The sequence below is a fragment of the Phaethon aethereus genome (assembly GCF_964289735.1).
Source record: "Phaethon aethereus genome assembly, chromosome: 2".
NCBI classification, from domain to species: domain Eukaryota; kingdom Metazoa; phylum Chordata; class Aves; order Phaethontiformes; family Phaethontidae; genus Phaethon; species Phaethon aethereus.
Genome location: NC_138582.1, coordinates 45,796,821 through 45,940,999, shown reverse-complemented (window position 1 = coordinate 45,940,999; position 144,179 = coordinate 45,796,821). Strand labels below are relative to the sequence as shown.

The 144,179-nt window shown below is 38.9% G+C and overlaps 1 protein-coding gene across 1 annotated transcript; it reads right to left on the bottom strand.

Annotated features, from left to right (window-relative positions):
- Positions 1–39,489: 39,489 nt before the first annotated feature.
- On the bottom strand, positions 39,490–107,021 carry ST18 (ST18 C2H2C-type zinc finger transcription factor; the record flags this gene model as incomplete). Its single annotated transcript, XM_081996630.1, has 20 exons — positions 39,490–40,388; positions 41,197–41,340; positions 43,576–43,679; positions 45,151–45,239; positions 47,300–47,521; positions 48,561–48,641; positions 48,737–48,799; positions 53,761–53,829; positions 54,614–54,676; positions 58,164–58,279; positions 64,314–64,559; positions 72,942–73,153; positions 76,335–76,540; positions 77,960–78,064; positions 79,607–79,697; positions 81,483–81,617; positions 84,397–85,194; positions 89,484–89,674; positions 105,041–105,071; positions 106,967–107,021. The coding sequence occupies 20 exons, from the start codon at positions 107,019–107,021 to the stop codon at positions 40,248–40,250; spliced, it is 3,162 nt and encodes a 1,053-aa protein (XP_081852756.1). The 3' UTR covers positions 39,490–40,247.
- Positions 107,022–144,179: the final 37,158 nt, after the last annotated feature.

Below are 144,179 nucleotides of genomic sequence, written 5' to 3'. Positions count from 1 at the left end.
TATCTGCTCGCAGCTCTCGGGCAGCGTTACCCGCTAGAAATCCCCGTGCCCTCAGGTGAAGGAGTGAGTTTACCGAGAGGGACTAAAGTACTGAAAGATGTTACGACATGCCTAGTTGTTTCAATGTCGGCACTGTTCGACAAGGATTCTTTTCTTCTCTTCGGCAGCGAAGAGGCTCCAACCAGTACCTCCCAGTAACCACCAGTCGGCGCAGCCGCGGTGCCAGCGCAGCGCGCCCTCTGCTGGCAAGAGGGGGCTGCTGCAAGCGCCCGCGCCCCGTGTCGGTCCTCCGGGGGAGCCGAGGGCTCTCTGGGAACGGGCTGCCCAACCTCTGTTAGAAGAAAACGGGCTTTTGTTCTTCGTGCTTTGAAGCGTAGGGCAGCCCTACAAATATTTGATATTATAAAAATTCCACCCCCCGCAATGCTTTTTACAGCTTGAGTGGGGGAAGTTTGCATGCACTGTCTCCCACGGTTTTCATAGAATCGTAAAATAGAATGGTTTGGGTTGGAAGGGACATTTAAAGGCCATCTAGTCCAACCCCCCTGCAATGAGCAGGGACATCTTCAACTAGGTCAGGTTGCTCAGAGTCCCATCCAACCTGACCTGGAATGTTTCCAGGGATGGGGCATCTATCACCTCTTTGGGCAACCTGGGCCAGTGTTTCACCACCCTCAGTGTGAAAAATTTCTTCCTTATATCTAGTCTGAATCTGCCCTCTTTTAGTTTAAAACCATTACCCCTTGTCCTATCGCAACAGGCCCTGCTAAAAAGTCTGTCCTCATCTTTCTGATAAGCCCCCTTTAAGTACTGAGAGGCTGCAGTAAGGTCTCCCTGGAGCCTTCTCTCCTCCAGGCTGAACAACCCCAACCCTCTCAACCTGTCCTCATAGGAGAGGTGTTCTATGATCCCTCTGATCATTTTGGTGGCCCTCCTGTGAACCCTCTCCAGCAGGTCCATGTCTTTCCTGTGCTGAGGGCTCCAGAGCTGGATGCAGGACTTTTGTTGAGCAACGGGTAGAGGGAAGATGAACGGAAGATGCAAAGATCTCTGGCAAGGGCTTTCCTTATTTGGCACTGCTTCTTCACATTAAGTAGTTGTTGATTACACTTGAAAAGCCTTGTATGTAAAAATTTTCTTAGAAAAACTCAATTACAAGCATGAGAAATATTTTTTTGTTTATTTCCCGCATTCAAACTGAGAAGGTTCACATTCAGTCAATAACTAGTAGCAGCAGAAACTTACTTTCCATAAAAATGTCTTAAAAAATTCTTTCATCCCAGAGAGTATTCAAAAAATAAACATTTTCTTTACTCTGAGGAAACAGTGTGGGGATTTTGGTTTTGTTTTTATCAAATAAATGGAGTTTGATTCCTGGCTGCTGTTTTTTTCTTTAACAGAAATTCAAACAGCTTCATAACATTATGGTTTTGACAAAGTAATAATTTTCCAAATGCTCTTTTTTTCCCTTTAAGCCAAGACAACTTAGTACATATGGACATTTCAACACAACTGTCTTTAAAACACCCCTTTCTTTTTTTACAGAAATTTCTGTGTTATTTTTTACCTATATTATTCCTTCTCTTTAAGTAAAAAAAACCCCAACCAATAACCTCTTCCAGTCCATATCTGAAACTCATTAAAAAAATCCCTCAAATGCACTGTTATCTAAGTAACGTACTTAAAACCTGAACTATGAATAGAAATTAAAGGCTATAGAGTATTTTTTTTTCTAATTTTTGTGAATTATACCAGTTGTCTTCCTACTTTATAGCTGTCTTTTATCTTCCAGCAGTGACACCCACCATCTGACTTACGATCTCTCTACAGGAAGTCATTGAGTGACACAATAGAGTTAATGAATTGGTCTTTCACCTCCAAAAACCTGTTCTAAATGCTAGCATGAGATAATGAGCATGATGGAGTTCAGTAATGTCAGCAGAGTATTAACTTCTGTTTAAAGGGAGAATGAGCACTGGCAGGAAAATGGATTTTAAGAGAGATTTGGAGCAATTGCACCTGCATGCATTATGGCAACTCTAGCCTTCCTTCATTAGAGTCATATTCACATTATCTCTTTGCCATTTGAATAGAATTTGGCAGAGGTTTATCTGTAGAGCGTACCACTTATTAGGGTCCTTTCTAGATATTTAAGTTCCCTACCACTGTAATATCTAAGCACCACACCTTCAGTACCTGGTGCTTCAATGTTAGGATAAATCTATACAGAGAATCAGAGAGGAGCACTTAATCGGTCAACAATAACATTTCTTAACACAGACATACATAATGGCAATATATTTCAGGAAAAAAACACACTATAATCTAGTAAGCACTGGGTTAACTGCAGAAGTCAACAGGAACTGACAGAGTGTTTCTCTTCCCAGCTCAGAAGGGCTAAATACAACTTATTTCACTGAGGGTCTCCATCCCTGCTGAAGGCGGATTGTTGGGATGCACTGGAGGCCTTTAGCACCTGTAAGACAAGTCTCTTGTTCCTGTTTGGAGGGACTACTAAGAGGTTAGCAACACCTTGCCAAGCACTTCGTCATTCACAGACATACTGCAAACTGTCAAAGTTCTGGCCAAAGACAAAAAAAAGTCTTCAAGTTTGTTGGCATTTGCACCATCTTTCCTGCTTTCCCTCTTTGTTGTTTCAGACAGATCGCGCCTGCACTCTCACCGGTCTCTTTTCTCAGTCTAAAGTGCAAAGCACCTCCCATACTTTTCCCTAATTCTTGACAGGTTTGTAGCTGTGATGCTCCAGTGATGTTGATAATCACCTTAAGGCTACTTCGAAAACTACAGTATCTGACATAAAATGATCTGTGTCCTCATACCAAGTGCCTCCACCCACTTCCAAACTGCCACAGGCTCTGCAAAACAATGAGGATGGTCCAGTTGTCTTGTCAGTTAACACAGTATTTCCCCTGAAAAGCAGCAGCATAATGATACATTGCAGTGTCAGTCAGTTATTCTCAATCTGCACTTCCGATTTCACTTCTAGACACACCACTGGAAAGAGCAGCTGGATGCCAGTGAGCAATGGGGAAGGCTGCTGCTCCCTAGCTGGGGCTACGCCTGGAAGCCAATCAACAGACAAAAACCTCAAGCAGTAAACCCAGCACTGGCAAAAGTAAGTCCAAAACAAGGAAAACCCTAACGCAACAGCAACAGCAATCCCTTCCCCACGTTTATCCCCACTGAATTTCTTTCCCTGTGAACGTCTTCCTAACTGCTCCACAAAACTGTACAGGAGAGCCAGGTCATCAGAGCTAAAGGATAGCTGTGCTGTTGCCCTCGCTTTGATTTCTTTTGATTACAAAACAAAATTCAAGCTTTCACCTCAAAAAAAAAAACCCCAAACCAAACGAACCCGCCCCCCCGAAAAAAATAACCAGCAATCAGGTATCTACAAACTAACCACTGAAACTTTTCAAGGTAATGAATCCCTGAATAACCAAAGGAAAACAGGATTTTAGAATAGTGAAGCAGTTGCTACCAGCAATTGTACACAGAAAACGCCATCTTCACCTCTTAGCCAAATGAACTTTATTTTTTTCTGAGTGGCAGCAGTATCTGAGTAACTTGTTCCCTGAACAGCCACTTGCACTTCACACTCTTACACAGGCTGACATTGTTTGTGTTTTCACCGGGTTTGTGTCTCTCTGACTTCAGCTTTCCAATTCCAGCAAAATATACCTATCGATTACAGCAGGCAGGCTGTAAGCAGTTTACAGGTTGGTATTCTGTTGCCTTAACCATTACTCTCTTTTTACTTTCTTCTTGTTTTTTTGGTTGGGTTGGGCTTTTTCCTTCACAGCTCTTGATTCACCCCTAACGACAGTCCATATATAAACAGTTTTAATATAGCTTTGTCCTCCTCTTGCCCTCTCCTGCCTCCCCCTCTGCAGCTGCCTGCAATTCCCACCAAAAGGCTGGTTCAGACCCTCACAATTCACATGTCCATACGCAAGTTTAAGTGAAGCCAGCCTATGACTGTCTCCAATCAAAAGTTAATTTTAAACTTAAACAGATGTTTGTCCCCAGCATTTACGTAATTGATATATTTAGAAGACAAATGTTCTCTTGGCCTTTGTTATTCTAGGTTAAACAAGCCAAATTCTCTTCGGGTGTGACCAACAGGGAGCAAGCAATGGTGTTTGTGCTCGGTCGGTGCCAGGCTGGACCCGCAGCAGACCAGGACCCGAAGCCAGGCAGATCTCTGTGTGTGGGTACCAGCTCAGTGCTGCACTTGCGGTATTTAGTCCAGCCCCTCAGGCCCTGCTTACACCAGCAAGGATCAGTCCAGGTCCACCTCTGCACTGATGCAGGTATATGATTTTCAGTTGTGGATGACCTTGCTTTGCTCAGCATACGGGTGGAGAAAATGCACCTGGGTCTGTGAAGCAGGACCTCAATCTCTTCTTGGACACTGTCCCCAATACCACAGTTTACCAAGAAGATTTTCCTAAACAGAGCTGTTAAACAATTGAGCTCTCTTCCATTCACAGAAGATTATTACCTCTTAAGACCCTGTCCTGACATTTGGTGAAGCTGAGACGGTTTCCGATAGGTTTTATTTGTTTGTTTGCCTTAGGCTGAGGCTCAGAGCGGTAGCACTCGAGGTAGGTGACTTGCCTTAGTGGTATGACCCAGGACTTGCTCACAGACTGCATGAATGGAGCACTCAGCGGGGTACCGATGTGTCAGAGTGCTAAAGGCACCACTGAAATGCTGAATGTGGCGCACACCTCAACGCCCTCTGCACCAAGGGCTTGGTATCTTGCCTGGGATCCACAGACATGCAAGCCTAAAGACCTGCAGGGCCTGACATGAGCACAGCCCAGGAAACACTGCTTTAGAGTGCGTATGTATGTGGGGAATGGAGGAATGTAACAGTGCTTGGAAAGGGGTTTTCTTTTGCTTTTACTGTCTGCCTTACAGTGTTCACTCCATTTGTTCTGTGCTCCAGCTGAGAAGGAAACTCTTAGATGTACCAGTATATACTGTAGTGGCACATTTGCTCAGCTACATGAAGCTTTAGTGTAGTTCTGTATCTTAGATGGCAGTCTTATATTTTTTATTTTTTTATTTTTAGTTTTAAAGGCACATTATGGTAAGATTTGAGGGATTTTTAGGGAATATGGGGAGTGTGAAGTTCATCTGTTAATTTCTTTCAAAAGTGTACGGCAGGTCACCAGAAAGGAAGTCTCCTTGCCTCATCTTAGCTGCAGCACACTGAGTCCTCCTCTTCCTTCTGGAGATGCCACCTTCCCCAGAAACTCCTGGACACGTCCAGAGGAGGGAGTATTCCTAAGTGAAGGACAGGGCAGACAGAAGGAAAAACTGAAGAGCCAGAGCCAGCAAGAAAACAACACAACAAACACAGGTGGGTGACTCCTGAGGAGAGCAGCATCAAAACCACAGTCAAAACAGGAGAGGAGAAAGAAATCACCCTTTCCTAAGGTTTGAGAAAGGGAAATGTGGTGACTCAGCAAGTTACTGAGTTGTTACCTTGAAACCAAGACTGGATGTGGAGGCCGGCTCTGCTAAGACACCAAGGACTGGGAAGACCCTCAAATTCTCTTCTGTCTTCCCTTTCCGTTTTGAGTTTTCACAGATTTCAAAGTATTTTCTTCTAGTTTCTGTTCTGAAAAAAAATGGCTTATATATCTAAAAAAGCCCTTTTAATCTTCTGAGGGTGATTACTTCCAAGGAAGAGATTTATGCAGATCTGCCTCAATGTTGTGGCTTATTCAGAGTGAACATCTAAACAGTTCCAAAATATATCTTCAGTCCTGTTGCTGTGGGATTTGACTGTGCTCCAGGAGGAGAGTGCAGGTTTGGGCTCTGGGGCTTCATTCTGCTCCTCATTCGCTGAAGTCACTTGACTGCGCAAGCCGAGCAAACAACAACTTGAATTGTAGTTTACTTGTTTATGCCTTACCCCCAGCTGAGTATTCTGTGTTCGCAATTGTATTTCACAGTGTAGCTATTGAGGCTGTCTCATGTCTGGCTATGCTCTGGATATGCAAAATAAGGAATAGCAGAGCCACGTCTTACACGGTGCTGGTGGAATAAACCTTGCAAGCTTTCCAAATAGTATGTTCTGCTTGAGCAGGACTTGCCACCTCAAGCACAATGCCAGCTTAAATATTGTTATGTAGCCTCTGCATCCTTGAAGATTTATGTCCAATCAGCTGAAAACACAAAGTGACCAGGCTCATTTTCATCTAGAGAATACCAAGTAACATACCCTAAAAAAATTTGTATTTGTGCCAAAAACACGTACACATGAAGGTAGCTGTATTTCCAAACTTTAGGTTTGGTTTTAAGCAACATAAGAAAAACAGCTTTATTTTTGAATCAGCAACCATATCTATAAAAAGGTATGATACACCAGAAACACTTTAAAATAACCTTATGTGAATACACAGTATGCTTCCAGTGATAATACTAACAATGTGTCTTATGTTCATAATCTTATTTTCACAAAAGACTCGCCAGGGTTGTGCTTTTTGTGACCACATACATGGTGGAAAATTGACCACATTAATGTTCACTTGACAAGTTGAGATCTCAGGTACACTAGTAGGTGTTTTAATGACCAGTGTAAACAATGCCTGTGTTTTCAGCTGGCAGTGAAATGTCTTTGAACCTGTAAAACAGGAATGGAATATAGGCTGTGTTTGTAGGATATGGAGGGTAGGAATAAGGGAAGGGCAAGCAGTACTTGTAAATCATTGCTAGAATGTTTCCTATACCCAAAGTCAACCACAAATCCCAGGAAAATGTATTTTTAAACTTTCTTAAGTAGTGCTGCGCACTCTGTTTGTTAGGGGAAGAAAAGCATCTCAGCAGCTTCGTGCTATGGCAATTAGGCTGCTGTCAGCCAACGGCAGCTCTAAACCACCCAGCAGTCACAGAAGTGGCTGCAATGCAGGCATGGACTCGCTACGCATCCTGCAGTAAGGAAGCTGCCCTTTGTTGCTTGAAGGTACTTTTCATATTTTTCGTATGTTCAGCCAGAAATCCACCCAGAATTTTTTTTCCCCAGGAGAAATTCCTATTTTTACGGACTTGAAAGTCTCCATAATTCAGCTGGGGAAACAGAAACTAGCTGTGAGGAGTTAGGAGATTTTAGTTAAACCTCACTCATCTGGAATTGCTGATGAAATTCCTGGGGAATGTGGAACAGTTAATTTGCCAGTTTTCAGACCTAACCAAACTGAAGAGATCTCAAGGAGCTCACCCCAGTTCTAGAACGTGGGGTTTAGCTAATAGCGCCAGTGATGATTTTTGAGCAACCTCTCCTAGCTCAAAGCAGACATCTCCACATGTTTTCCGGATCTGAGAGACAGGTTGCAGTCATGACCGGGTAAGAACAGGAATCTGCACTGACAGAATGAAGAATTAGAGAAGAACCTCCTGAGCTGCTGGCAGGAGCGAACAGCAGCTTCTGCCTCTTCAATTTACTGTATCTGAGATGTGGAGATAGATTGGTTTTGCTATTACCTTATACTGGTATCGCCATACTGCAACATGCATGTAGTTTGGAATTTCAAATATTTTGAGAAGATATTCAGCATCCAGACTCCAAAAAGTCCTAGAATACTATTTAATATATATACTCTAAAGGAAGAAAACCCAGCAGCCTAGTCAATATTAAATCTCTTTCTGTTGCATACAGAAATGGAAAGTCAGAGAAATCTTATTTTATAAAATATGGTTCTTTTTCCTGAAAAGAAATACATTTTCAGATGATAAAGACCTTGAGAAAGGTGAATGAAAGTTTTAATATATTAAGTTTTCTAGATGTTCTACTGGCAGTGCTAATTTTGGTGCAGACAAAGGAAGTATTCAATTTTTTCTAAATTTGGGAAGACAATAGATCTGAAAGAAGCACTGTTAGTAATTCTGTGGTCTAGATTTTGACCTTTACAGTCATACAGTTTGCTGTATGTATGTATTTTTAATTTACATTCAAGTCATTTGGATTCCATTTTGAGGACAGAAAACAGATCAGAAATACACAGTGTGGTTTCAACAACTTCTTTGAAGTGAAATTTGACTCATGCGGTTACTGCACTGGTTTTGTTCCTTAAACTGTCTGAAGAGTTTCCTAACTAGATTTATAGAAAACAATTTCTTTAAACCCAGTCGTTTCTAGAACACCTACAAAAAACCCCAGAGGAAATAGATACTAAGAGAGAAGAATAAAACTAAAGAATCTGATTACACTTCATAAGATAGAAAGTTATGTAAACCATCTTAATGGTGTCTTTTCCACATATTTAGAAAGGAAAGATCATTGTAACCCAAGTAATTCCTACTACTACATCAGGATTTATGGCTAGTGTTAAGGGGAAAAAAATGGAGCTTTTAAGAATTTGGAAAAAAAACCCCATCTTATTCCTGAAAATAACCCAAAGCTACTGTCTGCATTGTATATGGTAGAACAATAGCATGCTGTGGGACAGCTAGTGAAAGAGAACAACGTAACATGATGCTTGTATGTCATGTTGGTACTGCTCCCTTCTCTGAAAGCTCATGGCCCAGCAATACCTTGGCCCAGGAAGGGACAGTGCCATTTGTTGCAAAATAAATTACATTGGTAAAATTCCATTTGATGAGACTATTAATTTCTGACTCTGGTACTTAAAAGGGAAACACATATATACATTTTAACTTCAGTATTCAACTTCTTCCTCCCTTCCTTCAGGTGGAAGAACATATCATCCCACTGTCCCGTGAATCAAGTTTGTCATCACATTTTGTTCATTGCTGGAAAAAGGAAATCAAAGTACCTGTCTAAATTTAAAACTTCCTTGACTTCACTGCAGGCTTCTCAATATAAAGAAAACCTTACCCTCCATGTACATTTGCCCACAAGAAGTAAAAAACTACAGAAAGATGTTTTTAATCCGAGTTTAGTGAACCAAGTTTGTATGGCTTCCTGATTTACAACAGTTAGTAAACGTCAGGGCTAAGCTTGAAGAGCTTGTGTGGCCTTTGCAAACTACAAAGACAGCTTGGTTCTCCACATTACACAGCGAGGACGCAAAACCATTTATGTGGTGAGGGGAAGGAAATAAGCAGGAAACAGCAGACAAACCCAAAAAAGAGAAATATGGACACTAGAAAGCCAAACAGGTTTCAGGGAACCCTCTGCCCTTCGTGCATGATCTAAATTGATTCTTCCTCAGAGAGCTGGCACAGCCTGCCCTGTTCCTGCTACCCATGGGTGGTGCTTCGGAGTCCCAGGAGGTGAGGAGCAGCTCCAGTGACATCCAGAATACCCAGCGGCACTGCTGGGATGCTGCAGAGTGGTGGTTTTGAGTCTGTCCCCTGACTTTTTCTTCCAGGAGCTGCTGAGGGACTGCAGTCCTCACTTGTGCGGGTACATTGTCTTCTGCTCTGGGCTGGGGGATGAACATGGCACATCTCACCGTGGTGAACTCCGGGCAGTGCCAGTCAATCGGGGAAGGCCTGTTTGGAGCTTTGGATTGCTATGATTAGGAATGGCCTTTGACATTGAGAACTTAGAAATGAGAATTGCAGAATTAGAAATCTGAAACTCCTTAGACATTCTGCATGAAGGTAAAGCATACGTTTGTTTCTCTGCGTGTCCCTCACCATCGCACTACCTCAAAGTACTTGCCAAGTACCTGGCTGTGTTGAGGAATGAAATGAGATGGCCGAGTGAGTGACCTCAAATGTCTGTCACCCATCAGAAGAGGAGAGAGAGTAGGGAGAAATTAAGAACAAGCTCAGGAAAAGTGGTTTGTTCCAGTGACATTTTGTAGCTATGGCAAAATGCTTGGTTATAGAGTCCAGAGGCAAGAATGGGAAATACCCCAGCTGGCAGAGACTGTTCCTTCATAGGCAGAACTAGCAACCAGCAGAATTGTCATGATCAAATACCTAGGAAAATCCCGAAAAATGGAAGTGAATGTTTGTGTAAATCCGTACACACATTCCATTTACTTTACTTTTTTTTTTTTTTAAGTGCATGCCATATGGACATTTGAGTGCTTCCTGCTCACGGTGTATATGTGTTGCCGGTGATCATTACCCTGGAACAGAAAAATTGGAACTTAGAAAGGATTTTGTTAATAAGCCTTTTCTAAATGACACTTTTACAGTCCACCTCTCAAAGGAGTACAGTGCCAACTTTGTTGTGAGGCAGATGGTAGTGAAAAAGGTGGATGTGACTCTGATCATTTAGCAGGGAAATTAATTTATGTGATACTAACCAGCCTCCAAATTGGGTTTATTGGCTCATTACAGTTTCTACAAAATGCCAAAGCTTTATGTTTTAAAGAAGCTGAAGGTTATTTTCAGGATATTTTTAAAAGAGAGAGGGAGAAGAAAATTGAATGACTGAGGCTCTGTATTAAAGGTAAGATGACAACTTTTATGCAACTTTGGATGAAGGAATTTGTGGATCAGTCAAGGACCGTTGAGGATATTGTCCTGTCTGGTGGTAAAATCTGTCTTTATCCATCCTTGGCTGCTCTAATATGAATGTTCTTAGCTTATTAGCATTGTACTTGTGACATGGATACACCTTCCATCGAACAAAGTAAACTAAATACACGATAGCCTAGCGTTACAACATATAGGTATTTCACAATCTCTTTTTATAAACCAATTTTTTTATCCCCTTACAGCAGAATAACTCTATGTGTATTCAGTTTACTAAAGAGAGGAAATTCAGGATGAAAGTTGGACAGTAAAATGAAGGCCATTCTTTACATTTCAGTGTTTTATGTCAGGTGGGTAGTCCTTATACAGCACTCAAAAAGTTCATTCCTGGCTGTGGAGAACTTTACAAAGGATGGAGAAGGTAACTAATGGGCATCATTTATAGCTTCAATTTTACTAATTTCCGTTTGTGAGTAATAAGTCAATGCCTATTACACTTCTCATCCCGCATTGGTGTGTTAACTCTTTTTCCCAAGTACTATGTTACGGCTCATCAAAACAAGATTGCCTGTTTTATCACTACTAGTTGCAGTCTGTGCTACCCTGTTGTACTAAGGATGATTAGAAGTCTTTAGTACCATCATGCCTGAGGAAACAATTAATAGTGTTCCTAGATCTGGTGCTTTAAACTTCATTGCTTCACTTCCTTCAAAACAGTTATTGGTGCTTGTAAATGATCTAAGCTGAAGAGGATTTTATGTAATGTATTACAACATGCAATCTGAAGACATTTGTAAAGAATCCTTAAAATTTAGTCCTGAAGTTTTATTAGGTTGCTGTAGTCAACTGTTATCTTTTAATAATTTTTTGACATTTCATATAATATGCACACTACAACTATGAGACTAACAAAACACTAGTCTGTAATTCAGTTTTAGATCTCTTTCCTTAGTTTGTGTTTACCTTAGTATAAATTATTTTAGTAGTGTAAAATCAATGTCCAATAGATTTTTTCAAGAACAAGTGGTATTTTAGCCTTTCTATTTTTATCACATTCATTTTTTCTAACTTCATGGAGCAGAGACTTTAAAAGTATTAGCAGTTTGGATCCAGGCACACCTGCACAGAAGCACCAGTCATGATGTGGGTAATACTCACAGATTAGGCTAACTCCTCCATATCTGTTGGATGGGCTTTTTATAGATCCTGCGCTGCAACTGAAATTGCAGGATGCACATGATCGCTCTAGCCACTTGAAACAAGGGCACTCTCATGGTTGCCTTGTTTTCATTTGGTGAGCTGGTGTTTATCAGCAGGAAAAGAATCACAGAATTCCCCAAAAGGACAAAATGCCGAGAGCCAGGAACCAGTTCTTTGTGGCTTTTGAAGGTTTGGGGAAGGGCTACTTATATTATCAGATGACTTCAGGTTCTTTTAAGGTAATGAGCAAAAATTTCTGATGTTTTTTGGAAGTGGGAGTGTTTCACAGACACTCTGTGTCTTGTATTACATTTCAGTCCTGTACTAATACTCCTTTTCTGCAGAACAGATTGTCTGTAATTAGTTGAAATAAATACCTGCTATGGAGTTTAGGAAGTCCTCCAGAAGGACTTGGCTGGAATGAAGGATTCCCAAATCCCAAACTGAGACCTAAAATAGGCCTCCCTAATCCTGGAGATATTTACATTTGATAGCTGCAACCCTATTTGACTTGGAAGTTTTCAAGGCAACTAGACCTCTGCCTCTATTCCCCAGAAATGCTTTTAATTGTGCAATACGCTGTGTCTTCTGTCCAGACTATTGCTAGGATCCAGAAATTAAATTTGACTCCACTTCACCCTCATTATGCCAACTTGATTGTGTTTTTCAGAAAGTCTTGCATGCAGGATGTCCCCACAAAACTATCTGTGATCACTTTATGTAGCGAATGGGAGGAAGTGGTAAAAACTGTGACGAATCTCTAGAGGTCAGGGCGTCTCTGTAGGTGAGAACCACACACTTTATTTACAGGCAGCCATACCCTCCCCTAGCATTACAGGGAGAAAGCTTTTTCCTCCAGTCCTGCTACAGGTGGCAGGTGTAGGTCAAAGTGTTTGAGGTGGTCAAGATACATTGGGCTAAGAACAAGAATTTCCTCCATGTTGGTTAGGTTTTCCTTTCAATTAGAGCTTAATTTTTCCATAATTTATGCTGCAGACTCTCAAGCTGCTACAGTTGCCCAACTTCTTTCAAAAATTAATTTGGTTGTAAACTGTTAAAAGGCAATTAGAGACAAAAGAATTGCAGGTGAAGCCTGGTGAAATGCCCTTCCTGGCAAGGGAAGAGAAGGGCTGCTTATCAAATTTTTTCCAGTAGTGCTGCTGGACTGGGGAGTAGCTCACTGTGAAAAGCTGTAGTAGTCCAGTGATCTGAATAAAATACAGTTGTGGTGAACAAGGGCTGCATGAACACGTCTTGCAGCATTAGTTAACCCTGGCAATGAGATGAGCGGGAATTACTAGGACTTGAAAAAAACTAATGCCATCCTGCATGCCCCAAGGGACACCACAAGTGGGAAGTAGAAACATGCTTGTTTTATGGCTCCCTACAAAGCATTAGACCAAAACTTTATAAATATGAACTATTCATAAATCTTCTTCCTTACAGTAGGCAGTTAGAAAACTAGAAGACTTTGAGGCTGGGTTTAAAGTTTATCTAAAAAAAATTATTAGTGAAAAAAGAAGTGTCTCCATAACCTAGGTCGGTGGTCCCCAAATGTTTTCCTTTTGCAATCCTACTTTTGATTTCTGGTCCTGGTTTCTATCAAACTAGCATAGGTGGCTGAGAAGTAAGTGCTGCAGCTTTCTTTAAGGTCACAGCCTCCAGCCTGAGAAGAACATGTGCTGCTATCCATAGCACAGACTTCTGTGGCAATATTTCTATTGTATTTAAGATTTATGTAATTTTTCAACAACCCATCTTAGAAGTACTTTAAAGGAGAATGAGGAGTGAGGAGAACATTTGTCTTTTCAAGACAGAGACCTTGTGGGCCAACTGTCCAGACTAGAGCTATCCAAAAGTTCTATCAACACAAAACAAGTCGCAGAATTAACCAGAAAACACAGTTTGCCTCCACACCAGCTCACGGCACAGCGGTTTCATTGCTCTTTCCCCAGAGCAGAATGTTTTCATCATGCCTTCATCAAAAAACATGCAGAATGAGGCTTGAAAAAGTCACTTCTTACTCCAAAATGCAAAATTATTTAAAAGCAGAATATAGGTAATTCTCAGTGCAGAGCAGACTTCTTCTCTCCTCCTTGCCTGTGAGGTAATTAGGGACTGGCTTTGAATGCCAGGATCTGAGTCTCTCGACATTTTGAGGTGGAACTTGGAGGAATCCAATAACTGGCACCTAAAACACAGCGGATATAATGGCTTACACTTTAGGGTGGAAAAATGCAAGTGAAAGGGTCTGTTACATGAAATGCTGCAGGTTTTCTGCTCCCCCTAAATCTATGGCAGTTGCAAATGTTCCCTGCCTGGAAAAGCTAAGCAGACCTATGATATCATACTCTGAGATCCCATGGGAACATTTTACAGGATAGCGTAACTGAATTGGTACAGAGTGTGAACCCTCTGTACTGAAAAGTCTACACACACCTTCCAGATATCATTCCTTTCCTAGTCAAATGCAAATCTCCACTTCCAATACTATATTCTCATTTGATGAAAAAAAAATCAAATACTTTAAAATGGCTTTGAAAAATCCTATGCACCATATTCTGGCTGATCATAATTTTAATAGATTATCTGTTAGTTAAAAGGGTTATGGCTCATAAAGCCCAGACCAAAGTTTTCAGAGTCATCTAGTAGTCACTGCCAGTCTGACTTTTAAATGACTATTCAAGGCACATCAAAGACAGACTTTCAGAAAATGGCAACCTTCTGCCTAAGAAGTCACATATGTTTAAAATGGGTTGCTTCAGTTACCCCAGAACACTTTCAGTGAGATTCCTGAAACATCCTTACAATAAGCAGCACAGTGGCAAGGTCTGCTCGCTATTTCACATGCCATCGTTTAGGCATGTGGTCTAGCAAGGTTTACTCTGTGGCTGCAGTAGACCTATGCTGCTAACTCACAGAATTATTATTTCTCCTGATGCTTTACAGCATTGTAGATCTGGGAGCATGAACAACCAAGGGAGATGTGCAGAACAAGGTGGGTTCCTTACTAGTGCTGTAGGGACCTCTGTGCAGACACATCAGAACAGCTTGTCTGTAGAGCCTGCCTGTGTCTGCCAACACTGGTGACACACTAGAGCTAGTAGGATGAGATGCGTTGACTACCTAATTCCCGCTGGATCAAGCCCAGTTTCTGAAGAGCCTTTGGTTTGCCTTAGCACTACAGTCCATCATGACACACGTTGTGGGAAGATTATTCACTTCAGGGCAGTGTGTGATTTGAACTTGCCCCTTGTGCAGGTGCTGTGCTTCAACAGCACCCGTCAGTCTACCTCTGAGGATAAAGTGTCGGCTGCTATGGGAACCACATGCAAAAGTGGCTCTGCAGGACCCCACCGGTGTCCCAAAGCTCTGGCAGTGAGCCAGCACTAAGGACCTCAGCTGGCACCATGCCACTTTTTTTCCCGCGAACTTCTGGATTTTTCCTCCAGAAATACTCTTCCTGATATTCTGCTGTTCTGCTATTATAATACTACTCTAGTAGTCTGTGATCCCTTGTGCTTTTTGCAATATCCATATTAATTCTTCTCCCATCCCATTATTGCTTGTGCCCTAGTCCAAAATCACACCTCTGGCAATAGTAGCTCTGAAGTTAATTATGCTTCCTTAGCCCCAAGAAAGAATATTAACCACACTTTTTCATTCTCAGGGACATAAACGATCAAAGTCCTTAAAACTGAGTATTTATTTACCTTGGTATATAAGGTTGATTGTTTGCTGACATTAGGAAAGACATGGGAGTCTATTCGTTTGTGAGTTTTTTTCATATGTATCTTGGCTTTGTTAAATGGGCTAAAGCCAACTAAATTCCTGACTGTCAATCATCCATTGTCTTGGTTTATTACACAATCCATTTCTTAAGGCTTACCACAGCAGGAATTGTTTTCATTTTTGTTCTGCTAATGGAACCTGATTTGGAAAAACTCAAGTCATTTGGAAGTCATTTAAGGAGCCTTAGCTTCAAATGAAAAATATGAAACAATTTACTTCCCGGTGGGGAAAAATGTGGGTTGGAGAAAGAAAAGACAGCGAAAAAAGAAGTGCAGATAGATATAGAATCACAGCCCAGTCCAGAGTGTGGGAGCCCAAAACACTGCAGGAGTAATCCCTGTAATGAACCAACAGTCTGAGAAATCCACAGGGAGTTTCCAAAACATTTTCCCTTTGGAGAAGATAAAAATAATTTCCATAAGAATTATAGTCAGGGGCTTATAACCAACACAAAGATAGTATACTTCATTTTTAGCCAACTGTGTCTTGACTGTCGCTGAAAAGTTTGTAAATCTCTGCTCCTGCTCTCAGATAATGGACTTTGTTCTGTAGCTCACTGTGTGGGTTTTGACTGGGATAGAGTTAATTTTCTTCATGGTAGCTAGCACTATGTTTTGCAGTTGTGCTGGAAGCAGTGTTGATAACACAGGGATGTTGTGGAGTAATCGCTGAGGAGTACTTTGGAAATTTACCCTCTCAGAACAGCCTTGAAACCAGGTGGAACGTAGCACTCATGTACAACGGGTCTGTGCCATGGAGACTCCCTGAACGGCCTTGGATGTTGGCAACATCAGGGGCGCCTGGTGTGCTGACTCTGGGAGAGATTACATGGAGGGTGGAGCGGAGTGGAGACCTCGTGGCCACGCTCTGTGAACAGGGGAGTTTCGGGATGCACAGGATGTACGTTGATAAGCTGCTCTTGCAATGTCCTGGGCCAAAGACCTGTCAACTTTGATGAAGTGCTGTACTTAGAGTGAACTTTGCTAATTATAATATCTTTATAATACTAAAACTCACACCCCTCTCAAAAGTTACCACCCCCCCAAGGTGCGACCCCTCCTCAATGAGTGTGCGCACTGAATTTTTCCTAGTCTGTACCTTTAAACGCGAAGCGAGAGAATTCTGCACCAATCCTGATAAAGGTATGTATGACTAGAGTCACTCAAGCTCCACCTGCAAAGTAAAACACTATAAAATAATGTTTTAAGAGCTGGATGTCAGGGAAGATACCATCGTCGTGTACTACTCTAACTTCTGGGATCAGTCGACGGGCTGAGCCTCTCTTCCCCCCCATCGGGACGCCGTTGGGTAAGATTCGAACCCTTGGTCATACCAAGTGCCTCCCCGGGGAACTTAGAAATCTCTGTAGAGTCACTTTACATCTTTTAACACCAAGTATTTTTATAGCCAAGTTGTGTTACTCATGTTTTTGGTATTTGCACGTGCTTTGCAGACAGTGAATTTATCACCGGCAACCCAAAGAACCTGTGTATCTGTTGCTTCAATAAATCGCACTATTGGTTGACTCAGTCATGTGTGTGTGGTCCCTGAACGCGACCGTACCTCTGAGTGCGGCCGTGTGAGTTCAGGAGGTGTCCGGCTGAGCAGGTAGAGCGATGTTAGTAGTGCATCCGGACCCGTGATAGTCCAACAAAGGTGTTGGGCGCGACCGGACTACTAACGCTGACTTTGGGCATCACTCAGAACCTAAGCTCAGCCGCCCCCAGTCCCTCTGATATCTGAGGATCGACTGGAAAGCAAGGGGGTTTAGTTTCTGCCAAATTGCTCTGCCTCTTAACGCAACAGAAAAAAATTGGCATAGTCGGCAGGATTGCCATGGATAAACTGCTGCAAAAATATGACCTTGCCCCTTCCCAGGCTGGGAAGGAGTGGGCTCAACAATTTTGGAAGTATGAAAAGAAAGTGATAGAGTGTACTGAGCAGTGTCACGCTGCACAAAAGGATAGAGTGAAAAAAAGCAGAAGGGTTATCGGTGTGGTTTTAGGAACTTGTTTATCTTGCGCGCAACAAGAAGCTAAGAAAGCCCCTGCTCCCACACTAGTTTCTAATGTGGAATACAAAACTTTGAAATCAGAAAATGAAGTGTTAAAATCATCATTAGCTTTTGAAAGGGAGACAGGAGAAAAATTAGGACTCCAAGTTGATAAACTTGTGAGTGAAAACGATAAGCTTGTGAAGGAAAAGAGTAAACTTATAAAGGCACATGAAAATCTTGTGTGCCAAAATAGAAATCTTAATCAGCTGTTAGACAAGGTGTGTCAGCTGTTAGATAAAATATCATCTTGTGCTCCAGTCACACAGATTTGCAGGTTACTATGTAAACTGGACACTGAAACTGGAAGCAGATTTGTGTAGTTTTGTAACAGTGACAAGGAGACTGCAGAAACCTCTAATTCTGACTCTCAACTGGTCCCCTTACAACCCTTGATTAAAACTGAGACTGTTGTTAATGATGATGATGAGGTCTGCACTACTGTGCGCACGATTCCGTGGTCACCAGCAGAGTTGATAAAAATACAGGAAAAATTCTCAAGGCAACCAGGAGAGTCAGAGGTTGAGTATTTGTGGCGAGTTTCCCTTGAGGGAGGAGACCGAATTATGTTGAATAAGGAAGCAGCAGGAGGCTTTTGGGGACCAGGAGTGTTTTTAACCACCAACCCAGGGGAGCATAGTTATTCTTTGACCTCACAGGTTGCATTTTGGGCAGGCGGCATAGATCCCCAGCTGAGGGGAGAGCCAATAGAAATTAAAGCCACAGGCTATTCTGATCTGGCCGAGGCAGTACAGAAAGCAGCCTGCATCCAAGCGATGTACAACAGGAATCAGCTTTTAAAATTACCAATGTTAGCCCCAGTTGACCCGGCACAATTAATCCCCTTCATTTGTGGTCTCCCTGATTGTCTCAAGGTGTATGTAACAAACACCCAGGATCGTATACAAACCACTATAAATGATGCTGGTCGCAGTTGAAAGAACCAGGGTCAAATTACTAATGGACACCGAATGGGTTGGATTGGATCGTCTCGTGGAAAACCCCCAGAATATGCCCAGTGAGTTTGCCAAGTACACACCCCCAAACATAAATCAGATTGGAAGTGTAGGCGTAAAGTCCTGGATGTGGAAGTACCCCCATATTTTTGCGCGGTACCTCTACAGAGGATCTCCGTACATTAATCCAATCTCTAAACAAAAAGAATGAATTAGCTGTGGAAAATCCTACAGCTCAACCACCCCCAACCCACAAGGAAAGTGCACCTTCTGCACCAGAATGTAATCCAACTGATACGGCAGAAGTCCAGAGGAAAAAAAAAAACAACCACTTCTATCCCCAGGAAGGGCAGTGAGCTACCCTGCCTGGCGGGTATTAGCAATTCAATGGCTCTCGGTTAAAAATTCTGAACCTGTTAAAAAAAAAAAACAGCTCAAACTCTAAATATCAGAGTCAGTCGACACAGGGTTAAATTTACAGGAATAGAAGGTGTGGTAAAGGAATGCCCCGCTGCCGAGATTTCCCTCTGGTTGCCAAGGGACCAGAAGTTAACGAGGGCGGAGGTACTGGTAGGTGCTGCACACACTGACAGTCTAGGATTTAACACGCTGCGTGAGCAGATGAGGAAACTCCCGGAGGGGACTGTGTGGAGTTTTGCAGGCACCGATATTCGGCAGTACCCGCTGCCAGCAGCAGCGCTGGCGAGAATTAACGGGGTGGTAACAGAATTGGAAAAGATATCATTTAAATTGGACCAGTACCAATGGTACTGACCACCCCTAAAAATTCCTACACATGGGAAGCCAAAGATTGTTCAGGAAAAGCACACCGCATCAGCACCCAGTGAATTTCACCCTCATTTTAACCCTGCCGGTTAAGTAAGACCGAGCATATTTTCTTTTTTCTTCTGTGTTCACAGGAATCCCGAATGGACAACACGGAACCACAATCCAATGGATGAAATTAGTGATGTAGCATTTTACCTTAATTTTAATACGATTTCTCTTAACTTGTAATTCGAGATAGATACCTAAAATAACCATTGTCCCAAACATATGTCAAGTATAATGAAATTGTGAGAACACAGATCATTCCAGAAAATTTAACTCTAGCTACTGTAGTCATGCATGGGGCCAAGGTGTTTTCAAGTCGTGTGTGTGTTGTCCCTGAACGCGACCGTACCTCTGAGTGCGGCCGTGTGAGTTCAGGAGGTGTCCGGCTGAGCAGGTAGTGCGATGTCAGTAGTGCATCCGGACCCGTGATAGTCCAACGAAGGTGTTGGGCGTGACCGGACTACTAACGCTGACTTTGGGCATCATTCAGAACCTAAGCTCAGCCGCCCCCAGTCCCTCTGATACTTGAGGATCGACTGGAAAGCAAGGGGGTTTAGTTTCTGCCAAATTGCTCTGCCTCTTAATGCAACAGACGTTTTAGTTGCTGCTGAGCAGTGCTTACACAGAGTTAAGGCCTTTTCTGCTTCTCACCACCCCATCAGCGAGAAGGCTGGGGGTGCACAAGAAGCTGGGAGGGGACACAGGTGGGACAGCTGACCCCAACTGACCAAAGGGGTATTCTATGCCATATGATGTCGTGCTCAACATGCAAAGCTGAAAGAAGCAGAAGGAAGCGGGAGACGTTCATAGTTATGTCATTTTGTATTCCCAAGTAACCACTACGTGTGATGGAGCCCTGCTTCACTGGAGATGGCTGAACACCTGCCTGCCCATGGGGAGTGGTGAATGGATTCCTTGTTTTGCTCTGCTTGCTCACACAGCTTTTGCTTTACCTGTTAAACTGTCTTTATCTCAACCCATGAATTTTTCTTACTTTTACATTTACATTACAAGAATCCTCTTGCCCATCTCACCAAGTGTGAGTGAGTGAGTGGCTGTTTGGGGCTTAGTTGCCAGCTGGGGTTAAACCATGACACTTACACAGCAGAAATATCCTTGTTTCAAGTCCTGTTGTCACCTCCCTAAAAAGTGTTGCTATCTATTTATCTAGATATCTTGATGCACATGCATATATCCAGGTGACATAATACCTCTACAATGTGGGGGTTTTTGTTCTGAGATCAGCCTGACAATTCATTCATAGTACTTTTAAAAAGTTTTAATTCATCCTTTTCTCTCTTAATAAATTTCCCTCAAACAGTTCTGTGGGGTTTTTTGCGTATGCTTTTTTTTTTCAATGTTCCTTGGCATATGGGTTGCAGCAGAAGCAGGACATTCACTATTTGCAACTCATGCTCTCTAACTCAATAATTAGCTGTTGTTTTTAGGTTCATGGATGCTCAGTACCATAGTATCAAAACACCTTGTGTCAGCATATTTTTGCTTTCAAGGATTAATTCTCAGAAAAAGGTCAGGAAAACTTCAGAGTCCTAAGGATTATATAATTATGGAGAAACGGATGCATTATTACCAGTGAAAACAAAATACAGCATTCAGTGTAAGTAGGCTGTCAAGAGTTCCATTCATGTTTCTTCATGATTCACATTCCATGTGAATTCTGTGAATTGCTATGGCTCTTTTTAAAAGCAGTGATAGCACTGGAAATAGCATGTAACATAGCCAGAACTTAAAAACTAAACAGACAGGTCAGCCATAGCTAGTGTTAAAAGCAAAGCAGTGAGCACTGAAATATTTGAATTCTTCTCTTAAGGTGGTGGTTGGAAACAATGAGGAAAAGAGTTTAAAGAAAACTGTGATGTGTTGACCTTGGCTGGACACCACGTGCCCACCAAAATTGTTCTATCACCCCCCTCCTCAGCTGGGCACGGGAGAGAAAATAAAATGAGCAGCTCATGGGTCGAGATAAAGATGGAGAGATCACTCACCAGTTACCGTCACAGGCAAAACAGACTCAACTTGGGGAAACTAGTTTAATTTATTGCCAATCAAATCAGAGTAGGGTAATGAGAAATAAAACAAAATCTTAAAACACCTTCCCCCCACCCCTCCCTTCTTCCCGGGCTCAGCTTCACTCCCGATTTCTCTCCCTCTTCCCCCTGAGCGGTGCGGGGGGACGGGGAATGGGGGTTGCAGTCAGTTCATCACACGCTCTCTCTGCCGCTCCTCCCCCTCAGGGGAGGACTTCTCACACTCTGCCCCTGCTCCAGCCTGGGGTCCCTCCCATGGGAGACAGTCCTCCATGAATTTCTCCAACGTGAGTCCTTCCCACGGGCTGCAGTTCTTCATGAACTGCTCCAGCCTGGGTCCCCCCATGGGGTCACAAGTCCTGCCAGCAAACCTGCTCCAGCCTGGGCTCCTCTCTCCATGGGGCCACAGGTCCTGCCAGGAACTTGCTCCAGCACAGGCTTCCCACGGGGTCACAGCCTCCTTTGGGCATCCCCCTGCTCCGGAGTGGGATCTTCCATGGGCTGCAGGTGGAGATCTGGTCCAGTGTGAAGCTCCATGGGCTGCACAGCTGGTCTCGCCATGGTCTTCACCACAGGCTATAGGAGAATCTGTGCTCCATCACCTGGAGCACCTCCTGCCCCTCCTTCCTCACTGCCTTGGTGTCTGCAGAGCTGTTGCTCTCACCCATTCTCTCTCCTCTCTCCAGCTGCAAATGCTGTCAGCCAGTTTCCCCCCCGCCTCCTTCGATACGTTATCCCAGATGCGCTCCCACCATCGCTGACGGGCTTGGCCTTGGACAGCAGGGGGTCTGTATCGGACACAGGGGAAGCTTCTAGCAACTTCTAACAGAAGCCACCCCTGCAACCCCCACCGCTACCAAAACCTTGCCACACAAACCTAATATAAAAACCCAAACCAGATTCTCTGTACTGCTTTCTGATCAACCTATTAGAGGCCAAGAAGGAATTCTTCCACGCTCAGAAAAACTGGGCATTTCTCTGTGTCCAGCTCCACCACTGGACAGATAAATCTGACACTGAACTTCCACTTCCTTGGTGAGGGCCCTCTTGCAGCTCCTCATAGCAGGCAACATCCTTCACCATGTCTTTGGACCGTGACACCACCATCAAACTCCCAACCATCAAGTTTCTGCATTCAGCAAAATCCAGATGGATTCATGAGTTGAGGATGTGAGATAATTAACCTTGAAATGTGTTTCTGTCCTGTTACTTTGAAGTCTCATATTCCCAGTTGTCAGAGAGTACAGGCAGAAATACTGCTGAAAACATGAGCAAATACTTTCTATGCTTAATGCAACCAAGGTTCACTCTAGAGTACCTGCTGTAAATGTGGAAGGATACGATGCCTAAGGCTTTGAACTGAAGGAGAAAGAGCTTGCAAAACTCAGTTATATTGGTATTAATAGAATACAGCCAGATGGTGCAGTCATCAATAATCTAAAAATATCCCTGGTGCATAGTCAAAAGCAAAGTAGCATGAAAATTAAAGTAAAAAATTTGCACTCACCAGTAATGTCCTAAAATACCTTTAATGACAACTCACCCTATGTTTGCTGAAAGGTCAATGCACAGGTAGAGTGAAAGCCTTTTGCAAGGGAATTTATTCAGAAATGCAGCTTTTTGGTGTGAGAAATTATTGAAACAGAATTTTTACCATTACCTGACTGATTTTAATGTTGTGTTCTTATGCAACTGAGTTATAATAAATACTTTATACAGTGGCTTTAAATCACACCGGATTTTTAGTCGAAAAATGCGCTCATCCTCCTGTATACATGGTCCACTAATGAGTCAAAATTCCTCTGATAAGCCTGATTCATCATTCTTGTGTAGGTTTTGATGTTCTGATCCAGTTCTATTTGAGCAGCTACTGACATCTGTCTAAGGTACAGTGGTAATCAAAAGCAACTTTTATTTATATCTATAAAGATACATATTTATTTATATATAAAGCTATGAAACTACCACAAATAATATATATGATAGTTGGTCAAGTAATAAATACATATACATACATATATTCATAAGCAGTGATCCACCCTGCCATCTGCATAGATGTTCTCATCTAGGAGATAGTCCTCAGTTGCTACGTTTTTGCATTACTATGAATCTCTCCATCTAAGACTGTGGTTGATGGCTGAATGAAAAAGGGTAAAATAAGCACCATAGCAAACATTTATTTCAATGTTTTTTTCAATGCTAATAAGATTTTTAATATTTTTGTAGACACTTATGAGCAAGTCGTCCACACGTGAGACTTAGCAATTAGTTAATGCAAGGTTTAAATTTAGCAAAATTAACTAGAAAAAAATATTTACGCATTTACACATTTTTTAAAACACTTACCTGGGCATAATCTGGAATTTTGGTTTTTTCTGGGCCCAGGGGAGGAGATGACACCAAAAATAAATCAGTTTTATCTTTGCTAATCCCCAAAGAAGCTGATAGAACACATTTTTATTTTGTGCGCATAAGCTATTTGCCACTAACTCAGTCTTTTTGTAGTACCTGTCAAAAGACTGGGTTTTGTTGTTGGGTTTTTTTCCCCACAGGTTCCCTAATATTGTTCCCTAACAATATTCTTGGGAGCCTTTGTTCTACATGAAGTCAAACATCTACTGTAAGATAGCTATGTGCACAGGCTTTGTAAAAGAAAGAGTACACAGAATTTCTCAGGGCATGTCAGCTTTCTCAGCATGAGACCAGGCATCCCTTCGGTAACAAGAGAAGCAAATGGAACAAGACGTGGCGGGAGATTATACTTGTCAGATGGAGGAAATAGCACAAGTGCCTGCCACAAAACCACCTCGGCCCCACGGCTGCCTGTAGGTCTCAAAGAGACAACAGCTTAGGCCAGTAGTGCTTAAAGTGCTGGTGTACAGGAAAGAGTCAATAAATCTGCAGAGCAGGAGAAGATCTAAGAAAATTTTTCTTTTTTTTTTTTGTCTTGGCTCCCTTTGTCCCCTTGCTCTGCACTACCAACCTTCTCACAGATTCCCTTTCTCAGAGGCATCTCTGGTTTGGGTTGCTGAGAGCCATGTGGGCTGCAGGAGAGAACAGAGCACATCGCTTTGGCAGTGGTGGCTTTCCTAAACTGTGAAAAATGATCTTTTTAAGGGGAATAGGCACCATGAAAGTGGGATGTGAGGAGGAGTTTGGGATATGGAGTTTGGGGCACGCCAGAATGACGACACATGTAAGGCATTCACATACGCGACGGTAAAACGGGCCCAAATTATTAAAGAAAAAAGCCCAGTTTTAAAATGTTTGTGAGCTGCTGAGAAAGGCATTTGAAGGAAATGAGTAGATATGCAAAGGCTGCTTTTGCTCAAGAAAGCAGGCAACTAAGCAATACTAAGATAAGGTGTTCTGCTCAGCCTCATATCCCACCGCAGGTACATCTTGGCGAAATGCAGTAACATCAGAAGCATATACAAAAATGAGAGTTGTGCTGATTTTTCAACAGTTGTAACTAACACCTGAATCTAGTCCAAATTTATCCAGTTCTGTCAACGGTCTTCAGCAGCTACTTCTGAGGATGATACTCCTTTTCCTGAAAACTATTCCCTCCTTGAATCATTTCAGAGTAGGAAGGAGCACATCACTGAAGACAAAAGACTAGCACCACCCTTGAATGGAGGTGAAACATACCATTTTTATAAACCTTTATTTTGTTTTTTTCATACAGAAATAAGACTTGGGGTGTTGTGAGTGTTCTTACAGTAAAATCCTTCAGCAGTTATAAAGCACATAAGACTTCTTTTTGGCATCACCCAAGAAAACAATTTAAAGGGCCAAGATATCCTCATTACCAGGATCCTTTAATCAAATGCTCAGACCACTCATCAGAGATACTTGGAAAATATATCGCTTTTATATGTTAAAAAAAATTAGAAGGAACTCACTATGTTTTTTTCTAAAGCCATTGAAAACCTATTGATTTTAAAGTGATTCATTGGAAAAGCCCAAACACCAATATGGTTTTGGGCCTGCTTTATGCTTCCTTTTTATTTAGACAGATGGTGATACTCTTATTTCTAAGAATAGTTTTTATTCATGCACACTTCAGGAATAATTTCACAAAGTTAACAGTGGTATGTGGGAAAGAAATCACTTTCCAGCATTCCCCTTTTAAGGGTAAATTTTTCAAAGTCACGTAAGTGACTTAGGATCCTACATAATTTTTAAAAGTGATTTAAGCTCCCCTAGCCTAGTTTCCTCACAGCCAGCAAGATTTAGGATTTGAAGGGATTTATTTAGATGGTTTTCAGCGTTGTTTGGCAGAGGAGCACAGCACAACTCCTCGGCCACTCACAGCTTGGAATTTCAGCACCAACTTGAGTGCCTGTTTGCAGCTCGGGATCCCTACACGGAAATTGTTAAGCTTGTAAGAAAGGGATTTTCAGCTTTTTAAGGCAAACAGCTGAGCAGGGAGCTGCCTAAATTAGCCAATAGTGCAAAGCTGAAGAATGGGGCTTATGTGTCTAAGCAACTGATGTGATGCCAGTTGAGAGGTGGCTTCCCTCTCTCAGGATCCTTGGCTGCGAGCTCTCTGCCGGACGCGGGCACTGCAGCCAAGTCAACTACTTAAGCAGCCTGTGCCCTAGTTGTCAAAACCTCTGCCTGTCTCGAAGGCCATCTCTGCTGAGCTTATTCTATTATTCTCATTACCCCTCAGCCATGACAAGTTGGGTTTTCCTTCCATCTAGAGGTGGCCTGTATTCATTTTTCTGCCTGTGGTCCGGGGAGACAGCATGCCAAGGATGCTGCTGGATGGGTGAGCCACTAACCTGGTTTGGTACCCAGGCTAAAACTCCGGTGTCAGGGCATGCAGGGCCTCCGTTTGAGGCAGGGCTTAGAGCAGCTCATTACTGTGGTGCTGAAGTGATTAGGCTAGTTTGAATGCGTTGGATAGCAGCAGGTAGGAAGGTGTTATTACTGATTTGCACTGATGGTTTCACTGTGATGTAGTTTTAAAACTCTCAGTGAAGCCTCTTCAGGTGCTTAACTTGGTCTTACGATCTGGCTTGAAGGAAATGAAATGTTTTTCAAAATGGGGTTTATTATCATAATCTATTTATGCTGAGATCCCTAAAGGTCATCAGTATCACAACATAAGTATATTTAGGTAACTAAGTGTTTCTGAAAATCTCAATTTTACATGCTTTAAAAATCAAGGGTGCCTATCAGCATGCTCTCATACCTAAATGCCCTTGCAAACTTAGCCCATAACTCCCAGAAACTTTGTTTTGTTTAGTTGGAATTGAGTTTTTGGGAGTATCATCTGAACTGCAGTTCACAGATTGAACACTGAATAATTATAAACATATTTAAAAAAAACCACTAGAAAGCACTTCTTCTGACTTAACTGTTAAGATATTAACTCTCGGGACAGCTGCACTTTCTATTTTAAGCTTTGTTATAATGGAACATGGCTTTATTATTTCACAGTTTGCTTTGAAGTCCTGCCACCTATTGGTTTATCAGGGCAATGATCAGACTGGCTGGATTTCTCCCTGTGAAACCACAAAGGAAAATGTATCTTACAACATCAAAGCCCTAAGCAGTGAGAAATCTAATAAGTGATCAGAAGTTATTTAGCTCCTTTGCAATTGCCAGCTAATTTTCGAGTGCTGTATTAGCACCCCATCTGGACAAGGCAACTGCTAAACTTTAGTTTCTGTCCATCTGAATATGGAAAAAAACCCAAGCCTCTTCAAAGCTCGAGACACTGAAACTCTGGAATCTTATTCAAAGGATTTGCAGCCTTCCCTAGAAAAGTGTGCATATGTTTATTGATGCAAAATAGATTTAAATATACAGATATGCATGCACTACATTTACTTGTTTCAAGCCAAGTTGCACAGAAATAATTCATTTCATAGCTGCAAACAGATCAATCACTCTGTCTTCAATTGCAAATGCATTCTTCCACACTACCAACATGCTGCACTGTGGGAATATTTTAGAATTCTCTTTTATCTTATGTTATGCTGGTACCACATTAATTTCAGGGTCCTTACTACACACTCAAAAACTTTGTAATGCCGAGAAATTTGGGGTATGACAGCAGAGCACAGGCAGAAGCTAACAGGTACATGAGCAGCGCAGGGCAAAAGTCTAAGGAGTTACAAGAACTGTATGGAAGCAGAAGTAAAAACTGAGTAAAAAACTTTATTTCTAGACCTTCTAGTATTGAGATTATTGAAATTTTGTTAGGGAAGTGAGATTTTTTCAAGACATAGCTGAAGCTGCTTTTAACCTTAACCTTTCTGAAGGCTTTGTTCAGGTGATGCTTCACTGTAGGATACTTCGCCTTTGTTGCCTCCCATACCCAGTTTCTGCCTGGTGTCCTCCAGGGCAGAGTAAAACAAATAACCACCTGAGGAGAAGAGCTTTGCATCAAATGAGGGCTAGCCAGCCAGCCTCTGTTTCCTCTGCTTGTACCAAAGCTGTGTAGCCAAGGAGGATTGTGCAGAGGAAGCAATGATCAACTTGTCGCAGCTGCAACATAGGCTGTATAAAATAAGGCGTCATTGTCAACATAGCTTGCCCTGACAAATCAAGCAAGTTGTGTTGTGATTATTCATGCAAAAGGGTCTTGATGGAGAAGACAAAATATTTTAAGAAAAGGGCTTGAAAAATATATCACCAAGAAGAAACTTCCAATCTGTTAAGAGTTCTTTATATATTGGGGACATGAAACTGCTTAATTCACAAGCCTTGCTGTCTTCTGTTCATTATTTTGTGTACCCAAAAGAATTCACTAAAGTGCACTCCACACGATGACAGTGTGACAAGGGCCAATTTGTGAATAACTTGTCAACAGCTTGAATGAAACTCTAGAAATCTATAACAGGTGCTCGATAGCTATAATCGAGTGACAGATGGATTAGATACATGAAACCACAACAAACTGACTGAATGGGAGAGGGAGAGAGAATGAGGGTGAGAGTGGGGGAGGTTCATTAACTATAGAAGAGAGCAAAAATACATGAATTATTAAAGAAGCGGCATGAGCCAATTTGTGAGGATGCTTCCTGCTCATCTTCAGCAGGCCCGGGAAGAGGAGCTGCAATGCCAGCTACTACACACAGCAGCGACGGTCTAATATCTTCACTGCAGGCAGGGCTGTACCAGAGCTTGGCACTGGCCTTGATTGCAGAAATCACTGTTATATTTTCGTACGTGCGTAAGAGCTGATTCAGCAACGTGCTTCAGCACACGCCTTGCTGTAAGCGCGTGAATAGCCCCATTAAGGGCAGCAGAACAACCGCCTTCAACTCGCACTAACGCCTTTGAAGATCTTGCCGAATTTTTGTTCTCTGTGGCGGGATTTAAAAGGCAAGGGGATGAATCCCAGCTAGTGTAAGTCGCTACAGCCCCCCGGAGCCCTGGGGACTGCTGCCGCCGTAAGAGCCTCTAGTGCTGCTCAGGGACGCGTCCGTGTGCGTGGGCAGCGACGCACCCGCGCTGCTCTGCAGGCTGTGAGCGAGGGGGTTGCCGTCTGGGCCAAACCTGGGCACTGCAGATCTGTCCCCGTGCCAGCAAACCCAGCCTGTCCCGGGAGCCAGAGGCTGCCTGTACCCACCCCATAGGCTTTTCCCAGCAGGCGCCCAGAACGCTGTCGATGCCTGATGTCCAGTGCTTTAAGCACCCAGCGTCATCGGTAGGTGCCTGCTGCTTATACACCTTTGTGCCAGGTATGTCAGAAAATTATACTTAGGCTCAGCAAGGACCAATTCTCCTTAGTCCGTGCCCAGCCTGCATCTTCCACCTGGCCCTGACTGCAGGCAGGAGCAGGGCTCCCATTACCACTCCAGCTCACTCTCTCTCCCTCTCCAATGGGTTTTCCTTTAAATTAAATTTTTTCCTTTAAATTAAACCTTCCATTTCCTTATTTTCCTCCTGTGCACATCATGTAATGCCACAGTCCCAGATTTGCAATCATTCTATCCAAACAATGCTTTTCCACAGCTACCTATTAAGGGAACAAGCAAAACCTTGACAGCTGGTTTGCTTTTACAGAGTGACCTATCATTTTTTTCCCCTCACAAATCTTACTGTGCTTAGAATCTTCCCTCAGAGAAAAATCTGTGAAATTTTGGAACCTCTTTAGATAATGAATAAAATACAGTTGCTGAATATTTCAGGTGCAAAAAGAAGACTTGCTGTTGGTAAAAAAACACTAGTAACTTGATTTCTATTCTCTTCACCACACACATCATGTAAACACATGAACCAAAGTACTGCTTAGAAAAGGAATTTGCTGTGTAGTCATTACTGTACCAGAAACCCATGTCATCATAAAATACATCCATTCTATAATAAGGTACAGGATTTGAACTCCTGACATAGTTTAATCTTCCTGTACTTTGGCATAATTCTTATGTTTTATGATATATTATCTCCTGTCATAGTCCAGGCTGCTCTGTTTACCTGGGGTGAGACTGTGCTCTCTGGCTGCATGGGCAGTGATCCCCAGAATGTCACACAAGCACAATCACATTCACATGTTAACCTTGAAACAACAAATTCAAAGTGTCCGAATTAACCCCCGGAAGGCACTGTTTCGTACTTGAATGCCTTTCAGCTCCTAGCAATGAAGAAGAAAGTTTTGCTCATAGATCCAGAATGTAAGGAAAAGGCAGTCCTGTACGAGCACACAAGCCTTATGCATTAATTAAATCCCATTTTATCTCATTTAAGCTCTACTTCATAGGCTTTCTGTGGTGCATAGCAGCTTGCCTTGGGTGAGAGAAAGATTTCATTGTAAGCTTTTCTTTTTTTCTTTTTTTTTTTTAATGGCTGCAGTAGTGCAATAGTGTTCGTATAAAGATGTGACCAAGAGGCTGAAAGAGCGTAAGATAAGAGATTAAAAGATCATGAGCTCTGATGATAAGGGTGCTCAGCGGTCACCAGTAACCTGGTGGTAAGCAATGATAATACAATGGCTAATGCCACTAGCTAAGATAGAGCAGGCAGGCATATGCAGTGAGCAATAAAAACATGTTGAAACAAATTGCAAATCCATAGAGAATCAATCATATTTCAGTCTCTGGAAGAGTTTGGGTGCCTCGGGTAGTTCTTAGCCATTATTTCTATAGAAAGAAAACTGAGACAGGAAAAATTGACCTCAGAAAAGGTTTCCTGCTCAGTAAGTGACTTTCCTAATCTTGTTCAGATCTGACTAAATGTTCCTCTATTTTGTCTGAGAAATCTATTTTATGTATAGTAATCTTGGATCTAGCAGGGTTGCCCTGTTCCAAAGTTTAAAAAGCCCAAACTGATTGCATGCTCTTATGACCATGCCTCCTTTGTAATGCACACTGTAATTATCACCATGTAGAGAATTTTGCCTGTCTACACCACAGCTGCTTGTGGGTGAAACAGCAACTCTACGTGAGTGAGTACACAGATGTTCAGCTGTTGAATCACTTCTTTGCAATCCGGACCTGACAATAATTTAGATGTCAGTGATCATCAAGCATCTAATCCAGTATTGGCTTTCTTATTCTGAGAAACCAAATCAAACTTCAGCCTCGTGGATTTTAAAGAACTGAGGCAAAAAAGTGAAACTCCATGACAATTGTGTAGACTGGAAGAGACTGGCAGTTGCACCCTGGAGGTCCAAAGAGGTGCTTACTTTGAATCTTTCTACTTTGCCTAATCTTTTTGAGCAACATCAGTAACACAAAGTAGGCAATGGGCTGCTTTCACCGGAATGCACATTTATTGAACTGGACAATGTTTGGGGTTTTTTTGTAGCTGGTAAGCGAGGTACAAAAGCTCTGTCTGAACTCCCCAAGACTTTGTGAATGGCTGAATCACTGATTTACGCTGAGGATCATATTGAGAGCATCCTAGAGACCACTGCAGACCTTGCTCAAGCCTACTGCTAACAGCAAGATGAAAGGAACATTGTTAGTCCCCCCATTTCACAGATGGAAGGTGAGACAGAAAAAGCACCAGCTCCTTCACAGTTGCGGGTTCGTGCACTTGTGCAACCAAATGGCAGACAAATGCTTGCACAATTCTTTCAGTACTCCATAAATAGAAGTGAGAATTTGCACATGTACCATTTGCACATAGTAAACTGTTTGAAGTGTAAATGGTGTTTAAACCATGCGGAATTGTTTTTCAGTCTCATCCTGTTAAGAGAATTCCCCGAGATCTGTAGGTTCTAAGTGTGAGAGCCAGGAACAGCTGCAAGGAGACTACCTTTTCCCTGTCATCATGAGAGCAGCTGTTGAAAGAGATGGTGTTCTTTTGATTGGATACTATAAACAGAAACTAGAGACAAGCTGAAATGCTTCAGATTCCAACTTTTGCAAAATCCACTCACATAGGCGATTAACCTCCTAGTAGCCCATATGAACAACTGAGGGACTTTAGAAAGCCATTACTTTGACTTAAATAACTTTTTACTTTAGCTGATCTGACCTGAGGACATCAATTTCTTCACAGTTTGATTTGGGTTAGTGCTTTCAGCTTGAGCCAGAAGTGAAAAGGAATAGAAATGTCACACAAAAAGTTTCACCATCTTCCCAGACAACTCATATATACAATTCCTATGTCAAAATAAAGGAAGCATAAGAGCAGTTTTCACCCAAAAAAACATTTCTTATAGAGGTTGTGCCTCCTGGGCAGAAAAAAACCCAAAAGCATTCTAAAACCTTCCATTAAAACACTAATTCTTTATTATTAGCATGTGTCACTGAAGTAGGGATTCACCCTAGGTAAGGACTCGGTCTAAGTTCTGAATTTATAAAAGTTGTTTTTAAAAGACCATGAAGCCAACCATAATAAGCATAACCAGACCTCCTTAGATTTAAACGTGAGGTTGAAAGTTGCCTTTAAGCAACAATCCATGCATAAATTGTATTTTCTAAGTCAGTTTGAAACCTGGAATAGCAATACTTTGCTGGATCCTACATTTCAGTGTTAGAGCTGTTCCTGTGTTACCGGGGTTCATGCACAGAAGTGCATGAGGGTGTATTAGGAGGGGTGATACACAAACTTCATGCTAATTTTCAGCTTTTCTGTATCTTTCAGGGATACCTTAAGTTACTGACTGGCTTTCATATTACATCTCACTCTGAAGTGGACAAGAAATCTAAAGGATGAAAGACCTGAATCAGATTTCAAAGAGAAGTATTCATTCTGTAGGGGAAAGAGAGTGATAATATTAAAATTTTGGAGGCTGAACACTTGTGCCCCCAGGCCAACACTGTACATTCAGCAGCAGTCTGTCACACCCTAATTGCTAGTACTCCTTTGTGAATCAACATCTCTGAGAAGCCAATTCTCCGTGATGCTTCTTTAATATACATCTTCTCATTTGCCCCACGTATATTTCAGTTTGCCATCTGATAATTGGAATTGTGTGGGTAGCAGCCGGTACCATCTGGCTTGTTAATAAGTAGAGGATAAAAATGTCTAATGCCTTGCTCTACATAAATACAAGAATTACCCTACAAATAAACAGCTCCCTAAAACCTCAACTGATGAGAACAAAAGAAAATACTGTGGTCTTAGCTCATTAAAAAACACTGAAGAGAGAAGGAGGGAGCAGTGCGAAAGCCTCATCACTTCCCATCTGAAGTTTTAGTGTAACTAAAACATATGGGAAAAATAATGCAAAATTAAATGCGATAATGCACTTTTCACACCAAAACATATTGGGCCACTATACAAATGATGCAATTAAAACTGCTGCCTTCAGGAGCCAAAATGTAAGCTGAATAAGTACGGTACAATTAAAGTTTTTGATTTGAAACCAGTGAAAGATTTATCGTAATGAAACTCTGAATTGAGCTAATATGACTTGGGGGCATCAAAGCTAAGCTATAGAAAGCCACATGTCCTGCAACGTGGAGTTAGAATTGGAAGACTGACATCAGCAGATTTTAGGGCACAGAAAGGCTTACAAGTTCATTTGCATGTGAATGGCCAAGACCATGCAAAATCTTGCATGTAAACAGTGCGGTATTGTAATCAATACTTTAATTAACAGGAAGGCAGTGCAAAGCTGTCTGCATTGGGGAAATAAACTCTGATCCCGTAGGCTGGATGCGAAAGCCGCGCTGTTGTATTTGGAACCTGCTGGAACTCGTACAGCACCTTATCTGAACGGCCTCATACGCGTGGCGACAATGTCCTCTAATCTGGTAATAAAAAGGGCATCATGAGCGGCGGCAGCCAGGCCAGCCAGCGACGGCTGCCGTCATGCTATGCTCCCAAGATGGTGAAAGGAGATTTAAGCCTCTTGCAGAAAAAAACCAAGGGTTGCCTCCAGCCTGGCCTGGGCCGGCAGCGGGGGAAAGGGAGGAGGCGCAGCGGGGGAACGGGAGGAGGCGCAGCGGGGGAACGGGAGGAGGCGCAGCGGGGCGGCCGCTGCGGGGCTGGGGACGGCAGCGCCGGGGGTGCCAACGGGCGGGCGAGAAAAGGCGCGCAGGAAGCGCCGCGGTTCCTCCCCCGCCGCCGGCCACCCCATGAGAGCTCGGCCTGCGAGAGCAGACGCGCTGGCGGCTGGAGTTTTGCGCTGCTGGGGGGTTTCCCCAGCAAAGCTTTGCCTGCCCGGCAGGTGCCTCGGGATATTCGCCCTCGTTCTTCCAGGCATAAGCCCACCCCGGGGTGAGCCAGAGCTCAGAGGCAGCGTTTCCCTGGGAAGGAGGGTTAGTAACGTTACTCTTGATGATACCGTAGCAAGCTGGAGAGGGCATTTAGTTTGACAAAATGGGAAAAGACCCACATTTAAAAAACGGACCGGTTCTGCGCTGGGTGGAGCTGATGTAGCCTGGCACCTGATGGACTCCTGTGGACTTCTGCCTTGTGCCCCTGACCCCATCGCTGTCGCTATAAACAGAGGAGCTGTAGTCATTGCTTGCCTGCCTGCTTTCTTGCTCAAATATTTATCCTCGCACATAAGACTTGTACTGTTTACATCCTTTGACGCTGCACCAGGCACAAGAGTGCGGTTCGATGGCCAACCTCGCACTAACTCTAGCTGCTAGTCCGGGCTGTACACCGTGCTGATCAGGAGCTGGCCCTTGCCAAACAGAATCTGTAACAGCTGAGCCTCCCTCCTCTTCCCTCTTACAGTGAATCATAATTTTGCTCTCATAGCAATCAGCTGATTTTTCACAAAATCTGTAGGAGCCCCATTATCTCAACAAAAATGCTTCTGCTTTTATAGGCTTTGCTTCTGCTGTTTTGAAATTTAGCTTCTGCATTTTCAAAATTGAGTTTCAGACAGACCAGCAGCACTAACTGGAAGATACCTTCAAGGGAAACAATGTAAGAAGCATAGGAATAAAGTGAGGACTGTGATAATGCGTTAGGAGAGGAAAAAAAAGGGATAAACCTACGTTATAGGTTGTGTGTAAAGGCTGATAGTATTTGAAATAGGAAATGTGGGGATTACACAACAATTACTATTGTGAAATTGATAATATACTGCCACTAATACAACAGTAGCTACTATATGCTCTTACACATGAGCTCTGGCTTTTTCTCCCTGACTGTATATGCACACGTGTACTGCATGCTCCTGGTGTTGCCCATTCCTAATACACTTCAGAGTCTTCCTGGTTCACTGATGTGAAAACAGAGCTAGAATCAAGTGTCTTGCCCGGAGTTACCCAAAAGGCTGAGGAGGGCCTAGAGCTGGGTTTCCTGAGGTGCCATTTTGCTTCCTGCCAGCTGGGAAACACAAGACGTCCCCTCACAGCCGTCGGCACCCACGTGCGGCGCCTCTGCCACACGGGTCTGTGCAAACAGCTCAGCTCTTCAGCCTATGGAGATGGCACTGCCGTTTTTTTCTCTGAAGGCATTTGATTTACACACGTTTTCCCAGTAGGTTTTCGTGAGCTTCATTCCTTCCCTAAAATCTTTTTGACCAGACATCAGGATTAAAGACACTGACTCTGTCTCCCACTTCCAGGCAATTCCCTCCCAAGGGAACTAAGCTCATCCTGCTTCTAAAGGATCAAATGAATTTCATCCCAATAAATTTAAAATCTGCATAGAACCTGGCTCCTAATCCAGATTTTGCTTATTGTGTCAGAAATAAGCAGGGGGTGTACATGAGATGCTACATATGACTGTAATTAAAGAAGATTTCAGCCCAGATACTTTAAGCCCCAGCTCCAGCTTCAGCAGCAGTGACAGGGAACTGTTTGGACAGATGATATCTTCAGTTAAATAAAGAATGAGGTTTGGTCCTTTGTTTTTTCTTGTTTTATTTTCTGTCAGAACCTTAAAAAAGGTGTGCACAGACAGAAGGAGTCTGACACTCTTTTACTGACCCTTTTTCACCAGTAAGGGTCAGAATTAGGCGTGAGATAACATCAGTGATGGGTACAAACATCCACCTGGTATTTTGTGGTACACTGTACATGCAAATAGTTGTTAACAACATATACATAACAATTTTATGAAATAATAATATGAAAACTTAGAAGCTAGTCATTTGGATTGGCCAGAGAAGGGAATTTTGAAAAGGCCCTGCTTGGCAAGAATAGCTGTGCATTTAGCTTCTAAAATGAGGCCCCTTCAAGGGATGTGAAGCTGGGCACCAAAATCTGGTGCTGGGCACAAGAGCTGGTTTGGAAAAACCTTGTGCAGTAACAGTTTTAGGAGCAGATAGCAGCAACCTAAATAGTAATTGTTATCACATAACTATAAAGTCCTGAGATTGACTTGGGCAATGTCCCTGAGAGCGTTGGTGAAGAATGAAATGCAGTTGAAGCAATTTGTACCATGAAGTCAGACAGGAAATCAGACTAATCCTTGATGAAATTATGTGTAAGCTTGGCTGTCTAAGATTTACTAGAGCAAAAGAGACGGAAGAAAACCAAGCCAGAATGAGATAGTGAAAGGTACTGAAACTAGGTCACTGTCCTACATTACACAAAAGCTAAATGGAGCTCTATCATCCCACAGTATCCTGAGCGAGATGAACAAAGGACTTTGCCTGGCACAAATCTCCTAGCAGTGTCCAAGCTTGCATAAATCATGAAGAAACTTTAAGCATAGCACAAATGCCAAGACGGGCAGAATGTATAGCACTAAGGGAACACGGGAGGAAATGAATGGGATGGCTTCTGTCATAACCTGCGTCATTGCATGATAACAAATTCCCATCAAGAAATCCGCTAGGAAACGTGTTTCTTTGCTCACAGTCCCTGTCTCAGATTGATGGAATGATTTGAGAACACAGTATTGTTTTCTTAGGTGTATGTAGAGCCCAACATCCTCATACCACTGCCCTCCCCCAGTCTTATAAACAGCAGATAATCAGAATTAGTATAGATCACTTAAAAATTAGCTTTGCGGAGGTGTCTATCTGACAATAAGGCCTTCTAAATTTGTAATTTGAATTTAGGTAGTCAGACAAAATGAAAATGTTGTCCTCACTCTTTATCGGTTTAGCAGTAAGGCACATTGCTAAGGAGACCTGTTTCTGCTTCATCTGTGATGTGTGAGAAGAGACTATCCCATTAGTGTCTGCTGACCTGAAGGTCTACAGGTAAAGTTAAACAGTAATTTTAAAGGACCCTGAAAAAATATTATTTTATATTCATTAAATACTAGGAAATATTACTTAAGTAATTACTAATTACTTAAGACCCATTCATACTGTCCTCTTGGATAAGTGTCCTAGAGCGCAGAAGACTCTGAACGCCAGTGGAGCAGAGCTTCCCCCAGGACAGCTCGGTCTCCATCCCAGTCCTTGCTGACACTACAGCTCCAAATGCGTCAAGATTTATGAGTATCCAGGATTCATGTCATTTTCCGAATTTTGAACCTCTGCTCTATTTAAATGCAGGACATGTCAGTTTTTCTAGTGTGAGAGTCCATGTTGATTTCTCTAACGATGTCTATTGAAATAAATAATTGCCAGCTACCTTAGTGGCTTTAAATTTACCTTATTTTCTAAATGAAAATTGTTTTTGATCTATCCTTGAGAAGTTGTAGTCTGAGACAAGAAACTGTTCTTTTTCCGCTACGACAAGCAGTGAAAAAGGAAAGTCCATTAGATACTGGAAATCTTGTCTTTCTAAAACCAGCAGATTTTTATTTATGCAACATCTAAACGCTGCAAATCTCAGCAGAAAATTGCACTGGAACAGTGGGCGGTTCTGAATTGCTGGAAACTTTACAATGGCTTTTATGTTTAAACATCATTTAGCAGCTGTTAAAGGTCAGCACAAATCCTGTACTTTATCAGTATAAATGAAGTCTACAACTGTCAAGAAGAGAATGCATTAAATCATGCAGTGATTATTATCTTGATTTTTTTTCCCTTCAGAAATGAAAAGGACCTCTTAAGCAGTTCCACTTTTCGCCTCCTTTTTTCAAATTGACAAAGTAAAACACCAATTAAATTATTTATACCAGAAATTTACTTAAAGGGATGACACATTTTGTACACAAAGGAAGTAAAACATCTGACACATTGTATAGTGCCAGGTGCAGTTAAGAAAGTGTAATACAAGTCGGCATCTAGAGGCTAAAAAACCCAACGAACTTGCTGCAATGTTTCATTATCAATTTTATTTCCTACCATACACCAAATGTACAGCACAGAACACAATTTTGTTGTTTTGATGTAAGAAATATTAATTGTATGAAGAAACAGTATACAAACTACTCCAAATTAAAAAATGCATACATCATTGCTCTTTACAAAAGGTCTAATTTACAGTATAGCTCATCAATGCATTTAAACACAAAAGAAGAAAAACAAAAAGAAAAAAAATCAGTGCACATTACAAAACACATCAAGTACAAGGGAGGCAAATAAATACAAACATACTTCACAGAACATCCTGAGCAAACAACCAAACACAGATAAATTAACCTGAAGCCATAGGAAATCATAATAATAAATACATAGGTCAGTAAGAGATTTTTTTTTACTTAAATAAAATATATAACAAATTTGTTAAAATATTTAGTAAATTAAATTTTAGTCTTTGTAATGAGTGAACTCATTTTGTATGCATTTAACAAGTATAACAAATGTTTGCTTTTTGTTTTAGCAAGAACAATAACTTTAATAGCAAATTTTTGTTTGGTGTCCTCCTATTTATATTAGACAGCACGTATGGTAGCTTTTGAAAAATTGATTTAAAAATAAACACAGCTCCTAAGAACATACATTTTCCCCTGTCTAAACTAAGATTGGAGAGTTGAATCAACTCTCAAACAAAAAGCAAGCCCCACCTAATGCAGAACAGTGACCACAGTGCATGAGAGTTGAATCACTTTTGAATAGTACTTTTGTGCAGGAACAGTAATAATATAATTGTATATGTCAAGCCTGTGAATGCCATCATAGTCAATCTAAATATAAATGAGGCTAATAAAAATAAACACTTTCATTATAGCACGGAAAAATTAAACACACGCTAGATCCATGTATACATTTACACTGAGGCACATATGCACATGAGGTGTGTGTGCATACAAAAAAGGCAGTTTAGCTGGTTGTTTATACCTTTTTCTTAAAAAAAATAAATATAAAAAAAACTTTTGAAACAATGCTTAATTACTTACAATCCCTGAAATAGACATTGCCTCCGTTATAGCAACCGCTACTTTCTGACGGATTCAGAAGTTCCACACCCAGGCTAACCAGATACCGAGGCGCACGCCAGCACCTCCGCACAAGTGCTCGTCTGTCCACACCTCTGTCTGTCTGTACGCTCTGTAGCACTTGGTACCCTACCAAAAGGCTGGTAACAAATTCAGTATCATCAGCCTCGTCTTAGTGAAGAAGGATGGGAGAAACCAGTCACGGTGCTGCTACCGTTCGTTCAAAGAGAGAAGCAACCACCGTTGTGCTGGAGTGGTATTATTCCTCTCCAGACCGCTGCCTTCTCAGCTGCCGTTAAGTTCAAACCAGTATTAAATGCCATTTCAGGGGAGATGTGTTTGATTCATTATGTACAAAGCCTTCAGCTTGGGATGTGTTTGCATTTTTCAAATCCAAATCCATAGCAATACTGGTCACTTGGTTAAAACCTCATCGTCTCGTACTAAAAAAGTACCAGTCCTATCAAATTACCCTCCTTGTTTAGAGATAATTGTCATTTCCCTCCATGAGCTAACTCTGAAAAAAACTGCAGTGGTAAAATAAATCTAAAGTTCTCTTGAAACATTTTAAATAATCATTCGCATAGGCTAAATCACACAGCCAAGTCGAGTGCTTTGCTGATTGCTATATTTCATTATTGCTAACGTATTCTTTAACACACTGTTTTCCAGCATACTGTGCTTTTAAGAGCCGAGGTTACCCACTAGTGGGCACCATTTATCTTCTCATTCCATGCATCTTCACATCTCATGTTACCGCAAACCCATTTCTGATACAAAGCCATTATAAAAAAGCAGGATGTGAGGAAAATAAAACTAGAACCACGGTTCAGTCATTTGTTACTTTCATAGGTTTTTTTTCTTCCTGTACAAACCCAGCAAGTTATTTAATTTACAGTATAACTTTTCAGTCTATTTAAAATTCCATTGGAAAATAAATTAATAAACACATTTGTAAAAATATGGCAGGCCGCAAAAATGCTGTTAAAAGATAAAAAAACCAACTCTTTGATTAGAAATAAATAAAAAATATAAAAAATAGTCACACACACTTTTTACATTCACTTTACAAAAACTGAGTGCAAAAGAAGAAAAAAAAAGGAATTGTACTGAAATAAATATACTAACAGAGTGCATTGCTGTTAATACAAATAGTCTGTTGTGTTTTTTTTCTTTTTTTTTATGTCAGCTGGGAAAAAATTAGTGCAATGTTGCAATTGTAAATGCAGCATGGCAACCTACACCCCTTAGCAGTACATGAACTCCTAACAGATCCATCTGGAGTTTACTGCTGTTAAGTAATTTCTGTCGCCCAGCAGCTTTCACATCCTACACATGGATGCCCTTCACTGCCTGTTTGATACTTTCCAGCAGAGCTTTGCATTCAGGGGAATAGTCCCGTTCCAGATTGCTGTACATGTCTGTGAGTGTATTTACATATGCTTCGAAATTCTGCTCACTGATTGGCCCCTAAATGAAGACAAAACAGATTATAATTGTAGGAGAGAAGATTAAGGCCAAAAAAAAGCCCCAAACACCCAACCTCAAAGCATGGTGAGGCAGTGATATGGCAACTGGGGAGAAGTCGTAAACGGGGCAGCCATCCAAATTGATGGTGTGGTTGAAGAAATGGAGTTGCATGCGCTGGGGGAACCACACACTCTCCAAGCAAAAGGGCTTGGAGATATCGTAGTCAGTGTAACTTGCTTTTTTATTTGGGCCTGTTTGGCTCTGGGGTTGTGGCTGACATTCCTGTAACTGTCCTCTCCTAACCTCCCAGAGGCACTCTTGAGGTTGGGAAAGGGGTCTGTAACTCCAGGGACCCAAGCGCCTTTGTGAATTTGGCCTGCGCTTGCAAGTAAGACCTCGGGGATGTGGAGTTTTTAAGAAGGTAGGGTTTTGTTGGCTCCAGAAAAATCACCTGTATGAAACAGGTTAAAATTTTGACCTAGGAGCAAAGAGTAAATAAGCATTCTCAGTGTGAGAGCTTCACTCTTTGTGCAGGGTGGACATTCAGGTGGAGAAGGAGGGGGGGAAAGCCTGTCCTGCACAGTGCAGCACAGGGCAGAGACACCAGGGCTGGCTCAGTTCTGGAAGCAACTGCACCTGCTGTCGTGCAGATTTCATGATCCAGCGTCTCTGCAGAGTGAATTAGGCTAAAAGAGCTCTCTGCTAATGCAGCTCCAGTGCTCCCGCTGGTCCCCGAGCTTGCTCATCTGCTTCAAGTCCTGGCAAAACAGCCTCAAAGAAGGTGCGAAGCTGCTGGTCATGGTCTTACCATCTGTGGAAGCTGAATGTCAGCAAGGCTGGAGATGAGGGCTTGGCTTAAACCGGCTAACTCCTTCAACAGGCTCTCGTTGTTCTGCTCGATGAGTTTGTTCTCTTCTTCTATTGTTTTCAAATTGCTCTCCATAGATGTGATCTAAAAGACACAGGCAGGCACAAACACACAAACAGACAGACCCTTGGCAGCGTTGAAACTGCGGTGTGAACCCGAAATGGCAGTCGCGTGATTGTGAGAGCGGCCACAATGGATCTGAAACTCGGGTATCCTTTCTCTTTTAGGATAGACACAGCTTCTCCACAGAATATTCACAGCAAGCAAGAGGCCATATTTGCTCTGAACCGATAGACTTTGCTGCTGGTTCTTCATGGGGAAAGCTCGTGGCAGCGAGGCACTGGAGGTGCCCCGCGTTGGAAGGAGGGAAATGAGCTCGGGGGGGAAGGTCAGTGTGGAGCTGGGATGGAGAGTGTGGCCGCAGGGCTGCTGGAGGGAAGGGGGAAGGAGGCCGATGTTTACATTGCTGTCCTGCTCTTGCAGCATCCCTGCTGATGGACCACGATAGCAGGGGCGCGGGTATTAGCTGTGGTGCCACTTTCCTGCCCCTCTCCGGGGCGGAGGGTAGAGATGTGGGCTGGCTGGGAGCAGCGCTGGAAACTATAACAGAAAAATCGAGTGGGAAGGAAACAGAGAGGTTGAGCGCAAGGATGATCTCTGGCCAACAGAATGGAAACACAGGGATTTTGGAAAGAGCAGGAAAAAGCACCTGAGGTAGCAAAGTGTTATCCTTTTAGCATGAGAGCATTGGGAATATGTCCAGCCCTGAAGGTTTCAACGTCAAAAGCAGTGCCGAAAAACCAAAGGCAGCAATGGCAGGGCCTGGTTCCCCACACAGAGATGGAGTCACATCTACAAGTGTTACGCACACCTTCTCCTCATTAGGATGCAGATCTCTGCACTACTTAAATGTCTCTTGCTGTGGCCACTTTACTTCCCCTCCTCGCACACCACCACACATCAGAACTGTCCCCAGGGCGAGGAAGCCCTTTTTGCCTGCGGCCGTCCACTACAACCTCTCCTCTGGAGTGTGCTCGCAGCAGCCTAAAGCCTGGCTGGGCTAGATTAAGAGGAGATATAGCAAGCCACGGAGGGAAGATGTTACTTCAGCTGTAGTTCAGTTCGGGCTTTGCTGGTCAGACTACCTTCACCAGAGAGCATGTCCAAGGAGAAGAAATCTGACTGCATAAATTGGGACATCTCTGTGCAAACAGTACGGTGATCACCAGAGAGAGACGAAATAAGTGTCCTGAGGCATCGAACACCACCACCTCCTGCCACTGCAGTGCAATTTGGAATGCATATCCCCACAACCTTTGCAGTATGAAGCCAGATCATTTAGATCCAGCACTTAGATCCAGCACAGGTGGCATAAGCTTCACCCTTATTTAGACCATACACATGGTGGCTGCTATAAAACCAGCATGAATCAGCACTAAACACATTCCAGTGTGGTACAAATACAGAGGGGTATGGTTACACTCAGTTTGATTTAAATCGGTTTAGACTTATACTCAGTTTCCAGATCTCATTTTTTTCTTGAACTCTTATTCCTAAAATATTGAGCAAGGCTCTGCTCTTGCTTTTACCTAGTTTTCTCAGGTGAACTCCCCGGTGCATATAGGAGTCTCTGTAGGGATGAATGTATTCTGCTCACGCCATAGAACCACTAGCAGCATCTTAAAACTAATTTAATCTTGCCAGTATAAAAAAGAATGAAAGAGAATTACTTTTTTTCCATAGCTAATCTGCTATACAAATTAGCAAAAGGCATCCATTCTTTACCAGGTATTGCATGGAGGCAAAATTCAAACTATTTGAATAACTGACAGTGGGTGAACTGAAATAGTGAGATTTTCTTAGGTACACATAAGAACAAAGTCAACTTGCATTAAGAGTTAGGTTGTGCTGTTAAAGAGGTAATAACCTCCCTAAAACAGGTTCTTACTGCAGTCATGGGATTCTGCATGGTTTGGTCAACAGAGGTTTGGTCAACAATGGAAAATTAATGTTTTGTTTGGTAAATATGGTTTTCCTGCATGCCAAGATTAGCTCCGAACTGCCCTGAATTTGTCATTCACCAGATCTTCATGACAATACCCAGGAATCTGCAGCTTATTTACAGACAACAAACAAACAAACAAACAAACAAAAACCCTTGACAAAAAAACATGTAGGATTTTGGTAGTTTTAAGTGCTACAGAATGATGGGAAAACATGTACGCAGGAATCTAACTGTGTTTAAAAATCGCATTTAATCTATTTATTGTGCTTAAACATAGCATAAGGAAAGCTAAAAATTTCACTTTGATGTCATACCTGGGTTTGAAGTTTCATCATGTCAGCTTCAATTTTAAGATTGGATTCATTCAGTTCTTTTATTTCCTCATCCAAGTGTCTGATTTCTTCCTCACTCTCAATACCTGCAAATAGTTGAAAATACCAATATCATATTTAAAGTGTCCACATGTAATTGGATTTACCAATAACAAGCTGTGTTACCTGTTACTGAACAAGAGGAAGATAACAAGCTTTTGATCAGATGATTGATCCTTAAATCGCCTCTTACTTTGCTTTTACTGTCAAAACTGTTTCCTAGCTGTAAATCATATGATCTGAATCATGGAAGGGACTTAGTCTTTGTGTTTCACAATTTTTTTTTTTTTCCAGTGCAACATGCAACTACAAGCTGGAGGGTACAGAAATTAAAAGTTGCCCATAAAGAGGAAAGCTTGTCATAAAACATGAGGGGGTATTTACAATGTTGGGGTTTTTTGTTTTAAAAGAAGTGTAACAGCAACCCTTCTTTTGCAGGGAACAGTTCCACTAGTATAATTGCTGACTTTAGTGTCAGTAGTGTACCTGATTCTTATCTGGCAAGAAGTTCTTGGGGGGCAAATCCCTGTGCAGAATAACATCAAGAAGCACATCCTTAGTTACATGTGATAAATAGTGAGATTTAAGTAACAGCAAAAGGGAAATTGTCAGGAAGCTAACAAGCATTACAGGGAAAAAAAAAAAAGGAAGGAAGACTTTTACATCCCCACAAGTTAGGTAGCAAAGAAAAAAATCCGCAGGTCTTTAATGAAAGCCTTGTCCTGAAAAATGCTGCGCAGCTACAGCTGCTGGCGATACATGTCCCTCTTTCTGCTCAGTATCACCCTGAGGCCAGCTCTGCCTAGAGATTTGTGCCACTGCCCTTACTGCTTTAAAACCCAGAGCCCTGAGCGGAGCCTCCTGTGGAGGCCAGCTCGGGAAACCTGTAAGCAGCCGTCCCTGCCCCAGTGATAACAGGAACACATGGAAACAAACTTGTTTGCCCAGAGTAACACAACCGTTTTGCTCAGCAGTTGGAGGCATAAAGATTAAGTTCCCTGAATCCTGGCTCGATGCCCAGCTTTCTAAAGCAGGCCGTGTAAGAAAGGAGACTCCTATGTATTTCCCCCTATATCTATTTGGTAAGTGTTCCTTTGGCTAACAAAATTGCCAATGTATTGCACAGAAATTAAACTGTGTAGTGTTCGAGCTAGGGACGGGAGTCAATTTCTGCACACAATATTTATCCCTTCTTACCTTGTTCATCAGATAAGTCGTCCTGATCTGTAACTAATAGTTTATTGGTCATAACAATAATAAAAGCATCTCCAAAAAAAAAAAAAAATGTTCTGAGTCAAGATGAGAGCATACCCTCGATGCTGAATTGTCATGATGTAAATGAGAAAAATTTTATAATCTCTCATGCAAAGATTTTTGTTATTCAAGATTTGTTATTGCTAGAAACAACTGAAAGGAGTGAGAATTAATGCCAGAATGGCATGAAGGGGCATAAGTATAAATGGGAGTCAAGGCCCTTCTAGCTAAATAAATGTCATCATCTTTTACAAATCTCCTTACCACCACTTGCTTTAAGCTTGATAGTCATTAATTCTTCCGAAATTTTGCCCTTTTTTATGGCTTGTGCATTCAGAGGACAACCAGACAGGCTGAAACGGATAGGAAAAAAAAAAACATTAGCACCCACTTGAAAATGGCAACAATCCTTTCAGGCAATATTATCATGCACTTGGACAGACCCCTGTACCTAAGGTCACATCAGTATCTCCATTATAGCATAGCTTCGGGGAATGACATAACTCATAAAGAGCCATTTAACTGTGTATTCCAGCTTGAAAATCGGCATAGAAATCTCAATCTATAAGTAAACAACTCTTAAGCATATTTCAGAATAATCAAAATAGCAGTGGCAGCTACTGTTAAGTTATGTGAAGATGCATTTACAGAATTCTTGAAGTTCCAACCCTTATAAATAAAAACTCTCTATAGTTTTTATTGAGGGCTTGTGCTCCAGAGGAGAGGGGCAGTCCTTTAAAATGGCAAGTTTACCATCCTAAAAAAAGTAAACAGTTAATGGGATGATTTCCACGGTGCACAACTATTGTATCATTTTGTTCATACATATTAATGATCAATACAATAATAACTCTGGATATACCCTATAGATTGTAATAGCTTTTTTGAATGGTTCTATTATATAGTCAGTTTGCTTTTTAACCACTCTTCACATTAAATTACATTTTGCTATTTCAAAGCTTACAATTTCATCAGCTGGTAATTATCTGAGGCAATTTTTATAGCCTACTAAAGGGCAAAGATGAATTGCACTGTCTTAATACTATCTTTATAAATAACTAAGAAAAAATACCTATATGCTGAAGAACTGGCAGAAGGATTTGTATTCAGATGTAGCCAAGAAAAGAGTGAAGAAAAATTTTGTTTCACAGGAAAGTGGTTGATTTTTGTGTGTGTGTAGAAATTAAAAAGAAAAATCCTAACAGACATGATGTTTCCACATGGGAAAAAAGCTTCTGTGGGTTAAAGTTACCCTCACGCTTGCTTAGCTAAAAGCTGTACAGGGAAACACGCTGGTTCTCCAATTCTAAAAAGTTGTTTAGTATTTCTGCCCAGAGCAGGTAACTAACTGGAAGAATGCCTCAAAGCCATGGGCTACTTTTTAAGTTTCAGGTGTGCTAGGAATATATTTACCATGTCATTTTAACTAACGTGATCTTGAATGTGATCCAGCCTTAAGTAGGACAGAAATCATCTTGCGTATGAGTGGCAATATACTGTTTATGTTATTTGCTTGAAGTTCTCATTTTGCTTAGCATGAGTTAATTAGGTGAAATTTACAGTAGTGCCCCAATGTAAAGACTTTAACGTGGGATGTAGTTCATAAAGTTAAGATAACATTGGGCTCTGACCGAATTTGTTCAAGTCACCTTGGACATTCTGTATTGGAGAAGTTGGTTCAGAGTGTTAGAAATAAAGCAAAGGCGGAGTATAATAGACTTAATTCCTATCACAAACAGAAAAACAAACTTTGCCAGGTGTTAACTCAGATTCTAAAGTGAGGTTCTTTGGGTAATATTGATTGAATGTGGTTAAATTATAGTAATGTTTTCGCAGTGATATATAAAATCATGGTATTTATTGTTACTGGTTATATGTCTAATTCCTGCTTTGTAAGGACAGCTTTCTTTGTAAGATTGTTGTAACTTCAAACTTGTGTGATCCATACGAGTTTTACACGTTTACTTTTTTGTGTGGTTCTAGTTATTTAAATACAAAGTTTATGAAAACAACTTTTCCACTACTAGAAAGATGCAATTAATACAGCCATTGCTCTCGCTAAGTCTTTTCTGGTGACATTTCAATGATATTTGCATTTTCCATAGAAGATATACAGATACAACTCCATATTTGCCTAGGAAAGAACTCTATTAAATTTGAAACCATACAGAAACTGTGGTAATCTGAAGAAAAGACCCTGGAAAATCACACTGCAATGGGAACATAGTAAAAGAGTAAAAAGTTGATCCCAACTCTCTGAAAGTTATTCTGATCTGTAGTACTTCGGCTGCAATGTAAACTATGTTGTTACTTAAAAGACTTCAGCACAATTTATTCAGACTGTAACCTCACACGTTGCCAATTCAACAGTGGAATATTAGGGAAAATAAAAAGAGAAAACACAAAGTTATACCTTCTGTGGGTGACAAAAACATTATTAACATGACCCAGCCCGTTGCAGCCTGGCAAAGGACAGTGTGGCAGCTCTTGTTTGTTCAGTTTCCAGGATAGTGAAGACCCATTGACAGGACTCTCCTTCTGTCTCTTGGCAGCCAAAGGACAACCAGAAGCAGTGCGATGAGAAGTGTATTTACCTGATATGTGACCTTGGCCATCACAACCTATCACTGGACATCTACAGAAACACAGCAAAAAAACCCTGTTTTCACTGGAGAGAAGCAGGCGAAGACAGTCTCAAGAATGTCTGAGAAAATAATTCCAGCTGCCTGTGCCACTTTGAATTAATGTATTAAGACCTGGTCCCTGGAGGCACACTGTACCTGAGCATCCATTCATGTCAAGCTGAGTTACGGGGGGTTCAGCTGATTTTAGGATTAAGCAATTTAAAATACAGTCATACAGCCTAAGAAACTAACCTGTTCATTTAGATAGTATTTTACAGGAAAAGAAAATTGAAATTCTATCACAGGCAATAAATCACACTTCTTTAAGTGTATGGAAAGTCGAGATTCTCCCCTCTCTATCTAGGTTTTTGGCATGAAGCAAAGAGTGGGTGCCTCTACCTGGAAAACTTGTATCATTTCATGTAAATACAGGTTTGGAATTTTTTGTGCTGCTCTGTCAGTGTTATGCAGTCTCTCACAGATCATAAGCAAGTATCAAGAACAACATTGTAGGCAACTAAATCTTCATCTCTATATTCTGGCAGTTGCCATTTACTGATTTTAATGGAATGTGCGTTCAAGTCAGGAACGTAGTGAATTTCTATTGAGTTTCCAGTTTTCACTTTAAGAGAAATTTTAATTTATTTATAGAGGAAAGACATGAAATTTACATATATTTAAGTTCTCTGGGACATATTTTGAAGATATCGCTCTGATTTAATTAGCTGACATGTTAAGATTTCACTACAGGCAGAAATAATTTGTTTTCCTTCATTTTTGCCAAATTTTCCAACCAAGTGGCACTTTCACAGCGCTGTTTAAAATAATTGGACCAATGCAAGCAGATATAGCGATCCTTCCTCACTGTTCAAGCTCCAAAGTCATGGACTCCACCAGCTTCACTAGAAGCAGAAACGTTTGTTTCGGCTCCAGCTCTAGGCCCTACTCTCCCATGGTTCAGATTATCTGGGGCATCTCCTGTCGAGTCCTGAGCTCTTACGGGCTTGTTTTCCCCTGCCACTGCTGGTAGAACTGTGCTTTTGTACTCACTTAAGTTCAGGGTCTTCTTTTTCTTCCTTGGTAGGAGTTACTTTGATACCTCCTTTCCTGGCACGAGGACAACCAGATAAACTGAAAGAAGCACACAGAATAAAAGCCACCTCTTTCTGCTGCAGCTTGCCAAGAACCCCAAGCGCTGCAGCCCCATGTGGTGGGACGGATTTTACCTTCTGTGGGATGCATAGTTCCCCGTCACGTGGCCAGAGCCATCACAGCCAGGTGTTGGGCACCTATAGAATAATACAGGAAGGTTACAAAATACACAGTAAATAACGTGTACGTTCTGCATTTTGCCTAGGGTGGAAGAAAGAACAGCAGAGCTTTTGTTGAATAATTAAAAGTAGTTCGTGCTATTTTTTTAAATAATCAGAGTCTTTTCTAATTTTTTTTTCTCTTATAGCAGAGTTTTAGTAACGAATGTGAAATGCATTGCATATAATGTGTAGACTTAATTCATTTATAACACTGCACCAAACATTTTTCCTTGTACAGGATCAACATTACAAAAAAAAAAAAAAAAGCAGCTTGATACAGATCTATTTGTAAATTTACTGTTGTGTGTTTGTGATTCTTCTGATGTTTTCAGGTACAGTTATGAATAAGCACTTTGCCAATATTTACAGAAGGGGAAACAGAAGCAGAGAAGCAGTTTTACTTTTGGGCATCAACAGACGATAACCAGAATTTGAATGTAATAATTTGTATATTCTAGCACTGTAAGCATCCAGCAGGGCCGTTTCTTCTAGCACTAGATTCAGTCGGGTATTCAGTTTGGCAGCCGGGTTATGCTTATGTCTCACAGTTAGGGGCTTTCTCTGGGTGTGTGCCTTTTCACATATGAATGTTAATACTAAAACATCCCTACAATGAAAGGGAGCAAACCTGCCTGTTACTGAGTTTCTGCCAGTGGTCTGGGAGGGTGGGCTTCTTGCTTGCTGAAGGTTGTACATGAAGAACGTGCTCAAAAGCCTACTGGATTCAGTAGGTCTTTCCACTGACTTCTGTGGGGTTTGGAGCAGGACCTTCTTGGTAGCACCTTCCAACTCATAAATTCAGATTTTTTTTTCATTTGAGGGTATTGTATTTCTTGTGTGGTTTTTTGGTTTGGTTTGTTTTTTTTTTAAGAGAAGAGAAATGCAGCTCAGTATACAGAGCAGCAAAATATTTACCTTTAGAAGATGTGTCATCTATTTCTATGTTTCTGTATTTTACAGCACAAAGTTCTTATGCTAAGCATCCCTAAGGGCCTTTTGAATGCTATGATTTTTAGAGAGTATCAGAATTACAGAAGGAGTTGTGGCAAATAATCTTGTAGTGAACCATTAAGTTCATAAGAACTTGCATTGTTCAATGCCCTCCTAAGGGTCTCAGTTATTGCATCTTTCCTGAGGTGAGGAGATGGGTAATTTAATCTAGTCGTTGGTAGGCTGTCATGGAAAACACCTACAAATATAACTGTAATGTACATCTGAATGTGCAGGTGTATCTCTTCAAAAAATATTTAAAACTGTTTTTCTGAGAACAATTAATTTGTCAAAAATGTGATTTCTTTTGGACGTGACCAAATTTATTCACTGATTCAAGTAGAATTCAGCAAATAAGAAGAAAGGGGAGACTATGTTTTTTTTAAAAACAATGTCAAAACATTTCATGATGACATTTTCTGAACAAAATATTTTGGCAGGATGACATGCCTCACACTGACAGCGAAGGTAGAGGTGTGGGTTGCAGAGTGCCAGATATGCTTGACTGCATAGAGCTAAATGTTGACCTGTCTGAGTGTGGGACAAAGACTGGGCACAATGTCATGTGGAGCAGGCAGCAAGGGCAGATGTCTGGAGAATGTGAAAGCTCACAAGTAAATCCAGAACACCTGCCAAATACTATGGGTATTAATTTTGGCTACTTGTTTTATCAGATGATCACAGATGGAAGAGCTGTCTGCATGGACTGGACGTGGATTTTAATTCAGTAAGAGCTCTTTGTGGGAGACATTCAGATCACCAGTCTGAGAGTTATGGACTTAAAAAAGACACTGAACTAAATTTGAATCTCTCCAGGCATTTACCACTTCTGGCAGATTAGTTAGATTTCACAACCAGATTAGAGTCCAAAGTATTCTTGAGGTCATTAGAGATTTGAAGGTGAGATATTATGAACACTGATAAAATTATAAGATTATATTTCAGATGGAATACTGACAAGTTAGTAAGAAGCTTCACTTGCAAGACTCCTCCCCTTGACCACTGAGTTCGGTTTTCCAAATGTTGGTTATATCTTTGCATGGATTGTGAAATTCCACAATACAAGATACACCAACAATGTATTGCCTTACAGTGGGTAACACCGTGCATCTTCATCAGCTTTTAACTGGCTGATGAGTTTGGACTGGTGCCCCATCTTAGGGAGTCATCCTCTGTTTTGGATTCCTGTGCAGAGCCAAGAAAATCAGATTTACATTGGAGGGCCAGAGGCCTCAGGAGCTCAAGCTAAAAGATACCAACTCTCAAGTGGGTGTAGGTTACAGATTCTTTTACAATTCATCAAGTTTGTTTTCCAAAAATAAATCTCTCAGTGATTTCAGATAGAAATTCTTGTAACTGTGCACTGAGTACCTGCTATTTTGTTCCCTTCTCCAAGAGGGTTGTTTTATCTTTAGGTAGATGAACTATAACTGCATGCAAAATTGATGCAGATCTAGGAGCGTTTCTGTTGGTTTTACTCCCTAGAAAGCTCACATGTGTGGTTGGATATGAACTGTAGCTAAGGCAAACCCACAGAGGTCAGCTGAAAAAATCATTGACTGAAATATGTCATGCTGCCTATGGAACAAGGATCAGTATCAACTTGTGTGGAACCTCTCTGGAAGGACTGCTAGAATCTCCCCTAACCATGGCAACAACTTGTGTAAGGATTGGATCGAGTAGGTATTCCTTAAAGTTTCTGAACTGTAAGTAAATATCTTTCTAAAGTACACTTTTAAAATTATTTAAGGCTTGATAAGCAGCTCTTTGGTGAAATAAAATAAACAGTCATAATTCTTTATAGCTTTAAGATCTATGGGTCATCATCAGCTTTAGTATATTTTAATTTGACCACCTTAGATTGCTCTGTGCAAGCATTTAAAAATAAATGCCCTCAGATAAAAAATTTCCTGAATCTGACTCAAAGGCTCACTTTATGAACAGATCTTCCTTATTTCCAAACTGTAGATCACATGGACGCCTTGTATCTTTGCTGGCTTAGAGTTTCATAATTAAAGCCAAAATCATATCTTGATTCTGGCAAATTAAACGTGAATAACATTTGGAAAAAATACACAGCTTTTTCATATTCATGCCTAACTACATGAGGGTACTTTTGTGGTCTGATTCTATGAGTATTTATGCCCTCTTCTCACATAGCAATAGTAAAATTAACTATTGATATCACTGTACTGTACCAGTGCAGGCATGATTGTATTTTTTGGCATATGATTTCATTTAGCCAACACTTATCAAAAGCAAAGGTTTGTTTAAGATTTCACCTGAATAATGTTTGAGGAAGCTAAAATAAGGTGGTACATTTGTGGAAAATAATTTTATTTAGCCCTTTTTCTTTTTGCAAATTGTCTGTGAACAGATTTTGATTTTTGCTCTTTTTCTAGTTAATTGAAATTAAATGCTAAGTGTGTTGTGCAACATATTTCTGTCTGTGAAATGTCCATGAACCTTGACTTTGTCTTTCACAACTCACTTATTATACATGGCGTACAGTGTGCAGTTTGTCATTTAAGTCATATGCTGTTGCTCCTCTTTCCTTATGGCATGACCAAAACTCTAGAAGCTTTAGTGGAAAAATAACCATATTGGTATGCAAATTTCCTTATTCACACATGAATATGGGGGGGGGGGCCTGCATGAGGAGCAACTATTCAAAATATTTGTGTGAGTGTCTATGTATGGCAGAAAGCCAACAAAAGCAGGGACAAATATATATGACTCAGCAAATGCTTTCAAATTTGTCAGCATTTTCACAAGTCAGTTCCTTGCTTCTTATGCTGCTCTTTTCAAAACAAACTAAACCTAGTTGAAGAGATGGAAAAACTGAAGCATTGTGCCAGTGTGTCAGTTTACCTACTGGCTTTGGGAACTGCTTTGAACAGTTACCCATAAAAATGGCCTTTCTTTTTAATTTTACTGCATCTCCAGCAGGTTCAACTCCATAGCTACCATCAGTTCATCATGTTGTTTATAATTCAACTTGTCAGACTGATGGATGAGACCGCTAACATTTGATCTGAGGAAGCTAACTTGTGACTAAACACTGAGTCAAGCCTAAACTCCTACTATTAATACCATTAAAACAGCATAATAGTGCCATGATCAGACTTTAGATTTTTCTATCTTGACTAGGCATGAATCTAAAGGACAGAAAGGACAGTCACGGGATTCTCCCCTTTTTACATGCATTCATGAGTTTTTCCAAGCTATCTATTATGGGATCCAATTTACAAGTTGCAGAGGGAAAGCTATGAAAGAACTCTAATTATCCTTTCCTCTTCTCCACATCCTTATTGACAAAGCCAATTCAATAACCAGATGACTAGTTGCCAGTGCCTCTCTTGACTACAGATTTTTGAAATATTCATATGTCCCTATATATCTGTCTATATAGCAGAGCCTGCACAGTCCTTTTGTAAGTGGCATTTCATGGTGAGAATTATGCCAGCACAAAATCATATGACTTAATGTCTGCTTCAGTGACATTAAACTCATAGTATGTGGTAGTGAATGATAAAAAGTGATTTTCAGGAGTTCTGGTATTGGTTTTACATTTATTCTAACTAGATTTATTTCTAACTAAGTAATTGTAATTTATTCTAACAGGATCAGACTGATTTACTTGCCAGATCTGTCTTACATGTTAGATATTTTCTATTTCTCTCTGATTCAGAAATACTGTGAGAGCAGCCTCTCTCCAATTGTTTTCCCCCAGGTTCTTGTTAATTCATGAAAATGAAGGGGTACAAAAATGAAGAAAGACAAATGGAGAAAAGTGAACTCTATTTCACTCAAGTTTTCAAACCAATTCACTTCAAGTTTCAGACAAAGGTTTGATGTAGCAATACAAATGAACAACTGCATTAACGTAGGGAAAATGCTGATCAAAGATAAATAAAAATATCATTTTTGCTATTATCAATACTTACTTAAGCTCCTGAGAATTAGCAGCCATAAGGGATTTTAATGTCTTATCAGCTAATGGGCATCCAGAAACACTGAAAAAAACCAATGTGAACTGTGTTACTAAAATAGATATTTTTTTCTTAAAACAGCAACTTCCAAATAATCTATGACTTAAAATGGGAAAAAAGAGATACTCAAATATTTGCCCTTGGCAAAGGAGGAACAGCCAATATCAGGCTGTAGTTCTTAAATTATTGGAAAGATAAGTGGTCGGGGCAGAGGTTTCTAAAGTCCCTGTAAAGCATTGCATGGGGAGGCAGTGATACACAGCATCCTCCCTTTATGTTGCCTACATGAAGGGCAGATAGAGCCTGGCCCACGTGGCTGGGAAAAGGCAGAAACTGTTTTCCTGCAAAAGGAAAGGCAGGAAATTATTGTTTCAAACCCCGGGTTGGCGGTAGGCTCTGCTGAGGCAAACAATTAGCATCATCAGATAGTATCAGCAGATCTTTGCATTTCAAGGCCATTCATAGAACTGTCTTCAGTAACCTCTTTTAAAATCTCATGCTCGAGCATCTGTACAGAAAGTGCTCGTTCTGTTAAGAAAATTAAAACTTTACTAAATGACTTATCTACTTATCTCAGCTAAGACCTGCAGCTACACTAATAAACATATAATGCTTAAGTCCATCAGTCTTTTGAGCTCAGAACTTCACAAAATACAACAAAACCAGGAAAAATGGTCACATTTCTGTATGGAATATTTTCTGCAAATTACTTTTGAATATATAGCCATGGTTAGTATAAAAATGTTCAAAGACGGCAATAGTTAAAAGTAGTTCTATTTCCTGCTTTAGGCTTCCTGTTGTTTCTTACCTGCGGTGTGAGGCATAGTTTCCTGTTACATGACCGCTACCATCACATCCTGGAGTTGGACAGCTATGCAGAGAAGATGCAATGAGAAATTAGAGTATGTATAATACACCCCATAGCTCGCCCTACTCTGCCGTGAATTACATAACGATACTCAGGGCAGTCACACTCATCGTTACGCGTCTCTGTCCGATGACACTACGGAAAACTTACACGATGCTTCTAGTTTTCAGTTATTACTTGAGGCATAGATGGGAAAAAGTTTTCCTATTTCCACCATGCAAATGAGCCAAAGTCTTTTCTTTTTATCTATGTAAGGTGAAACCACCATGATTTGCGTAGATTTTTTGGTTATAACTTGGGTTCTTAAAAGGGCAGTTTCATTCCTGGTACCAAATTTTGACAGCAATTCATAAATGTTAGGGCTGAAGTTTCTGATCTGACCTCCTGTATAACACAGGCCAGAGAACAGCAATATCCAAAATAATTCCTTTGATTTCTGACTAAAATGAGGCACCTTCTTTAGAAACACATTCAATCTTTATTTGCTGACATAAGTGAGAAGTTAGTGTTACGCTTGCTTGCAGAACAGAAAGCATGTCAAACTCACACAGCTGAAATTCAGAATGAGCACAAAAGTTTCCCAAGACATTTGTCAGCTGAACTGAGAAGTGATACAAAGGGGGTGTACATTTAGCAGAACAGATATGTTCATTTATGCCAAGAGGTGGAGGTATGTTTGACTGGAGGAGCTGTTACAGCTTCTGTTTTTCCTCAACCCTTCTTCGGTTAGCACTTAGCCATTTATCAAATTGGGATACAGTCCTCTGCAAGAAGGAAAAGATATCAAGAAATGCAACTTGTGCCTGAAGGGGGAGGGGTAGGTGAATTAAGTTACCTTTCTATAGTATTTTAAAAGGCCAACCCTGCAGAGTCACCTTGTAAAGGGTTGTGTCTTCTTTCACTGGGCACAGCGATAAGAAGGGCAAGCAGAAGCTGTACAAAAACTTCTGGTTGGTGCACCGTAGTAATGAGTAAGGGGTACCTGATGTCCTCACAGATTTTCTCTGAGCTGTCAGAGTGATAGGAACTTTTTCAAATATGTAAAGAAGCCTTAGTAAGACATCAGCCTCATTTTCACAGCCCAGTTCAACCTGAGAAAGGCAGTTATGGGCAAGAGAATTAACAGGAAAAAATAGAAAACACATGCTAGGAGGTTGTATTTATAAATTAGTTCACTGCAGCTGAGCTAACCATGTCAGAAAATTTTCCTCTGCAAGTGCTTATGTCATTTTAAAAACTTCCTCATGATGGAGCCACCTGTATTGAATTGTTCTGTACAAGTTCTGAGCTCAATGGGATCACAGAAATGCAGTCAGAACCCTGTATGACCTATAGATTCTTCTGATAAATTAAAACTATTTCTTATTTAAATTTCTGGACAGCCACATTTTAGATTTGGGGTTCTTCTCACTGTTTGAAAATAATACAGTAAAACCACTGTAAGCTGATCATTACAAATACTCTGGGTATTACTATTTAGGAGAATAGAAAAGTATTTTACAGACATCTCAAAACAGGTCAATATCACAAAGGAAGAAATATTACAAAAGAAAAGCCATTAGTCTCCAGCAAATAAACTCCCAGTGATTTTTGTATGCATTTATTTTAGAAGAGGCAAAACAAACCTGACCTGTAGCAATTTAGGTCATGAACTACAGCTGCAGATACAATGTGGTGAGTAGAAAACATGCAGACTGCACAGCATGAGGGGAAAGAATCACTCTTCATAGCAGCTTGCCCCAGGGAAATGTAATTTCCAGAGGCAGATCTAACTGATTCAGTGCCACTGAGTCTGGGGAGCAGGACACAAGGTGACGGGATGCGACCCATTTATTTATGGGTGAGCCTGCAGTGATATGTTATGGGCTACAGTCGCTAAGTGATACGGAGCACCCTTGTCTAGAGAAACCTACTGTGGTTTGGGACAGGAAGAAAAGTGGCATAAATGATTGCTAAGTCCTAGCTGGCTATTACAGTGAAAACACTGTAATAATAAAAAAAAAATTGATATCAAAATGGTGTTGACATGAATCCAAAGGGGTTTTGTGAAGAGCCTAGATGATATTTTAAAAAGTGACTAGTGTTATGAGCTGGTTGGGACAATTTTACTGAAACAATTCCATACTGACCCAAGCTGTTGCATGCAGAAAGATTTAATGGAAGTATCCTGTTTTCTTTGCAGTTTTAGATAGTAAAGTTTTGGAACTTTAGACAGAGCCAAGTGAGTTGAGATACAATAAGCTAGCTTAAGGGAGCCCCTGTACTTGGGAACAGAGAGTATTAGCCTATTTTCCCAGAGCGCGAATTTGTGCATCCACTGGATTTTCAGCAGGACAGAATAACTAACTCTGCTTTGAAGGAAGCAGATGAAGTACTTGACTTAAACATAGATTTTCTACAGGCTGGAAAACCCTGGGGCAGGTCCTCTCTTGTGTTTTATCTTTTTAGGAACTTTGCACGTTTTCTATCTGAGAAATCCTCAGCACTTCTGTGCCAACTCTCAACAGTGGATCTATAAAAACAATTTTCCAAATGAAGTTTATTAAATTATGTAAGCATTAGCAGAGCCAATCTGTAGCACACTACAAAACTGTGTGTTTTGTAGAAGGAGCTGTTGGCCATTTGTTACCTATTGTCCTGGTTTCAGCCAGGGTAGAGTTAATTTTCTTCATAGAAGCTAGCATGAGGCTACGTTTTGGATTTGGGATGAGAAAATGTTGATAAGGTGCTGATGTTTTGAGTTGTTGCTAAGTAGTCAAGGACAGTCCAGCTTCTCATGCTGGTCTGCAGCGAGCAGGTTGGGGGTGCACAGGAAGCTGAGAGGGAACACAGCTGGGACAGCTGACCCCGGCTGGCCAAAGAGATATTCCATACCATATAACGTCATGCTCAGTATATAAAGCTGGGACGAAGAAGAAGGAAGGGGTGGAGGGACGTTCGGAGTTATGGCGTCTGTCTTCCCAAGAAACCATTACACGTGATGGAGCCCTGCTTCCCTGGAGATGGCTGAACCCCTGCCTGCCCATGGGGAGTGGTGAACAAATTCCTTGTTTTGCTTTGCTTGCGTGCGCGGCTTTTGCTTTACTTATTAAACTGTCTTTATCTCAAACCATGAGTTTCCTCACTTTTACTCTTCCAATTCTCTCCCCCGTGCCACCGTGGGGGAGTGAGCGAGCGGCTGCGTGGTGCGTAGTTGCTGGTTGGGGCTAAACCACGACACCTATCTATCTGAGGAATAGGGAATGATACCCAGTAAAACTTTAGGCATGAATCTGTCCAGAGCCCCAGGCCTACCCTGGCTTGTCCCGGCTCCAAGCCTCATGTCTACCCAGTTGCATAGATACAACAGGGAGATAACTACCTGCAGTGAAGTATCATGCAAGTCTCCCTGCTCAGCTCCTGCAAATCCACTCCAAATCAGCACTCCGAACAAGGCTGTAGGCACTCTTTAAGCAGGGCAGAGGAAAACATGGTGTTTTTTGTGACTCACGTGATAAGTTCCTTTTTGAGATCTCTTGAATGGAGCTTCGGTTTAGGACTTGGTATGGAGACATCTCCTGGATACTTCTTTTCCTCCATGTTTTCCGGAGAGCTCACTGGATCTTTCTGAAATAGTAGACGAGAATGTGACAAAAGGTTTCTCTCTTCAAGGCCTCCCACATATTCAACAAGTAATTTTCTGTAGCGGGAAGAGAATGTCTTGGAAAACATTAAAAAAGAAGGCTTAAGAAATGAAGAAAGTTTAGTACATCATAATTTCAGGCTCTCATAGGTAGAATTTTAAAAATGTTGTGAAAGTATTTCTGAAGGCAGATGCTGGTTTAAGCCCTACATAGGGAAAATTGGGTTTTGATTTACAAAATTATGATAAAGACTAAAAAAAATACACAGAGAAAATAAAAGCAGTTGTTGACTACATAGAGCCAAACAAGACTTCAGCAAGTATGTTCTTGTTTTTTTCTGTGCATGTACATCACTGAGTTTTGTATACAGTTGAAGTGAGTACCATTGTACTGTGAATTACAAAATTGCAATCAGAAATTTAAAAAACCCCTATTGTACATAAACATACGTAAATACAAAGATTTTTAGGCCTGTAGAATGGAATAACTTGTTGTCTTATCCAAAGAGCAGATTCTTGTTAAAATAAAAGTCGTAAGAACAAATCCACTTTGAGATTTTCTTAGTAGCAGGCTGCTAAGGGTTCTTAATTTCTACTATTTGTAGATTAAAGTCATCACTGCTACAGTGCTGTTTGATAGATGATATAGAACATGAGTATTCACTCCCTTGGGAAGGGATTTTTGAAAGGAAATTACATTTTTGTTTTCTGAAAAATCTTTGATCACTTCAAAGTAGCTTGGTTTATACTGTTTTGAGAATTTATGTCTTCAATTATTATCATTTTTATCAAGGATAAATATTCCCTTTCTGGAGGGTTGCTCTGTGGATATTGTATTATTCAAGAATTCTCCAAAGCCCATAGCATCAATTATCAAATCTGGATTAATCCCTTCTGGGACTTCTATTGGCTTTGTGACCCCGTTCCAGTACTCAGGTCGGCATCGCCCAGGGATTAGCGTCTGTAGGAGCAGAAATTGCAGCCTGTGGCTGAGGGGAGAAGCTCCTAGCTCCCGATAAACTCATGGGGCTTGTGCCATAGATGCTCTGGGCTCGTGCAGTGGACGAACGTGCCAGGACAGAGGGGCAGGGATGTCTGCAGAGCTGTTAACTCAGAGCAGAGGGCTGAGGAGAATCTGGACTGAAAACGGAGATTCTGCCTAACGGGACTTGTAAGCTCTGCGGGGGTGTTTCTTCTGATAAAGCTTCCATATGGTCCTCAATTCTGGCAGCTCATCTTTGCCTGTTTGGAGACTGGATCCTCAACATGACTTCCTTCTGCTTTCTGGTACTGGCTACCTACTGCCTACTGAAACTCACACTACACGTACATATAGAAACCATGCCATATTATTGCTATATCAATTACTACTGATTTTTGCAACCACATTTGTGGGGTTAGTTTGTCTCAGAATAATCTCATCTGCTACAAATATAGAAAGCAAAAATACATACATTCAGCTTTTCTAAACACTCTTTCATAATAATTATTAATTAATTTAAATAAAAAACCCCAACCCTGATATATTTCAGGTTTTTAGAGTTTTATTTCTAAAGGAAAACCAGATAAAGAGTAATAGAGAAAATAAGAAACAACGATAGGTATTGTTAAAACGTTAATACAGAAATAAGAAATAGTTGAAAGTCCTCCACACATGGAAACAAAATGCTAAAAATCAACAGTGGAAAAATGAATGACAGCTTTGTTCAAGATTCAAGAAACCTCAGAAATTCTTTTCCAACATTGAGTTATATCCTGGTTCTAGTGCCACATGGGGATGTTTTTGCCACTGCAATCTGCCGAAGGAAGAATTCTAGTTCCTGAGTGTCCACAAGTTCTCACCTGCTTTTCTTATTTTTATGCTCCTACAAGGATCACCACCAGTGTAAGTCACTGTAAAATCAAAAGCTCCCAAAAGAAGCAACAAAATGGTGGGCCCTCTGTTGCCAGCTGCAAGGGCTCAGATGTCAAAACAACTGCAAAAAACACAGGTAAGGAGGTTTCCATTTAATATAATGGAGGTTGAAGGAGGCTTGCTTGTCAGTCTTCTCTCTATCAGCCTACTCTGATAGGCTACATCTGTGTCACAGAGGACTAATGCTGTGTTTCTCAAAATTTAGTGCATGTCTTGGCTGGATCCTAACTGTATCAAGATCAAGCACACCTCCTCCTCCTCCACTTCTTGTCAAATTCCAACTGAGAGGAGCCTGGAGTAGAGTGTGGTGGAAAGGCCACTCTGTCACTCCACTGGGATCCCGAGCTGTGTGATGTACCTCAGGATACATTGCAGCAAACAAGAGTAGCTGTAACTGTGCTACAGGGTTTATTAATATTTTCATATATATCTCTCTTGTGTTCTTTATCTCAAATGAAAGATATCTCTTGATCTTTTGCTGGTGATGGACCAGAAACTTGCGTGTGTGACTTATTCATCATGTCACTGTCTGATACCTGCTGCACAGAGAGGACTGACTGACAATTACGTATATCAAGGCTTGACAAAATACTCAGTTCACAGCTTCACTTAATGATGTTTCACTGAATCGTTTAATAAAAATAAGATTGCAAGATGAAGGTTGACATGAATACATCTACAGCCACCAGCATAACTAATACTAGAGGATTTAGAACTGCAGTATTTCTTTCTATCTTTGAAATAATTAATTTGTTTCAAATCTTAATTGTGTATTTCCTGAACTGACTTATTAATGATTTGTAATTTTTTTAAACCGATAGCTATACACACACATATATGTACATAAACACCTACAATTTCATAGTAACTACTCTTTTGAAACAGGAAAAGCTAGTAAGGACCAAAGTGGGAGTACAGTTTTGGTTTCTAGTTAACATTCATTAGCATATTTCCCAGGAATGAGGGAGACACATAGACATTATACTGATGGTTTCTTCATCATTGTGTTAGCACCTTGTGGAACACCTGGTATTATTCAAGCAGCATGAAATCTTCAGACGTGCAGAAGCTGCAAAAGGAAGACAATGCAAAAGGAATGCAAGCAGAAGAATACCGCAACTCCACTTTTTCAAGACCTTACATCCATAACGTGGCCCGAAAGCGGCTGTGTCTGCCTGAAACAAGCAGGTCAGACCTAAAGAGCAAGTATTTTTTGATGCTCTGCACTGAGGACTGCGTGTAAAGCATCATGCCTTGGCCTGTATGCTTCCTCAGAGATTTAGCTTTAGAGGGAGAGATAATCCCTTGGGAAAACACCTTTAGCGCTTTCCACTTTTTGGCCTGTTAGGTGATGATCATCACAGCTGGTCAAGTCCAACTGTATGTTTCATTTTGCTTTTCGCATTTGAATGGATTTATAATTAAATGTTATTAAAATTCTGAAGAATTTGAGACTAAAAAGAAAATCAGAACCAGCCCAATCAGTTCAAACGTTACTATTTTCTGCAAAGAGCATGTGTGTATTCACGCATGCACACTACAGAAAGCAAGCAAGCAATGAAACTCCATTAATGTACAGATGGAAGTTTATATTGATTTCAGCAAAGACCAGAACATAATGGTAACATGAATAACAGATAATAGCATCTGGCACTTTTAACATTTTTAAGCCCTGAAATCTTTGGAGAACTGACAGTTGAACTAACTGACAGCTCTAGTTATTTCTCAGCGCTTTCCTTTTGGAGAGATTTTGAGCTTTTTCCAAATTCAGATTTTTTTTTTTTAAGGGGGCATCTGGACAGGCTATTTCACTGAGAGAGAGAGAGACAATATTTTCTGGAAATTACCACCAAAATTAAGCAACTGTTGTGCATATGAACCAGATAACAATGAATTAGAAATAGATATAATCAGTCATTTTCTTTGCATGAGGATAACCGCCAATCTTCGATTTGCAAAACAGAACCTCTGGCCGAGATCACTGGACATGTTAATGCTCCCCGGAGTGGCAAAAACTCACAGCAGAAGTCTGGGGCCAGATCCTTGATTAGGGACGAACTGCACAGTGTCAAAGCACCGAGTGCAAGCAGCAAGAGCGCCTGAACACAGATCTTTATGTCCTGTCGGGTAGGACAGGTCCTCCGATGCCTCCAGCTCCCTGCACCGCTAAGGGAGGGGGAAGCAGCCGGCCACCCATTCTGGTCTTCTGAAAGCCAAGCGGGGACCGGGGAGGACGTGGAGGTGCTCCTGACACGGCTCTTCCGCTGAGCTGTGGTGGCAGCAAGGAGGAGGGGCAGCAGGACAGGCCCCCGCCAAGTCTGCAACGCCGACTGACCCCCCGCAGGAAGGCGGTTCTCTCCAAGCGGGACGTGGCTGCTCATTATGCGGCATGAATGGGCAAGAGTCCGAGCCCTCAGCCTACAGCCTCCTGGCAAACCCACTCCGGAACCCCGGCACAGGGATCGTGCTCTCGTTGTCGAGGTAAGGGGCATCATCAGCCCCACGGAGGTGACCGCAAAGTGCTCTTCAAGACAACCTAGTCTCCGAGAAATGACCCACTGTGGTGTAAACTGTCTCAGAGGTGTCATTACAACAGGTCTTTACCCAGTACTGACAGATTTTTTCCTTCACACAACTGAACTACCTTTTATTTCCAGCTATTTTTTGAATTGGAGGCCTGGATCTCCTAACATCAACCCTGAATTGATTTACCCCTGTACGTCTTCTTGAAGTGTTAGTTTTGGTATTTGAACAAAAGATAATTTTGTAATAAATATAATGTTCAAATACCATTATTTGATATGTAAAACCAAATAAGGAGGAAATGTATTGGAAGCTGAATAAAACCTCCAAATTGGGACGTCTTTTTTTCTGTACCAGAAAGGTATAACTCAGGCTGGTCTATGTTAATTACCAAGATTTTATCTAATTAGCCTTTAAAGGTGCTGATGGTCCCTTCCTGATTTAACAAAAATACAAGCAATCCATATTCTGACAGCCAGGCTCAAGAAGTAAAATAAAACCAAACTTGCAAGCAGAATCAAAGAATAGGAAAGAAAGACAAAGAAAGGAGACTATGCTGCCATGTTGCCAAGATAGCGTAAATAGACATTAAAGAGCAAAACAGAAACAAAACCAAAATCACAACAATTATGACCTTGGAAATGACAGTCTAGAAGGTTAGCCATAAAAGATGGAAAGTGGCTAAATAAAAATATTTGCTGAAATATTAGTTGCTCATCTTTGTTCCTGCAACTGCATTTTCAAGTTTGGGCTTTTACATTTCCTTGGACATGTTGAAAAAGGAAGACACCTTATACTCATGTAGTTGTTCTATGCTGTTTCATTATGGGATAAAGAATATCACAATTGGTGGAAATTATGTACATATCCTCTTGTGCAGTAGCCAAAAGATACTTGTGTAACCAAAACCTTCAGGAATTACTAACATTTTTTTATTTCTGAATTTGTACTCTGAGTCTGACGTCTGGACCACTAGACTCACTTGTGAGAGCTAAGACTCACTGGCAGAGATTTCTTGAAGTATGTTAAAACATAAAATAAATTTTTCCACTGAAAGAATATTGCAGGCAAGGGTCTAAGTATATGTTTGAATACTTAGATATTGAGTTATCTAGAATTATAAAAACTTGGTGTGGGAAAATTACTTTATGTTTCAACATGAAAAAAATGTTGTTCTTTTTGTTGGGGTTTTTTGTTTGTTTTTTGTGAGTGATCCTTAGGTCATTTGGGTGTATGTGCTACAGGACTGAGGCAATAGGAAGAAAATTTTGAAAAAACATCTCTAACTCTGGATAGCTTTGATTTCATTATCTTAGAGACTTAGAGACACTCACAACCCATACTGAAATCAACAGCTGTTTTTTTCAACCTCTGAAAGTAGTGTCTGGGAGCAAGATTTTTCAAAGTGAGTAGTAATTTTTATGTGTCACATCTGAGAGGACATTAAAGCCAACCCAATGTTCACAAACCTCTACTAATGCAAACTGATTCCCTTTAAACTGCACTAGATTTGTCATCCCAAAGACCATCATGTGGCCACTCAACAAAGGGAAAAAGTCACTCAGAAACGGAAAGAATACCTCTTTTTCTTCTTCTTTCCTGCCATGGCTCTTGCTGTAGTTGATTGGTGTATCCCAGCCTTCCTGTTCACAAAGAGCCTGGTAGAAGGCTGCATTTACCAGGATGCTGCTTGTTTTGAAAGGAGAAGAGGAAGGAGTGGGAAGTGCTGTGCTGGAAGAAGTGAGAGGCATAACTTTTTCTTGGCTTCGGTTCTTTTTCATGCTCAAATCCAGAGTGCCATTTTCATCCACCTCTATCTCAGCTCCCTGACATGCAACAGGAAAGAGAGACATGTTTAGCCATGGACATGGTGAGGCTGCAACATAACCATGTGGTGCTTTTAAAGGATAAATATAAATGCACGCTTTTATTTAAATTTATCTGAATCTAAAACCAGCTTTTCGATTTATATCAGTTAATGTCCAACTCTTAGGCAGACTTAAGAGTAGCTTCAGTAATGGTATCCCTGCATCTCAGCTTAAACATAGTAAGTAGAATTTAAATAAGATGCCTCTAAACCATAACCTATACACCCTAAATCTAGTTTTATTTAAAAAAGTTTAGCTTTAAATCTTCTTGATCTTTTCACTCTTATGGAGAACTATGACCCCAATTCACAGTTAAAAGCATTAATGCATTGTTTAGGTCATCAACAGCATTACTATTACATATCCTCCCTTCCCCCCATACCCCAGAAATATTACAACATCTGCATTATGGGGGAGAGAAAGACGGGGGAGAAGGAAGATGCCTAAAAGGAGCAGAGTAGGGGAAATTTTCATGAGGGTTTTGTACATCACTCAACATATTGCCTTGATCATAGTTTGACTAGACCACTAAGGCACAGATCTGCACTGAGACCACTAAACTGGGAGCCACAGGAGGATCTTTAGGAGGTTATCCCTGATGGAGACCTTCAGCATGAGTTAAGAAAGCCTTTGCTACCCAGAAAGTACAGCAAAGAGCAACCTCTGGTTGCAGGAGCGCGTGCAGTCTGGGGAGAGACCCAACTTCTCTTTCCAGGCTGAGAGAAGCAGCTCCTGCTCACACGAAGGGGGAAGCGCTGCTCAGCTGTACATGGGAAAGCAAGCTCACTGTCCTGTCTTACCCTGTCTGACTGCAGAAAAATTATACAAATTCCTCGTCTTGGAATGATGGAAAGCTCCTGAAAATATAACTTACTAAAGGAAGCAACAAAAAGTTTCCCCTCGTGCTCAATATGCAACACTGCGACATATTGTGTATACAGGGATGAGTATAAGATTTGTCCTTGCTATTGCCCACAGTTACTACAGTCAAGCAGGGGAAGAGGTGAAAGAGGTGACTTCTGGAGGAGCGCTTGGTAGTCTAGTTCTGTGTGTTGTCCTGAATAAGGTGGAAAGCAATTCAGACTATAACGATAAATAACAATGTCATAGATCTACACATGTCATGTGCTGTAATTAACACTGTTCTGTGTCTTCCTATTATTGTCATCACTACTATTTTTTATTTGCATCACCACAAAGCTCAGATGCTGCTTGGGAATTTGGGGCTAGATGTGTTAGGCTGTATACCTGTAGGAGACAGTCGTATAAAGCCAGATTGAGGCTTCCTACCTTGAGTAATATAAAAGTAAGCCCGTAGCATACGTGAGTCACCTAGATGCTCTGTTGTAAATGGAAAAGAGACAGGTATGTCCAGGGGGCAAGTTTTTCCATCTTTCTTAGACCTCTTCCTTAGGAAGAGATGAGACACTGCCAGAATGAGTCCCTTTTTCTTCCCCTTAACTATTGCTGGAGCTTGATGATTAGTCAATTAACCATTTAACGGTTAAAGATAGGGCAGTGAAACTTATCCTTGCTTGAAGATCTTAAAAACAGTTGTAGTGAAACAGGGAATTAATCTCCTGTGCTGAAAGTGTGACATGGCCACCCTGATTGGGCTGAAAGCACAAGCTTCCTTTATGCAGCCTTGTCTTCTACCACTGCCAGTGGTGAATCATTTAAAAGTAAAATGCATCTGATGAAATCTTTTTAATCAGAAGGAAAATGTTGGTAGAAGTTGAAAATTTAGGGCCCAGCTATCTCTCCTCACTCAGCATCCTGACTCCATTTTGCATCCGTGGGCCTAAGGCAGATGCCCACCTAGACTGAACCACTACCAAGCCATCTGCTTGTCCCCAGTTCAGAAACTCAGGCACCTCTTATGTTTGCTTCTCCTGCACAGCAAAGTTCACGTTTTCAATCATACAGCTTAAAGAGAGATGTTTTATTATATTTATGGGAAGTAAATACACTTCTAATATGTTCATACTAAGACGCTTTGGTTATATCTTTCTGCCCCTTTTTAGTAAATAGTTTAATCTCCTGTGATAGTTTTAAGCCCTGAATTTGACAGTGCAGCTTATCCTGGATAATAACTTAGTAACCACAACATCTTATGCCATCTGTATAATATCAAATACATTTTTATACCAGCATTAATAAACCTTAGTTACAAAAATCCAAGATATTAACTATATCAGTGCCAAGTGCGCACTCCAAGATCTGACAATATAGCTCTGCCATGATCACCCCAGTGTTTTTTGGCTTCATAGCTGATATGTAACTATAGCAATGAAACAGAGCTACAGTAATCAAGTTTAATGACCAATGTAAAGTAAAATGCTAAATATTGTAGTTGCTGACATTTTTCATAATAAAAAAACTTGGGTTAAGTCTGCACAACCAACATTCACATAAAATTCCAGACCTCTGTGACAGATGGCTTAGGAAAGGAAGCCATGTGACTGGGCTGCAGTAGTTTTATAGTTCAAAACCCATAAATAGTGCAGATTCTCTGTCACTGACAAAATATCAACTACTCAGAAGGCAACAGTAACAACAAAAAGGACCAAAATCAACCAAGGTCCCCTCCTCGATGAAACTGTATGTAGTAAAATATCAGGAAATGTATTGTCTCTGAGAAACAGATACCACTAGTCACAACAAGGAACTCTGGATGATAAGCAGAACATTTACTAATACGGACATTTAAAGCTTCCTCAGCACTTTCCTGAAATTCACATAGAAGTTGGGTTGCCCAACATGCACCTAATTCTGCTCAGGGAAGGCTGGGTTGTGTGTCTGTGAAGTAGCGTACAGATGGGGTTTAAGTGAGCTCACAGATGCACACGACAATTAAATATAGGCATGGAAAAGATATCCCCTTTTGCCCATCACGGGATGGATCACATGTTTACAGCATGGCTTTTTATTCAGAATGGTATAAAAGAGCTATCACTTTGCTGCCTTCATAGAAAACTCCAAATGGCAGAGCAAAAAGAGAGGACAGTCAGAGATACTGCTCCAGTTTTCATTCCTACTCTCATCCTACCCTCCTCTCAATATGTCTCCTTTGCTTGTTTTACCACGTTTATTTTTACATTAATTTTAAAGTGGAACTGAAAAGACAAAATGGCAAATGGCAAAAAATACTAGAGCAGTGCTATGCCATGCTGACAGAAAATGGCACTTACTATGCTTAGCTCAGACTTGTAAAGGCTGTGTTGTCCTCAGCGAAGGCAAGATCTTATAACTGTTGACTCTAGTGCATGTGTGAACAGGCCTATATTTATGCGTTTATCATGAGATATTTAAAATATAGCTACCAAAACAATGTAAACATTCTGATCCTTCCTTAAAAATATAAGCAAAATAAAGATGCAAATGTATCTTATTATTTCCTAATTTATATTAGCTTGCGGCTGTGTAAATCTTTGGAGCCTGTTTTTGATCTTATTTACATTTACACTGGTGTAAACCAGGAAAAAATCCACTGAAGTGATGAAGAAAAATCAATGAGCGTGAGAGGATACATACAGTAATTAAATTCAGGCTACTCCTTATCTAGTCCCACATCAGTAACAGTGTAATCACCCCCACAGGTTTTACAAGCAGCTAGAAAAAGGATTCCAAAATAAAAAATGAGACAAAAATGACTGAAGCGTATTTTCTTTATTCCAGGATCTAGTCAGTGAAAAGATAAGGTACAAATAGTACTCTACTGTGAACATCTATCTAAAATGAAGACTAACATAAATATGAAAAAAAAAAAAGGTCTTTATTCTCTTCAAGTGCTTTGTACTTTGAAGTCAAGCTTTTTCAGCCTCCTTTATTTTGTGACATAAATATTACAGAATATTTTCTAGTACATTAGTAAGTCTTGTCCTTAGAATTTAACTACATCAGCTAGGACAATAAAGGATGTTGTTTTTTGTGATAAATTACTCCTGCATTTTTTCACATGCTTTTGGTCCATCTGATCACTCACGATATTTAATACTCTGCAGTGTGTCTCCAGTAACGATTACAAGTTAAGCTTTATTTCATAGCTGAATCAGAAAGAGTGAATTATTGTGTCTGCATGAATCTTATGTCAAACCTGTGACCTTAGAGAGATTGTATCCTTACGTATAAGGGGGTTTTATGTATTCTTTGGCTGACATCAGCCATACAACTTAATACTAAGTAAGTCCAAAGAAGCATTATCAAGGATTTTGCATTCCCACTATCAGTTCAGTTTGGTTTGGAAAGCTCAAAAGGGCTCTTTGGTTCTTCTATTGGGAGTAACTCTGGAACCAGTGTCTTGCCATGCGTATGAATATTATTCTTAACGCAACTCCATCCAAAAGAGTACAATCTTTTCTCTTCCTGCCACTAAAACTACACACACATGGTTCTCAATTCTTCAGATTTAAATTTAAGCAATTGAGTTGTTCTGCAGCAAACTAAAATAATAATTTGGGTCAAAACAAGAAAACTTGTAATTGCCCAGCAACATCTGAGACACAAATGAAGTCACAATTTCAGCCCAGAGCAATTCTCAAATTAAAAAAAGCCAGCCAAGGATGTACTCAAGGAGCAATATGCACAGCAGTATAACAGGATGGTACCTAGTGATATTCTTGGCTGATTTTTCGTCCTGTATTTAGGCTTTAAGATATTTGGAGTAAAGGACTGCCTGACAAACGTGCTGAGTACTAACTACATTGTCGAAATAATTGATGTAATTATCACCATCATCAATATCCAAGAATGGAGAAATGACATAATTTTGTTCAAAAACAGAATTTGAACTTTAAACATTTTTAGCAAGTGTCATTTTTTGTTTTCTTTCAAGGCATAGTGCGCATATGCCATTTTGTCTAAACAGGTGGGAAAAACACCAAAACAGTCAACAAAATGTTTGGCAAGCAGTAGTGATGAGGATACAGATAAACTGTATTGCTTGCAGCTACCTCTGTGAGATGTGAGTGTGGTGAGGTCTGTAGACGGGGAAGATCTCTGCATGGTATGACGATGTAGACCTTGCACTGTGCTAGAATCTGCAGGGTGAGCCTTCCAGGGGAGTCCTTCTGTTTTCTTCAATGGGAGTTGAATGAAGCTACATAAACCGCAGATCAAATGCTGACCAGGAGACTGGTTTGGGGTACAAGATCGCATGAGAATTGGCTGGTCAGGATTATATTCAGCGGAACAGTTTACTAGAGTCCCAGGTGTCTGCACTTGGGGGATCGAATGGCTCAGACAATGTAACATGTAGCATTATTTTTTAAAATAGTATCACCAAGATATCTGATGATGTCAGTATTTTTTATACAGCTGATAGACAATTCAAAGAGAAAGGTTAGGATCCATTTTATGGCCCATTTCAGAATAAATTTGTTCTTTAAATTGTTAAATTGATAAATTCATAATTTTAATCTTTAATTTCTTTTGAACTATGTAGAGGATGTAAGATATATATCGGAAAATCCAAAATTAATGAAATGTGGAAAATTAATATTAAAAATACTCACTTTTTCATTTAAATGTTATCTATATTTACAGAAAAGTGGTGAATAATCAAGGTAAAACATCCAACTCTTGCTAAAAAATGGACCACACTCTGGAGGTCAAGGAATTAAAATTTAAGAAAGAGTGAAAGAAAAAAAAAAATTCAGGAATGCACTTGTGCTAAACAATGTTTTTGTGTTTTCCCTGCCTGTTTAATCAAGGCGACATATGCATGCCTTGAGTGTATACAAGAAAATGACAGTTGCTTGAAATGTTTGAAGTTCAAGTTCTGCTTTTAAAACTTAGAAGCACAATATTTTTACATCTCTGACAATTGTGTAACTTGCAAAAGATTTCCTTGCAAGGCCAGGAAATCCTCCACAGCCCCACCGGCCCTTGCTCTACCACCACACTGCTCCCCACACGCAAAGCAGTGGGAAGTGTAAGTTCACGTAAGAACAAACACCTTTACAAGTCAAGAGCTTTGGTCTGCTAAAGTATGGACAATGCTAATCAGGTTTTCTTGGGCAAAGGAACAAAGGAATGTGGCAAGGGGCAGCGCTCAGCGGTCTGATACTACGGGGCTCTGAACACAACCACCCCACACAGGTCTTCTGAGACCTCGTGTTATCAAGAGTAGAAAAAGGAAATCATTAACTCTGCAGTCATCTGTTGATGCTGCATTATTTGAGTCCAAACACTGATAAAGTCTCAAGAGATGGTTTTTCTGATCCAAAAATATGTAAGTTATTCTAGCAGTTAAACATTTACCTTTGCAGCCAATAGCAACTACAAAACAATTGAGAAACACTGATAAATTGATAGTAGTCTCTTTTAAGGCTAGCTTTATTTTTTGCTTCGTATGTTAAAATAAGAAAGCCTCTTCATTGAAGAGAGTCTATAAATCTATTTCCACAATTTTTTGTTTGAGTCCTTGATGATAAAAGTAATAAATAGCCAAAACCAAATAAAAATGGGTTTTGTGTGGTTTTGGCGACCAAACCTGCTTGGGGCTTACTTGCCTGTGCTCTGTCCAGAAGCTAATTCTGATTCTTGTGTCAGATGTTTTGTAGCAGTATGCCCTCCAGAAAGTCTGGCAAAAGTGGAGGCAGGCAGATAGCAAGGTATGCAGGTGATTTTCTTTTCGGCTGGATTCCTGGCTGTGAAAAAGGAGTAAGCTATGTGCCCCAAGTGTCCCTCCATATCATTACTATTATGTTCGCTTCCATTCAAACCTTTCCCATGATTTGGCAACTGTGAAGCAGGTACGGAGGAAAAAAAACTTTGGGTTATGCCTGGTCCCTTTACTGCTCTTCTCTGGCAAGAAGTCTATTGCTGAGGTCAGCCAAAGGCTGTGGCAGCAATTTAATCCAGCCATTGGCATCAGTTTCCATTTTCCTGCTAGAAGAAGTCTCTATTGAGGACCGGTGGAAGGAGCTTTCTGCAGCATATACCAGAGATGGATCTGTCATCTGGGAAGGGTTCCATGAACAGTCTTTGGGACTGATAATGTCTGTGTTATGGGGAATGCATGTGGAGACACTCTAAAAAGTCTACTCTGGGGCATCTCCTAGTATTGGTTTCAAGACCCAAGACTTCACAAGTGGAAATCAAAGGCAGCAAAGTAGGGGATACCACTCTGCAAAGGAGCAAGGCTTGGAATACCTAACAAAGTGTTACGCTGGTGGTAAAATAAGTGGTTTCCCTCAAAGAATAACAGCTAACCTCTTAGTGATGGTGAATGAAGGCCCAACCAAATTGTAAATCAACAGCTGTGGAAGCCACCTCTAGCCAGACTGAGCCTGGTGCTACAGTAGACAAAGTAGAGCAACACTGACTTGCAGAGAAATTTGTCACCTGTCCTTCGGAGCACACATCATGACTCAGAGTCCCACAGCAGAAACACCCCTGCTACTTTATGTTTTGATAAATATACCTCTTTTCACTCCCCAATGATTTCTTCTCCAGTTCTTGTAACGGCACCCTCTCATCTACACAGAGCTTTCAAAAGCTTCGTTGTAGTGGAGCATGTCTGACTTTAATACAAATAATAAACAACAGTGCTCCCACAACCACGATCATCAGAAGAAAATCTTGTCTATTTTCATCAGCAGTATAATTCTATGTAAATGGAACAGAAAATAAGGCTCATAGCTCACACAGTACCATTTGTAAATCATAAAGATCTTGTGAGGAAACGCAGAGCAAAAACCAAAACATGAAAACCACACAAACATCTACAGTATTAGGCAGCTTTCCATTACGACAGACTTGCCCAAATTATCTATCTCCAAATGCTGTGGGCCTGATTCTCCTCTCTTGCCAGCAGAAGGGAGAATTTTATCAAAATCAGATGTTATTTCCCTCCTTACACCTTGTCAAACTGTCATGAGCTCCAAAGACAACAGACTCAATCGGTGTAGTTCTGTTCCATTGCTAGCAAATATCACTTTGATTAATCACATGATTTTATTTTTTTTTAATCAGCCTCCAAAATGATCACTTATGGCAGGTTATAGAGGGAGGAAAACTCCCTCTTTAAACAGACATAACTAATTTTCCACCCCAGATTGTTGCTAGATTTCAAATACCCTTCTTTTTTCCTCCCACAAAACTCCCCCCTTGTGTTTAGGGATCGATTATGAAGACAGTAACAACATAATCCCTGCTATTTATTTATTTTTATCAGAACTGGTCACTACATTACTGAATTTTTCTCTGTTTCTCTTCAAAAGAGCATGCAAACAGAAGCCTCCTTTTTGGGGATTTAATGCAGTCGCTAACATGAAAGACAGTTTATTCGCACAGTTCAGTAGCTAGCACACCCTCCAGGTTCTTGGACTACCCTACCTTGGCAGACAGACTCTGCGGTTTGTTGGAGAGGATCTCTGCTGCTTCCCTGCAGCGGGTGGAAAGGTTCAGGATAGCAGCAGCTGCTGCTATGTGGGTGTCTTCACTACATTGACCGTAGCTATAAGAGTTGGCATGGCAAGGGCTCTGTGTGTGGGCGCTAGCACTAGGCAGTCGATTAGAAAATTTCACTGGATTTGAAAAATGCTTTGCTGTTGAAGAGAGATTTGATTAGCAATTGCACGTATGAGATTTTTCCCATTAAATAGTTTTGTTTCTCAGACTACAATTCACACATTAAAATATTAAAAAAATACATTTAAAACAATCCATTTCATATTGGCAGTAAAGGTTTGCTGTAAAAATGTCTTCAGAAACACAATAATTTAATTTTTACACGACAAATACATATCTTTCAATAAAGCATCTGAGACTTTTACTCAGATTTCACTTGTTCTTTACTCAGACATTAAAAGCAATGATGTCCAAGGAAAGACTGAACAAGCGGACTGATGGTGATCTGTCGTGACCCTGCAACACTGGTGGGCAAATGCAATTGTAAATGTTTCCTTATAAAGGCTTCCTCTTGAGCTCTGTTGTGTGAAAAACAACAGTGACTTGTCCAGTCTTAGCTAAAACAACATTGCATTCCCTACTTAAATGAACAAGTCTGTTATTTGCATTATGTGAATAAGGAGAGCAAGACCAGGCTTTTGAATGAATAGGAGCAATCAGATAAGAACATTGCCTGTAAGGAATATTCAGTCCTGATTTTGCAGGAATTTTAGAATTTTAAGTCTACCCTTTAATCAATTTTAAAAAATAATGACAATGAACCTTCAGAATAAAACTGGTCTTAGCTCACTGTCTTATGCTGGCTATCATTTAGAATAATACACAGATTTACTAGGCACAAAGAGGTCAGTTGAGAATGAAAAACTAACAGATGAACAGAAAAGCACTTTCACGGACAAAAGTGGTGTGTGTGTTTGTTTTCTGCTCCATCAGCAGCATTTGCTCTAAAACAGGTAGAAAGAACTCTGCTCCCTGTTCTGGATTTCGGAGCTTGAGATGTCATTAACTGTTGCAGGGAAAGCACAGCACCATGACCTCAGCTCTTAGTAAGCAATAATCGCTTCTTTTGTCTGCAGCTCCCACAGTGTCCTACAAAGATAAACTAAGCAAAATCCAATTTCTCAGCCTACACCCAGATACATCAAGAACACTTCTGCGTGTGGCCATCTGCTCGCTCCCTAAAGATCTGAGCCCCAAGGCACTGGATCCCTTTGGATGTAGAGCTCTGGCTGAGTGCATTTTAATGCTAAGACCTACACAAGGCATTCACGAACTCATCTTTCCTAAAACTTGGGATGCTCAGAAAGCAACGCTTGTTTGTGTGCACTGACTGTGGCTGAATGCCATATGCAGTTTTTCTAAGTACTGGAGGCATCTCAGTAGAGCAACGTATAAAAGCCTCGTGATTCGTTTCTCCCTTTCTCTAGTGTAAATGAAAAAGGTTTTATCTACTCTGCTGTAACACCGTAGCACAAGCAAGAGGGTCTCCATTTTTAGCAATTACTACAACTAACTTCAAATTACATTTAAAGAGCAAAAAGTGCATTTTCCATTATCGTCCCTAAAAAAAAAAGCAGGCTATGAGGGATACATGTTTTGTTAACAAATAAAGTTTATAAGTGCAGAATCCACAGAGGCTTAATGATGGGCTTTTGGCTAGCTACGCATTTAGGTAGAATGCTAATCCAATCACTACGTCATCAGCTTCTTATTGCCAACTTTTGTATATCTACATAGTTAAAACACTCACCTGCTCTTTTACTTTCACCTTTCCATTAAAATGATAGTTGCACACTGCAATCTTTGCAAGAACAACAGGCTGTAAACGTCAGCCCTCATATACATTATACATAAATTGCATATGTATGGATTTGCATTTGTATAAAAACATTTCAATCATTTTTTCCTTGAAATGAACCTGTGAAATAGACATACATCTGTGCAAAGAGACAGCTAATAAGGAATATTCAATTTTACAAACAAAATTGGAAAATCTGCCACCCAAGAAGCTGGCAATGCACATATTTGCTTTGATTTGAACAAGCTTATTTTCCAGGCCAGATAAATATCTACTTTTCATTTGCAATTTTAAATGTGGTATTTATATGTATACATACACAAACACATAGATACCTACAAACATATACATATATAGGTACCTGTGTACTTACACACATACACAAATGAATATATAAATATACAGAAATTCTAAGTATATAAAACATATATAATATTATGTAGTATTAGAAGTTTACTTTATTTTTTATATTTTATTTTATTTTATTTTATTTTATTTTATTTTATTTTATGTGTGTGTGTATATATATAACATTTCCTGCTTTTCTGTTCACCTTGCTATGAGTGTTCTCTTTTGTTGGGATAAGTGGGATGCAATTTGTTTTCTTTTTTTGTTTTCCTCTACAAAATTTTTTTCATGAACAAAAGAAAAAACAACTAAACAGTTTTTTGTCACATTGCTTTGGATCTATTTTCTTGTGAACCCAAATATGGTGCAATGAAACCCTTTTTTTTTCCACCTTCCTCATGGAAATAGAATTGTTTGTTTCTTTGAACTAAAGAGTATTTTACAGTGGTCGATACAATGACAGAATCTTGCTGAAGTTTCCCATGCAGGTTGTGAAGAGCATCTGCAATAACTAATCAGTGTTCACACTGTCGTATCACATTTGTACAGAGTAGTAGCTCAGCAAATCTCTAAGTGATGCAAGTGGGGGAATCTCAATAACGATTTGATGCATTGGATATGTCTGCACTACAAATACGTTGTAGTGCAGGAATATGTGAAATTAAAATGCATCAAGGCTTGGAAGTAATGCAGCTGAAGCACATGGTCATCTAGGAGGAATAATACCTGTACAGATGCATCTAAAAGGTATCTGAAATGCCTTTTAAAACCTAACTTGGATTTCTATATACTACAATTCATAACGTCTTGTGCAGACACATTCCATGGGACTTCTCATGGCAGCATCGTGTCACATAAATATATCACAATTTAGCCAAGAAGGAAGGTAGCAGATAGCGCATAAACCATTCTTTTTTACTCCTCTTTTCCCCTGATAATTGCTTTTAAAAGAAACATCAAAAAAGTAAACATTATAGTAATTGTATTTAGCATTCTAACATTCTATATTTATCAAACTAGTGATTATATTTAACATTCTGGACATAAATGGTTACAGATGCATCCTACAGAGATTTTTTTGAATTCTAGAAATCTGAAAGCAGAACAAGCAAAAAGAAAAAGTGATTGACATTTTGCCCATTTTCCAAGAGATAATGGAATTTCAAGCTTACATTCAAGGAACTGGGGTGTTTTTCGTCCTTGTGCCACAGGTGCTATTGTGCGTTTGCCAAAGACTTGTGCATCAAAGCTGGCATAATCAAATGGTACTTTCCCAAACTTCTCCTGTTCTTTTGGCAGGGTGGCTCTGGAGGCGGTGACTGGCTGCGAAGTTCTGTAATTGTACTGAGATACCTCAGGCTGCTTTGCTAAATTTGTCCTGCAGAGAGGAGGAAAAGAATGAATGAGAAAGACAAGAATATCTTTAAATAACTTTTTCTCCTTTTCTTGAAAAATAGCATACAGTTGCAATTCAGTATCAGCAAGTGTGCTGTTACCACATGTAAACCTTACTGGTAGATGTATACAAGAAATGAATAATGTAAATATGGTGGCTGACCTAGTAGTCAAAGAGTACTTTGACTTCATACAAGTTCAAAGCTGCAGGCACACAAAAATCTAGTATTCTCTAGTAATGTTGTGGGCTATTTACAAAAAAACGGTACTGATTTACTTCTAGATTACCACTGTAGCATGGTGTTTCCTTATTTCTAAAAGTTGTCTGGATTTTTGCTAGTCAAAGGACTTGAAGTTTTATGGGTTGCTATTATTCTCACTTTACCATGAATGAGTATGGTATAAATATAATATAAGAGAACCCAAAATAATTGCTTCTGTTATTTGGGAGGAACGAATGATTTATGGTGTGTTATTCCATTTAGTTACTGTTCAGTAACTACTTGTCTTTAGTAATTTCCTAAGGACTTTTCATGTGTAGAGTTAAGGCACGTGCAGTTGGCAGACACATGGACATAATATTCTGTAATGGCTCTGAAGGAACCATTAGAGCTGATCATGTCAATAATCCACAAATTAAAGTGTCCCCAAATAGACTTGAATATAATAGATTGTAACGGTCGTGGTGCCAATGATGTGCCAATTATGTATGTCTGTAGGGTCCATATAACTCTCAAACAAAATACAATTGCAATAAAAAGTGTTTCTCCTTTTTGATGCCATTGTATAAAAAATAAACTAATTAAACCAATACACTTAAAATAAAGAAACTCAAAATATTAATTATTCAGTGGTGGGGAAACAGAATGAGCAGAGTTCTCAACACTTTCATGTAACGTGCTACTTACTGGATCACCGTAAGATTCCTCTGATAAGAAACACAAAACAAATGAAGACTGAGCTGCTAGAAGTGCAGTAAGGTCAAAGACATCTTTAATCAAGTTTTAGTAGCCAAAACATTGTAAAAATATTATAACAAAGGAACTGTTCTTGAAAACTGTTTAAAACATTTTGGCAAGATAGGAAATTTGATTTACAGGAGAAAGACATTTGAGAACCATTGATTAGGCTATTAGCATTGAAGTAAGATTTAGTAGAATATATTTGCTTGCTTTTCAGGTGTTACGTCTGTTGTCTTTAATGTCAGCCATATGCACAAGAGCCAGTAGAAAGCTGCTTGTTAATTTTGAGATACAGTCAAGTTATTTAGCTTTGTAAAGGTCATCTTGGAAAACTGAGTTACCTCTGTAGCTGAAATCTGAAATGGGGGAAAGACCTGAGGACTGGTCAACAGAGCTTGTGCAGAAACACTTTGGAGAGACAAGTTTGTGAGGGCTCCTACCTGTGAGTCTGATCATGGCATTGCCCAGCTTTTGGAGACTCAAGATGGTTCTTTTCCTGGGACATTGCCAACTTTTCAGCTGCAGCAATTGGACAACCAGAAAGGCTGTTTAAAAGCAAGGTGAAGAAAAGAAACCAGAAGAAAAAAAAAACCACATTAAAATGAAATCTTAAGTAGAGGAAATGTGTGCTGCGGAATCCAATGACTTCAAAGTTCTCTGGTGCTCTGTGCATCTATGGGAGCTGCTGCTATTATAGCCCACATTCATCTGTTTTTCAACCCTTAATGCAAAACTGTGAAATCTGTGTATTTGAGGTGATATATCTGGAAACTGAATCACGTAGGAGTTTTCCACAGTTCTGCTTTGATGTTTTGTGGCTGGCAAGTCACTAGTAAATTTTTTAACAAATGCCATTTACTGTATCAGCTAAACCATGCATATAAACCTCCTACTGATTAAAAGGAAAGTGAATTTGGGGAAAAAAAAGGAGTATGTGAATGACTGTTACAGAAGAACACATTTTGTCATTTCAGGTTGTGCTTTCTTTTTTTTTTTTTCTATTTACTTTATTAGATTAAAACACCTTTTTTTACCCTACTCATGGGTCACATGATACAGCTGATGTATCAAAAGATGATGTACTGCAAAGATTTATTTAAATTTAAAAGATGTATTTGAAACAGGAAACACAATGAAAAAATGTTTACTAGGTCCTTATATATTCCTGTAAATGAGCTTGTGATCTGTCTGGTAAAAGCTACAGATAGTAACACGGTATGATAATCCTTGATTTTGGTGCCCTCATACAATAACCAATCAACCAATCAATCACCAACAAAAAAGAAAATACCAGAGAAATTCCGTTCAATGAAGACAGTTGTTTTTTAAAAACTTCTGTCCTAAGTTTTATTGTAAGATTGACGTTATATTTTTCCAGAAGCATTATAATGGAATATTTTGGCTTGCTGGCTTCCAGCAGAAAGCAGTACTGACAAGAGCCGTGCCGACAGCAGTGGCTTGCTGGAGACAGAGCGCGTTGGCTCTCTGCCTCACCTGCAGCCCAGCTGTGATTCCCCAGCTGCCTGTCTGGAAGGCTTTTCTCAATTTTACTTTCTCCCTGCAGGCAGCAAGTTAAACAGACATGAGCGTTCCAAGCGGGAAGATGACATTCCTGAGGGTAATAAATGGAGCTAGTTTTTAGAGGGATTCTAAAGTATTTCACTTAAAATTTCCTGTTTTACTAAAAGGGAATGTGTTTTGATGGGAAGTTGCTGCCAAGGGCTACCTTGTATGCGGTGCAAAATGAAAAGTCTTTGTTTTTCGCTGGGTTTTCCAGTTGCTGCAATAATAATGTTCATTCCTACCCATTTTACATGATGGTGCTTCACTGTGAAGACTGTAATGAAACTATAGTTTGAAATCTCATCTGTGAAAAAGACTAGTGGAATTTGCCATCCTCAGTGCTGCACCCATTTTTTATACAATGGAATTAACCACAAGTATTTGGTTATAAATAATACAGGCTACTCTTGCAGTTCATAGGCATTCTGCAGTGTAGTACCTAACATCTAATTCCAAGATGTGCCCAGCAATTTACTCCTGAGTACATGTTAGATTTTAGGTGGACAGGAACTTTTCTGGTCTACCTTCTGTGTGTGTTGCGATTGCTGTTGACATGTCCTCTTCCAGTGCATCCTGGGGTGGGGCACTTTAAAACATTTTCATGCATGGCAAGAACTAAACAAGAATAAGAAAAAAAAGCGATAATAACATACATCAATTAAATATACATATATTTTAAAAAAATGAACATTTCTTCTTCGAACTCAGATTCTCAATTCAGCCACATTTTGACCACAAAAGAAAAGGAGAAGCAAAGGACCTACAACACAATGAGCCCAGTTTGTCCCTACGTGGTTTTAGTGTGGCTTCCCACATGGACATTATTGTTTCTAACGACTTCAGAAGAACAAAGGTGGAGGTTAGCAAGGCTGTTACATCATGAAGCCCTTTGCTTGCTGGTTCATACACCGCTAACATAGTCCACCAGAAAAAGGGGGTGATAGAGGCGTCCTGTGCCACACAGTTGTGCTGTGTATAACTGCAGTCCCTCTCTGTCTCAGGGAGGGCAAGCTCTCAGGTAGAGGAAGGCTTTTCATGTCTTGCACCTGAGTAAGATTATCTCATCTGAGTATGTCCTCTTGGAACCCTGATAGCTTCTATGCATTTGAGCTATGCTGAAACTGCTTTAGACCAATTGGTCATGCTCCCAAGCAGTGCCTTATGCTCTTAGCAGTGGTCACAACCTCTTGTATGTGTTTCTTATGCCCTTTAATGTGGATCACCTTTACTAAGACTGAAATGTATGTCTGTGTAAAACAGAATACGTCTTTGTACATCTGCCCTCAAGGCTTCAGTACTGTATTCCCCCTTTGGGTGCACAGTGCTTCAAAAAAGCTGACTGTTCAGCCAACTGGTTTGTTCTATCAAGAACCAAATTACATAATTTTATTTTCTTTTTCGCCAGCAGGACAGAACACATCTGATTGCAAGTGTGGTAATTAGCAAGGACTTGTTAATTTTAACTTTTTAGAAAGTTAATGTTGCTAAGGTTTTCCAAATGCAACAGCCTGCTTAACTCAGCAGATGTTTGCATAAATGCAGTTTAGTACCAGATTTAAAAAAATAGAGAGCTACAGGTAGGAAGAGGACGTTGGCAAAATGGAAATATCCTTTTAATTTGTCATTATGCATGCCACCACAAAAACCAATCTGACTAACTAGGTTGTTTAGACGAATAGTTTCACATTAGGTTTTGGCTTATTATGCAGCATTTCATTGCATCACATCGCAGGATTACACACACACACACACACACCCCCCAATGTCATCAGATCAGCACAGTTAGAGATGAGCAGGGAAATTCAGGCTAGACTGGGCATAAAAGAGTGAGCGTGATACAGTCATACGAGGGGGACGTGCCGTGGACCAACACTGGGATGTTCTGATGGAAGTAACCTTTTAGAGCTCAGTGGTAAGTAGGACACTGGAAACATCTCTGAATAAGCATGCCCAGGCCGCTCAGTTATTGGCAATGGAAACCAGCAGCCTCGATGTGTGATTAGGGCAAATCGGGTCACAGCTCTGCAACAAGCAGGCGATTTCTGTGCTGCATGCCTTAGCAAAGGCACAGGCAAGCAAGATCTTGAAGATATATAAAATGTGCAGGTCTGCTGGCATCATGGGGATAGTTTGGCTCTGATCTTATTCTTCCCAGGCCACCTGAGGAGCCTACTGCTGTTTGTAACACTACTGCTAAGGAGCACTTGAGCTTCCCAAGCGTGGGAAGTAAGGCTGTGACTAAGAGCTGGAGGGCAAAGAAGGTGCGATGGCTCCTCTCTCAGCCTCATTCTGCAATCTCACCCAGAAAAAGTGGGTTTCTTTTCCAACATGAGCACACACTACCCACAATACCAGGACAGATCCAGTTGTTATTCTGGACTGCAGGGTGATGATACTCACTTTCTAGTGGCACTCTAACTTTATGTGGACAGCCTGAGAGACTGCGGTGGTGAGGGTACAGCCCAGTCACGTGCCCTGTGCCATCACATCCTGGGATGGGACATTTGGTTTCTCTCTTTTCAGGCCTGGGTGAATCTGCAGAGAAATCAGATAAGGATTTTGTTTGGTTTTAGCCCCTGTCTGCACTCAGCTGAGTGATCCTAGCAGTGTGATACTCTCTATTTTGTACTTCAGATGTAATTCCTACACAAAGTTTTAACAGAGACATATATGATATAAGCATCACTTTAGGTTTTCACACTGTGTCCTTGAAACAAAGATTTTCCCCTCCCAATAAGCCATGTGCTAAACTATATAGCTTTAGGATTACAGTGTCATTTATTCCATTCAGAGCCTCAAACAGGACAGAAGCCACAATTCAATAAGCCAGAAAACTGGCAGCATCAGCCAACAGGAAGATCTATAAAGGAATAAATAAAATAGCAGAAACAATCTTTTACTCTGTTAATGTCAGACTCCAGGTAGCTGGGGCGACCAAATAAAAGCTGGGGTGTGAAACAAACAAACAAACAAACAAAAAGCATTTCAACCAGAAGCCATTCCTTAAATATCGCAGATCTCTAGGCTGTAGGTTCTTTGTTAGGAAACTGAATACATGCCACTTTACATTTGAGAGGCAAGGCAAGCAGCTCCCTCCGGTACGCATGGCAATGCCGTTTTGCGGAGCAGCCCACAATGACAGGGAAAACATGGAGCAGCCGATACCCTTTCAAAGGCGAGGTCTCAGCCCAGCCCCACAGCCACCACTCTGTAATGGCTGCAGTGCATTTCCAATTTTTGTTTCAAGCACCTAGAATTGTGCAAGAAGCACTGGTCAGAAAGCCTTTGTTTGATTTCCAATGCAGGATGAAAAGTCTGGGTGAGGAAGGAATGAATTCTAGTCCAGAAATTCTCTTGTGAGAAATCTGGAGGAAGTGGCCGCATAAATTGCTGAGGATGGTTTTAGCTCCATCTGTGATTGGCTGCCAGCAATATTCGGTGCTGGGGGAGAAAACAGCTGCAGCCAGCACAGGGAGCAGCTTCCTTCAAGCTCATTTTGTTGGACCGTGAGATAGGACGTGCTTAGGGACAGGATCGCCAGAGACAGCTGAGGGTTAAACTTCCTGGCAAGACTTTAGGAAAAAACAAAACAAAACAAAACAAAAAAAACCAGGGAGGAAAGAAAATAGATTGAGCATCAACAGGAGACCACATGCTTTTTAGAATCACTGCAAATGGAAAGTGCTGCAATAGTGGACAGAAGATAAAGGGAGACCCTGAAATATGATTTAATTTTCCCCCACTAATTGGAAAGATTTATCATTAAAAAAATGGAAAAATACAAATTTAAGCCATGCTTTTCTGATGTAGCATCCAAGAAAGAAAATTAAGAGCTGATGGATTTGATAGTGGATTTTTCAGAAATAAAAACCCGTTAATTATGTAAAGTGAAAAAATTATGTGCCTGATACTACATTGACTAAAATTACATGGTGTTTATACAACCTGAACAATGCCCAGTTTGTTCCTCCATGAGTGTTACCTCTGAACTCACCTGCAAACTACAGCTAATAATAATATGAGGCAAATCAAGAAGGGCCAATTTCTGCCATGCTTACTATCACCGCTCCTTCCTATGTGTGCTGTGAGAAAGTCACATTGACTCCAGTGTGAACCTGCTGAACACAGCTGGTCTCAGGATAAGAAAAGGTATCTGTAAAATTCCTGCGTGTACCATAGTCATCTGAGCAAATAAAGATCCATGTAGTTTAGCGAGGAGGTAGACTAATACCTTGCACGCACAACTTAAGACATGCTAATGAAAAGACTGCTTGAGACAGCAAAATGAGACATGTGCACGTTCTTCCCAAATACTACAGGAAATATTTTCTAGTTGCAACTCCTAAAAACACTTGTCAGTTTGTCACTAAATGCTTTCGATAACTGAACTACTAATAATCTTTGTAATGTCCATGGGGACTATTCTAAAGTAACACTAGAAATACCAAAGTAAATAACGTATGAAAAGCAGAAATTGCAGCAATGCTGGGGTGACCTCAGTAGGTTTGGAAGCCCGAAAGGAAAAGTCAAAGGACAGATAAATGTTTTGTTACTTAATACAGCAGGGAGTGTTCTTATAAAATGACAACTCTTGATGTTCTGTGATTATCCCCAATTGAGGAGTTTCATACGAGACAGCCCAGTTTACAAATCAAACCCAAATCTTTTGAATCTTCACTTCTGGAAGCCTGATTAAGTACTGAAAATGGAGCAATGTTTCTACAGCTTTGTAGGATGCCACAAACCATCCGAAACAATAAAGATTTTGGAAACTTACTGGTAATTCTGCTGATGGTGAATGAGGCAGAAGAGCATGGCTTGTGCTTTCCTGGCTCAGAAGTGCTGGCTCTAGCAAAATGTAATGCTGATACGTGAAGTAGACTGAACTCAGAAAACACACGGCTTAGGAATTAGGTGGTATGTTTGGAAGAGGCCAATTTTTCACCCTAACCTTTCCTTAAGTACCATTTTAATGCCTTCTCTTTTGGCTGCTGAAATTTAGGAGGTATGTATTAGCGCCCTATGGAGGAGGAGGCAGAGGAGGAGGAAAAGGAGGAGAAGGAGTGTCGGTGCCAGCTACACAGCCCTTTTAGTAGCCATTACTGATCATTTCACATAGCGGTTTGGCAGGAAGCCAAGTACCTAGCGTTTAACCTGGTTAGATGCAAGGCACTGGTGTGAAGGTACATAATTAACAAAATTACCAGCTAAATTCCAGATTCTTTACTGATGCTATAAAACCCAGCTCAGAATCCTCTATCAGTCACAGGATAAATGCTTAAGCCAGTAAGAACAGCCAAAAATACTTCCTTACGTTTGTTGCTAAATATCTGTCTCCCACCAATGTCAATAACTTTGGTTTGTCTCCTTTCCCCTGCTAGATGCTCCAGGAGAAACCTATCCAGTTCCTTGTAGGTGCTGTGAAACACATGCCCTTGCTCTGCCTGCAGAGCGATTGCTTGCTCTAGCAAACTCAAGTTCCCTTTTGTTTTGTCCAGCTCAACTGACACTTCCGTGGTTTCTGACAGGCACTCATTGTCGTCTTCTTCACTTTCGGGGAAGGGATTCTGAATTCTCTTCTCGAAAGTGTCTGGGTGAGACTCCTGGGGTGCTCTTAGATCTTTTTCTGAGTCACAAAGTGTTTCACAAGGGCCAAAGTCTACCTCTTCCTTCTTAATTTCTGGGATTTCCAGGATGCTAGGTTGATTGCACTCTACAATATACTTCTGAGTTACATGGGGCTTTACACTAGTTTCTTCTGAGAAATTTGAGGAGCTGTCCCACTCGTTGTCCATAATTTCAGAGTTACTTTCATTTTCCTCAGATGAGCAGTATTTTGGGTCAGAAGTAACAGTCTTTTCCTTTCCTTCAGCTGAGTTAATCATGTAACATTCATCAGTGTCATCACTTTCTGTTTTTAAGGATTGAATGCCGCTATCGTTTAGATTTTCTGCCACTGTTTGCCGGGGTGAATCTTTTGATAATTTTCCCATGTTCATCAAAGATTTGACCACAGCATCTTGATAGCTGGAGTAGTTATCTGTTCTTTGACTGGAATTTTCTTGCCCACCTGAATGAGGAGTTTCCTCAGATGGTTTTGGAGTACTTTCCTCTGCATGAAACAAAAGTAAAAGAAAAATATGTAAGAATAACTGCTTTTTGTGTCTTGTAAAAGTGATATGAAAATATTTACTTACCAATTTCCATTTCTTCACTCAAAGATACTCTGACATGATTGAATTCACCAAGTCTGCTGAAATGACTGCTTGTAGCGTCAGGGAAAAGCCCTTCTAAGATTATGTCTACTTTATATTATAGCTCCAAAGCTACATGAGAAATAAATATGTTGCCATTTTTCACTGATGGTGAAGACATATATTATATTAGAACACACACACATTCATATACATTCATATATTATATTATAATGTGCCATATATAGGTAGATACTTTATATATACAGACAATCTATATAAAATATGCATATATACATATATACAAGCACACACACGCATTTTAAAATTCTGATGATCTATTTTCACTTTTCTTTCATCTAAGATTCCCAAATATTTTCTCAAAATAGATCCTAGTTACTTTTCCATTCACCCTAGATCCCATGAAAGACCTTGATGGAAAAAAACCTCAATACTTCACAAAGGGCGAGCTCCTGGTCACCACCGCAATTGCCACATTAAGTGATAGATCAGGTCATACACAGGCAAACAGAAATGGTTGTTATGTACAGACTCATAAAGGACTTGTTAAAGACACCACTGAAGTGCATCCTGTCTTTATAAACATCTTTCTTCAGAAGAAAAGCAGCAGCCAGCAGGTAATAGAGGCTGCATCTAGGAGAGGCTGTCGGTGTGGAAGACAATATGCCTTTTGTATCTCATTTAGTTTTTTATAAACATTTCCTCTGACAAGGACACTCAAAAATACATCTCCATCATCTTCCTTTCTGGTAATTATCTCTCTAAAATCAACACTGGTTTGCCAGGATCAAGTAAATATTGCCATAGTAACTAAAAGCATTTTTGGATGAAGGGAAGAATTTAGTCACAACACTAGCCCCTTCAATAATGCTGATTATAGGGTACATTCTTTTGTTGGGATCTATTCAACATAAACTGAAAAATTTAACATTTTACTTCCTAGAAAGGAGAATGAATAAACAAGTACAGACTATTTCATAAGATGTGTCTGTCCTCTCCTGAATCAGAAGTAATCCAGGTTTAAATAATAAATTAAACATAGTCTAAAATGCAAATGAAGTTTCTCTCAATAACACAGTGAGCTATTAAGAGAAAGTGTAAAGGGTTATGATAATTTTAAAGTATTATGAACTACAGAAAACAAATAAAAAGCATTTTCAGTGAATATGTCCAATTCATTGAACTATTCTCTCAATCCACTTAACTACCCACATGTGTACAATAATGATTTATAGACATTATACCTAATTATGCATATTTGGGCTGTGTTAGAGTGCCTAACAAAAGCTCTAGAAAGCAACAATTACCTCTGTTGCTTAGCTACATAGTTTAAAATATTCCTATTAAGTGCAGATTATTGTGGAGGGGAAAAGGGGGACAAAAATGCACATGTGCACCACAATGCATTTCACTTTACTGCTGCCAAACTGTTAGCATTTTGGGTCATTTCCAGTTTACATAATTGTTTGGTTCAACTGTTTGTTATATGTTAAAAGAAAATATTGATTAATTCTTATTCTTCTTCAGAAAATTGGACTCATGCAGGGAGATGTGGCCTTGTGCACTGCGTGCATAAAGTTGTGTTTAAAAAAAATATCTGTAAGTAAACCTTAGTGTAACTAACTTTTTAGCAGCTGGTCTAGTACCACACACATTGCAGTATTCTGAATAAAGAAGTCTGCTACCTTTTCACATCTCAGCAAGTAAGAATGATGATCTGGCTCTACGACCAACTTTAGTCAAATGGGCTTTTATTATTTGGTCTTCTGCCATTTGGAAAAAAAAACCCCAGAATCCCATCAGTTGGTCATTTCAAAAAGTAAGACGTTTTAGTTTTAAAAGAGATCTCCCACCCTTCAAAACAAAACAAGTGAAACTTGATAATAGTAACAGGACTTTTCAGTTATTTTTCTGGGTGAAAGATGAAAAATAATATAAAATCATGATAACAGATTTTTGTTCCATAATCAACATTTTTTAAATGCAATCTTTAAAAATTTGTTGTTGAACCAGTCTTAATGGTTCAGCTGTCCCAGCTTTGCTTTTCACTTCTACAGGCTGTAAATTTACTTTAAAAATAATAAAAACTCAGCTTAGTTTACAGTTGCATCAATCCATGAACTGAAGCATTAACTGATCAACTGACAGGAATCATGAGTTCATAATAAAATGAGCACTAAGAAATTACAAATAAACCTACATACCCCGAGCAGCTGTATGCTTCAGCTGAAATTTGTTTTGTAGCTGGCAAAATCAATGCAAAAAGGACAGGGAGTATTACCACTGACACAAGCAGGTTGTGAGAAGTCTCACCGGTATCAAATAAACATTTTTGAAATAAGGTGGCTTTTTTCTTTTGACTGAAGGGTGAGGTGCAGATAGGATTCTCCAATATTTATATCAATGGACCTGGCCCAACACTTACCCTTTTTTAAAAAAGAACCAGTTACGTAACTTATGTTCGTCTGTATATGGCACAGGTTCTACCTTTACACCTATCATAGTGCTTTCCCTTTAGCAAGTTTTTTAAGCTGTGCAGAGGACAGACACAAGGGAAAGAAAAAAATGTTACTGAGAGCAGCTCTGGATTGCCAGGAACCAGGCTGAATCAATACAAGAAAAATTAGCTATAATTGATATATCTCAAACAAACAAACAAACAAACAAACAGAAACATCATACAAGAACTCTTACTAAATAGCTTCAGATTTCTGGTGTTAGGAGATGGAAATACTCCTCGCAGGCTGGACAGGCACTGAGAACCATGGAGTTTTTTTCTTGATGAATTTAACTTAGTAATGTCACCCAAAAGACAGAGACACTGGGTATCACCTTGTTAATTAATGCTCTGTTTGAAGAGGAAGATCTCTTCTAGGCTTTCACACTGATGGGATGCAGACCCCTGGAAGAGAGTCCTCCTAGAAGACTTATGAGTGACAACTGGCTGAAATATTTGCCATATAGAAATGAGACAAAGACCTCCACTGAATCTGGTAGAACCAGGATTTGATTTTTTAATCTGAAAGGCAGCCACCTTCTTCTATTTTTTTTATAGTATTCATATGTATAAAATTTTGGGGGGGTGTTTTCTTTTAAGGAAATTCTATTTGGAATGTGTAAAGATATAAATTCCTAATCTCAGCTCATCATAGAATCATAGAGCAGCCCAGGTTGGAAGGGACCTTGAAAGATCATCTGGTCCAACCTTTTGTGGGAGAGGGAGCCTAGATGAGATTATCTAGCAAGCTGTCCTTCCGAAATATTTGAGAAGTTGCTACAAGAAACTGAGTGGAAAATAAATTACCTTTAAACTCCTGTAACAACCAGAACTAAGTGGAATATAAGTTCATTATGTTTTCACAGTATCTATGATTACTAATTTCCCAGGGCCAGGTGATGTTGCCTTTATCTTGACCATTGCTATCTAATGCTGACTCTTCCTTTTAAAACAAATGTAGAATGCATTCCACTGATTTCTTCTCACTTGCTTGATTAACCACTTGTGTAGGACTTCTCAAACAAATTCGTGATTCAATTTGGTTTGATAGTTTTTGTTCATGTTGAATATTTATAAATATATATTATAAAAAAAGAGCAATAAAGTCATACTGTAGATATATCTTTCTGTCTCCCCATCCTCTTCCATATTTTGCATCATGCACATTGTAGAAGTCTCTATAAATTGTTGGACAAGTTTGGCTTAGCAGAGTTGGAATAACAAGTATAAAAATGCTGAGTCTAATAATCATGTTAAACAGAGCACACATAGCAGTCACATGCATGAAATTGCTTTGCTAAATGTTAAAGTCAACAATGTTTTGCTAAGCATTTTTTTCTCTTCATAAGAGCTCTATATATTCCAGAGAAAATCTACTCTTCATAAATGTGTTTTTCTCAGTGGTGGGCTTAACCTTGTTCTTTGACAGAGCTAGTGGAGAAGCGGATGCTGCTCCATATCTGACCTGCTGAAGTAGTTATCTCATGTGTGACCTATAAAGCATTGACTAGACACCAGGAGGATATATTGTATAAAATAATTGGAAGTACAATTGTTAAACCTAGACAAAAGTGCATCACTCCAACTCTGTTAGAAGTCAAACACATTCTGCATCCTTTTTGAAAATACTGCTTCATATCTCCCTTCCTGTGGAATTCAGGTTCAAGTGGAGTCACACTGCACGACTACCTGAAGTTGAGCTGCTTTCGAGGACACTGATCTCCTCCTGTAAATCTGTCCTGTCTTCATTTTCTTCTTTGCATTCCAAGCTGGGGCTGTAGTGGCGAGGTTTCATTAAAAGGGACTTCCTTTTGTTGACGGGAACGCCCGATACCTGCTCTTCGGCTTTTCTCTTCTTCGCCATGGAGCATTTGTAGGCACTGCAATGATCAATCGCCAATGACAGAGAAAAAAGTGGGAGAAGTGAGGGGTAAATTGTTTAAAAAAATAGCACCATCCTCTAGTTTAATTCTAAGTTTAAAAGTGAGGACTGACAAAAAATTAATTCACTTGCAGTTTCAGCAAGTTGTGTTTAGTGGGTATTTAATTTTAGCTCATGCACTTGAAGTTCAGGGCACCGGCAAGTCCCGTTTGTTTTCACTGCTGCTAGAACCTGTTTGGGGGAAGGAGAATGAGGAGGAAGACAAAACCAAAAAACCCATAACCCAACAACCTTAATCCTAAATAAGCATATGCTAATCTAAGCCCTGCTCTGCAGTAAAATAAATACACTCAGGAAAAGATGAACAAAATTGTAGCCTGGGTTGATAATCCAGAGAAACAGCTAAGGGGAGAAATACACCACCAGTTACACTACAACATCCTGAGCCTTTGGCTCCATTACCTTTACATCAGTATGGATATCTAGTCACAAACCTTGAGTTCAACAGCAGAAAACATGTGAAACAGAATGTACTTTCAGAAAACTTTGCAATACTGTTACCTCTTTCAATATCAGTCCCAAGTGCTGGTTTAATTTCATTAAGTCCAACCATAAATGCCTAGTTTAAGTTCTTCTCTGGTATCTATATAGACTCTGGAAAAAGGCTCCTCCAAGAGGGCAATTCATCCCACTTAAAACTAGATCCAACTGATAAAGAGGGTGGGCAATCCCCTGGGAAAGGCCTTGTGCAGTCTAGATGCCTAACTTTCAGATGACTGACATGAGAAGAGGGGGCTGTATTTTAGAGAGGAAGATTTTTAGCAGATTTGATATGCTTCTTTCAGCTCGTGTAAGATCCACTTCTTAATCTGCATGTTCATTTACTTCTACAGATATATAGCAAAGCCTTTGCTGCCATGCAGCTGATCTGTATGGTATATAGATATTATGTCAGATGACACCTCACTAAAGAGGCCTGAACCTTCAACACTCTTTTTTTAATAACTTTTTGTCTAAGTGATTTGGCATGATTTCATTGTTCTTGCACACACAGTAGTCTAAGAAATTTATGTAGTATGAGTGCTTGTATTATATCTGTGTATTGTATTATAGTATAGTGCTTGTATTATATCTGTCAGAGATGAAAAAACTACATATATGAATCTGTGTAATCCACTCAATGTTTTCTGGACCTTAGGCACCCCCAGGGTGCATTACAAATCTACACAATGCCCTTAGGTGTTGGATTTTGCATTTGGCTCACTGACTTACCGGCAAGATTTGCAAAAAATCCATGTATGCAGAGTACTCTTATTGGTTACACATATTACAAGCTCAACAGCATAAATTAATCCTTCCAAGGTATCTTATGTGCACTAAATTGGCTCAGGTTCTGATTGTTTTGGATGAAAGCATATGACTAACTTGAGCTTTCTGTCAAAGAAAAAAAACAAACCATTTTTGGCTAAGCACCTTTTTGGCAATCCATCATTGCAAACACGAAGGACGTGGAAATAGGAAGATCTGCATTTTAGGGAGAATGTTAAAATTCTACCATATGCATCTTAAACACAGTGAATATTCTTGATCTTCTGAAAGCTAAAATGGTACGGGCATCAGGAATACTGGACGTTAAGCACCTGCTGTAGTTGAATATGTGATGGCTTCTCTATTATTCCTCTGTTTATCCATAAAGTATAACATGAATATCATATTAAAGGTCAGAATCACAATGGTATGTGTGTCCCGTTGGAAATGATGCCTGTGTAACAGACATCAGGGATGGATGTAGCATGGAAAAATATGCATAATTTATTTCTAAGAAAATACCATCAAGAATTTCTTAATTCGTATTTGTGAACAGCAGTTCATATCATTCACGTTGTTTCAGGAAAACTGAATAAGTGACAAATGTTTGAAAACCCTTCACACACAATTGTTTTTACCAACCAAAATCTTCACTAGGTTTCTGTTTGATCTTTCTCATTTATTTGTCAAGCTTCAAGTTTATCTCTAGTAGCTGCTGTGAGAGTATTTAGGACAAGATGAATTTCCAGTGTTTAATTCCCCTTTGACGAAGCTACAGCTGTTTCTTACACAAGCATAATTAATAGATTTTTAGAACAGAAGATCCAATTAGATCATCTAGTATGCTCTCCTGTGCAACACCGGTCACAGAACTTCATCGAGCTCTTCAGCTTTAATCCTGTAATTTGTCTGACTATTGTGTATCTTCCAGTGAAGTCAAGGAAAAACTTAATAGTCTTTTTCTAGTGATGTAATATTGTAAGTCCACCACTGTGGGCTGACACAACAGCTGTTGAACACGTTGGTGTTTCACCACAACTGTGAAAGACAGCCAAACTCAGATGTTAGCAGACCACTGTCAAGACCGGTGCAGGGGTACTGCTGTCACCTGCCACCTGCAGATCTGCTCTGGGAAATGAGAGCACAAGAACCCCGCTTGACTGTAGCTACTGCAACTACCACAGTTTACAGCAGTAAATCAAAAACTGCTGCATCAATGTCAGGACAGGAGGCCCACAAATCTGCCTGGAAGCACATTGCTCATGTTAGAAAGTTTCTCCTCTATGAAAGACTGATGCATTAGCTTGTCCTTATCGCATCCTTTTCTGTACACAAGCAGCCACTCACCCAGATTTCCTCTATAGTTCCCATAATATTAGAACAAGTGACTACATGAGATCTTTAAGTAAAATGATTCCTGACACTTTCCATGCTGATTACAGGAAGATGACAAAACGCTGTTGTTTATTCTTTGCTAAGAAGTGCAAATTGCTCTCCGTAGGCCAGGAGGAGATTTTTCAAGTCCAGCAGAATATACTCTTGCTTTTGCTGGTGACTTTTTAAACTGCTGTGTTTGAGTTTTAAGTGGAATCTATTAGTTTGCAAGAGCCAGTTTAAACATCTACCATGTAACAGTGATTCCCCTTCTCTTCTACCTTACAGTACTTAAAAGTAAAAATGAAAATAAAACCAGAAAAACAAATTCACAAGTGGTAGATTTTTCAAGTACTTACATATGATTTGTTAAGTATTTGATAATGAACACTGGGAATTTAACTACTATGACAAGAATATATTTATGCCTTTGTAACACTCATGGCATGTCATTTCACCTTTGTCTTAAAAAGTTTCTATTTGTCTCTTTTGCTTATGTACATTCACAGATACACGCATGTACGTTAGCACTGATTTGTCAAGCTGTAGTTTGTCAAATGGTAAACCTATAATTTAGCTTCTCTATTACTCATCTCATAAATTCAACATCTAATAGTTTTGTTGCTATTTATCAATGGCCTGCTTGTTGTCATGGAACACTGATTCAACTGTCAAGGTTATTTGGTAATCTGAGGCTCATAAAACAGGAGAAGCTCTTTTTGTTATGAGCCCAAAGCCAATACATGTTTTTTTTTCCCAATTTAATTGTACTTAAATTTTATGAATAATAAATCATTTTATTACTATCTATAATGGGCAGATTTTTTATTATTTTTTTAGTCAATGACCCAGTTACCAAAAACAGTCTTGTGTCAGTTATCATAGTGTGAGCCAAGAGGTTAAAATCTAAGACATGTAAGACCTCATTGCATGTGTTAAAAAAAAAAACAAGACAAATCTTTTATATGTATTTCATACCTAAATACTTTTTTTGGGAATTTACTGGGTCCTTCTATCTCCTTTATTTCTTATTTCTGCTCATAGTATATCTTGGATGGTGTGGGCAGACACTGGTAGTGTGCAGGCAGAACAGTGCATTGGCTCCTCACCAAAAAGCATTGCCTAAGAAGAAAGGGAGAGGTTTTAAGCAGTCCTAGCCACATGCAGCTTTTCCTACTACTAAAAATTGTCATGCTCATCTTTTTTTGTGTCATGCTCATCTTTTTTTGTAATTGGTTCATCTAAGTGATGTGTTTGTCAAGCCTTTAACCTGACCTTTAACCACTTTGTAGCCAGCAAGAATTTTTTGTTGTTAATCTGTTGGCAAGACTTCCAGATCTCTGGGGATTTTTTTCTTATTTACAGCAGCCTGCAGATTGGCAAAGCATGATAACAGAGCGAAGAATTGCCATCGTGTGTAAAACCAGGGGTACGTTCAGCCTGACAACTGGCGTTTACTAATGCCTGTAATGGATGACATGTAAAATAATAACAGAACACACTGCATCTCATGTACACTCCTTAGCTCCAACAGAGAAAATATATGTCTTTGAATATCAAGGCACTTACTTACATTTATTGTCTAACACTATTTAAGGAGGCCACTCCTTATGTAAGTTTGTGGAAGAATAATTAGGGGAGCATTTTAGTTTGTGGAGAAAATAATTTTAAAATCTTAGCCTGAATTGCCTTTTGACTGTTCGCTTAACTATTCTACAAAAGTAAATGTTAGATTATTGAATCATAATTAAAGGAGTCATCATCTTCTATCTCCAGAACCATTTAACTTCATATCAGTAGTTAAAAGGAGGTTAACCTAACTGCTCCTTAATCACATTGTGAGTAAAAATGTTGCCTGCTACTTTAGGTCTTGATCAGGTTTTGTTCACAAATTTGCAGATGCCATAGGACACTGTGTAAGTCAAACACTACATTTTCCTTACAGGAGGGAAAAGTTGGTATTCAAAGATTCAGGGACACTTGCTACTCACAGATGGACCAGTAACTTACACGTCTGTCATGGTCAGGCTTTCTTCTAAGAATTTTAAGACTGTACTGAAACAAAGGTAGGTAAAAGGAACAAAGCTTCTGAATGTCTCCACACCTTAGTCCTCCTCTATGTCTGCTTATTCTCTAAGAAACAGATGAGATGGGTTCTGTCTAAGCACAATGGCTTCAAAAGTTTTAGGCTATAGCTGAAAGTATCTGAGCCCCCAAAATCACACAGAAATCCTGAGCTCCTCATAAGCTGATGATAAATGTGAGAAATTACTAGCACTGGATACAGAAAGGGGATGGATTGCACATTTGTTGAAATGACATTGATGTTATTGTTTACATCAACCATGATTGCCAGCTCATGAAAGGACCTGGAGTGTCGGAGTCCAAAGAAAGAGAACATTAGTAGTCTGGTCATTGCAACTGAAAACCCAAATGAGTGCTCTTAATTACAACTTCAGATGAACAACAGTGGTTGGGGAGGAAGATGGAGAGTGACCATGACCCAATTGTTGATTTTGTCTTCAGGTTAAGACAGTCAGATTTATGTTCTGTTTCCTTAACTAAGTATTGTTGTTTGCAAAGAGTGCATGCAAATTTTATTGCTAAGTGGAAGTGAGAGTGATAGTGTTCTTAGCTCATGTTGCTCTAAAAGTGGGAACAGACAGAAAGATGGTATTAACACACTGTCTCATAATTGCCATAAGTTGGAATCTCCACAGAAAGACTGGAAATCTATAGCATCAGTCAAGTCTGCAAGAATTATTCAGCATCCAAGGACTAGGGTGGTGTTTCCAATGCCATGAAATCACTTACTGAATGTGAAAGAATTCACATATTTTGACTATGCACAAAGACAAATCCTAGATTTAGAAAACTAGATAGAAGCTACTTTTAAGAGACATGGACTAGTTATAGGTTTTATACATAGAGAAAGAAGAATATTTTCTAAAGGAAGAAAGTAAATTACATCACTTCTGACCATGGATACTGGAATATAAAATCAACAAGGTTTATGCCCTTGCAAAAATGACAAGTAATCTGTAATTCCATTTACTGTTCTAAAATACATATAGATGCTAGATGCAAAACTAAGCAAAGTCTCTCAAAAGACATAAAGAAAGTGGCTTGTGTCTTAAATAAGGACTTTTGATCAATTTCTGTTGTTTTTTTTTAAGGAAGATGTTTGATGAGATGCTTGTCATCAGTGAGAATGGCAGTTAAAGAGAAGGCTCTAATGACTTCACCCCACCTTTGTACCCTTCAACTCTCATTCTGAGAAAGATCCACAGGTTTAACATACCTTCTATCTTGTCTGCTGTATGGACTACATAGGTTCTCAGGACTTCTACAACACTGTATTCTGATGCTCCATCCTGCAATATACTTCTCATTTCCAAACATTTTTCTACTCAGTGGGATATGAAAGTATGCTTACAGATGTTTTGTATGTCCATGAATTTCTCCCTGAATAGTAGAACACGCTGGAGCATGGATTAAATGAAATGACCATTCTGCCTACCTAAAAGAGAAGTGAGAAAGGTTCCTGAATTGTCACGTGTGGGGAAATAGCACATGTCCAGAAGCAACTGATTGCTTTGCAGGTTATAGCTGGCAACTCACTTTCATCAACATTTTTAAGCATTAAAATTGGAAGAACTTAAACTAATAAAATATGTCAAAAAAGTTTCTCATCCTAACAGAAGCTCAGAACTAGCATGACTTACTCTGATGATAATTAAAGAAAATCTGACTGTTTCTTGTTTCTTAACATCACACACAACACAAAAAATGCATTTCACCCCTTTCTAACAAACCTGTACACTTGGCTTACAAGTTGTGTCTGTGAAAGGGACAGGGGCTTTTCCTGCGTACTGTAGTAATCATTCCAGGGTTAAAGGGCCTTCTACAAATAGAAAAGTTTACTGCCATACACGGGCAATGCTCTTTTTTCAAAAATGTCAGAGTTGTGAGAAGTTCAGTCCAGGGCTGAACCAAGATGAAAGGAATGCACATGGGGTATAGATGGGAAGAAAGATAAAAGGGAAATTCGTATTTATGAACACTAATATAGAGCAAAATAAGCTCAGTAACTTGGGGGCATTTAAGTGTCTGTCTATATACACAAATGAAAGGTTTAGCTAGGAAAAAAGGAACAGAATGCGTTAGGTAATAATGTGGAGAAAATATGACATCGTAACTGAAAGCTGGCTGGAACATTATATTAAAAGATATATTTTATCTACAAAAGACATGTAAGAAAAGCAAAGGAGCTGCCATAGCCTTGTTGGTGAAAGAAGATTTATTAGCCCCCATAAGAAGAGAGGCTGGGGAGAAATGGGTAATGGTGTTGGGTCATTATGTACTGAGCTTGGAGAGGTTTCAGACAGTAAACTAAATGTTATAGGCCACCTGACCAAAAAGAACAACTGGACTGTGAAATGATTGAGCAAATAAAAAGAAGCAAGTAAAAAGAGTGGAGCAATGGTAAGTCAGCAATAACATAGGAAAAGGCATGCAGTTATGGTGGAATCTACCCATTCTTCAAGCTCACTGTGATGCCTGAGGCTAAAGGACAACAATTTCAGGCTGCAATATACTCATGAAATGGCTTTTTTTTTAAAAACCCTCTTTTTAAAAAAAAAAACTCATTTATTTTATTTTTTTAACTCATTTACTATTTTAGTAGTACTAACTTAACTCTAGTTTATTATTTTAATAATACTATATATTATAATATTAGCAATAAAATATAGTATAGCATAACATAATATATAACATATATTATTAATAATATTATATATTATAACTCTTATTATAGTATTTTTGCAATACTATTATACCTGCTAAAGGAAAGGCAATTCAGAGAAGGACAGCACAGATTTAAATTCTCTTCTCCAGTTTTCTTTTTTTCAGTTTACAAGCTTGTAATAAACCCTCTAATCGAAATATTGTGTTAATGCAATTGATGACTTCTTCACAGTGCCATTCTATAGCTCATGGATCAAAAAGTCTGTATGGCTAGAGTTGTATATTTGGACCCTTTTCTAACAGGTAAGTTATTTTTAGTAAAAGCGAGTTCGGAGAAAACTTAATTTTTATTGCGTAGAGCTCAAGAAGTTCTCAAACTCAGTAATATGAATGAATGTCCAAAAGCTGGGCCAAATCCAGCCTCCCTAGCCTCTTTTTCATTTACTCACTCAATCTGTCCAGGTTCAGTAGGTCAATAAATTCCAGTGGGACCCAAGCCAAGAATCTGGCTTAGAATGGATTAAGTTTCTAGGCAAATCTGCAGATCATCCACACAACCTTTACATCCATAAAACCTTGCACGTGAGTGGTCAGCCTGCTGACGCCAGTAAATGCCTAAATAAAAAACGTACTGGTAACTACACTCTGGTTAGAGAAGACGTGAAAGAATACAAGCTTTTCTTTTTTCTTTTTTTTTGACAACAGTGGGACTGTAAGCGATTGATTGTCAGGAGCCAGTACCTCCCTTCAATGTAGCAGGAGGTCTCATGGCTGTATTCTTTTCCTTTCCTTGCTATCTCCAGGCTGTCCACAGTCTGTTTTGGCTTGCTTTTGCTTGGCTGAATCCACCCTTGACATCAGTCAGACAGAGCAATTCAGCCAGCCATAATATTTAACTCATGATTGATATATATGAGGCAGAAGTCACAGGTTGGCATTTCAATCTCTATATGGCTTGCGGTCATCTACAGAGAAAAGATCTGCCATAAGAGGAAACAACCATTTGGGGCTATAATGTTCTGATGCATTCTGTCACCCAGCAGAAGGCATCAAGACAAATCTAAATTCCTATGCAGGGTTGGGAGGATAACATTTACTGTGTGCTGGCGAACACAGAAGTTGTGATAGGGAAGACAACGACTCCTGTAATATATTAAATAATGTACAAGTTTTAGTTCAAGGCGAAGAATATTCTAAGATGCAACAAGCTCTCAGGTAGAAAAAAATTGCAAATACCTATCTGTCAGTCTAGCAGCCACAATTAAAATGATGTGGATTTGACAATATAAATCATAAAACTAAAAATTACAGAAAAGCATACATTGAAACTAATTAATAATTCCTTTCTCTTTTTATATTAAATGGAGTCTTTCAGTAGAAAAATTGTAAATTTACAATTAAATGAAATATCAAAGAGAAAAGAGACACTGATACTGAAGGTGTTGGTTAGAAATGAACATAGTAGGCATTAAAAGAGGGCTATAGTATGCTAGAAACTCATCCAATGCATTTGCTATTGAAGAAAGCTATAAAAGTCACCTATAAAGCAAATGCACATCAACTAGTGCAAACTAAAATGGAAATCTGAACATGAAATACGACTTTTAAATGTTCTAAATAAATCCAGGAGGAAAAGGTAGAGGTCACAGTGCATAAATCAAAAAGTTTTAATATGTACAGGACTTAGACAAATAATTCATCGTAATTAACAACTCCAACCACAGGTGTTTCAGAAGGAGTCTGAGATACAGTTCCTATTTCAACCATCTTAATGGTTATTCAGAACAGTTCACTAAATAGTTAGGTCAAATAACTGTCAACCTCAGGGTCACCTGCAAAATGTTAAAATCATTACTCGAGGTCATCCAGAACTATACAGTATTATTTCTCTTCAGAGAAACAACGACAATATTTTTAATAATAGAAATTCTTATTAACTTTTATAGTCTCATTCAAAGAATGACATTTTAATGAAAAAAAATCTTCTGTTTGATGTTCTCTATACACCAGTTCCAAACATTTTATGCAAGCCTTAACCCATGCACATGAATGTTTGAAAATAGAAAACCTGAGGTGGAAAATGTTTAAATTTTGAATTTCATTCTGTGTTTGTTTCCTGTTTACTGGTTTAACAGTACTGAAAGAACAACCTGTTTCTGAAGTATGAAAGCATATGGGACTACAAAAAAGGCAAAAAGCCTGAGGTCCATCAACTCATCAGAGCTCTAGGGAAGAGAGAGGCGGAGAGGAGAGGAGGGAGAGGCAGAGCAAAGGGAGAAGAGAAATGACAGCACTGTAGATTTCACAATTTGATGTCTAATTAGAAGGGTACTGGAAGATGAAGGAGGAAACAAGGGAGGAACTTAGACACAGCAGACCTATAAATTTGATTGCCATTACAACTTACGTTAATGCTTGTTTTAATAGTTATGATGACATACAGGATATAATAATAACGATAGGTGAATTCCAGCACTATTATTTTATGGGTTCTGTGACCAGCATATATTTACCTTCGCCTCACAGTAAACTGTACCAGTGTTTTTTTATGCTTGACTGTTCAGTGTTTTCTATCAAACATCAATTGCACAATCATTTTTCCTTAGCAGAAAACATAGATTTCCACAGATTCTTTGGGGAGAGTACTGACGAGCATGCCAGCCTAAATTCCTTAAGAATCTAACTGTTGTCAGAAAATAATAAGAAATGAACAAGATTTATTGTGAATTTAAGAAAGTATGATTGATGACAACATAACAGCCTTGATTATATCAGAAATCACAGAGTAGGAGGCAGAGCAAAGCCCCATAACCATTTCAATTTCTACAATGGCTAGGGCAGGGAGGAAGTTCTACTTCCAAGCTAGAGAGCAAGCAGCAGATACTCTTAACACATCATTCTGTTACCAGCCATTGGGAAAAGGTACTCTTCAGATTAATGTCCATTGTTTGACTGAAGATCAATTATCAACAGAAACAGTGTGACATAGATCTTTTTCTCAGGTGAAATGCCTAATCTAGATGTATCACGGATAAATATTTGAATGACAAGTTGGCACAACTCTGTCCCAGCCAGTTACCATCACAGAGAACGCTGGGAAGGAGAGGTGGGAATGTATGCCGTCCACACCCAAGATTTTTTGTCAGGCTCAGATGTGTCTGCACAAAATCAGGATAAATATCCTGGCAGTAGATATAATTATTGACCATCTTCATTTAGCATTTACTACTAAGTCTATTTGGATTCAGGGACATCCTTTGCTTCAGCAGAGCATATCAAGGACTGCAAGGGTCCCACACTCTCTGCCAGTGGGAGACAGATGAGTCACCAGGAAATGCAGAGGTCCTCCTGAGTTCTGTTCCAAATGCGCTTATTTAGGATTATGACAAAGGTTCTTTTTCCCAGCAGTTTCCAGAATACTTTGAGTCTATGACCAGCTCCTGTGAAAACAAAAGCCAAGCCCAAAGGACAAACCTGACAGCTTTTCCTGATGCAGGCTAGGAACAAACAGCTCTCTCAGTCTCTGTCTCACTTTTAAGTAGTGCTAGTGCACAAGAGTACTAGAATACTATGAAGGTGATAGCTACACAAATCAATCACAATCTCAGTCCTGGTAAGGAACATCTCTGAGCCTTTCTGTGATTGTGTTTCATGTGCCCACTTCTCCCACCATCTAAGTATTGCTTTCACCTCTTTCTAAGGTCATCTGCCAGACTACTCTTTTCTTTTCATACAAATACTGCTTAAAAACCTGTTTATTTTGTGAAGCTCACAAAAAAAGGTTACCAATGAATCATTCCTTTTTAAATGCAGCTAGGCATGCACAGTCCTTTTCTTTCACGCTACGGACTTTTCCCTAGTGGCCAAATCATCTTCTGTCTATCAAGTTGTCTACCGTCATTACATTACTATCTGAAACTAGAATTCACATATAACTGGATACATATCATCTACCAGTACTTAGAGGAGGCCAGCAAAATATTCAGGACTGTAGAATAAATAATAACCACTTCAGTTAGCAAAATGCTTTTTAGTATGCTGTCAATATTGTTATTTATATTGACAGACCTCTTAAACATTTTGGATTAAGTTAAGGAAGACATTTTAGTAATGTAAACCTTTTGAAATACTTCAGTACCATTGGTTGCAGGGTTTCTTTGCTGGTTTCTCACCGTCTTAATGAAGAGACAGCAGCAAAGGGTGAAGTGTCCAGTTACTCCTTCTATCAAGAGACATCCAGACAGCTCTGCTCTATTACTTCTCTCTCCACTAAAACATTCAAGATCTTCTTATCTCTATACATTCAAACTGAACAGTTCAACTTATCTGAATATCTAAAGTGCCTCACAACATCTGGTGCAAGAGTTCCAGATAAAAAGTAACTATTGTTACTTTTGAAAAAACGTTCCTTTTCAAGAAATGATTCAACACTAGGGATAATAAGGGAATAATAATTATTGCTGGAATAATAATTATTGCTACCAAAGAGCAGGACTCATGCTCTCCATGACTTGAAACACCAATGTCTTGTGCAGTCTTCATTAATTATTAGTGACAGAAGCCAGAAAGACTTGGTTTCACCTCTATCTAACACAGAAAATCTACCCTTTCTATTCTGATATTGACTTAGCCAAACGGATCTACGCTTTTGTAATCCCATGCTTGGATCGATCCAATTTGCTCTTCCTTGGTCTGACCCAGATGCCATTCCATAACCTACAGATGGTTCATCGTACTGTATCCCATCTGTTAAATAGAACACAGTAATGAGAATACATCTCACCAATATTCCTCACTTCACTTTGGTTTTCATTCTAATCTTGAACACAGCTGAAGGTCCTGGTCCTTTCAGTGGTCCATGACTAAATCATCTAAGAGACCTCCTCTTTCTGCTTCTTGCAGAAGATGGATACAACAGAGATCTTATGCCTGAAAGGCAACAAATTCAGACTTGAATGTGTGGGACAGAGATCTCCTGGCTTCAGCACTCACTTCTACCACATACTGTGTTTTGCTATGTTTAGGTTGTGATAAAAGATTCACCTCTTTCTGTGGGTAGTTTAGCTATGAATGAAATCACCACAGCACTACCTTCCTATATGAAAAATTAAATTATGTTGTTCATAAGTAAATAAAACTGGAAGGAGAAACTATGTTTTGAAGGATTTATTAAGTTTAGCATATTATGCTTTCACACTACAGCATATACAGTAGATATAGTTAAAAAAAAGCTTGTAAAACTGTAATAATAACACATCAGTATTAATAATATTCATGTATAAAGAAAATTATTTATATGATATTGAAATTTGGGATTCCTTAAGGTATATAATTGCATTAAATCAGTGCAAGTTTGACACTTAAATAGGAGTTGTATACAGGTGGTCAATATCTGGAAGAAAAGTATTGTCCTCTGAAAAATCAATGCAGTGCAAGAGAATTTTTAGTTATTTTGCTAAGCATGAAAAAATTAACACCCAACTTGGTCCTTAAGGTGATGTTTTTCTGAAAATACACTTTTTATGCAGAAAGGTGGTCCTATTTATCAGGAAAAGATGGATGACAGCAAAACCATTAGCCAGATTTCTGAGTGAAATCCTGGTTTTCTTGAAATCAATAGATTTTTTGGCATTGAATTCGATTAAGCAATAATGCAACCTCTGAAATTTAGAAGGGAGAAATTTTCATGCCTTATTGAATCTAATTGGTAATTGCAACTCTCTTTTTGTTTTTCATTTATTTAGTTCTCTATTTTTGTGAAACACAACTTGCAGAGTAAGAAAAGGCTAACAAATGCTCTAGAACCAATCAATGTTACGAAACTAATAACAATACAATATGAGCGTGTTAAGCTTATGTAGTGCCTTTCATGTAGAAGTATCCCAAGGCACTTTGTAAAAGAATCTCAATAAGGAGTGCAGAAGTGCTTTGTCAGATAGGATAAGCCAGGGGAAAAGGGGAAATTAATTAAACATGGATTTAAATTTCTCAGCCAACACAGCATTTAGAACCTTGGTCAGAAAAGACAGTGGTTCCAATATCTGTATCCAGGGAACATAACAGACTATTTCAGTCTAATTCTTGAGGAATGTTCAATAGTTTTTCCACAATAATATGGGTATGAGTAATAGGAATGCTGTTAGTAGGCTACATTTCCCCTGCTTCTTTTCCTCTAGTTTTTCATAAACAAATAGATTCATAAAAGTTGATCACCTGACTTGTATGCCGGTAAAGCCAGCTGACTGCGGAGATACCCAATATGGAATTTGGTACTGTAGAAATGACAATACCAAGGTAAGGGCTGGACAATGGCTTTATGGGCTGCTTAGCTCACTGTTTTAAACCAAAGTATGTTTCTTTATGGAGGTAGTCCACACCTCTGAGAGACAGAGTAATCTGTTACACAGTAGTTCCTAAGATAGCATGTATTTCACAGGGAAAAGCAAAATTGGTTGGGAAAAGCTATGGTAATTGATAATGCATAAATTACAGCTTCCCTGATGTTGCAGAAACTTGCACATCCTCTATTTTTCAAACATTTTTCTCTTAGGAACACATGGACCATCCTCATTTTTGGATGACTGCCTCCTCGGATTAATGCATCCTTCTGGTGCATAAATTAGGGATGCACAGAGGAAAAAGGAGAAGCACTAAATCTCAGGAAACTAAAGCCATACAGAAAAATGAGGTTCACAGTAGAGCTGAATGAGTGACTCACTATGAATAATTTATCCAAAAAGTTAGCTTCCACTTCTGTTCATGGAATATCTATAAGCAGCTTATAATTTCCTCAGTTTTATCATAAAACAAAACCTTAAAATATCGTATGTCTTCACTGCAAATAACTTCTTGTAATTATTTCATGTCCTATCTTAAGAGAGAGTGGCATTTTGATTGATCAAATAAATCACATGATGATGTTTCTGTTCCCTAGATGGATGAAGCCACAAGCATATACTTCAACTGCTTGCTGTGGCTAAGGAAGCAGCTCAGTAGCATGTGATGAAAAGTGAGTGTAGGCAAAATAAATGAATTTAAGAAAAAATATTAAGAGTTTTTGCAAAATTTTTTTTCAGTATTTATATTGCAGCTTCAGTCCATTGTAATTTTCATTAATAACTCTCGGAATTTGCAGCTACCTGTAAATATTTTCCCTGGGGGACATGAAGAGTGAACTTGTCCCAGGGAAAACTTTAATTTGATGGCATGTGTTCTTTTTTGAAGGTTTGGTACTGAATAATATACCAGTCTTTCCAGGATTTGTTCTAAGCTCTTGGACCAGTTATTAGGAGTTGATGCACACATTAGTAAGATTAAACTAGTAATGTTAAAAATTTACCGGATTATTTGGGATCTGAAATATCCTTGCAGAATATATGGTTTTGAATGGACTGCCATGCTTTGTGCAAATTTGAAAAGTACTCTCTACTACTTCAATAAAATGTGGAACCTAAGCAAGTACTTGAGGAAGAATGAACCATTAATGCAATCAGAATTCACAGTAGTATACAGAGATCAGTTTTATGAAAGCCATCTAACGAAGCCTTCTAAAGGTCAATATCTCTTAGAATGTTCAGATGCTAAAGTACTATAATACTTATTACAGGAAAAAGAAGACTGAAGACTGATCAGAAACTGTGTTCTTTCGTTGTGTCCCCTGACACAGGCTGAAGATAAAGACAGCGTACCAGAATCCTGACCACTTTGCATTGCTTTTGATTATGCTTTCATAATTAATGCTACCATTTTGCTTTTATTTTTGGTACATTTAAAAAATGAATCTGCATCAAGTACCTTTTGTCAGATCTATGCTATATCTCTACGTAATGCATCATTTGCTGGATTCTCTATTTTATAGCAATACCATTGGTATGAATTTATCAATATAATCAGAAAATAAAACTGAAAAAAAACCCCCAGTGTGAATTCTTACCTGAGCTCTTGAGCTATAGAGTCCACTTGAACTGTTAATAAAAACAGGAAAGAAAGAATTAGTTTACACTTCCAGACTTGTTCTTTCTGCAACCTTACACCTGCCCATCTGTGATGGCAGAGGAGCGGCTATCAAAACACAGGTGATTTCTTCCTGCTAACCACAGGATTGTAGCTACTACGGCAAACGTTAACTGCACATATAATTCTCACAGTTATTTTGGATGCATAAAACCTGGAGTATGATGTTCAGTGGAACAATAAGAAAAATTATAAGAAAAAATAAAAGTAAAAGAGAAGGCACTTGTTTTTATTGAAAACAGAATGACAAATCTCTGCTTTTTCTGAATTTTAATTCAATTTGGGAATGACGAAGGCTTGTGTTTACACATACCTGCTCACACAAGGATATACAACACATTAACAAAGCCAACAGGTGGTTCTAAGGATTACACGTATTGCACAGGCAACTTTTATTGTTTCCACTTCTGGGAAAATCTTCCTGATCTATGAGTTCTTATAGATGCGTGTGCATGTGTATAAAAAATATAGAGAAAGAAAATCCATAACTTTTAAAAATGTGTTATTAGCTTCTTGAGTGACAAGGGTATGAATCCCCTATTAAATACAGTTAAAGGCTGCTAAGCTAGCCAGACTGTTTTAACTCACGGTCCTGACCAACAGAGGAGACCTGCTCTAAGGCCGCGGTGTGAATAATTTCCCTATTCAATAACTTTGTTCAAGTCCTCTGTTCTGGTACTTCTGAAGTATATATGAATTTTACATTTATTTCAGAGAACATTACTGAGAGATGCATCAAAGATTTGATACAACAATGCTTATGTTTTTTAGAAAGGCTTGTCTATATTTAGCCCCTTGTCTGTAGGCAGTTTGTGGCAGTCCCACTCCCTTCATCTGTCTTTTCCTAAGTGAAGTCTAGCACTTTTCACCTCTTTGGTTATTTCAAACTAGAGGACTAAGCCAAGCCACGCTTTAATTTTTCATTCTGACCACAACCTGAAGCTGAAGGCACAATATTAACAATCCAGAACTACTGAGTTGTGACAATGAATCGAACTAGTCTGTTTTGCACAATCCCGAGAGTGCACAATTCACATCAAAATGGGAGTGAAGCATAGGTGCTTTGCACCTCTGAAAATAGTCATAAGCAAAATGCTCACACAGCAGGCAAAACTTCGACATTTATTTTTACATATCTCCATTTTCCACTCATTATCAAGAGTCACAAAAAGTGTTATGAATTAAAATAAAAAGTTATTTTCCTGGAAGGGCTGTATTGCTAGTCAATCATGTTTTCCAGATGTTGAGATCATTAAGGGCCTGTTTATCTCTCAGTACTGCATTTCCATCTGTTCCTTACAAAAAGAGAGGAATAGCTGGGAAATACAACTATGTCATAACTTTGCAAAATGAAACACGAGCACCAATACTTGAAAAAAGCACAAGCTCCTCCTCTGCCGCATACACCTGCACCTTTTGATTAAAGTAAATTTACTTCTGGACCATTTATGCAGCTAATTTACAGGTAATTAATGGCAATAGAGAGAAAAACATTCAGTTGGCTGAGACAAAGTTTTGTGCATTATTTTGAAAGCATCTATTCAATATTGTCTAGCTCTACTCCCTATGGAAAATCTTTGTTTGCATAATAAAAAGCATAACCTTTATTTTCTTTGCAAAATAGCTCAAAGAAAATAGCATACAGTAGATTTTTTCTGCTTTTCGTTAAACCATAGCTAATAACATCGTGCCTCTTAATGCCAGCAGTCTGTGTCCTGCCTTGATTAAAAAAGCAGCCCTGAGGAAGCTACACACTCTCTTACTGCACATTAGGGACTGTGCACAGGAACTATCGTATTTCATGGTGTGCTGGGCACAGGGTCGTGGAACGTGCTTGCTAACTCACCCTTGGTTCCTTTTGAGCGTGTGCGCAGCTTTTTATTTTCCCCATCTGCATCCATCTGTAATATTAACACAAAGTCTTTAATTCATTCTTTTGCCATTGAGAAAAAAAAAATCTCCAATGCTTTTTTTTTTTCACATTTCCAAAGGCTAGACAGTAATAGAAAGAAAAATAATCATGCCTTATTAATCTTGTCAAAGAGATAAAAAGCCATCTGTGAATATCTAGTAAATACCTAGGAGATACCTTTAATGATACAGATTTGTTTAATAAAGTGATGGTTATGAGTGACTCTGTAAGGTTTAATGACAAGGTCTACAGGTGTTAGCTGAAGGCATAAGGTTAGAAACAGCAAGGCTGTATGAGTGCTGCTTTCAGCATCCACCCCCCGGAATAAAAGTCCCAGAGCACCACAGTGCCTACAGGCACCCTGCGTTAGCATTGTAACCGAAGCATGTCTTAAGAGCCGCACTGGAACCTGCATTTCTGACAACTTCATCCTTAAAACATGAAACCCTCTTGCCTGAATGTGCATAATTGCACATGTACAGCTTTGAAATACTCCACCACTTAATCAGTTACTTCTTCCAGAAGTTTTGGTCAAAGAGACAGTTACAGATTTGCATGAGTTTTTGGGAGAATGTAGTATCCGGGTTTGAATTTCATATTAAAAAAAAAAAAAATTCCAATCCCACAAAAAGTCTGCTGTTGCCGTAAAATTTCTAACTGAAATAAGAGAGACTTTTCAAGATCAGCTGTTGTCAGGACACTTTTGGCTACATCTAAACCAGCACTGGAAATATGCACCTTCTGGTCTTGGATCTGGCCCAGATCCATAATTGTAGGGGCAGGTTTTCAATCCATGTATTTTATTACAAACCCCTGAAATTCAAAGGGATTAAGATTTCATGTTCTGGTGTGGAAAGCTGCAGTGACATACAGCAGATTGTACAACAGTGTAATTTTGACCATGTCCAGAGAGGGGCAAACTTCTCTTCTTTCTAAAAACAATTCTAAAATTCCTCAGGAGGAATTTTTGTCTAGGCAAATATCAGGAACTCTCTGGTAGTATCTTACTATCTTTGCTTTGGATCTCAGTTTCCCTGTTTGTAAAATGGCAATGATCAAACATACTGTAGATGAAGCAACTCCCATGTGCTTCTGCAGATCAATATGCAGGAACAAATACAAACACCACCATCTGATTTATATAACTGCGTTGGGCAATAGGTAGATGCATTCTGTGGATACCAGAAGTTGCCTATGCCTGGCTTCTTTCCCTGCAAAAAGGTCGCAAGATAAAAACCGACGTCAACAGAAGATCCTGTCTATTATTTCACCCTTCCTTTCTGAGGATCAGCAGAACCTGATTTGCCCCACTGAAGGATGGTGCAAGAAGCTCCGTTTGTGTCTTTTCCCATTTATAAAGTTTGAAGATCTGAGGATGCTTTATTTTTAGCTTTATATGACTCAGATAACTGAAGTGTTTTGATTGTCTTATCTGAATGAACATTGCAGAATATGACAAAATTGGCCTGAGAAAGAAAAAGAGTAAAGTCAGCCTTTCTAGGGGAGAGAAAGAATTTCTCTGTTTCCTGGGGGATTTCTGTATTTTGTTATATATGGTTACACATTACATACAGCTACTGGAATCAAAACACCTATCTGCAGGAGAGAAGACAAGCATTTGAAAAGGGTATTTGTGTACTTGAAGAAGTCTAATTCTAGAACACAGGTTAGCGATATCTGAAATGAAGGTATAAATTGATCAAAATGCACCTCAAAGCCAGACAATGATACCTTTTCTCTGTTTAAATTTACATCTGAAGTTGATTATTAGCAGGGAAGAAACATAAGTGGCTTGTGTTTACATAGTGGGGCTGATGGCAGCCTTTACTTGTTACTATCCTTAAAACCTGGAGAATGAGTTTTTGCAATGTGACTGCAATGGTAATGGGAAACACGGCTCTGTTCTCTGATGCTGAGTTGTGATTGAAGGCACTGACCTGCCATAGACTTATAATAGGGGAGCAGGTGTGGCAATGATGGACTTTAATTTCCTTTAATAAACCTTTTATGTGCCACACTTTTACTGCCATTCTCTGCTCTCCAAGGTCCTGCACATAATAGGTTCATTACTTTTGATTACTATAGTCTATTGAGACAAACAACTCCAGAACACACTATATATTATGTTCAGTTAAACCAATATAGACTATTTATCCACTGTGCATTATTTCACCTGCAACTCTACAGGCAAAATTAACAACAGCTCCTGTAAGCTAAAACTATTAAAACCACTGGTACTCCTTTGTCATCATTTCATAATAAATACCACACCAATCACAATGCTGCTCTTCTAATTATGAAACAAACAGTGTCCACTGCTTCTACTGAACAGCAGTTACTTTGGTCTAAATAGCATGTTGCATTGTGATGAATATTTAAAAACCACACAATGAGTGAAAACCAACTATAAAATCAATACAGGTAATTTTTGTATTGATTTTCTTTCCGTGTAATAATTTGAAACTATCAGAGATGTTTAATCAACTCAAACCTAAAAATGATAGGACTATTTAGCCTGGTGCATACCGCATATTAAAATAATCATCATGTCTGTGTTGCATAAAAAACACCTTAACTTACAAAAAGTCCCATGTATTAACTTGAAAATTTTACAAAAGTAACTGAATAAAACTGTGAAATCTTTTAAGTGTGTCAGCAAAAAGATACCTCTCTCAAAATTTAAATGCAATATCTTTGAGTTTTGATAGCTCTTTCAGAGACTGCCTGATGCTGAAAAAAGTTTCTCCCTTATGATTTTTATCTATATAGTGAGAAATTACAGCCACAGATGGTCAGCAAGAAGTATTCAAACTTTTAAATCACCCACGGAACAAAAGAATTAAACTCTGAGTGAGAAATTTCATCCAAAGTTTTTATAGCTAATTGTTATCAAAGTGTTAATTTGACAGACATATCATTAGTGCTGTGTACTGTAAAGATTAGATGGATTCTGGAAGGTGCTTCATGCTCTCAAAGCTAGAGGTTATCAGCCCTCCCGCCCAGCACATATGTTGTCTTGAGACAAGAAGCCGTAAGGGATAAATAGTATGGTCATATCTGCACAAAATCCTTGCACAATATCTCACTACTAATTTTTTTAGCTATTGGGATAATATCTAAGTGCTTGCCAGGAAAATGTTATTCGGACTTATAGTCCCATATTTTTAAGGGAAAGCTTCACAAAAATAATGACAAGTGAATAGTAGAATTAATTCCACTTTATCGTTGTGTCTTATAACTAGATTCTCTGATTTGATGGGTTTTAAATCCATCTAAACTTTTTTTTCAAAATTAGTTGAAACTAGATAATGGACTCAAAAGGAATTAGTGGAAGATACACAGTCAGAAACACAGCAACAGAGGGGTAGCAGCTGTGCAGTTCCAAATCAGTAGGAAAAGGGGCTAAGAAATAAATGATTTCCTGCGAATTGTTTCAGTTATGCCCTATTTCTGTGATTTGGAAATTTACTGACAATGTCAATGCTGAATTATTTTCTGAAAGCATGTTCCATCTCCCTAAGTTTATGAATCCTTTCTGTCTGACTCTGTGAATTTCAGTTTGATCTTCTCTCTACCTTTAATTCAATATTGGATGAGACTTAAGAGTAAGTCAGTAACTAGATGCCAGAAAACTGACTGGAGTCACAAATTCTGCTTGGTGGAGACTGAAGTAACTTGTGTTGTGACTGCTACAGGATGTTAATGTTTCTCCAGATGAATTTACTGGTGGAATAGCAGTAATCATACTTTCTGAGCAAACTATTTCAGAGTTTCTGGCTGCAGAAACCAAATGTTACTTCTGTTTGTACCATCCCACTGCAGTCAGCGGACTCAAGGGCAGCACCTGGAAATACTTCCCTGAGTAAGAGAATCAGGATTTGGCTCGGAGTTTGGTTTTTTGTGTGCCTGGAGTCTGTCTGTGCACACGTGCATGTACTGATATTATAATGGGGTCCAAGAATATGACTAACAGCTGAAAATAAGACGTGCAATAAATAGCAATAATAACAACAGTAATAGTAACAACAACTATTTCAGTTCACTTGCACATTTTTAATTCTGAATTTCAGAAACTAAATGGATACTACTATCTTGGTAAGATAGTTTTACAGCACATGACTGTTAAATAAACTATGACTTAGGGAAGCCAGTGCTGCTGACATAGGTAAAAGTGAAATGCACCTCCTGGAAAGAGCTAATGTAAGAGCTATACACTTTTAAATTTCTCTTGTAATCTTTGTACAAGCATGACTTCCCAGGAGTGGGTTTCACACTGCTGGAGTGGCAGTCTGTTTCCTTTTGCCTAACTAGCTAGAGGAAGACAAAACACCAGTTTATCTGGAGGTAAGAAGTATACAATTTGACATTTTGCTGTGACTTTCCAACGAGAAGCTATGTCTGATTTTCAAAATGAAATTTGGCAAACAACTTCTCTAGGAGAAACCTTAACTGATTTTGGTCTGAAAAGAGAATAGCTTTTTTCTAATATTTTTAATTTGTAAACTCGTTAAGTTTATATAGAGGCAACAGCTACACCTGTCACTAGACTAAGGAACTTAGCCAGAAAAAAACCCCAATCAAATTTGATGATTTTTAAGGCACACAAATCCATCCCCAAGTCTCAAAAATAAGCCACAAAATTCAAAGTTGAAGTCAGACCCCACAAAGCATTACAAACACATCTGTGGCGTACTGCACCCCAAGGTGACACAGCACTGTGTGTGCCTCTCCCTACAATAAATAATACCCTCAGATCAAGCTTTTCAGTGCTTTTGACAGTCATATTTTAATGTTTCTTTTCAATAAATCATTTAAGAATCTAACACATAAAAAGAGAATAATGTCATAAAGAAAAACACTTTTTCAAATAAATCTGAAAGCAAGATTTCCTATAGCCTGTCCAGAAGTAAGGAGCACTGTTTGGCTGTCTGTGTATATATGTGTGCTGACGGAATTTTCCTGTCACTCTACAATAACTTTTTTTAATATGAAGTATTAATGGCAGACTGATGGTGAGAAGTACGATGCGAGAAGGAAATGTAAAGTACACATATAGCAACTTCTAGACAAAGCTTATATATTCTGAGTACTGGCAGTAAAAGAATACAAAATCCAAAGACAAAACTTTTAGGAGCATTGCTTGTACCATGGTTAAAGTTTCTTTTTCGTGTTCTTCTTTTTTTTAATAACATATTGATGACCAGAAAGGTTAGAAAAAATATTTACAAAGTAAGTGTTCTTAAAGACTATTACTAAAAATATGCCTTATTTTGTGATTTTGATTATTCTTAACCAAGGAGTTATCTCAGCTTTATTTTTGAAACTTTTGTTTTAGTTTACACCATGCTACTCCTAATTTCTCTAGGAGAAAGTTGAGTAACATGGAAATAATTGGTTCATATGTATTAATTTTTCAGGAATTAAAATAAATAAGTACATCTACTGAATGCAATCTTCCAAGCATGTTTATAACACATATAAATCATCGACAATTCAGCATTTTATAGCGGGTTGAAAGGTATACATATTTTTGAGAAGTAGAGGTTTTTCTATTGAAGTCATTACTTGAAAATATGCAGCAACAAAATAAACCTTAAATCAGAGGCAAGCTTGAATAGGTTTGTAATGAGGATGATTTATTTTGATTCTCACTTCTGATTTCTGAGTTGTCACTGCTGTTGTATACTTCATCCATGCAACTTTGCACAACTGGCAGTGCTGAATATAAACCAAAGCCATATGTTTATGTCCTTTTGCCAAACGACTACAGCAAATAGTTCTATTATTCCCTTAGGTAACCAACGTGTGCCAAGGATTTCTATTAGTCTGCTTTACCAAGGCTTTAGAGGGCAGAGTCACAGCTTTATGAAATTAAGGGGCAACTGCTAGTTTTTTTTAATTTAGAGAAAAATTATATAGTCTACCATGCTGAAATGCAGCTCAACGCAAGCTGATGTGTGATCCTACTTACTGGAAGCTTTTTTTCCTAGATTTTTTTTTTTTTACATAATTCAATGTCTTCTGTTTCCTGGGCTACTATCTACTAAATATAATTTTTTAGAAGAAAGTGTCAATATGCAAAAAGGAAAAAAAGTGCTTTAACACCTTGAGATATTTTATAAATACACCAAAGTTTTTATCCCACCCAACTGATATATAGTTAAAAAACCCTCAATAAACAGTAGTAAAAGAAAAAAAAATCACAGATAAGCTATCCCACACAGATTAAATTTAAGCAGTGCATTATGAAATACATTCTCACTCCCAGAGTCCTACAATTTCAAAGATAGTTGTGTTCCTGTCAGGATGTAATGCTAACAGAGTGTAGTTCTGAAACTTAAAAGCTGGAATTTCTAGGTATTTACAAAGATTTATATCTTTTTCAATTGTTCAATATTGTAATACCTGACTGTTGAAGACTGCTGTTCTTAAAAGAGCAGATGCTATGCGAGAAAAATAGTCCTAATGCACAAGACACTACACATGAAACAACATAGCATTCTAGTACTAATATAGAGATATATTTTGACTCAAATTCCTTTTTGTAAATAAATTATCCCACCTTTGCGTGCTTCTGGGTGAAAATATGTGCAGATTCCAAAGGACCAAACTCGTCACTCAGTCCAAGACGCCTTGCCTGATTTAACAGATAATCCTGAAATTCATTCTCTGAAAAGAAAAACAACAAAAGACCAAAAACCAGCTATACTAAATAAAATGTAGATGAAGCAGGACACTCTTTAAATCAAATGGGCAAATAATCCAGGTGCATTGTTTTCTTGTGCGTTTTTTCAAAGATGTAGTATAGAGGCATCAATGATTCCTATAAAAGGCAGAAAGAATAGCAATTTTTCTTTTCATACTTTCTTTATATCGTTAATGTCATTTCCAATATCTTATGAAACAGACCTGACCTAAGAAGTTTTTCTTCTTGCACAAACGAAAATCCAGTTTCTGTATGTAGAAATCCTTAGTCAAATGTTTTTACTGCATCAGAAGCCCTTTGAGTAGGACAATACAGTACATGATGGGAAATAAATGAGAAGCATTCTAAAATATTTTAACAATAGGAGAAAAACCCTCAGGTTTATTTTTTTCTCATTTTGCATACCAGAGTTTGAAGTTTGGCAGATTGATAGTGTTCTCACCATCAGCAAACTGAAGGAAATCCTTGACATTTCTCCATGCTCAATTTTTATTCCTTTCTGTGAGGAAACTCCCACTAAATCAACAGTGACAGTGAGGGAAGAGGAGCTGCAGAAGTCTGTATCTGAGTGTACAATACTGAGGGCCTTGCATTCAGAAATAATGAATAGCCAAACCCTTTGAACACTTAACGTTGTAGGCACTTGTAACCTGTGAAAATCTGGCCATGAGCAGTTATTATGGGCAGGCTTTATTTTAGCATCACTAGGAATCAAACTATAAAAATTTTACTATAACTTGCAACTTCAGAGGTCTTTTTCAAATACTATCCAGTGTATTTAGTAAAATAGGTCTATTCATTCAGCGTATTCCAATTATGACAAAGTTTGCAGATAAACTTTTGGAACTTCAAGGTGAAACTTCTACTATTCATTTAATGATATCTGATGAAGTTTTGTCAGCAAAATTTGTAATGTTACGTTTCTGAAATTGGAAAGGCTCATTCTAAACAGATTCTCAGGGAAGCTAGAGTTTATTGAGTGACTGATTTCTGCTTGAGTTCCAATAGACAGAGTATTAGTTGCATCCCATCAATAACTTTTAATTAAAATAAATACACTTTTATCAAATAGCAAAACAGACAACAGATGCAAGATGATAAAGAAGGGAGAAAACTCAAAACAAAACAGCCCAATACCAAAAAGATTTTTTAAGCAGTTTTCTGGCCAATATGTTGCTGGAAAAAGATGTTGTTTGTTCTCAAAGGCCTCTTTCCCCGTTATTCTATTTCAACATCCACGAAAAAAAAACCAAAAGGAATCTTAAAGCTTTCTACCTGCCTCTTCCTCTTGGTTCAAAACACACTAACCTAAAACAAAAGATCTCTGAGAATAGCTACAATGGGGAACAAAGCTCTTTCTAAAGCCTAAAACTTAGCAGCTTTTTGTCTAAAATCCTATCATGTTACGTATTTATTAGCAATATATTTTTCATTTATTTTCTCAAAGATTGCCAATAAAGAACTAAATCACATAAGGGAGTAGCTGTAAACCCTTTGAGTTCCCTAATGTCAAACTCATTAGCATCCGAATAACCACACAGCAGCACATCATCTGCACAATTGCAATTTTTTACTACTTTTAATAGCGTTTCTCAAAGGGCTCATTTTCAACTTTCTTCAGTGGTTAGTTGGTTCTCTGGGGAAAAGGAGCTTCCTGACGCTCACAGCTTCCACTCAACAACCAGGCCGTTTGCTGTCAGAAGCATCAGCCCTCTGCCCTAACCCCATCTGCTGTCTCTCTCATCCTAAGGGACCGAGAGTTAAGACAGCACAGCTGAGATCCACTTGGAAAACTGCACAAAGGACAGGAAAATATACAAAACTTTTCACATTTAACTTTACATTATAAGCTAATACATTGAAAATCCTCCTTTTAAGAAAAGGAGTCTGGGCTGGGTCGGGACTGGGAGGCAGGTTTTAAAATTGTACCGGAAAACTACGTGCAACAGTGCCGTTGGCTATTTTGCTCCCATCTGCCCTGCACGCGACATCATCAGCTATCTTTGTAAAGCAGAGGGTGCTGCAGTAGGACAAAAGCAAGACTTTTTATTTAAAGCACAAAACCTGAACTTCTGTTTTTAATCCCAACAGAAGCTACTGGTTAGTAAGTTTAAACGTGCTATTTTCTGTTTCTTTCACGTAATAGGGTGCTGCTGGCTGCCATAGAGCTGATTCGTGGGTGAGTACGCACATTTGACGATACGGTGTTTCATAAAAAGTCTAATACAATGTCATGCATCTGTCATGTTATAAACTGTGTGTAGGATTATGCTGTGTCATGGGATGTGATATGCTCCTAATGGAATATAAACTATGTGTCACCCTTGTCCACACTCCATAAAGCAACTTACATTTCAAATATGAGTGCTGAGATCTGATGCTTCAGGTGGCAAACACGAGTTAGTGCTGATTTCACGGTAACATCAGGATCTTATACAGTGAGTTACTGAGAAACTTATATATATGTTTTGGTATATTTTATGAACTATAAAACTAATCATGGGCCAAATTTTGAAACCTTGCAAGAAGTGCAGATAAAATTCATCAATGACAACTGGAAAAATTAAGATCTCAGCCTCAAGAGCCCATAAAGACCATCTCTCTAGCTTATTGGTGACTGATAATAAGACCATTGTTGATGGAAGTCAGCTAGATCTAACTTACTTATTTGTCAACCAAGGCTCTTTGGTGGGATCACTCCCCTTAAGTCCACACGTATCCTCATTTGCCCCAACCTATTCATAGCTTGCATTAATGCATTTGTCTGTTTTAGTAAAGAATGCAAAAGGATTTACAGACGGCAAATTATGCTTACACTTCAACTCCCCATATGTCTAAACATATTTTTAATCCTGAAGGTGGAGTTTGCCTGCCTTCAAAGAAAACCTTCACCCTTTTCAACCAGTTCCTCAATTCAACTAGAATAATAAACTTTATAAACCCACAAAGATGGAATAAATGAGTTGCTTGATTTGTCAATATAATGGTTCAGTGAAGTCACCTGGAACTTTTGCAATTCCTTCTACAGTTTATAGCCGTTTCCAGTGCAACATGATTTTGTACTGACTCTGAAGTGCCATCCTACTGAGATCCATGAGTCATACCAGGATACCGATGTCAATCACCATTTGGGCCTCGATCCTCAACATGAGATGTCCGTGACATCCCTTCAAGCAACCATTCTTGTTGATCCATTGTCTATGGGTAAAAGTCCACTTATTCAGGTCAGATTACTAGAGAGTTCCTGAGAATTTAATAATGAGAAAAGATGTATTCTAACAGCCTAAAATTATCTCACCAGAATTTCTCTGTCAGAATTGCAGTAGACAAAGCTGTGCTACGTCTGTAAAAGACCTCAACAACTTTTTTGAGCATAATGGATACCATTTCCAACAGATGAATTTGTTTTTCTCTAATTTACCACATCACTAGTTGATACAGTGCAGATATGAAAATGAACCATCACAACAGTTTGTGATTTGTTAACTCAGAGTGGAAGTAATAGCTAAGGAAACAAAATCCAATGTGCTCACCATTACGATTCCTAAATATTTTTCATGTTTCTACAGTGACAGTGATTTCTTTTTCTCAAAATAAAATAATGCAACACATTTTATATTTGAGAAAAAAAAAATTGAAAACAAAAGATGTCATTAGAAATGAATGAAGGTATATTGAGCTCTTGACTACAGACAGATCTGAAGTATGTAACTTTACACATTAAGTTCTGCACAAACTTACAGTCACCTCAGTGAGACCCTTAAGAGCATGTGTAATGTTCAGCACATGAGTAATCAAATTAATTTCATTTGACCTTCTGATGCTTCACTTTAACAGCCTCACTGCAATACAATCTGAAGCAGTCTACTTGGAAACATCATTTTTATATAATTTGAGCTTCAGAAAGGAAGTTCCTTGGGGCAGAGTAGTCCACTTTGCACTTGTTTTATTGAGTGCAGAGTACACATGAAACAGAATTATTGCTGCTTCAACTATTGCATTTTCTTTCCCAACCATAAGGCTAAACTTTTTCTTTCTTAGTTCTAACTTGAGATGAACAGGTCACATTACCAGTGCAAGACAGCCTGGTAACACAGGCAGTTGTCCTTCCAGTACCTGTAAAAACACACCCCTTGCACTCATCCTCTCTTTTAAACACGGCAGTAATTCCAATGCCATGTGTGAGATCATATTTTGCCTAGCAGAAAGGTTTAACTTTCACCTGATTTAAGCAACAAACTATCCCTCAAAGATGCCCGAGGCTTTGCTGTAATTAACATAACTGCATTTAGATGCTATTCATGACCGATAATTCCAACACCTTGTGGAAAAAAAAAAAAAAGGTTGCATGCTGTAAACATTATAAACATATTCAAATAAGCTTAACACAATCTGCCATGCTTATTTCTGCCTAGATCATGGACCAGCGAAATGGTTAATGCAAATGGATTTATAATTTGCTTTGGGGGGCCAGTTTCTTCTCCTTATTTATTAGCCCAGCTGATGGGGCAGATTTGATGAGGCACTTCTGGAATAATTGAGTCATCACACAAAGAAGGCTGCTAGCATTCAGAGTGGTTTTATCAGCAGCAAGCAGGCCTGATTACTGACAATTACACTCTGATCCGGTGATGGAGGAGAAAGAGCCAACGAGTGGGAAATGTCCGTGTTTCTATCCAGGAATAATTTCTACATTCATTTTACATGCTAAGTGTTTCCTATCTCTGCATAATAAACTGTAAACAGGAATAGATGGCACAATGTCCCTTAATATTTCCTGGTAATGAAGACACAAATGTACAGTGAGTGCTGATAAATATAGATGAAACATAAGCTATTCTCTGAGTCTGTATTGTTACCTTTAAAATAAATGCATTTTGGTGGTAAAAGCATAATCATAGCTAATGCAAAAAAATGACAGAAGATTGAAGCTGTCCTTGTAACTACACAGAAACTTTGTAAAAGTCCTGTTAATCACCGCTGCTCTAGAGGCTCATAAGCTGAAGGTGATATACTGGAAAGAACATCATTTTGTTTCTCAATAGTCAACTATGTAGGAACTCCTTTGCTTTGACACAGTAAAGGAGAGCAACAGCAGTGACCTCCATTAACACTTCAGGGATAGAGCACATCCCAATGCTAAACTGAAAAACAATGAAGCTGGTCCTAGAAGACATCTTCACTGTGATAAATTCTCATTTCCCTCTCATCAGCCTTAAGATAGTGTTTATAATGAATTATAGAACTAGGCCATAGATTTCATGAGTTGTGTTTAGCAATGTATTACTGCCTTTAGGACACTACTTTTTTAGCAACCTAGATGCTGTAAAATGTCAGTTATTAACAAAATGCTGAAAGCAGAACTTTGGAAAAATCTGTTTCTTCTCTGACTCCGGAAGAAAACATGGAAAAGACATACTGAAGAGTTGAAATGTGATTTTGTGTTTGTTGATGAGCAATTACAGATTTCAGCTGGAACATGTTAATACCCTAGTCTAGGGAGAGTTTTTCTTTTTTAGAGTTGATCAGGCATGAAACACTGAATAATAAACTTCTGCATGCTTGTTTATTCCTTTTCCTCTTTTTAAACTAATTCATAGCTTCCAAAGAACTAAAAGTTATTCTCTGTTCTCCTGTGGTAACTATGGTAACTATGTTTCATTAAAGCAGCCACTTAACTTCAAGGCTTGTGTTACAATGATATGCATTATTTTGAGTAAAACCACACCATAACAACCTTATGATTTCAGAGCAATTTTTAAAGAAAGTTCAAAGAGCATGCGTCATTGACTCTGGAACACAGGGTTTGTTTCCTCTTGAAACATGTTTACTCTTCTTCAGCTTGGATGACTTTTCCTGCATGGAGTCATCTCTGTTGTGAGGTACTGTGTGGGGGGACCGCTACTGACTTCAGCAGAAGGTGGCCATGCTCTGCTCATCGAAGGGGAGCTTAGCGGTTGCAGGACTGAGGCCAGCAGGAGACGCCTGAGCGCACGCATCGGTGTAACTAAGAGCAGTGAAATGGTGCTGTTATTAATTACCCTGTTATAGCCCCCTTCAACATCAGGAAGATTCTGGTCTGGCTCTGGTATTGCTACATTCCTGGTGTTTAGCCACCTCTGTTACAGTCCTTGTACTGTTACGCGGTTTCCAGCAAGCTGGTTAGGAATCAATGGGTCTGAAGGATAATTTTATGGGGGTGCTGTTATGGTTGTGTTGAACCCCTACAGAAGTGCTGGAGCTGATTAGATTCAGTAAAAGTGGTCACTTCTCAAATACTTACAGGCTTAATCTAGGTTACTGTATATCTTCCCTGTGATTTCTGGCTGTTCCAGGCAAATTTTTCGGGACTGACTCAATAGCCAGAATTAGGACATCACAGTTTTTATGCTGGACAAAACCCATGGCTAATTAGCTCATTGAACATTCTCTGATGTGGAGTCAAAAGGAACGATAAACCTAAAAATACGACTATTTTTATAAAAAGAAATGTAACAACCATTCTGATACCCTATGCATTCATTCTCCCCCTTCTGAACCACAAGCTCTGTTCATTAAGCATGACAGACATGTCCCAAGAAAGGGAAAGACACACAAAGGGAAGTGTGCCTTCCCTCAACATGCAAATCACATATGTTCATTAACTTCAAGAGTGCCATATGAAGTACAGTCTGCCACCATCTAAAAGACTTGTAATGACCCTAACTGCTAAAGATAATGGGGTTTGCTTGCACCACTGCACTGCCGTGAAGGTCTGGGAACATGCTGAAGAGCATAGGAAAAAACAAACCAAGAACAAAAACACTACCTTGAAAATCAAAGTAACAAAAACATTGACCAGTATTTGTCAGATACCAAATGTGCATATAAAATTATCACCGGCACAGACTCCCTTTCTGAAAAGGTTTTGCTTGGCAAATGTTTGTATCAGGTGTGTGGAACAAGGACGAGGGTGTTCAGTCTGTTCAAAGTTATGCTAAGAGGCCACTGGCACCAGGGATGGCAGCTGAAATTCTCTTTTCAAGGCCTTTTATGATTCTACAGTGGGATGAAAGTTATTTCCTAAAATGGCACCTGTCTTCTGTCATAGACATAAAGAGAAGGAACCATGACTGAGCAAATAATTGGAAAAAAGGAATTCTGGAACTTTCTTCCTGCCTCTGCCACTGATCTATTCTGTGACCTTCAGCAAGTCTCTTCACCTTTTAGCTAAATGAAGATAACAATGTAGAGTGCTGAGAATGCTTTCGTGCATTTCTAACCATGCTTTAAGGTGGTGGAAGGTATTTTCATCCTCATGCATTCATCAATTTAATACCCTGCTCATGCTTTCACTTCCTCTGAAACTCAACCCGATACTTCAAGAGAACGCTATTATTTGGAATTTCCAAGAAAAAAAATGTTTCCTCTTTCTCTTCTAGCTTTTTTACTAAAAAAAACCCAAACAAAAAAACCCCAACAACAAATAAAAAAGGACAATTCTGAGAAGAATGGTACTAACTAATGCATGATGAATGGTAAAATAATTTAAAACACATTCTCTGCTCTCTTAACATATTAGGCAATCTGGAGGTAACTGCACTCTTAGCATGTCAGGGCTTTATCTTAAAAATCTGTTTTGCTTGTTTTCATATAAAAAGAAACATTCTTCTAGGAAGTATCTTTAACCATTTTGCTTTGAACGTTTTTGCCCTCAATCTTGAAAATGTCAATAAGGTGTACATATATATACACATATATATAAAAGTGTGTGTATATATATATATATATGTTTCTGGCAATATTAAATTCAATTATCGTACCCAGCAAGCACTGTATTTAACTTAAAACAAACTGAAAAAGAAAATTTTTTTTCAATGTGAGCATATCAGATGTCTGGTAAGAAAATGACCATTAAACAACACCGACTTAAAAATAACACTACAGAAGCAAATCTTTGTAATATTATTTTACATTGGTAAATAATAGTAATCCATTATTCATCCTCTCACATCAAATTTGGCATGAGCAAGATGAAAAAAATCTTCCTATGGAGAGGTGTTTTACAAACTTTATCCCTTTAAACACCGTTTCCCTTCAGGCTGCCTAGTATAGGCCTGGCTCCACTGAAAACAGCCAGAACACTCTCGTGGACCTCAATAATACACGTTATTTGCGTGTGGAAACAGTCACATACACTCGGTATTAATCACACAGGTATACAAAGATACAGTCCTGGCCAGAAGATCTTACAAAGTAAGATGATTAAAAACTGTTTTGGATATGACAGCTGTAAATAATAAACAGCAGTTTAGAAATTCCAATAGCACACTAATTAATTTTTTTCTATTTTAGTTGATAGTTATGTCATTCTTGATAAGTAGGCCTGTATCAGTTGTTTGAATATATATGTAATAGGCTGCCTTGTTGTTTGGATGTCACATTAAATCACGGGCTTTGCCTCATCTGTTGGCACGTCAAACACCAAGATGTGTGCAGGAAAAAGGGGTGGGTTTGGGGTGGCTTTCGTGCTCAGGGTGTAATGCTTTTTTTCATATGCTGTGCTCACCTACCCCAGGAGACACATTTTTGTTTTCTTTTGAATTGGTCTGAATCACTTTGCATCAGAACTATGTTGTGATACAAGAAGTATTAACTGTGACTTTTAAATAATCAGCCTCACTAAAGGCACTGTTATGGTAACCAACAATTGTTCTTTCGTAAATCATTTTGACAATGCATTCTCTGCGCTGCCCCTGGACTTGGAGGGTACCCTCACAACATTCAAAGCTGGGACAATATTCATGGTTAAGAAAAGTCCAGAAGCAGCCAAACAGGTGTATACTTCTCTCAGAAACGGCCTTTTTAGATAGAAAACCTTTTGTACGCTAGTTCTATCCTAGGCCCCTTTTAGGGGCCACACCTGAGAGAGAAAGTGAATTATCAATGACATTTTTTTTAAAGAATCAGTGGTTTAACACTAATTTCTAATCAGATCCTACAGAAAGGAACAGCTCGCATGGCAGCTGTACTTTTCCCAGGGTTAATTACCTTTCACTGCTCTCTACTAATGAGTCAGCTGTTCCTGTCATCACAGAACTACACTGTGTTCATCTGTAGCTCTAGCTGTGGACAAACACAGTAGCTAGAGCCCTGTTTACATATTGGTGAGGTTTGTTGTGGAAAGAATTCGCAAAGCAGTTTAAAAAAAAATTACGTAAAACTCCTTCCATTCCCATGTCTCTTTTCATGGAAACAACTGTATTTTTCAGGCCAACACTGTGTTCTCAAGGTTATTGAATTGATCAACAAGACTAGAAATCTAAGGACATGAAAACTAACAAAAATTCCTTCTTTTGTAATATTGCATAAAAATTTATATAAGGAAGATTAGATCTGTGTACCTATCTCGCTTGTCTTAGCTGATTGTTGAGTGAGAATGTTTATTTATAGCTTGCTGGTTTATGAACTAGAAAACTTCTTTATAAAATATTTTTACAAGCAGTAGAATAGATAATAGTGTAAAAATTAATGCACTTAAGGAAAGAGTTTGTGTTTTATTTTATAGCAAAATCTAATGAGACAATGCTTTAAGGCTTTCAGCAACCTGCTAATGTTTTTACATACTTCTAGAAGGTAACTCAATAGCAAGTAAATAGGACATACCATTTTCTAGCTGGGGTGAAGAGAGTGTAATCTTTAGAGTCATGTAAGATCAAGAGTGATCCTCATACATCATTTTTATATTTTCTCTTTAAGGACTGTATAAATCTTAGGAGGTATATAGAAAGGCTAACTTTAATAACAGGGAAGGGATTCACACCTAGCTTTCTTTTCTTGACAAGAAAGTGAGGGCACGGGCTTCTACATGGCAGCAGCGAGCACCTACAGTTAGTCACTAGTAGTTATTCCAACATTATGATGGGAGGCTGTGAAAACTATGACTAAAGATGGGCATTGTGACAGAGCTTCCAAAGGTCAAGTCCTGTTTGGGTCAACAATCAGAAATTGTTTTTCATATAACCGATGGCAGGACTCTAAGTTGGCATTGCCTTCAAAACATGATTCTATGCTAAAATTGCCTACACAGAGGTTGCCCTGGTCTGAGCAGATTTCCTCGGGGAAAGATCTATAGCTATTAGCAGAGAAAGTAAATTTTCACCATATTCCCAAGGCTGCCACAGAGTACGTTATTGTGAGAATAAGCTCCACTTATTGCAGTTGTATCTGCAACAGGCCTGTTCATGAAGATATTATTTCAGGCTGAATTACTTGCTACACGTCACATGAAATAATGGTACTTGACAAATCGAAAACATCAACACGGTTTTCTGAATATGATGATGGAGGAAGAAACTTAAGCTTTCCAGGTCCAGGTTAACTTTTCAGGACTGGCAGCTCAAAATATGATAAATTTGCTTTTGAAAATATCAAGCCAAAAGCACCATAGGATTTCAAGGGATCACTTGAATACATCTGGGAAAATGAACATTTCATTTGAGCATTACTGTAATGAACAACCTTCCTCTCTCAGGCACCTTAAGTTGTGCAAGCTGTATTGACAAACTCAGATACTCTAAGCAATGAGAAAATGTGAGCTATGTGGTTATGGTCTTTAAAAGGCAGGTATTTATTTATTGCTCTATTAGAAGCAATTCTCCCACTTGGTTTTGGAATTTTATGTGAAAGTGAACTTCCTGAAGGTGTGTTAACTGGGCTTAATGATTCACAGAAACCTCTGATCACTCAGGTCAGGCCCGGTAAAACTGCTATTATGTAAAGCCCATTTTGCCTCAGGTTCTCCCTCTGCTCAAGAAATTATTCTTTCTTCCAACACACGGTATCTCACTCAATGCTCAAAAAAAATTTCTCAGGGATAGCATGGGCATTCTTCTACTCAAAGGTCTTCACATGTTACTGGCTTGGCTTTTCCTGAGTTTTCAAGACACTTTCTTCATCCACAGCCAGGAAAACCAGAAACACATCCTCTCCATTTGGTGTGTAGGAAAACCTAACCCTTGGATTGAGTTTCACCCTTTCCTGGGATGTCTGGTTAACTTGAACTCTGTTAGTAACAGACTTACTAGCTCTCTATTAGAAGTAGACTTCATGCTGTACACTGAACCAGCTGGGATGCTTGAAGATAGCTTCCCTAAATAGCCTGTTAGGTTGATGATAGTCCTACTGTGGGGATTCCACTTGGAGGTTCAGGAGGGAAGAGATGTACGAAATGTTGTCTCTGAAAAATTCAGGGCCAAAAATCATGATATCTTCTGTACTGTGCCCACTTAAAAACTTGACTTCTTTACTTTTAAAATATCATCAAAATAACCATGCAACTTTTAAATTTAGGAGATAGGGAACGTCATGCAACTACAGATAAATACAAAACCCCACAAATAAATAGGGAAGCAAGCTGTATGGCCTGAAGGATATCCACAATGCTGAACTTGCTTTTTGAAGGCTGTCCCACATTGACTGAAAGCAACTTGCATTTCTGCAATATTACAGTATTATTCCCTGTGATCACAAAATAGTAGCACATTATTCACATGAATAACAATAAAAATAAGTGGTATTACTAATGTTGTTGCTATAAATAATATTGGACCCAAAGCATTCAGGTCTAAAGCTATTTATTCTCTCATGGTGTTCAAAATGAGTTAGGGATATTTAACAAGACTCTTTTTAATGAAGCCACTAAAATGTTGATTGTGGGGAAGAAAACTCTAGGAATATTATACGTGAGCAGGTTAAGCTTTTCAGGATAAATGTTAAATCAGCATAAAGGGTTATGTTTATTGAACGGGTGTCAATTTATACCATAATGATCTTTGCATGAGCACAATTCTGGGCATGATTTTCATTGACTTTGAGTCTCATCTGTGGAAGTGCTACTGGAGACACATAGTTACTAACCCTTTGTAAAACTCATTGTTACAAAATTAAGTCAAGCTCAGCATAGTCTGACAGCAGAATTCACTACTCTGGCTATCCTCCCCTCAGGGAAAGAGTGTAAAAAGGCAAAGGACTGTCAGAGACCTAGCTATGCCTCTCAGCTTCCAAGGCCAACTTGTGCCTCCCATAGTATAGATTAGGGCAGTGTATAGCCACATACTGTTCTATACTGTACTATGTAAGGGTTAGCACAGTTTAGTGGAGCTCCATCCAGCTCTGATCCCCGGAGGAATTCTGAGTTACCCACTTACAAATACAATTTAACCACTTTGCCTGGATCTGAAAAAACTTTTAGAAGCTCTCCCTAGAGCTTTAAAAGGTGAAGATTAGTTTAAAAAAAAACACTACACCCACGTGCTAAAGCTGTGGGTATGATAAATAATCCTCTAGAAATCAAAAATTCTGTCATCAAATCTCTTCAAACATGGAAAAAATACTTGCAATCTATGTAAAGTGTGAGCAGTAACTGAAATTTTGAACTGAAAGCTTCTTGTAGTTTTTATGATAGGATGAGAAACATTGAATCACTATAATCACCGACAGAAATAGTGCAAAACCGTCATCTAATCTATACTTCTATTACCTCGAAGCTTGAGAAACAGTCTTGAAAGCCTGAGGAGAGAGAGAAATCACAGAGGCATCCCTAAAAGTGCCTACAGAGTCCGAGTAATGACCAATGGGAGAAAGAAAATGTGGATCTGAGTCTAGAAATGCTTCTATCAACAGTGTTTAAAAAATCCAACTTGTTTAATGTAGAAATCTCTACTGTATTATTGTTAAATGTTTACAGTTCATTTCTTCTTGTTTTGTTATTAATTAGTTTCGAGAAAAGAAACCCTTTTCTGAAAGGAAATATAATGACTTCTAAGAACAAAGCAGTAAATTGTCCTGTGCAATATCACAGAAAATATCACATTTCAGGGGCAAAATTTGGTCCTCTGCGTTGCAAAACAATATTCAGTTTTGCTATTCTTCTCTCTGTTAATATCTGAGCACACAGTGAATTTCATCAATGCCATATATATGCAAGAGGAAACTTTTGATCTAAGGTATACTATATTATTCAAATCACTGTCTTTTATGAAATTGTGAGAAATAGTAAGTTTATGTGGAGACAAGATACAAGAATGAATCTAGTCCAGTTTGTAGGCTGGACAAGAAAGACAAGGATTCCCCTTCCTAACTTTATGTGCCTGAAATGAATATATATATATACATTTCTGAGGTAGTAACCACTGGCTTCCCATAGTCTCTGTGTAGCCTGCAGGCAGTCTGCAGGCATTTCTGCCACTATGTAGGTGCGTGATACATCGTACTTATTTTATACATCTACTTCAGGGTGAGATGAATTGCATCCAAGAAATTTCTCTTTCTTTCCATTGACACTAAAGGGAATCTTGATGACTGGCTCAGGTCTAGACAAGTCCACTGTGCACATGGACGTTTCACCAGAGGATTCCTAACCAAGGAACCTATGGCAGTCACTGAGAAACATCTTACAGATTAAATAACACCTGAGCTATGTGGCTCTGAGTTGTATTTTAAAATAGGGATGAAAAAGCAAGAGAAATAAAGTAGGGAACCATCCTCCAGCAATGAAGGCAGTGCCAGTCCTTGTAGGAAAGAACTGGCAAACAAAATGAAGCTGATGAAAAAATAAAACAGAGCATTAGTGGATGGTGTAAATTAAAGAAAAAGAGAGTTACCCACAGCTTTGATATGAGCAGTTTGGCTTCAAAGTGACAGGAGAATCTAGTGTCAAGAGGCAGAGAAAGAAAAAGGTCAGCATGATAAGGCAAATATTTTTTTATCTAGGTATAGAAGAATGTAGATAATCAAGTTCTAAGCACAGCAGAGGGAAACTGAACTCTAACAGCTGGTATGGACTGATCTTTTTAATATTTGGATTGGACAATGTTTTATGAAGGAATAAAAGTTTTCCTGATAAGTAAATGTGTCACAGAGATTGATGTCTGATTAATGGGAAGTGTCTCTCAGCTTGAACTATTATTATCTGATACTGAATATAGTTGTTTTCTTAAGTCTAAGTTTGCTATTTAAGCTTATCTTGGTTTATTATTATACTTGAGAAACCTGATGTCACCAGTGACAATGGGTCTGTATTTAATTATTTTTTTGGTTTGCTTTAACCATGCTTAATACCACATGTCCTGTTCTATTTGGTGTTTTCTGTTCAGTGCCAAGTTTTAAACCATAAAATTACAGAAATTCAAAACAAAGTCTTTCTAGCAACTTTTTTTGGCCTTTGGGAGCCAATAACAAGAGCCAGATTTTCAAAAATGAAACGTTATCATGCCTACATTGCCTGCCACAAACATGTCCTTTTTTCAGCATGTAAGGTGAGTGTTTAGGCAAAGAATTATTGACACAATTACTTGCTTGATTTGTGAGTGTCAAGCAGGGCTTTGTCACACGCATTCAATGAAATCTAGATTTAAAAAAAAAAAAAAAAAGTCTTGTTTTCTTTATTTTGTGTATTTACTCCAAAGAAAAAAAAGCTTGTGAGTAAAATTCACCATATCCAAACAAAAGACTGGCAGCTTAAGTAAGTATATGAACAGGGGGAAGGGAGACTTATTTCCTGAGTTTCAACAGATGTCATACTTAATTGGTTGTGAAATAAACCAGAGCTACTCTCGGCCCGTTTCCCTAGTTTCAGCTGTGAAGACACTTTCAAACATGTGCATTTCTCTCCTGCTTGTCATAATGAGGGTGTGGGTGAGAATCAAACCTCCAAAAGGAGCAAAGCAGCATGCATGCTATATACAGGCCTTCAGATACACTAATTAAACACAAGTGAGAGTTTCATCTTTTGTTCCTGCGAGATGCACGTCAATACAGCGCTAAGCAAGACGGTTTTGTTGAGGGATGATTGTCTTTGCCTTCTGTTAGTATCAGCAAGTCACTGGACGGTCCCATTCTGTACCAAGCTTTTCTACCTTCATGTACTTTCTCTCCAAAACACTCTCTTTCCTAACTCAGAGTACTGACAATATCCTACAACTTGGTGAAATTCGATCATGTTTGTATTATGACAGAGAGACCATCTCCTAGATTTTTTTTTTTTTCCCTTGTGGATGTTTTCTACTAGAAGCAGCAGAGTAACACCACACGTAACACAACAACAACAACAACAATGGCAACAAAGGAAGAGTTGTCAAGTATAAAACAGTGTGGCTAAACATGGTGAAGGTCACAAGAAGATGGAGAACAAGGCTTTTCATAGGTAAAAAGCCCAAATGTTTGTAACTGTGGCTAACCACCAGTCGACGGTAGGCTAATATAAATACACGCATGCATTTCTAAAGGACTAGGGCAAAGAACGATAGTCACTCATTTTACACCTTTTTGTATGTAGCCCTCAAAATTAAAATGCTCTTTTGAGCTTCATGGGAAAAAACTAAATATGTGATAGGTGTCTCTCTGTGAAACTCAGTGTGACCAAGTTAAAAAAAAAGAAAAAGAGAGTTAGCTAAAACATTTCAAATAGAAATGTAATGGGAATTGCGTAAAAAGAAAAATCAAAGCCAAGGTCAAATATGTTTAATTCACCTGTGACAACTAAACTGAACAATATTTGTTCTTTTAGTTTAGACTTGGAACCCAGATCCCAGGAGTGTTAGGAGAGAGCTTTAATCCCTAGAAAAAATTCAAATTCCCAAAGTGCGTGATGGAAACCAGCATAATCCTTCCTGAAGTGAGAAATAAAATAGAAAATACTTTCCTTGCTATTAAAACAAGAGTAGTCATCATGATCTTTATTCTTTTAATGTTTTACAGGTCTGACTTTCGGCAGATGACCTCTCTTGTTTGTTCCTACATGTTTTCCAAAATATAAAAGTGAAATAGAGTCCCAAGGGCACTGTACTTGAAAGGTTATGAGAGTTAGAGAATTTTAACCATGCCTGCCAAATCAGCAGATGGCTTGTGATTATAATTATATGCATCAATAAAACGAATAATCTTTACAAAATTTGAATTTCTACTAAAGTAAGGGATTTAGTAAGCAGATGCAACAGAATGCATTTTCTTTAACCCTTTTTGTAGACAGTACTGTTTCTCACAAAAATAATGGGAATGCTCTCCGTAAAGTAGCTTGACCATAGACTTGAGCCTTAAATATATGTTTCTTTTGACCAAGTGTCAATGTTATTTAGAGTGATTTATGTGTTCAGTTGCACTTTGTTCCCTAAATGTCTAATGCTTATATATAGGATGTTTCCCATCAGACCCATACTTCAAAATGGTGTTTAATTTTATAAAATGTTAGAGATACAATGAAAATGTCATGTGTACTCAGTCGCTTCATTTGTAACGCTATGGTAGTTGTTTCTCTTTAGGATTTGGTGACTTTCCATATCTGGTATGGAGGCCGAGTTAACCACATTGTTAGCAAAGAAAATATTTCTTCCCAAATGTGGGAAATTTATTAAATGTTTTGTGGGTTTTTTATCACAATAAACTGAATTATATATATATTAAAAAAAACCAAAATCACAACCTTGGATTTCTATGACCACTGTCCTCACTTTCAAACTTTCTTTTGTAACAAGATCAAGATTGTGTGTATTAGATTGTGTCAAACTTCTGCCTAAAGTAGGATAAAATCACACAGTAGAAAAATTAAACAAATCAAATAAAAGCCTCCCTAAGCCCAATCTATTTCTGGGCTGCATCATAAAAATGTTATTTGAAGACATGCTGGAAATATCCTATGCTCTTCTGATACAGAAAAGAAGAATATATTTGAGAACAGTAATAAGCACTTTTTAAAAAAAGTCTCCATTTGGGATATTGTAGCTGCCTAACTACAGTATTTTAACATTCATATTCTTCAAATGTGTAAATGCGAACTTTTATTTGGAGAAGGTATGTGTGTTGGTTTTTTTAACTACCACAATATCTCTGATGCAGAGACTGCAAAACAGTATTTTGATGCTCATTAAAAAGTGGATTTTTACTTCAGAAATGACAGAGCCATTACTCTGTATCATGTAAATCCTTCTTAGCATAAGGATTATTGACCCGATAGCCCATAACGGTGCCTTTGGAGCCATTACTACTTTGTTGTGCCAATCCAGCTGCTGTACATGTGCTCTGAGTTAAGGGAGGTGGGGGCACTGAAAGTGTCAAATTTTCTCCTGAGATTTCAGGAACTGACCTAGTGACTCTTCCTATCACCTGAAGAAATACTATTAAGAAGAAATTGAGATCTCCGACATTCACATGAAATGGAAAACTTCTAAAGCATTTCTTCTTAATCTAACGCCTCACGGAGGCGGAGCGGAGTTCAAATACACGTCTTTAAATGAAAACTCCTTTTAGCCAAAGTTCCTTAATGGAGGGAAACATTCACACCTGAAAAATGAGGTAGCAAATGTTGCCCAAATCTATTAAGCAAATTAATAAACACCACACTTTCAAAACTCTTACACACCTGCTTTACTGTATTGAAGTGAGCCATCAACCTCACCTCAGTGGAATCATTCATGTGTATAAATGCTTTTGTAAGTGTTCACTTACCCGAGAAGGTAAGCCCTGTTTTTGTTATAGAGTAACTTTTACTGTTAGGTTATCACCTTTTTTAACCAGAAATTTGTCATTTAGAAAAAACAAAAGTTGCTAGTAATATTAGAAGTCTTCCATGAACATAAATGAAAGCAATTCTCCTCCAAAGAGATTTTATGTATGTAAGTACTAAAAAAAAGTTAAAAGGGAGGCAATCTTTTTTGTCACTAATTAAACAGTATCTTTAGACTGAAGTTATTCAAGTTTATTAAAATTTAGAAGCACTGATTCTGCTTAGGCAGTTTTTAACAATCCACAGCTATGAGCACATAAACTACAAGTGATCCAGTCCCAGTTATATATGTATACTTCTAAAATGAATGAATTAAGTAACGTATAGATTTCGGTCTAGATGCCCCAAATAGATGTAGCAGAATATAAAGTTTACTCTGCATGTTATTCACTATGTTTTATTTTGGAGTGACAGAGCCAGGCTTTCGTGAAGATTGTCTGTGACTGACCTTGGAGACACTTGCTTATCAGAAATATCAGATATTTTGGGATTACTGGCTTGAAAATCTATAGCCATGCAAAAAACCTGAATTAGAGTTATTCAAATCAACTGTGTAATGCCATAAAGTTTTCCAGATCCACATGCACAACTGATATTGGTATCCCCTGGAACTGAGCACAAAGATATATGCAAAGGCCTCATATTGGACTGCAAGGTCCAAATAGTCTGTTGAAAAGTGTCTTCTAAAAATCTGGTGTGTTACACTGTTTATCAGGGAGATCAGATGAACAACATTAATTATCAGAAATCAAGTTTTCTTTCTTTTTCTCTTAGGTATATGAAAGAAACAACAGACGAGAAAAAATAACAAAGCTGTGAAAAACTACTGAAACTTACTGTGGCTCAACCTGTCGGATTACAGTAGCAGTATGATTTTTGAAGTACTGCTGCATGTGCATTACCCTTATGAAATCACTCTACTTTTAATAGGATAAAGTACAGCTGAATATATTCATTAATGTGGTGAATGCTGAAATATTGAATACCCTTTACTCTCATTCACATAGGTATGTAAAAAGCATGATGACTGTGTCATAAGGATGTGCTCATTTTTAAAAGCTGTGATGAATAAAAACTCCTGAATATAAAATATCCTCAAATATTACCTGTTAAAATGAACGGAAAACTTAATATCAATTCACAAAGTTGAAAGCAAAATTGTGTCATAACACTGTAGGTTGCTAAATCTCTGCTGATCTAGCAATTAGGTATGAATTATAGGACTTAGCTGAGACAGCAAACTTATTTTCTGATGCCTGCATATCTCATATTTTCTGAGGTAACATAAAGAAAACATGTTGGTGAGATGCAGACACCTTAAGAAAAAAGAAAATAAAATAAAATACAAAATTTTATTTGAGTTTGTTTACTTCCTCATTAAATTTCCTAAGTCAGAAACATTGGGAAATGCAAAAGCAGACATAACTGTTACTTAGAGTTTCAATAAACTGGGATACTATATAGGTGAACATAGTTTTTTGCATATGTACACTTTTTATATAAATATGCACATGCAGATTCATATATATATCCATGCACGCACATATCTCTGCAAGGAATCAACAAACACATGTTAAAAAATCACATTTTGTCTTAGTTTCTATAAGCTGTGATGATACTATCGTCCATGCAGTAAAAAATATGTCCCTGGGTAAGTGACTCACCGTAGTGAACTGACTGCTGTCCTATGAAGAGTTTGAAGTGAACAGGTTATCTTAACATGTCTAAATACACATATATTGACAAGTGTTTTCCCAAACTAAATAACTCTTCCAAAACAAAGCAAAACAAAAAAACCCACAAAAAACCCTGTAAAGCAGGCTGATATCTAAATCCCACTTCTTTAACTGTCTGTATTTGAGAAAGCATTCTTAAAATATGGTTTTCAGCGGTTTGGGGGGTGGGGGGAGAAGTATTACTTAATTCACAGAGGCATCTTGCAATAATATCAGGTTGTTTTGAACCTGAGCCTCCAAAGTGCAAAGCAGACAGAAACATTTTAGCAATGCAAACAAGACTTTCTGGCAACTTCCTGTTGCCATTTTTCAGGGGAAAAAAAAAAAAAAGTCCTGAGATACTAAGCTGAAACACTGCTGGAAAAGATTTTATCTTTGGATAGAGAGGCAGGCACCTGCTATTCTAAGATATCAGCTGAATGTTTTGCTGCTGTGCAAAGAAAATAAGTAATGACTGTGTAACTGTTTAACAGCGATCTTCAACTCTTTAATTTCAGCTTGCGTAAAAGGCAGCACTGACAGAGACATCATGTAAAAATGTTTTTTAAAAAACACCCCAAAATTACAGTAATAACTTAATTTATATCTGCATAGTTGTAAAAATTGTACCAGGTATTTAGGGGTGTAAGTAGCTGTCTAGTAGATTGAAATGTGTATTCATACATATAACACATTTTCAGCAGATTTTTACAGAGAAGTAAAAAGAAACTTTCTGTCTGTAAAGTTCATCAGACGTTAATGTACATCTGAGGCAGTGCTTATTGTGTGGCAGTTCTTACAAAGAATATTTCTCTCATTACACTATAATTACAATATCCAGTTCGCATAACACACCGTTTCACCTTGCTTCCTACTTTAGGAATTCCAGAAACTTTTGTAAGCTGGCACATCAGACAGAGAGAGAAAAGGAAACAAACAAGAAACAAACCCCAGCTTGATTCCAGAGACATTTTTCTCCCCTTCATGGAGTGATAGGGGGGGAAAAAAAATCCCTTCATTATGACCTACTTGTCTAGAAACGGACTTTCAACCCCATGGTTAGGCTAAGATTTGCTCTACTTTCTCCCTAGGGCATAATTGTCAGACTGACTTACCGTGTGCCTTTTAGCCTTTGTTCTGCCTCTCACGCTGACATCAGGGAAGCAGTGATGTAGAATAAAGCAGGGGTGGGCTAGGTTAGTCCACTGTTTGTGTCGTTGTGTGGTGTGCAGGGACACTCTGTGATACTCTAGTGAGCTGCTAAGCTTTTTTTGTAGGCTTTGTGTCATTTACTTAACGACCAATCTCATTAGCTGCCAGGGTACAATGGGCTGATGCATTTTCTATGTACATACTCTACACAGTGACCCTCAAGGTTGCCGAAGGTCTATTTAATCAGTCAAAATGCTGAATATATTTGCAGTAAATCACTAAAAAAAAATACGAGACCACAGAGGTATCTCAGGAGGGTTTACTCTTTCCTGGGAGTTATTTGCAGGTAATAAAAGTGATAGGAGATGTAGGTAAAAACAAGGGCAAAGAAGGGAAAAGGGCACTCACTGGGTTTGCACTGGTCACCTTTAATTTAGGGAACCTTGGGGGCCCTGCATATCGCTGTGTCTCTGCTTGTTAATTTCTCCATGCAGTTCATGCTTCAGTGTAATCATGTTATCACAATTAAACCCCTTTAAATAAGAAGAGCAGCACTAACAAAATACACAGCCTTTCACACATTGGGGAGGGGGTGTGTGTGTGTGTGTGATATTTATTTATTAACTTCCTTACTACAGGCAACCTCAGGGCTGGCATCTTTGCATTTCTAACCTCTCGTCAGTTACAAGGTAAAACCCTTTTAACTCTTATGAAAAATGAAATGCTGAAAAGCCCTATGAATCACGACAGCTGTCCATAAGTAACAGGGAGAGTTCTATTGTCCAACTTGTCCCTGGATAAAATGAATACTTTACAGCAGAGGCTGTTCAGCTTGGCTAAAGAGTACAGGGAGAAGGGGAGGAGGTCACTGGAGATTTCGCACACTAATTTAATCTGGGAAAAGGACAGGCACTGCATCTCACTTGAACAGACTGGCGGCAATCTGGGCTCCCACAGAACTATCTCCTTTTGCCTGTGCTCTATTTATTCCTTATCTCTGTTTACCAACCGCTAGGTCCCTTTCATTCACACCACGAGGCCGTTCTCCTACTATCAGTCAGCAGCTGACACTGTGGAAGAGCCTCAAAGGCAAAAAAAAAAGGGATCAAAACTAAACCAAAGCTGTATAAACAATGCAACAGTGGAAGTAAATGCATAAATCCTAATTCTCAACCCAACCCACAGGGTGCGAACAGAACCTTTATAGTAAATCCAACAAACCCACCACAGTGAGCTATGGGCTACAGAGGAAATGGGAAAAGCCAAATATCATTCATGAAATCACCATTTCAAGCAGAAACGTTGAAAATAGGCATTGGTAGATATTTAACTGGTTTCAGGATAGCAGGTTCATCAGTCCTATGTATCCCTCAGCAAGTAATGAGACACACGTTTACCTGTGTGCCTGGTATAAGGTGAATAAAAGCCCTTGCCACTTGACCATGTCACGGTTCGCAAGCCTTAGATAACTTTGCACTCACTGCTTGTGATTTAGACTAAAAGAAGTAGAGGCAATCACTTTTTTTAAAAAAAAATTGGTGTCTGGAGGTTGTGATAATTTCGATAACTTCATGTCTAGAACTTAAATGTCAAGTTATTATTGAAGCATTCGTCCAATCAATTTGTCTTTAAAACTCTGGATGTTTCAATATTCACCTTTCTCAGTCCTTAACTGACATTTTTCCCTCTTAGTCCTGTGCAAGTTTTTAGGACTTATTGTGAAAAGAAAATGGGTGAAGACAGTAAAGAAAAGATGAAGCTTCTGACTCTAATAGAAAGGTAAAGGAAAATAATAAACTCTTCACATTTGATATTCCGGTTTTGGGTTACTATGGTGACTTAACCATGAATAGGTTTATTTTCTAATTTTAATGGTACCTTATTTTGTGTGCTTAAAATGACTTAATAGGAAAGAAGTTGCAAATATTCATAGAAAGACAGCAATATTGTTTCAGTGAGCCATTCCAGTTTACATAATATGTAACTCCCAAAGTAAGGATGTTCCTCCCAGAAGAGGAGTTATGCTTTCAGAACTGTTCTCAACTTTTGAGACATAAAAATATCAGTTAACAGTATATAGTCAATATACTGTCAACTGTCTGATCAAGATCATTATAACAATAACAAGGGAAATGTTCCTCATTATCAAAGATGATCAACTGGACCTAATTTCAGTTTTGATTTCCACCTATGTGCATTATGAGCAATGAAGTCTTTACTACTTGGATCCTTTTTTCCAAATGAATTAATGAATTAAATTTATCCTTTCACCAGCTGCTAGGCAGCAGATGGAACCATTTCTGAAGCCTTGTTGAATTCAATCCATAAAACTCATTTCCTAGGATTAGCAGTCCAAAGTTTCTTTTAATGTTTATATACCGCTTGGGATTTTGAATTTCATGATGTTAAACTTTCAATTTAACTATTTTTTTTCATTTCATATCAAACAAATATGATCGTTTGGATTTCTATAGCTTTGTAACCACACATTTCAGGTCACATAAGGACAAGAATTCATCTCAAAAGCAATCAAGTAATGCAAGATTGGGATCTAGGGTTTTTTTGTTTGTTTGTTTGTTTTGTTTACATTGCAGCACTACCATAGAAACCATTTGTGTTATACACAAAGATGAATTTAGACTGGAAAAGTTTTATTGTCTGTAACTTTGACAAAAACCTTCCCCTAAAAATTCAGTTTTAATAAGCAGTTTGTGAAAATTATTGTGAAATGAGGGTGTATTTCCTGTTGACAGAAACATGACGTGCTCCTGAAATAAGTTTTTCATATATGTATTTTTTTATCCTTAACTTCAATATAAGGTTTATCTACTTGGGAGAGGGGGGGAAGAGGGTAAAACATGGTGGCAGTTTTGTGAACATGTCAGTAAAGAATTTTTTGTGTACAGTAAGAGGAAATATTAATCAGCTGCAGTACCCTGGACAGCTCCTTTTCTTTCATTTTCGCTTTTCTTACCTCTGCTACACACCTCTGAAACAATAATCAGAGATGGGATCAGGGGACTTTAACGGTGATTTCATGCACAAAGGTCCCTATTTGTAGATCTTTGAAAGAACAAAAGTATAATTTAACCAAAGTTTCTACTTATTAGAAACTTACAAAAGAAAATGGTGAAACAAAAATACGCCCTCTCCCGCTCAGCTTTCAAAGACATATTATATTAAAAGTCTGAAGAATAAAACCTAATGATGTCAAAGTCTTCCTGTTATTCAATAAAGTAAATAAAACAACAAAAAAAAAAGTGATTCGTCGTTGTGTATAACAGTGATTTCCGCTAATTTGGCACAAGAAATCTATATTAATCTAATAATGCAGTAAGCCAAGAAGGCCACATAATAATAATTACCATTGAGTAATTGAATATTTAGAAGGAGGAGGAAAAAAAGGAAGACTGGTAATCTTAGCCTGGAGGCATGAAAGTACTATAATACACAGATTATATTTACAAGTAAAAATAAAATACTCTGAACTGGGAAGTTAGGAGGCAAACTCTATATTTAGAAATTCCTCATTCTGAATCTGGATTATCTATTAGACACCTTATAGCAGAAATATATTATTGTCTCAGAGAAAGCTTTCATCACAAATGCTGTAATTTTCCCCCGGAATTACAAAACCATTGCAAAACCAAACCAAAGGAAACACATCTACGCAATTAACTTAACTAATTTAACTGACAAAAGATATAATAAATGGTCATTCTGAATCCTAAAAACATCCTTAACTAACAAAGTTCACCCCATACAGTTTAAGGAGAAAATCTGGGATTTGTGCTTTTATAATCTATTAAATTAAAAATTCACAGCACCTTGAAGAAGATTTTTTTGCTATATACATATGAAGGAAGACAAACATCTGAACTAAGTGCTTTGTTAAAGACAAAAGAAAGTCAGAGAGAGAGGGAGAGAGATAGAGAGCTATTGCTGATCAGTGTTAAACAGACTTTCTCTAGCATCAAATGCTATTTCATAAAATCATCCTCCTGCAAAATGTTGTCCCAGAAGGTCCATTTCATTCTTCAACCTTGCCTGATATTACTGTCATTTAACTTTCTAAAGATTTTCCTGACACAGACATTCATTCTAAAGTACAGTATTCGCTTTTTAATCAGAAGGTCTCAATTCACTCTCTGAATCCCAAATAATTTAAAAGACTGAAATGTCACACTTTGAAAGATCCTTTTTCATTTAGAGTAATGCTATTAAATATATTGATCAACAATCTTCATTTTAAAAACATTACACATGATTTTAAAACATTCTTAAACGTCATGAGAAAGCTCTTTGGTGTGCAATACATAACTGCAAGTGAACCTGCATCTATCGAACAGTTCCTACAAATACACTGGTCCCACTCTCTCCCTCTCCCGTATTGTTTTTTTCGCCTCTCTTTTTTTTCATTTGTAGTATTTAAGTTCAGTAAGTTTTCAAAATGAGAGGAAAAGTGTCCTTGTGATCATTTCCCCAAATCAAATAGCTAGAGCTGCAAATTTGCACAATTCTAAAATGTATATGAACAAAGGCTTTACTGAGGCAGTATAAATGCAATTACACCATGACATTTTATTCAGAAAGCTTTCTCAAAGCAGTTACAAGTAGCTATTTTTTAATTGAGGCCCAAAATAGCATTTTAGATAATGACCAAGCATACATTGTGGAAGAAACAGCATTAGTGTCATTTAAATAAAAAGAAAAGTTTGCAGAGAGCATTTTAAACATGGATTAAACCCCCTCAAACTTCTTAACACAAATATCTCAAGCTTTCAGCATTGATACATGGACAGGATTTTTTACTTTTTGCAAAATAAGAGCACAAACAATAGAAAAGACAGAAAGTTACTAACAGTACAAGTTGCTTAAACATCAATGGGTTCAGAATAGTGTGAAAAAGTTGTTAAACTTACTTTATTTTTGTTTCCAAAACTTATATGTTTCTCCTCCCTTGTGTGCTGAACTGTGCACTAAAGCTGTGTCTTTGAAAGGTAGTTCCCATGATATGACATCCAGTGCCTTTGACTGCCTAGAGATAAGCACCTGCGTTTGTGTCCCCTCTTTACGTCACACCTCCCTATTCAAACCTTCTCAATATGATTCACATTTGCACATCAACAGCCTCATGCGCATACACAGATTTTTTTCGGCTCTGGGCCCAAAACTTTCACTTTAATTTTCATCACATGATTGCTGTGGCATATGTCCTTCCAAACCTCCCATATATCAGTCATCATGCAAATGAGATGGAATATCACTCCTCTGCAGCAGATGGCCAGGGATGATAACAATGGCTCAACAGAGGAGATTCAATGTCCCTGACTTTATCGCCACGGCAACAACAACCTAAAATATATGTAATGGAAGTGGTGCTTATTAATTTTGCAGGCTCGAGTGTTCTGATTTTGTGAGTGAATGGGCTGAGTTAAAAAGGGGGCTGTGTCCTCCTGCCTCTAGAAGACTATCTATAAAAGCCAGGGACCTGGAAATTATTTTCAGTGACTAAGAAGGCAACAGCCTAGCAATTATTTGAGTAATTAGGTGTAATTCCTCCCTGTAGGCCTTGTACCCTCCTGTGCTTGTTTCACAGAAGCTCGCGAATTAGACAGGCACAGATACTGAAAAGAAAAGTGCCTCAAGATATAGCAGGAGAGCTTGCAGGAACTAAGCTTCAGTGATATGACACTTGGCCTCCACCAGGCTTGGTAAACACAAGCCCCAAGCCATAAGTAAATAGAGGCCCCACTCCACAAACACAGACCAATTAAAATTACAAAGGCAGCCACACTTCTGGGTGGGGCTGGGGGAAGCTTTATTCTGCCCGGGTCTCGCTATGAGTTGCACGCATAATGGTCTCCCAGTTCGGAGCACCAAGTACTGTATTGCCATTGCTATCTGTCACTACCAAACCCAAGCACAAGGCTCTCTTCAGGCTGTGAATTTCTCCCTAGAGATATATCCTGTGCCTTTAAGGAAATGTTTCAAAGTGAATTTTCTGTGTTGTCTTCTAATTGCAAACTAAGGAGAAGAAATAAATGCAGCAATTTGCTATTTATCTTCAACAGATTAACAGGGAGGAGTGGGGATCACCATTTTACCTCTGAGCAAACAAAATATCCAGAGCCTTTCTTCACCCTGTTCCTGCCACAACTTTCATGTCCTTCAATGTTTTGAGCATGTGAGTAACAGTTTGATTTCTCAGTCCAGCTATGACCTGTATGTTTAACTAAGAAACTGTAAGTACAGAAACTGTACGTGTCTCTTGTTCTTTTCCCCAGGGGTGACCTTGGAAAAATGGAGAATCCTTTGTCTCCCTCTGCAGTAGAGGGGAGGATGTTTAAGTAAAATTGACAAAACACTCTGGGATGTGATGGCTCCATCGTGTGCCAGAGATTTAGCACAGAACTGGACCAAGGAAGCTTGCTACCCCTCACATGAGAGAATTATTCAAAACTGATGAGGTTGTTGAAAGTAATTCTCACTCCTCTCCTTGGAGCCCACACACCTTGAGCACAAGTGGGATGTAAATTTGAAACCAGAGAGGAGATATCAAGTGGCATGACACCCCCCCCACCCCGAGGAAAACTGGGATGGTGAGGCAACACTTGAAGCAAATGATAGGAAACTCCAGAGGAAGTGCTGGGCCTGTGGATCTTCCTCCTGTTTTGGCAGGGCTCGATACCACCTTGGCATTGCTCATGTTCTGTATTAGCATTTCCAATGGTCAATTTTTACAAATGTAAAACTCCAATCTGAAAAAAAAAGCAGGCACATTTCTATTGTGCACCAATATTGTACACTTCCAGAACTATTATTTATTTATCGTACGCCTGTACAGCACCCAGTACTCTCACCTTCTGACCTAGTAACAGATGCTACCAGAATGCGAATGTTCAGTACTGAATGATCTTTCCTTTTCCACTACCAAAAAAATCTTCTGAATGTGAAAATAATGTATGGCTGTTTTAACCAAGTAAAAACCAGAAGTGTTTCTTTTCTCTCTTTAGTATTACCAACTACATATTAGCTACCAACAGAAGTATTTAAAATACAAACAAATGTAAAATAAAGCTTATTGTTCATCTTTACCCCATACTGTGCTGTGGAGTTTGCAATGACATTTTCCAAATATAATGTTAGTGATGAGTTTTATTTTCCTGTTTCAGAAAAGCTCAACTGACATGAAAACCTGTAATTTTTCTTTCCTTTGTTGTTGTTGTTTGTGTCTGTGTGTGCATGCATGTACAGTAGGATCTTAGAATTGTATATGTTCACGTTCTTTACTTCTGTACATTTCACTCTCCACCCTGCTAATTTGGGAATAACTCATGAATGTGACTGTTATGGTGAGCTGAAGTGATAAGTGTGGTCCAAGCCTATGCAAAGCTCTAAAGCTCCTTGTAGTGGATCTGTATTGGACAGAAAGCTAATACACAGAGTACTATAGGAATGATGTTTTCCTGACAGCTTGTGTTATTTATGGGACTGGCCACTGTCTTCTGAACCAGATGGAGCTTTTTTCCTAGTCTTTTTTTTTTTCTTTTTTCTTTTTTTTTTTTTTTTCTGTGTGTGATCTGCTGTGCATGGCCCTAATTCATCATGGAGTGAGATTGGCATTTAGGTCACTGTCTTTATATTTTCCAGTGTTAAGTATAGTCCTGGGTTGTGAACTGTCTCATTTATCTTAAAGATACAGCTCATTCAACAAAGTTATTCAGATCCTCTTGCATCATGGGATGAGGGGATGGGTAAAATTTGTAGATACAGATTATTTTTTCCTGTCTGATTCTTATCTATATGGTTGTAGTGCCATACATCATAAAAACTGCTTGCTGAAAAAAGGGTTTGGAAGATATTTTGTACATTCCACTGATACACATAAGTAAGAAAAAGAAGTTTTGTCATTAAATCAATCCTAAATTCAGATTTAGCACAACTTTGCTTTTTGCATGGTTTGCAATCCAGTAAGTAATGACAAACTGGCAAAGACTGGATTGTTTGTGTTGAGGATTCATTTTAAAAACAACATATGTACTTAGGATATAAGTGCTTCAAAGTTAGCAAAACTTTAAGTTACAACAGTCATCCTATTTTGACCCTCTAAGCAATAGGAGGTTCAAAGTTTACAAGAATAAAAAAAAAAAAGATAAAGAAAGGGTTAAACTAAAACTGATCACTTAGGAAAAAATTAAATCTAATAGGAGAGTGATGACTTGTTAGAGAAACACAAATAAAATAAATGTGCATTGCAATATGCAGTACTTACTATTCAGACTTGTAGTAATTACAAATTGTGCAGGTCTAATATGAAAGCACAGCTACAAGACTTTCTAGTCTTCTATTGATAAATAAAATACTCTTCAAAGAGCATAAACAAAATTGTAAATTAATGGTTGTAATACACCTGGTAGACCACAGCAAAGACTGACAGAGAAAGTTTCCTTGTAGATTGTACAACATTTATGTGGCTGCTATTCAAGTTCAGGGGAAACTTCAAAAGCAGCACAGAACTTTAAATTAGTACTATGAATATTGTGTTAATAGTACTAATATTTTCAACTGAATTTAGTTTATCTTCACAGTTAGGAAGAAGAGACTGTTATAGTAAAAAAAAAAGTTTTAATTTCTCTGCAGGAATAAATGTACTCTCTCTATTCCCACATCTTGACAAATGATATTTTAAAAAGACAAAACTTGTTTATGATGCAGCCTCCTGAAAACATAGAGATGCCTAAGAGACCTCAGGAAAGGAAAAATAAACAGTTAAAATAATTATAAAGGAACTTCAACACAACAGATATATTCCTACTTCTAAGAACAGCTATTAGCTCAGCAGAATGATAACTGAACATTCTGGAAATGTAGAGGTATTAAAGAAATCAAAGAGATTACATGAGATGTACTGGATAACAAGCAATATGGGACAAGAAGCTTGATGCTTCTTGAAGAGATAAGGGAATTAAATATTCTCTGCTGGTGCCAGTAAATTCATTGCATGTTTTGGCATCATCAAGCACCAAGTGCAGAGTCATTATAGACAATAGCATTGCCAAAGTTGCCAAACCCATGTAGCACCTGGTTGAACAAAAATAATAAATCAGCCTGGAGTGAGTTATGTTAGCAGGCTCGTGTTGAGGAAAACTGCCAGATATATACGTAGCAGAAAAGCTACAAGCCATTAAGCATTCAACTTTGAAATGACATTTTGAAAATGTACTAACTGTGTTTGTACAACATATTACATCAAAAGAGTCAATTTAGAGCAATAAAAAGGTTGAAGAAGAAAAGATACTTCACCTAATGTTAACAAGGGAATGATTATCCAAATAAAATTATATATTGGCTCATTGGAGTGTTAAGGTTTTCTGGGTGTTCTCTATGAAATATTCTATTCGCTGAAATAACAGAAAAATTTCATATTCTCTGTAGCCACCTTCTTTCCTAAGCGTTTACTTAACAGTACCCTTGAGAAAGCTATCAAATTTTTGAGTACTCCTTTCCTGCCAATTCAGGTGAGTTTTCTCAAAGCCTCTTAGTGCAGGCATGCACCCAATTCTCTTTGGCTTTCTATAAATATACTCAAGGGACTGTGAAGAACTCTCCGTTTAAAGGAGGTAAGTCATCCTTAATGAGTTTTGTTGTTGGGATTGTACCTCACTGAAAGGGATATTAGAATATTGCTGTTTTGAGTTACAGTTTTATAAAATTCAGGCTGATCTAAAACTGGGAAATTAAAATATTTTTTCTTTGCAATCTTATTTACTTTAATATATAGCCTTAATAAGTAACTGAAAACAGTTATTTAATAAGCACTGAAATTAGGTGTAGGTGATGTCAAATATGGATTAAGCCTTTCAAAAAATCCCATAATAAGGCTAAATATTAAGAGTAACAAATTTTCTCAGCTCTTGCTGCTAATTACATCTTTCTCCTAATCATTGTATTATTAAATGCATAAATAAAAACCCCATAATCATATTTCTGTTGTGGTAAGAAACTTTCTATCATGGATACTACTAGATTTTC